This window comes from Macaca mulatta, chromosome 14 (assembly GCF_049350105.2).
Source record: "Macaca mulatta isolate MMU2019108-1 chromosome 14, T2T-MMU8v2.0, whole genome shotgun sequence".
Classification (NCBI taxonomy): domain Eukaryota; kingdom Metazoa; phylum Chordata; class Mammalia; order Primates; family Cercopithecidae; genus Macaca; species Macaca mulatta.
Window position 1 is genome coordinate 119,646,126 of NC_133419.1, and position 121,896 is coordinate 119,768,021.

The following is a 121,896-nucleotide window of genomic DNA, read 5'->3' on the forward strand; positions in this document are numbered from 1 at the left end:
TCAAACCTGCAGGTGCTCCCGGTGTCCTCCCTGTCCCACAGCCTGGAGTTGCTTTTCCCGTGAGGCAGGCAGGGGTCAGATGAGATAAGAACCCAGGAGTTAAGGCCGGGCGCGGTGGCTCAAGCCTGTAATCCCAGCACTTTGGGAGGCCGAGGCGGGTGGATCACGAGGTCAGGAGATCAAGACTATCCTGGCTAACATGGTGAAACCCCGTCTCTACTAAAAATACAAAAAACTAGCCGGGCGTGGTGGCGGGCGCCTGTAGTCTCAGCGACTTGGGAGGCTGAGGCGGGAGAATGGCGTGAACCCGGGAGGCGGAGCTTGCAGTGAGCTGAGATCACGCCACTGCACTCCAGCCTGGGAGACACAGCGAGACTCTGTCTCAAAAAAAAAAAAAAAAAAAAAAAAAAAAAAAAAAGAACCCAGGAGTCAGAGTTCTCAGAGACACACCAGGGCTGTCCATCCACAGCACACAGTGGGCCACACCATTCACAGCACACAGTGGGCCACCCAACCAGGGGTGTGGGTCAGGGCAGAAGCTGGGACTGGTGCCATATGTTGAGGCCTGGAGGCCTGGGGGTGGGGGCGGGGGGCAGGACAAGCAAGGGAAGTGCTGGGGAAAAGAGGAGAGGATCTGTCTGGGAAAAGACAGGCCAGGTGCAGTGGCTCATGTCTGTAATGCCACCACTTTGGGAGGCCAAGGCGGTTGGATGACTTGAAGCCAGGAGTTTGAGACCAGCCTGGCCAACATGATGAAACCCTGTCTCTACTCAATATCAAAAAAAAAAAAAAAAAAGAAAAAGAAAAGAAAAGAAAAAAAAAAAGCCAGGTATTCTGGCAGGTGCACATCCCAGCTCTCATCCCAGTGGCTGAGGCATGAGAATCACTTGAACCTGGGAGGCAGAGGTTGCAGTGAGCCAAGATCACACCACTGCACTCCAGCCAGGGTGACAGAGTGAGACCCTGTCTCAAAAAATAAAAAGACAAAGACGAGGCCACCAGGCTGAGACCTGAGAACATCGGGTCATGGGGAGGGAAGAACAGGCTAAAAGGAACCCTGGTTGGAGGGGAAGCAGAGGAACCCTGGTTGGAGTGGGCAAAGAGTGGAACAGCCTAGTACTGAGGGAAAAGGGCAGGAGTGGCCACCTTCCTTCACTTTTGTCCTCTGAAGTATATAATGTATTCTTTTTAAGGATCAATGATCTTTGCATTGTACTTAGGGTAAAGACCTTCAAGGCCAGGCCTGATCCAACTGTTCCTCAGCTAACAGGTTCCCTCCAATTTCCCAGGCTCCCTCTTGCCTCAGGGCCTTTACACAACTCTTTCATATGCCCACACTGATCTTGGCACTCCCCCCCCCCGCCCCGGCCACACCTCCATTCCAGTTTGCATAGTTAGCTTACTGTTCATTCTCTAGGGAGGCCTTTTCTGACATTTTCTGCTATTTGGTTGGGTTTCATTCTCTGTCTTTCACAGCATTACTATGGTTTATAACCATGTGTTTGTGTGATTATTTGGTTGTCTCTCCCATCAGACTGTAAGCAGTTGCTTTGCTCCCAAGGACCTTGCTCCACAGTGCCTGGGACACAGTAGGTACTCAATAAATGCTTGCTGAATAACTGAACAAACAAATGCACAAATGAATGAACCAGTCTCTGAAGAGAAGGACAAAGCTGGGAAAGTGCATGAAAGAGGAAGGAAAGGGAGAGAGAGAGAGAGAGAAAGGAAAAAAAAGAAAGAGAGAGAAAGAGAGAAAGGAAGGAGTGAAGGAGGGAAGGAGGGAGGGAAGGCAGGCAGACAGGCAGGCAAAGAAAGCAAGCCGGGCATGGTGGTTCATGCCTGTAATCCTAGTACTTTGGGAGGCAGAGGCAGGAGGGTTGCTTGAGACCAGGAGACCAGCCTAGGCAACAAGGCGAAACCCCGTGTTGCTCTGTCACTCTGACATCCAGGCTGGAGTGCAGTGTCTCAATTTTAGCTCACTGCAGCCTCAAAATCCTGGGCTCAAGCGTTCCTCCTGCCTCAGGTCTCTGCATAGCTAGAGATACAGGTGTGTACCACCATACCCAGCTAACTTTTAAAATTTTTTGTAGAGATGGCATCTTACTATGTTGCCTTGGCTGGTCTCAAACTCCTGGGCTCAAGTGACACTCTCGCCTCAGCCTCTTAAAGTACTGGTATAACAGGATCTCTGGGGTGTCAACTTTACTGGTTGGAAACTTCTGTGGCCATGATGTCTTTGCCCGAGTTCTTGTCCTGCATCCAGGAAGAATGAAGTATGCAGACAAGTGAAGGGTGAAGAAGAGGGTTTTTTGTTTGTTTGTTTGTTTGAGACAGTTTTGCTCTTGTTGCCCAGGCTGCAGTGCAATGTCGCCATCTTGGCTCACCACAACCTCTGCCTCCCAGGTTCAAGAGATTCTCCTGCCTCAGCCTCCTAAGTAGCTGGGATTACAGGCATGTGCCACCAAGCCCGGTGCATTTTGTATTTTTAGTAGAGACAGGGTTTCTCCATGTTGGTCAGGCTGGTCTCTCTCCATGTTGGTCAGGCTGGTCTCGAACTCCCGACCTCAGGTGCTCCACCCACCTTGGCCACCCAAAGTGCTGGGATTCAGGTGTGAACCACTGCATCAGGCGGAAGAGTTTTATTTAGAGTTAGAACAGTTTGGAGGGCTGTTCAGCTTCTAGCAGAGAGAAGGCCCTGGAGAGGGTGGCTCTCTCTGCAGGCAAGTCATTCCAACATCTCTGCAGGTCTCTGAAGCTCTCAGAAGAGAGGGTAACTCCTCTCTGCCAGCAGGTCATCTCCACAGCTCTCAGCAGAGAGGGTACACCCTCTGCAACTGGTTGTCCCATGGTCTCCTGCTATTGGAAAAAAGGGTGCTCCTTTCCGCAACTGGTCATCAGGTCCCATCGTCTCTCTGCCCTCTTCATCCTCTGGCCATCCTCTGCCCTGCTCTGGCTGAGCCCAGAGCTTTTATGGACATCAGAGGGGAGAAAGGTCCATAGGAAGCCAGGGGCAAGCCCACAAGAGGCACCATGAGTCCCCACTCCGGTCAGTGGGACTGGCAACCCAGCCCCCAGCCTTCAGGCCCTCCCTGGCCTGAGGGTGGGGCCTTACTGGGGGCCCCATCCCCTCCCACTGCCATTCATGACCCCTGGGCTTGGCCCCAACTCCCCTCCTTTCTGAGATCGGAGCAGGTGCTGGGAGTAGAGAGAGGCCAGGCGGTGGGAGCAGACACCCATAAGCCTGCAGGGATGGGGGATCAGGGTGGGGGGGTGCTTCCTAGGGCCCCTGAAGGTGCAGAGACGCCAGGGTCCTGTGCCTGGGAGGGTGGCCGCAGCTGCACCCAGGAGCTCCCACCCTGCCAACTCAGAAGGGGCAGGACTACTGCTTGTCCCTGGCTCCTGCCTGCTTCCTGGAGCAGGAGGCCCAGGTCTGCAGCTGCACCCAGGAGGGCAGATCCTGCCTGTGCTGGGCTCCCCCAAGAGCACAGGAAGGCAAAGATCCACAGCTGCGGTTTGGGCGGCTGTAGCCTCCTGGGCAGGGCTTCTGCCTGCTAGATAGAGCAGGAAGCCTGGGTCTGCAGCTATGTTTGCATGGCTGCAGTGGCTCGGGGAGCTCCTGTCCCAACTCAGAAGGGGCAGGGCTCCCGCTGGCTCCATGGAGTGTGCAGCCCCAGCTGTAGTTCCCTGCTGCAGCTGGCATGATGCCATCACTGGGATTATAAATGTGAGCAACCATGCCCACCTACACATTATTTAAAATTGTGGTAAAATATACATAACATAAAATGTACTACTTTGCCCAGATGCAGTGGCTCACAGCTGTAATCCTAGCACTTTGGGAGGCGGGCAGATTACCTGACCTCAGGAGTTCGAGACCACCGTGGGCAACATGGTGAAACTCCATCTCTACTAAAATACAAAAAGTTAGCTGGGCATGGTGGTGTGTGCCTGTAGTTCCAGCTACTTGGGAGGCTTAGGCACGAGAATCGCTTAAGCCCGGGAGGCGGAGGTTGCAGTGAACTGAGCTGAGATTATGCCACTGCACTCCAGCCTGGGCAACAGAGCAAGACTGTCTCAAAAAAAAAAAAAAAAAAAAAAGTACTACTAGTTTAACTGGTTTTAAGTGGACATTTCAGTGGCATTAAGTATACTGACATTGTACAACTATCACCACTGTCCATTCCCCAATTTTTCATCATCTCAAATAGAAACTCTGTACCCATTAAACAATAACTCACCACTACTAACTCCTTCAGCCCCTGGAAACTACCATTTTACTATGAATTTAGGTCACTGTAGGTACCTCATATAAGAGGAATTATACAAAATTTATCCTGTTGTGTCTGGCTTATTTCACTAAGGATAATGTCTTCAAGGTTCATCCATGTTCTTAGCATGTATCAGATTTTTTTTTTTTTTTTTTTTTTTTTTTAGACAGAGCCTCAAAAAAAAAGGCTTAGATTCCAGAGTAGCTGGGATTACAGGTGTGCACCACCATGCCTGGTTAATTTTTGTATTTTTAGTAGAGATGGGGTTTCGCCATGTTGTCTAAGCTGGTCTGAACCCCTGGCCTCAAGTGATCCGTACACCTCAGCCTCCCAAAGTGCTGGGATTAGAGGTGTGAGCCACTGCACCTAGCAGCATTATTCCTTTCTATGGCTGAATAATATTCCATCATATAGATATCCCATATTTGGTTTATCTGTTCATCTGTTGATGAACACTTGCATTGTTTCCACTCTTTGACTGTTGGCCATTGTGAATAATGTTGCTGTGAACATGGGTATGCGAATATTGCTTTCTGTCTTTCTTTCTGTCAGTTCTCTTAGGTATAGAAGTCTCTGCTTTCAGTTCTTTTAGGTATAGAATCAGAAACAGAACTGCTGAATCATATGGTAATCCTATGCATAATTTTTTGAGGGACTGCCAAACCGTTTTCTTTTGCTTGTGTTTAAATTTTTTTTCTTTCTTTTTTTTTTTTTTTTTTGAGACGGAGTTTCACTCTTGTCACCCAGGATGGAGTGCAATGGCGTGATCTCAGCTCGCTGCAACCTCTGCCTTTCCGGTTCAAGTGATTCTCCTGCCTCAGCTGGGATCACAGGTGTCCACCAAAACTCCCGGATAATTTTTGTACTTTCAGCAGAGACAGTTCTGCCATGTTGGCCAGGTTGGTCTGGAACTCCTAACCTCAAGGGATCCACCCGTGTTGGCCTCCCAAAGTGCTGGGATTACAGGTGTGAGCCGCGGTACCTAGCCTGTTTGTTTTTTCTAACAGCCATCTTATAAAGCCCTCCTATGAAGTATGAAATTGTATCTCACTGTGGTTTTGATTTGCATTTCTCTAATGATGTACGCATCTCTTCATGTGCTTATTGATTATTTGTATATTTTCTTTGGATAAATGTCAATTCAAGTTCTGTGCACATTATTTATTTTCTTTAGAGACAGGGTTCATGTGCGGTGGCTCATGCCTGTAATCCCAGCACTTTGGGAGGCAGAGGTAGGAGGACTGCAGGAGTCCAGGAGTTTGAGAGCAGCCTGGGCAGCATAGTAAGAGCTCGTCTTTACAAAAATAAATCAAAATTTAGCCAGGCATGGTGGTGCTCAGGTAGTCCCAGCTACTCAGAAGGCTGAGGTGGGAGGATTGCTTGAGCCCTGGAGGTTGAGGCTGCAGTGAGCCATGATCATGCCACTGCACTGTAGCCTGGGTCACAGAGTAAGACTGTCTCAAAAAAAATAAAATAAAACAGTAGACACAAGGTCTTGCTCTGGAGATCCTCTTACCTTCGCCTCCCAAAGTGCTGAGATTACAGGCTTGAGCCATGGTCCCATACCAGACATATATTTGTATAATTAGGGTAGAAAAATTATCATTAAAATTATTATTGTTGGCCAGGTGTGGTAGCTCACACCTGTAATCCCAGCACTTTGGGAGGCTGAAGCAGGTGGATCACCTGAGGTAAGGAGTTCGAGACAGCCTGGCCAACATGGTAAAACTCCGTCTCTACTAAAAATACAACAACTTTGATGGCAGAAGGGAAAATAAACAGTATAGTACCGGCCAGGTACAGTGGCTCACACCTGTAATCCTAGCATTTTGGGAGTCCGAGGCGGGCAGGTAACTTGAGGTCACGAGTTCAAGATCAGCCTGGCCAACATGATGAAACTCCGTCTCTACTAAAAATAGAAAAATTAGCCAGGAGTGGTGGTGGGCACCTGTAATCCCAGCTACTCGGGAGGCTGAGGCAGGAGAATCGCTTGAACTCGGGTGGCAGAGGTTGCAGTAAGCCAAAGAGTGCGGCATTGCACTCCAATCTGGGCTACAGAGTGAGACTCCAACTCAAAAATAATAATAACAATAACAATAAATAAATAAATAAATAAATAAAAATAGGCCGGGCACGGTGGCTCAAACCTATAATCTCAGCACTTTGGGAGGCCAAGGCAGGCAGATCACCTGAGGTCAGGAGTTCAATGCCAGCCTGGCCAACATGGTAAAACCCCATCTCTACCCAAAATACAAAAATTAGCTGGGTGTGGTAGCACACACCTGCAACCCCAGCTACTCAGGAGACTGAGGCAGGAGAATCGCTTGAACCCACGAGGCGGAGGTTGCAGTGAGCTGAGATCATGCCACCGCACTCCAGCCTGGGCAACAAGAGTGAAATGCCATCTAAAAAAATAAAAAATAAATAAATAAAATAAAATAAATAAAAAATAAGAATACAAAAATTAGCCGGGCATGGCAGTGGTGGGCACCTGTAATCCAAGCTACTAGGGAGTCTGAGGCAGAAGAATCACTTAAACCCAGGAGGCAGAGGTTACAGTGAGCCGAGATCACGCCACTGCACTCTAGCCTGGGCTACGGAGAGAGACTCCATCTCAAAAAAAAAAAATATATATATATGTGTGTGTGTGTGTATATTTATGTGTGTATATATATGTGTGTGTGTGTGCATATATATATATACACATACATAACATACATATATACACACACACCACACACACACATATACACAAATTAGCCAGCTGTGGTGGTGGGTGCCTGTGATCCCAGCTACTCGGGAGGCTGAGGCAGGAGAATCGCTTGAATACAGGAGGTAGAGATTGCAGTAAGCCAAGATTGCGTCACTGCATTCCAACCTGCGTGACAGAGTGGAACTCTACCTCAAACAACAACAACAACAAAAATTGTTATTGCAATTAAAGGTAGACTCCTAACAAACTTTTTTGTTGTTGAGACAGAGTCTCGCTCTGTTGTGCAGGCTGGAGTGCAGTGATGCGATCTCGGCTCATTGCAACCTATACCTCCTGAATTCAAGGGATTCTCCTGCATCAGCCTTCCAAGTAGTTCGGACTACAGATGCATGCCACCACACCAGCTAATTTTTTTTTTTTTTTTGAGATGGAGTCTTGCTCTGTTGCCCAGGCTAGAGTGCAGTAGTGCGATCTTAGCTCACTGCAACCTCCGCCTCCTGGGTTCAAGCGATTCTCTTGCCTAAGCCTCCCAAGTAGCTGGAATTACAGGCGCCTGCCACCGCGCCTGGCTAATTTTTGTATTTTTAGTAGAGACGGGGTTTCACCATCTTTGCCAGGCTGGTCTCGAACTCCTGACCTCGTGATCCACCCGCCTCAGCTTCCCAAAGTGCTGGGATTACAGGCGTGAGCCACTGTGCCTGGCCAACTAATTTTTATATTTTTAGTAGAGACGGAGTTTCACCATGTTGGCCAGGCTGGTCTTGAACTCCTGGCCTCAAGTGATCTGCCCACCTCCACTTCCCAAAGTGCTGGGATTACAGGTGTGAGTCACTGTGCCCAGGCAAACTTTTTTTATTATTATTATTAGAGACGAGGTCTTGCTATGTTGCTCAGGCTGGTCTCCAACGGCCGGGCTCAAGTTTGAGTTTGAAACCAGCCTAGGCAAGAAAGGAGATCACTGTCTCAAAATAAAACAAATTTTAAAAAACAAAAAAGAAGCTGTTTCCAATCACAAGCATCTGGGGAGTGGGAGAGGAAACTGCTGATTTCACTTTAGTTAAATCACCATCTATTGAGGGTCTCCCATGTACCAAATCCTAAAATACTATGCAAAATTTCTGGTCTAGCACACAGGCAACAGGCAACACAGTACAGGGTGGATGGTCTCTGCTAAGGGAACCCAGGATGCCACACCAAGGAACCAGAGGATGCCTCACCTCCTGGGCAAGTTTTAGGACTAAAAGAATAACAGTAATGAATTACGATTACTCAACAAAGTAAGAATCCATTGAGTCAGGCCAGGTGCAATGGCTCATGCCTGTAATCCCAGCACTCTGGGAGGCTGAGCCAGGTGGATCACTTGAGGTCAGGAGTTTGAGACCAGCCTGACCAACATGGTGAAACCCCGTCTCTATGGGAAAAAAAAAATTAGCCAGGCGTGGTGGCACATGCCTGTAATCCCAGCTACTTGGGAGGCTGAGGCAGAAGAATTGCTTAAACCTGGGAGGTGGAGGTTGCAGTAAGCCGAGATTGCGTCATTGCCCTCAGCCTGGGCAACAAAAGCAAAACTCCTTCTCAAAAAAAAAAAAAAAAAAAAAAAAAATTTCACTGAGTCTATTCTTATTTTTTACTTTTTGACACAGAGTCTCGCTCTGTTGCCCAGTATGGAGTGCAGTGGCATGATAACAGCCCACTGCAGGCTTGAGGATCAGCTAATTTCTAAATTTTTTGTCAAGATGGGGTCTTGTTATGTTGCCCAGGCTGGTCTAAAACTCATGTGCTTAAGAAATCCTCCCAACTCCGCCTCCCAAAATGCTAAGATTACAGGAGTGACCCACTGTGCCTGTCGAGTACATTCTAACAAATACGGGAGGAGAAAAAGCTCTTCTTTGCAATAGAATGCTAACTAAATAAATGGAGAAGGAATGATAGATTTGAAAAATTATCATTTTACAACCATCATACTAATGATTCAGTCAAGAATCATAAATGAATGTTAGTGAGTCCAAGTTTAATAAGGAATAGGATTTTAGATAATTTCAAAATATCTCCCCACAAATTACTTACTAATTACAAAAGGGAAAAAAGATAACTTTACAGTAGAGAAATCTGATACCACTAAATCAAGTGATTGAAGTTAAACATTACTAATAATGAGACAAACTGACACCATCTGCTTCTTGATGCCATGCACTAAGAAAGAAACATCACTTCTTTGGCCCAAAAGCTCCCTCAGCTGGTAAACAACTTCAGCAAAGTTTCAGGATACAAAATCAATTTACAAAAATCACTAGCATTCCTATACACCAACAAGAGCCAAGCCAAGAGCCAAATCAGGAATGCAATCCCATTCATAATCGCCACAAAAAGAATAAAATATCTAGGAATAGAGCTAGCCAGGGAGGTGAAAGATCTTTACAATGAGAATTACAAAGCACTGCTCAAAGAAATCAGAGAGGCTGGGTGCAGTGCCTCATGCCTGTAATCCCAGCACTTTGGGAGGCCAAGGTGGGAGGATCACTTGAGCCCAGTAATTCAAGACCATCCTGGTAACATAGTGAGACCCTGTCTCTCTCTTAAAAAAAAAAAAAAAAAAAAGAAAAAGAAAAAAAAAAAGACTTAAATGTAAAACCCAAAACTATAAAAACCCTGGAAGACAGCCTAGGCAATACCACCTTGGGCAAACATTTCATGACAAAGACACCAAAAGCAATTGCCAAAAGCAATTGCAAAAAGGCAAAATTTGACAAATGGGATCTAATTCAATTTAAGAGCTTCTGCACAGCAAAATAAACCATCAATAGAGTAAACAGTCAACCTAAAGAATGGGAGAAAATACACATCTGACACAGGTCTGATATCCAGAATCTACAAGGACTTTAAACAAATTCACAAGGAAAAAAACAAGCCTATTAAAAAGTGGACAAAAGACAAAAACACTTTTCTTTTTTTTCCTTTTTTTTTCTTAGATGAGGGTCTCACTCTGTCACCCAGGCTGGAGTGCAGTGGTGCAATCTCAGCTTACTGCAGCCTCCGCCTCCCAGGCTCAAGTAATCCTCCCACCTCAGCCTCCTGAGTAGCTGGGACTACAGGTGCACACCACCATGCCCAGCTAATTTTTGTAGCTTTTGTAGAGATGGGGTTTTGCCATGTTGCTCAGGTTGGTCTTGAACTCCTGAGCTCAAGCGATCCACCCACCTCAGCCTCCCAAAGTGCTGGGATTACAGGCACGAGCCACTGTGACCAGCCAACAGATGCTTTTCCAAAGATATACACATGCATGAAAAAACGCTCATCACCAGCAATCATTAGAAAAACGCAGATCAAAACCACAATGAGATACCATCTCACACCAGTCAGAATGGCTACTTTTTTTTTTTTTTTTGAGATGGAGTCTTTCTCTGTCACCCAGGCTGGAGTGCAGTGGCACGATCTCGGCTCACTGCAACCTCCGCCTCCCGGGTTCAAGGGATTCTCCTGCCTCAGTCTCTTGATTAGCTGGGATTACAGATGCACACCACCACGCCCAGCTAATTTTTGTATTTTTAGTAGAGACAGGGTTTCACCATGTTGGCCAGGCTGGTCTCGAACTTCCGACCTCAGGTGATCCACCTGCCTCGGCCTCCCAAAGTGTTGGGATTACAGGCATGAGCCAATGTGCCCAGTGAGAATGGCTATTATTAAAAAGTCAGGCCGGGCGCGGTGGCTCACGCCTGTAATCCCAGCACTTTGGGAGGCCGAGGCGGGCGGATCACAAGGTCAGGAGATCGAGACCACGGTGAAACCCCGTCTCTACTAAAAATACAAAAAATTAGCCGGGCGCGGTGGCGGGCGCCTGTAGTCCCAGCTACTCAGGAGGCTGAGGCAGGAGAATGGCGTAAACCCAGGAGGTGGAGCTTGCAGTGAGCTGAGATCGCGCCACTGCACTCCAGCCTGGGCGACAGAGCCAGACTCCGTCTCAAAAAAAAAAAAAAAAAAAAAAAAAAAAACAAATAAAAAGTCAGAAAATAACACATGCTGGCAAAGTTGTGGACAAAAGGAAAGCCTTACATACACTGCTGGTGGGAATGGAAATTAGTTCAGCCATTGTGGAATGCAGTTTGGTGATTTCTCAAAGAACTTAAAACAGAATTACCATTCAACCCAGTAATCCCATTTTTGGGTATATACCCAAAGGAATATAAATCATTCTACCATAAAGACATATGCATGGCCAGGCACAGTGGCTCACGCCTGTAATCCCAGCACTTTGGAAGGCCAAGGCGGGCAGATCACTTGAGGTCAGGAATTTGATACCAGCCTGGCCAACATGGTGAAACCATATACTAAAAATACTAAAATACAAAAAAATAAAAATACAAAATTAGCTGGGAATGGTTGGGGCCACCTGTAATCCCAGCTACTAGGGAGGTGGAGGCAGGAGAATCGCTTGAACCCGGGAGCAGAGATCACGCCATTGCACTCCAGCCTGGACAACAAGAGTGAAACAAGAAAAGAAAGGAAAAGAAAAAAGAAAGAGGGAAGGAGGGAGGGAGGGAAAGAAGGAAGGAAGGAAGGAAGCAAGGAAGGAAGGAAGGAAGGGAGGGAGAGAGGGAGGGAGGGAAGGAAATAGTACATATACACCATGGAATACTATGCAGCCATAAAAAAGAATGAGATCATGCCTTCTGTGGAAACCTGGATGAAGCTGGAGGCCATTATCCTTAGCAAACTAACGCAAGAACAGAAAACCAAATGCCATATGTTCTCACTTGTAAGTGGAAGCTAAATGATAAGAACTCACGAACACAAAGAGGGGAAACACACAGACACTGGGGCCTACTTGAGGGTGGAGGATGGGAGGAGGGAGAGGAGCAGAAAAAAATAACTATTGGGTAGTAGCTTTAGTACCTAGGTGATGAAATAATCTGTATAACAAACCCCTGTGACATAAGTCATATATAGCAAACCTGCTGCACATGTATACTTGAACCTAAAAGTTTTTGTTTTTTTTGTTTTTTGTTTTTTTTTTGAGACGGAGTCTCGCTCTGTCGCCCAGGCTGGAGTGCAGTGGCGCTATCTCGGCTCACTGCAAGCTCCGCCTCCCGAGTTTACACCATTCTCCTGCCTCAGCCTCCCGAGTAGCTGGGACTACAGGCGCCCGCCACCTCGCCCGGCTAATTTTTTTGTATTTTTAGTAGAGACGGGGTTTCATTGTGTTAGCCAGGATGGTCTCGATCTCCTGACCTCGTGATCCGCCCATCTCGGCCTCCCAAAGTGCTGGGATTACAGGCTTGAGCCACCGCGCCCGACCAGAACCTAAAAGTTAAAAAAAAAAAAAAAAAAAAAAAGACACATCATTTCTGTGGTATTCTTGCCAAAAATGCATACTCTAATTAACAGGAGACATTAGCCAAATCCAAACAGAGGGCCAATTCTACAAAATAAATGGCCAGTGCTCTTCAAAAATGTCAATGTTATGGAAGATTATAAAGACAGAGGCCGGGTGCAGTGGCTCATGCCTGTAATCACAGCACTTTGGGAGGCTGAGGCAGTTGGATCACTTGAGGTCAGGAGTTTGAGACCCAGCCTGGGCAACATGGCAAACCCTGACTCTACCAGAAATTAGCTGGGCATGGTGTCGCACACCTGTGGTCTCAGCTACCAGGGAGGCTGAGGTGGGAGGATTGCTGGAGCCTGGGAAGTCGAGGCTAGAGTGAGCTGATTGCACCACTGCACTCCAGCCTGGGTGACAAAGTGAAATCCCATTTCAAAAAAAAAAAAGAGTAAAGATGGCTGGTCTGATGGTAGTGGGTTATCAGAACTTATTATTAATAACATTAGTGTCACTAAAGTTGGTATACAAGCCCCTATTGCTAAATTTGGCTTAAAAAAAAAAAAAAGAAATTGTTCCAGATTAATGGAGAGTAAACAGACACGGATATTGAGTGTATTGCATAGTGCTGAAAGGGATTCTAGGCCAGAAAAAAAATTTATATAAATGACATTGTTGGGACAATTGGTAAAATTTGAATAAGAACCATATATTAAATAAAACATTGAATCAATCTTAAATTTTCTGATTTCTGATTTTCTGGATAAAACAATATCCTTGTTTTTAGGAAATAACAGAAATATTTATAGGTAAAGGGACACGATGTCTGCAAATTACTCTCAAATTGTTAAGCAAAACATAATATATATGTAGTATATATGGAAATAAAAATATAAATGTGATAAAATGTTAATAATTGGTGTAATTGGTGAATCTGGGTGAAAACGTATACAGGAATTTTTTATAGCATTCTTGGGATTTTTCTGCAAATCTGAAATCATTAAAAACAAAATTTTTATTTTAATTTTATTGTCCCCTAGGCTGGAGTGCAGTGGCACCATCTCGGCTCACTGCAACCTCCACCTCCTGGGTTCAAGCGATTCTCCTGCGTCAGCCTCCCTGGTAGCTGGGTTACAGGCTTGAGCCACCACGCACGGCTAATTTTTGTATTTTTAGTAGAAACGGGGTCTCACCATTGGCCAGGCTGGTCTCAAACTTCTGACCTCAGGTGATCCGCCCACCTCGGCCTCCCAAAGGGCTGGATTACAGGCGTGAACCACCGCGTCCGGCCGAAAAACAACAAAAAATTTTTTCATCAAATCACCATCCAATCTAACTCCATCTCCACCATCTACTACAGATGTGATCGTGGATAAGCCATAAACCTTTCATAACTTTTAGAAAGTAACTACAATTATGGTAGAAAGGATCAATGTTAAAGCAAAACTATAAAAATAAATAAATACGATCACGTGACCATGGCGCCTTTTCAATGAAATAAGGGGCTTGGGCAAACGAGGATGCGGAAGATGGTCTGGGGTCCCTTCCGGATCCCCAGGTCCTCGACCCCCAGCATGTAAGGGTAGGGTCAAGGAGGGTCTTCCTAAGCGTTCCTCGGCGCCGTCCTGAGGAGATTAAAGGCGTCAAATGGACCGCTCCACACCTGAGCTGCCGCCAAGCTAACTCAATCGCAGCCGGCGCATTTGAGAAGGCGCCTGTGAAGGTCGCTCCTCAGCCGCCGCGCTCCCACTCCGCGCCGCCGCGCCTCTGCCCGCCCCGAAGGTGGACGTGAAGCTCCAGCACCTCGACTTCTGGGCCAGCCTCCATGGCCAGGTCCCGGGACTGCTGGACTGGGACATGGGGAACGAGCTCTTTCTGGCCTTCACCACATCTCACCTCTCCTTAGCCGAGCAGAAACGTGAGTAGCGGGTGGGGTGAGGTGGGGGCTGGGCGTGGCGGCGGGGTGGCCTAGGGGCTCGCGGGACCCCGGGGCCGGGCGGCTCCCCAGCCTTCGCCCCCGCCTCCCGGGGAGGCTTGCGGGGGCCGAGCCCCCCGGGCTTAGCTCCGCAGCCCCCACTCCACCCCTACTGGCGAACTCCACTCGGGAGTGGTGGGGCGGGGGCGGTTCGCGCCTGACTCTGACTCAATTGGAAGCTCCCCGAGGGCAGCTGGTCTTACCTAAAAACGGAGGCTTTCCACTCTACGTCACCCGCCAGGCTCCCAGAACATTCCAAGGCCTCTTCTGGGTCTTCGTCTTGGCGCTGGTCGCCATTTGCTATACTGTATATTTCAGTTACTTTTCCGTCTCTTAAAAAAACAGGACTCATCGTTTTATCCATGGCTGTATTCTCCCTCTTAACATATTGTCTGACACCTAGAAGTGCTCCGTACTTGCCAAATGCTTGGTTGACCGTTGTGATCTTTTAGGTTTTCTTTTTCTTCTTTGGACCTCAAGTGTGGAGAGTTGAGGTAATTACTCCCCACATTCATGGTACCTTTTTGCCTGCAAGGCCCTTGGATTAACTTTTTTTTTTCTCCAAATTTATTGTTTTTGAGACGGAGTCTTGCTCTGTCTCCCAGGCTAGAGTGTCAGCTCACTGCAGCCTCCGCCTCCCGCATTTAAGCTATTCTCCCGCCTCAGCTTCCTGAGTAGCCTGGATTGCAGGCGTGCGCCACCACGCCCTGTTAGTTTTTTTATTTTTAGCAGAGGCGGAGTTTCACCACGTTGCTCTTGTCGGCCTTCCAGAAGTGCTGGGATTACAGGCCTGAGCCATCGCCCCCGGCCTTAACTCTTCCTTTTGCCCCTTAAGTCTCCACCCCTCCTTCCATTACCTCCGCTACTCCCATAACCAACCCTAATCCATTTAACGTCTGTTTTCTCCACTCATTGTTTTTGAGAGCTGTTGTTTTGCGTTGCTAAATTCAGGCCTGGTTCATTATTTCTGATTGTTGTTACTATTCTATCTGCTGGGTGTCCCACCTTTTACATTTTAATTTTCTTTACACCTAGATTGCTTCCAACTCTTTGCCACCATAATTAATGGTAATGAACATTCTTTCTTGTTTCTTCATTCAAGAAATATGTATTGAGGCCGGGCGCGGTGGCTCACGCCTGTAATCCCTGCACTTTGGGAGGCCGAGGCGGGCGGATCACGAGGTCAGGAGATCGAGACCATCCTGGCTAACACGGTGAAACCCCGTCTCTACTAAAATACAAAAAAAAATTAGCCGGGCGCGGTGGCGGGCGCCTGTAGTCCCAGCTACTCGGGAGGCTGAGGCAGGAGAATGGCGCGAACCCGGGAGGCGGAGCTTGCAGTGAGCCGAGATGGTGCCACTGCACTCCAGCCTGGGCGACAGAGTGAAGACTCCGCCTCAAAAAAAAAAAAAAAAAAAAAAAAAGAAATATGTATTGAGCACCTCCAACTGACCTGGCACTGTTCTAGAAACTCATGATACACAGTGAACAGAACAGACAAGGAACCTTACATTCTACTGGGGGCAGATAGATAATCCACATAAGTATAATAAATGGGTAGACCATATAGTATGCTATAAAGTGATCATCTGCAATGGGGAAAGAACAGGAGGAGACTCAGGAATAGGGGAAGCGTATGGTAGCAGCTACAGTTTGTTTTTGTTTATTTTTGTTTTTTGAGATGGCGCCTGGCCCTGTTGCCCAGGCTGGAGTTCAGTGGTGCAGTCTCGGTTCACCACAACCTCTGCCTCCCGGGTTCAAGGAATTCTGCGTCAGCCTCCTGAGTAGCTGGGACTACAGGCACGTGCCCCCATGCCCGGTTAATTTTTGTATTTTTAGTAGAGATGGGGTTTCACTCTGTTGGCCAGGCTGGTCTCGAACTCCTGACCGTGATCCGCCGTCTCAGCCTCCCAAAGTGCTGGGATTACAGGTGTGAGCCACGGCACCCGGCCTTTTTTTTTTTTTTTTGACATGGAGTCTCACTCTGTCGCCCAGGCTGGAGTACAGTAGCGCAATCTCAGCTCACTGTACCCTCTGCCACCCAGGTTCAAGCAATTCTTGTGCCTCAGCCTCACCAGTAGCTGGGATTACAGGCATGCATCACCATGCCCACCTAATTTTTGTATTTTTAGTAGAGACAGAGTTTCACCATCTTGACCAGGCTGGTCTCAAACTCCTGGCCTCAAGTGATCTGCTTGCCTCGGCCTCCCAAAGTGCTGGGATTACAGGTGTGAGCCACCACGCCCAGCGGCAGCTACAGTTTTAAATAAGATTGTGGGGTTGAACTCAATTAGGAACATAATATTTGAGCAAAGAGTTGATAGGAGGGGAGGAGTGAGCCTAGAGGGTACTTGAAGGGAAAGTGGTAAGGAGGTCAGTAAGGCTGAATGACAGTAAATAAAGAGCTCCGAAGGGTGTGGTTGAGAGCAGGAATGCCTGTCCTCTAAGGACTTTAGGGTTGACTTTGAGTCAGATGAGGGTTGGTTTTAAGGTTTTGTTTGAGATGGGCTCTTGCTCTTGCTCAGGCTGGAGTGCGGTGGCACAATTACCTCCAGGCTCAAGCAGTGCTTCCGCCTCAGTCCCCAAAGTAGCTGCAACCACAGGCACGGGCCACCACACTGGCTAACTTTTTTAGTATTTGTAGAGATGGGGATCTCCCTATGTTGCCCACGCTGGTCTCGAACTCCTGGACTCAAGCAATCCTCCTACTTCCCAAGTTGAGCAGAGGAGTGACTTGCTCTCAGGGTCTGCTTCATGATTGTGTGACCCGTGCAGTTGCCTAGGTGCCTGTGTTTGGTTTAATACACTGCTATCACTGTCTTGAAATTTTTACTAATTTTTCAATGAGGAGCCTCATGTTTTCTTTACTGGACCCTACAAATTATGTGGCTAGTCCTGCATAATCTGTATTTGAAAAGATCACTCTGGCTGTTGTGTTGAGGGTAGACTGTGGATGTACAGAGACTAGGAGGCTGCAGTAGTAATCCAGACAAGAGATGATGGTAGATTGGGCCAGGGTAGTAGCAGGGAGAACCAGCTGGCTATGCTGATGGATTGGATATGGAGTATAAGACAGACAACTGAGTATGAACCTTTCAAAGTGTTTTGACCTAGTGGAAGGATGGAGTTGCCTTGTACTGCAAGTGGGATACAGGTTTAGGAAGGAAAATCAGGAATTCTATTCTGGATATGCTGAGCTGAGAGATCCTTAGACATCCAAGTAGAAGTGTTGAGTCTGCGGTTGGATACCTGAGCCTAGAGTTCTGGAGAGAGGTGGGGACTGCAGATGTAAATTTTGGGTCTTTTGGTATATGGGTGGAATTTAAGGAGTAATAGAGGAGGAACAAGAATGAGCCCTGGGGGCAGTCCATTGTAAAGAGATTGGAGAGAAGAGAGATAACTAGCAAAAAAGACCATTGAGAATCAAAAGTAGGGGGTCTGTGGTGTCCTGGAAACCAAGTGGAAAAAGCCTTTCAAGGAGGGAGTGGTTGGATGAGTGGAATGTAAGTGATGATTGGACTTAACTAAGCAGGGGTCCCTGGCTGGTGGTTTTACTAAGTGGTAGAATGTAAAACCTGACTGAAGGGGGTTTAAGAATGGAAGGAGGGGAAGTAGAGGCAATGCGTTATGCTTCAACAGGAAATAAGATGGTATTTTTTTTTTATTTTTCTTTCTTTTCTTCTCTCTCTTTTTTTTTTTAGAGACAGGGTCTTTATCTGGTGCCCAGGCTGGAGTGCAGTGGCACCAGCACAGCTCACTGCAGCCTTGAGCAGGCTTGAACCCCTGGGCTCAAGTAATCCTCCTGCCTCAGCTTTTTTTTTTTTTTTTTTTTTTTTTTTTTTTTTGAGACGGAGTCTCACGCTGTTGCCCAGGCTGGAGTGCAGTGGCGCGATCTCGGCTCACTGCAAGCTCCGCCTCCCGGGTTCCCGCCATTCTCCTGCCTCAGCCTCCTGAGTAGCTGGGACTACAGGCGCCCGCCACCGCGCCCGGCTAATTTTTTGTATTTTTAGTAGAGACGGGGTTTCACTGTGGTCTCGGTCTCCTGACCTTGTGATCCGCCCGCCTCGGCCTCCCAAAGTGCTGGGATTACAGGCTTGAGCCACCGCGCCCGGCCCTGCCTCAGCTTTTTAAAGCAGGCTGGGATTACAAGCATAAGCCACTGCACCTGGTCCCTAAAATGGGAGAATTAACGGCATGTTTGCATGCTGATGAGAATGACCCAACAAAGACAAAAAATCAGTGACACAGGACAGAGAGGGGAAGATTTGTGGAACAGTGTCCTTTAAAAAGCATGGGGGATCTGTGCCAAAGCGAGACACAGACATCCAGAGGTGCTATCCTTGGGTCGCAATGAGATCAGCAGTCCATTGATCCTACCTTTTCACTGTTTCAGTCACTTGATGTGTCTACCCTTATTCAACTAACTTGAATCCCATGGTCAAATATTACGCAGGTTCCCTGGATCGTCTGTGGCTTTGGAGCACTTTGTTGGCCAAACCACAACCCTGACTAAATCCACCTCTGCCAAACGAGTGAGCCAAAACCATAATTCAGTGGACTGGTGATCTCAGTGGGATCATAGTTGGGGTTGAGGGAGTTAGCCAGAAAGACACAAGGTGGTGCATTTTTATGTGGTGCATAAATGAGGTTATGGAGAGGTTGCAGTTGTTAGTTTAGGTTATGACTGAGGGAGTGTCTACAGTAGAGTAGAAGTCAGACTCGCTGGAGAAGAGTTCAATAAACAGCAAAGATCATGTTTTTGTTTTCAAAACAAGGTCTGGCTTTGTTGCCCAAGCTGGAGTGCAGTATCGTGAGCTTGGCTCACTGCAACCTCCCCTTTCCCTCTCGAGCCATCCTCCCACTTTAGCCTGCTGAGTAGCCGGGACTACAGGCTCACACCACCACACTCGGCTAGACTATTATCTTTGTATTTTTTGTAGAGATGGGGTTTCACCATGTTGCCCAGGCTGATTTCAAACTCCTGGGCCCAAGCAATCCGCCTGCCTAAGCCTCTTAAAGTGCTGGGATTATAGGCATGAGCCACCACACCTGGCCAGCAACCAAGATTTAAGGCAGGAGTAGTGTTGGAGAGTGACAGTAAGTCAGGAGCTAAAACAGGAGGTCAGTAGATGATAGTAACAATGGAGATTGATTAGTATATAAGTTCCTGTATTAACTTGAAAATATACATCCAGGAGCAAACAGTAAGGTAAATTGTAGTCCTGCCTCATTGCTCTTAACAAGGGCTGCTCCAGTTGATACTCAGAAATGCAGTATAATAAGAGATTCTATTTCTTTGCATGTTTCTCAACACTTGGTATTATCTTTATAACTCTAGTCAATTTGATTATCTCATTATCTTACAGTGTTTTTCTTATTAATAATACTGATCATCTTGTTAGCCATTCAGTTATCCCCTCCTTGTGAATGCTGATTCATATCATTTGCCCATTTGTAAGTTTGTGTTGACCTTTTACATAATGATTTGTAGGAGCTCTGTATATATTAGAGAACTGAGAAATTTGGGTTGAGGCCGGGCGCGGTGGCTCATGCCTGTAATCCCAGCACTATGGGAGGCCAAGGCGGGCGGATCACAAGGTCAGGAGATCGAGACCATACTGGCTAACACGGTGAAACCTCGTCTCTACAAAAATACAAAAAAAATTAGCTGGGCGTGGTGGCGGGTGCCTGTAGTCCCAGCTACTCGGGAGGCTGAGGCAGGAGAATGGTGTGAACCCGGGAGGTAGAGCTTTCAGTGAGCTGAGACGGCGCCACTGCACTCCAGCCTGGGTGACAGAGCAAGACTCTGTCTCAAAAAAAAAAAAAAAAGAAAGAAATTTGGGTTGAAGTTTGCTATTTTTTTGCTTTTTTTTTTTTGCTTATGGTGATTTTTACTATGTTTGAACGTTTTTTAAGAGAGTCTTGCTCTGTCATCTAGGCTGGAGTACAGTGGCATGATCTCAGCTCACTACAAACTCTGCTTCCCAGGTTCAAGTGATTCTCCTGCCTCAGCCTCCCAAGTAGCTGGAACTACAGGTAAGCACCACCACACCCGGCTAATTATTTTGTACTTTTAGTAGAGATAGGGTCTCGCCATGTTGGCCAGGCTGATCTCGAACTCCTGACCTCAAGTAATCCACCTGCCTTGGCCTCCCAAAGTGCTGGGATTACAGGTATCAGCCACCGCACCTGGCCAAACTTTAATTTTTGTACTATAATATGTGCATAAAACTTATAGATTCATTTTAGGGTAACTGGCATCTTAATAGTATGTATTATAAGTCTTTGTTCAAGTCTTTTAAGTTATTTATTTCAGGCCGGGCGCGGTGGCTCAAGCCTGTAATCCCAGCACTTTGGGAGGCCGAGACGGGTGGATCACGAGGTCAGGAGATCGAGACCATCCTGGCGAACACCGTGAAACCCCGTCTCTACTAAAAAATACAAAAAACTAGCCGGGCGAGGTGGCGGGCGCCTGTAGTCCCAGCTACTCGGGAGGCTGAGGCAGGAGAATGGCGTAAACCTGGGAGGCGGAGCTTGCAGTGAGCTGAGATCCGGCCACTGCACTCCAGCCCGGGCTACAGAGCGAGACTCCGCCTCAAAAAAAAAAAAAAAAGGGCCGGGCGCGGTGGCTCAAGCCTGTAATCCCAGCACTTTGGGAGGCCGAGACGGGCGGATCACGAGGTCAGGAGATCAAGACCATCCTGGCTAACACGGTGAAACCCCGTCTCTACTAAAAATACAAAAAACTAGCCAGGCGAGGTGGCGGGCGCCTGTAGTCCCAGCTACTCCGGAGGCTGAGGCAGGAGAATGGCGCAAACCCGGGAGGCGGAGCTTGCAGTGAGCTGAGATCCGGCCACTGCACTCCAGCCCGGGCTACAGAGCAAGACTCCGTCTCAAAAAAAAAAAAAAAAAAAAAAAGTTATTTATTTCAGAGCTGAGATGGGAGGATTGCTTGAGCTGGGAGGTGGAGATTGCAGTGAGCCAATGTCACACCACTGCACTCCAGCATGGGCAACCAAGCAAGACCGCGTCTCAAAAAAAAAAAAAAAAAAAAAACCCTATGTTTATATCTTTTGCTACTTTTTCCTTTTTTGAGTACTATGTTGAATATTAGCAACCTAATAGGCATCCTCTCTAATTAAGCTCTCCGATAAGTATGTCATTTCCCAAACAAAAGCCTAGATTCATCTGTAATATAATGACACTCATAGTGACAGTGAGGGGGCAAAAATAGTTTTTGTCCTGAACAATCAGTTAATGGTGGTGCCACTTGCTGAGACAAAGAATACAGGAAGGCTAGGCATGGTGGTTCACGCCTGTAATCCCATTTTGGGAGCCTGAACAGGAGGATTGCTTGAGCCCAGGGGTTCAAGACCAGCCCAGGCAACAACATAGTGAGACCCTCATCTATACAAAAAATACAAAAATTAGGCCGGGCGCGGTGGCTCATACCTGTAATCCCAGCACTTTGAGAGGCTGAGGCTGGTGGATCATGAGGTCAGGAGTTAGACACCAGCGTGGCCAATATGGTGAAAGCTCTACTAAAAATACAAAAATTACCCGGGCGTGGTGGCAGGCACCTGTAATCTCAGCTACTCGGGAGGCTGAGGCAGGAGAATCACTCGAATCCGGGAGGCGGAGGTTGCAGTGAGCCAAGATCACGCCACTACACTCCAGCCTGGGTGACAGAGCAAGACTCCATCTGGAAAAAAAAAAAATTGCAAAAATTAATGGGGCGTAGTGGCATGCACCTGTAGTTCCAGCTACTTGGGAGGCTGAGGTGGGAGGATCTCTTGAGCACACCACTGCACTCCAGCCTGTGCAACACAGCAAGACCCTGTCTCAGAAAAAAACAAGAATACAGGAGGAAGAGCAACAAGATGGAATTCAGTTTTAGAAGCCGTCTGAAGTGCCTGTGGGCTACCCAAGTAAAGATATCCAGTAAGTAGTTCTCCTTAAGGGCTAGCACAGAATGCTAGGCTAGAGGTGAAGATTTGAGAGCTCTACATTTTTTTTATAGATGTTAACTGAAGCCACGGGCATGCAGGAGATCAATTCAGGGACAGTATATGTAGAGTGAGAAGAAAAGAATGCAGAGGGGAATGAGAAGGTCAGAGAGGTAAAGGGAAAACCAGTAGAAGTACAATGTGATGTTAACTCCCCAGGCAGGGCCCACAATACCTTCTCCCAGAGAAGCCTTAATGCCTAGGATCCTAGGGTCACAAAGGGATATCCTAGGATGTTTTGACTCTCTCTTTCTTTTTGCCAGTTGCCAGGTATAAACTCCGAATTGTTAAGCCACCAAAATTACCCCTAGAGAAAAAACCCAACCCTGATAAGGATGGTAAGTATTGAGTTCTCTGACCTGTTTCTGTGACCTGGGCTGGAGACCAGGGGCACCCAAAGCCAGTGGGCTGCAGCACACAATCTCCTTTTGTTCTGCACAGGTCCAGATTATGAACCCAACCTCTGGATGTGGGTAAACCCCAACATCGTGTATCCCCCTGGAAAACTGGAGGTCCCAGGACCTAGGAAGAGGGAGGATCTGACAAGCACACTTCCCTTGTCTCAGCCACCACAGAAGGAGGAAGATGCCAGCTGCTCAGAAGCCACAGGGGTGGAATCACTGTCCCGGTCCTCCAGCAAGTGGTCTCCCCCTCGGAAGCGCTTTGCCTTTTCCCCCAGCACCTGGGAGGTATGGATCTCTGGGGGTGGGAGCCGGACTTGGGCAGTAGGTGAGGGGCATGGGGAAGAGCCATCACAATTCTGCTCTCTTAGCCATAGCAAAAGGCGAATGGGTTCAGAAATTACCTTCATGCTTGGGTTGGGGAGAAGCCCAGATGGTGGCCTTAGACCACCCCCCCTTCCTGCCACTGCACCCTGGAGTAGAGGCTGAGGAGTCAGGACCAGTTCCTACTCTGTGCTCCTCTAGCTCACAGAAGAGGAGGAGGCTGAGGACCAGGAAGACAGCTCCTCTGTGGCTCTCCCATCCCCTCACAAAAGGGCCCCCCTCCAGAGTCGGAGGCTTCGGCAAGCCAGCAGCCAGGCGGGGAGGCTCTGGTCCCGGCCCCCTCTCAATTACTTCCACCTAATTGCCCTGGCATTAAGAAACAGTCCCCCCTGTGGCCTCAACGTGCAACAGATCTACAGTTTCACTCGGTATGTGCCGGGGGCCCTGTGAGGAGGGGGAAGTGGGGGCCAGGGCCCTGGGCTGATGCCTTCCAATCCATCCCAGGCCCTGGGTTGCTGACCTGGTTTCCCTATCTGGGTCTGAGAGGACGAGTATGTTCCCAGTTCCCTTTTCCCAGGCACATTTGTGCCCACATGTGTACAGGAACATATCCATTCCCAGCCCTTTTCACATCTAAAGAACCCTCCAACCTTTTTATGACTTTAGTTCTTTTTTTCTTTTTCTTTTTTTTTTTTTCTTTTTAACTAGTTTTCAGTGCTCTTTGGGTATAGTTCTCCTTTAAAACATAAATTCACTTGGGTCAGGTAACAGTTTTCCACCATCCTCTGAAGATGAGCCAGTCTAAAGTCAGGTTCCCCAACAGTTCCCACCTGCTTCTGCTAGGACTGGACTGCCTGGCACAGCTCCCTGCACCCCCAGGGGTGCAGGGAACCCAGTTGAGAAGGGTTTTCCATTTAGCTCAGAAAGTTCTGCTCACATGAGTGCGAGGGAGTTTGTTGGGCCCTTTCCCAGTGTTAGGAAAAGTGCCTAATGTCTCAGAATAGGCATTTTCAAGTGGTTTCCGTCCTCGATCAAGATTCCTCTTATGGGAGATGCTTGGCCTGATTCTGCTTTGTTCATGCTGTGGTCCAAGCCCTGGGCCCTCAGAGGGAGGGAGGGTTCAGGTGAGCCACACACCATGTGGATGCTTTGCCACGTGCTCAGTCAGCAAAGAGCAACTCCAGGCCAACTTGCTACTATCCCCCTGTAGAGGGGCTGAAGCCCCTGGCCCCTGGGTAGAACATGCTCCAGAGAAGGGCATTCCCAAGACATAACATCCCTTTCCTTACCTCTCCTCCCTGTCCACAGAAAACACTTCCCCTTTTTCCGGACAGCCCCGGAAGGCTGGAAGAATACTGTCCGTCACAATCTCTGTTTTCGAGACAGCTTTGAGAAAGTGCCTGTCAGCATGCAGGGCGGGGCCAGCACACGGCCTCGATCTTGCCTCTGGAAGTTGACCGAGGAGGGACACCGCCGCTTTGCGGAGGAGGCCCGCGCCTTGGCTTCCACTCGGCTGGAAAGTATCCAGCAGTGCATGAGCCAGCCAGGTGTGAAGACTTGTCGTGCGTGGGCCCAAGGGGAGGAGACCTGAGGATCCTGACCCAAGACTGAGTGTGGAAGCCTGGGTCACACCGTGGTGGGGGGGCGGGGGTCATCTTCTATAGGAAACAGGGATTAGCAGTGATCTGAGACCTTCAGGTGATGCCTGCCTGAGGTGAGACCTCCCCCACCAATGTGGGACGTGATGTGCCAGGAATCCATGGGCAAACACTAAGGGGCAGCTGGCCTTACCAAGCCCAGCAGCCTAGGCAATAGTAAGCACACAACATGAGAAGCACACTAATAGAGGTTATGTGCAAAGAGTACTTGTACTTTCCCTGGAGCAGTGCAGGGAGGCTTCAGAGAAGAGGCAGCATTTGAGCCTTGAGTGAAAGAAGCAGATCACTTGCTATGAGAGAGCATCCCAGGCCTAGGAAACAGCAACTGTAAAGCATAAACTCCTGAACTCTCTCCTTTTCTTACAGATGTGATGCCCTTCCTCTTTGATCTTTAACCCCAAGAAGCAGGAGCCAGCTAATGCTTTATTAAATTTACCGTCAGTAGCCTTCTGTGTGTGTCTATGGAGGTGTGGGGGTCTCTAAGGATGGGGTTAAGGGTGGAGGTGGAGATCAACTCCAACATTGGAGATGGGACGCCTTCAGCTTACAGATGCTCCTGAGGCAATGGGGCAGGTGCCTGCTGTGCAGCAAAAGGAGTCCGTAATTTTCTTTCCTCAAAGGAGGAAAATGCACAGCCTTCTAAAGCATCTTGGAGCAATTTCCATTTTCCTGAATTATGAAGATAATCTTGGCTGGGTGTAGTGGCTCACATGTAATCCAGCACTTTGGGAGGCTGAGGCAGGAGGATCCCTTGAGCACGGGAGGTTAAGGCCGAAGTCAGTCATGATCACACCACTGCACTCCAGCCTGGGCAACAGCAAGACTCCATCTTTAAAAATTATCCTGGGAGATGCCAGTTTGTAACAGCCAATTCTGTAAGCACCACACATTCATTCAATTGATACTCCTTAACCACTACGCCCAGCTAATTTTTTGTATTTTTTAGTAGAGATGGGGTTTCTCCATGTTGGTCAGGCTGATCTCGAACTCCCGACCTCAGGTGATCCGCCTGCTTTGGCCTCCCAAAGTGCTGGGATTACAGGCGTGAGCCACTGCACCCGGCAGGTGACTTGTTTTTTTTTTTTTTTTTGAGATAGAGTCTCGCGCTGTTGATCAGGCTGGAGTGCAATCTTGGCTCACTGCAACCTCCACCTCCCAGGTTCAAGCGATCCTCCTGCCTCAGCTCCCCTAGTAGCTGGGATTACAGGCATGCACCACAAGGCCCAGCTAATTTTTGTATTTTTAGTAGAGACAGGATTTCACCATGTTGGCCAGGCTGGTCTCCAGTTCCTGACCTCAGATGATCCACCTGCCTTGGCCTCCCAAAGTGCTGGAATTACAGGCGTGAGCCACCGTGCCTGGCCTCTTGAGTTAATTTTTGTATGGTCAGCGTTCATTTTTGGCTTGTAGATGTCCAATTGCTCAGCCTTCCAAAGTGCTGGATTACAGGTGTGAGCTGACTACAGCCTCGAACTCCTTGGGCTCAGGCAATCCTCCCACCTCAGCCTCCCAAGGAGCTGGGACTACAGGTGCATACCACCACACCCGGCTAATTTTTTTTTTGAGATGGAGTTTTGCTCTTGTTGCCCAGGCTAGAGTGCAATGGTGCGATCTCTGCTCGCTGCAACCTCCAACTCCCGAGTTCAAGCCATTCTCCTGCCTCAGCCTCCCGAGTAGCTGGGATTACAGGCATCCACCACCACATCTGGCTAATTTTTTTGTATTTTTAGTAGAGATGAGGTTTCACCGTATTGTTCAGGCTGGTCTCAAACTCCTGACCTCAGGTGATCCACCTGTCTCAGCCTCCTAAAGTGCTGGGATCACAAGCGTGAGCCACCGCACCCGACCTGGATACTGATTTCTAAGTGATAGCCACTAAAGGAGTGGGTAAGGGAGACCAGGTCAGGTCAGTTGCTCTGGGCTCACCCAGAGCTCTCCTGCAGCCAGAGCCTCTTTCCTACCACCCTAATCTATTCAGCTCCCAGGAAGGAGAGGGTCCTGAGTCGCAAGCTCTGCTTTCATCTGATTTCGCCTCAATTTGTCCACCTCATCTGCACTTTGTATACAGCCTTATCACTGTGCACATTCTTGTTAACATCAGGGTTTTTTTGCTTTGTTTTTGTTTTTTGAGATGGAGTCTCACTCTGTTGCCTCGGCTGGAGTGCAATGGAGCAATCTCGGCTCACTGCAACTTCTGCCTCCCAGGTTCAAGCGATTCTCCTGCCTCAGCCTCCCAAGCAGTTGGGACTACAGGCGTGCACCACCATATCTGGCTAATTTTTGTATTTCACTAGAGATGAGGTTTCATCATGTGGCCCAGGCTGGTCTCAAACTCCTGAGCTCTGGCAATCCACTTGCCCCGGCCTCCCACAGTACTAGATTACAGGCATGAGCCACCACACCTGGCCAAAATCAGGTTTAAGTTGCAAGTGGATCCCAAAATGCAGCAGATCAGAAAGAAAGTACAAAACAATACAGCCTTTGGGGAAAATGGGACTTGGAAAAAAATCTGCCTTTGCCCACTTTGCTCTCTAATAAACTCCTGTACTTGCACCTAGTTTTCACTTATCGATTACTTTGTTATTTTTCTTTTTTTAGGCAGAATTGCAATCCCACCTCACTGCACTCCCAGGTTCAAGCAATTCTCCTGCCTCAGTCTCCTGAGGAACTGGGACCATAGGCACATGCCATCACATCCTGCTAATTTTTGTATTTTTAGTAGAGTCGGGGTTTCACCATGTTGTCCAGGCTGGTCTTCTACCCTCCCTGAGGTCAAGCGATCCACCCACGTCAGCCTCCCAAAGTGTTGGGATTACAAGTGTGAGCCACCGCCCCAGGCCAGAGGAAAAGCATTCTAATAGAGGGGTTAGAATGGACAAAGCCCTGGAGGTAGAGACATACCTTGGCCTTTTGAGCAAATGGGGATGAGACTATGGAAGACAGAACACACTAAACAAGGGCAGAAGGATCCAAGGTGAAACTGGGAGAGGCTCAGGGTAGGCTTTTCTAGGCTATAACGGGGCATTTGGACTTTTTTCCAGTATGGTGAAAAGTAATTAAGTAACTTACTTAACCTGTTTGTTGTTGTCATTGTTGTTAATCACAATTAGCCATTCGTTGACAGTGGCTTGTCGGGGGAAGCCAACATGGAAGCAGGAAGACCCATTAGGAGGTGACTGCGGTAAATGAGACCGGTTGGAGTAGTAGTGGCAGTAGAGATGGAGACAGGCAGAAGAACAATTTGATGATGCATCATGGAGGTAGAAAAAACAAGTCAAGGCCGGGCGCGGTGGCTCAAGCCTGTAATCCCAGCACTTTGGGAGGCCGAGACGGGCGGATCACGAGGTCAGGAGATCGAGACCATCCTGGCGAACACCGTGAAACCCCGTCTCTACTAAAAAATACAAAAAACTAGCCGGGCGCGGTGGCGGGGCCTGTAGTCCCAACTACTCGGGAGGCTGAGGCAGGAGAATGGCGTGAACCCGGGAGGCGGAGCTTGCAGTGAGCTGAGATCCGGCCACTGCACTCCAGCCTGGGCGGCAGAGCCAGACTCTGTCTCAAAAAAAAAAAAAGAAAAAAGAAAAAACAAGTCAATAGTATTGACTGCAGGAGAAGAAACGACAAGAATGACTGAGGTTTTTGGTTTGAGCAAGTAGGTGAATGGTGAGGAGATGAAGCCTGCAGGAGTAGCAGGTTTGAGCGTTCTGTGTTTAGTATCTGTGAGACAAGAGCGGGCACGAAGGCTTACACCTGTAATCCCAGCACTTGGGGAGGCAGAGGTGGGTGGATCACTTGAGCCCGGGAGTTGGAAACTAGCCTGGGCAACATGGCGAGACCCCTTCTCTACAAAAAAGAAATAAGCTGGGCATGGTGGCATGTGCCTGTGCTCCCAGTTACTTGGCAGGTTGAGGTGGGAGGATTGCTTGAGCCTGGGAGGTCAAGGCTGCAGTGAGTCATAATTGTGCCACTGCACTCCAGCCTGAGTAATGACAGAGCAAGATCCTGTCTCCAATTAAAAATAAATAAATAAAAGGAATCTGTGAGGCCAGGCGTGGTGGCTCACACCTATAATCCCAGCACTTTGGGAGGCTGAGGTGGGAGGATCACTTGAGTTCAGGAGTTTGAGACCAGCCTGGCCAACATGGTGAAACCCTGTCTCTACTAAAAATGCAAAAATTAGCCAGGTACGGTGGCTCACACTTGTAATCCCAGCACTTTGGGAGGCCGAGGCGGGCGGATCATGAGGTCAGGAGTTTGAGACCAGACTGGCCAACAGGGTGAAACCCCATCTGTACTAAAAATACAAAAATTAGCTAGGCGTGGTGGTGGACGCCTGTAATCCCAGCTACACGGGAGACTGAGACAAGAGAATTGCTTGAACCCAGGAGGAAGAAGTTGCCCTGAGCCGAGATCGCACCGCTGCACTCCAGCCTGGGTGACAGAGCAAGACTCCATCTCAAAAACAAACAAAAGGCGGGGGGGCCGGGCGCAGTGGCTCACACCTGTAATCCCAGCACTTTGGGAGGCTGAGATGGGTGGATCACCTGAGGTCGGGAGTTCGAGACCAGCCTGACCAACGTGGAGAAACCCCGTCTCTACTGAAAAAAAAAAAAAAAAGATTAGGTGGGGATGGTGGCACATGCCTGTAATCCCACCTACTCGGGTGGCTGAGGCAGGAGAATCGCTTGAGCTTGAACCCAGGAGGCGGAGGTTGCGCTGAGCCGAGATCGCACCATTGCACTCCAGCCTGGGCAATGAAGAGCAAAACTCCATCTCAAAAAAAAAAAAAAAGGGGAATCTGTGAGACATCAGGGTGGTTATGTCAATGTCAAGTAGATAGTTATAAGTCTGGAGTTCAGAAGAGAAGTCTGAGGTGAAAATGGTAATCCACTGAGAGTCAGCAGTATGTGGATAGCACTTAATATCATGCCCTATGTACTGACAGAAAGATATCCACAAGGCCGGGTGCAGTGACTCACGCCTGTAATCCCAGTACTTTGGGAGGCCGAGGTGGGTGGATCACTTGAGGTCGAGTGTTCGAGAGCAGCCTGACCAACATGGAGAAACCCTGTTTCTACTAAAAATACAAAATTAGCCGGGCATGGTGGTGCATGCCTGTAATCCCAGCTACTTGGGAGGCTGAGGCAGGAGAATCGCTCAAACCCAGGAGGTGGAAGTTGTGGTGTGCCGAGATGGCGCCACTGCACTCCAGCCTGGGCAACAAGAGTGAAACTCCATCTCGAAAAAAAGAAAAAAAAAAGGAAAGATAACCACAATACATTTTGAGGAATTACAAAAAAAGAGTAGCAGAACAGTGTGTTCAAAATTACTCCAAATATGGCAGAAATTATGTTTATATATATATATGAAGTCTAAACAGAAAACATCTTGATCAATATAGGTGTCAAACAGCAATGGCCACCTTTGAGGACTGGGTAGGCAACATAAATGGGGCAATTGTTTGTAGCCTCTGTACAGTTTTTGTTTTTTACAATAAATTGCTTTTTACAATTTTTCTTTTTTCTTTCTTTTTTTTTTTTTTTTTGAGACTTAGTCTTGCTCTATTACCTAGGCTGGAATGCAGTGGCAAGATCTCAGCTCACTTAAACCTCTGCCTTCCGGGCTCAAGTAATCGTCCTGTCTCAGCCTCCCTGGTAGCTGGGACCACAGTCGCACACAATCCTGCCTGGTTAATTTTTTATATTTTTAGTAGAGAAGAGGTTTTGCCATGTTGCCCAAGCTGGTCTCAAACTCCTGAGCTCAAGCAATCTGCCTGCTGGGATCACAGGCGTGAGCCACCGTGTCCGGCCTATAGTTTTTGTTTGTTTGTTTGTTTGTTTTTGAGACGGAGTCTCGCCCTGTCGCCCGGGCTGGAGTGCAGTGGCCGGATCTCAGCTCACTGCAAGCTCCGCCTCCCGGGTTTACGCCATTCTCCTGCCTCAGCCTCCCGAGTAGCTGGGACTACAGGCGCCCGCCACCTCACCCGGCTATTTTTTTTTTTTTTTTTTTTTTTTTGTATTTTTTAGTAGAGACGGGGTTTCACTGTGTTAGCCAGGATGGTCTCGATCTCCTGACCTCGTGATCCGCCCATCTCGGCCTCCCAAAGTGCTGGGATTACAGGCTTGAGCCACCGCGCCCGGCCTGTTTTGTTTTTTGAGACAGTCTAGCTCTGTCACCCAGGCTTGAGTGCGGTGGCATGATCTCAGCCCACTGCACCTCCACTTCCTGGTTTCAAGCCATTCTCGTGCCTCAGCCTCCTGAGTAGCTGGGACTACAGGTGAGCACCAACACACCTGGCTAATTTTTCTATTTTTAGTAGAGACCAGGTTTTGCTATGTTGGCCACATGTTGGCCAGGCTGGTCTTAAACTCCTGATCTCAAGTGATCCACCTGCCTCGGCCTCCTAAAGTGTTGGGATTGCAGGCATGAGCCACCGCACCTGGGCTACAATTTTTAATAAAGGAAATTTTTTACAATTTTTTTTTTTGAGACAAAGTCTCGCTCTGTCACTCAGGCTGGAGTGCAGTGGGACAATCTCAGCTCACTGCAACCTCCGTCTCTGGGTTCAAGCGATTCTCTTGCGTCAGCCTCCTGAGTAGCTGGGATTACAAGTGCGCGCCAGCACGCCCGGCTAATTTTTGTATCTTTAGTAGAGACACGATTTCACCATGTTGGTCAGGCTGGTCTCAAACTCCTGACCTCGTGATCCGCCTGCCTTGGCCTCCCAAAGTGCCAGGATTACAGGCGTGAGCCCCCATGCCTGGCCCATTTTTTACAATTTTTAAGGAAAACTACCCATAAGCCCATTTGGTAGCTTGATACTACTAATTAGCAGGCTGTTAGCTGCATGCTTCCTGGGCTCCTTCCATGCACTAACTCCCACCACTAAAGGGCATCTTAACCTCAAGGTGCCTGGGTTTTGATGGTTTTTACTTAATTTGACAAGCATACATAGAGGACCACCATCTGTTAATTAAGAGTCAGGCATGAATAGAACACAATCCCTGAACTTGAGGAGTTTTTCTTTTTTCTTTTTTTTTTTTTTTTGAGACAGAGTCGGCCGGGCGCAGTGGCTCAAGCCTGTAATCCCAGCACTTTGGGAGGCTGAGACGGGCGGATCACGAAGTCAGGAGATCGAGACCATCCTGGCTAATACAGTGAAACCCCGTCTCTACTAAAAAAATACAAAAAACTAGCCAGGCGAGGTTGCGGGCACCTGTAGTCCCAGCTACTCAGGAGGCTGAGGCAGGAGAATGGCATGAACCCAGGGAGGTGGAGCTTGCAGTGAGCTGAGATCCGGCCACTGCACTCCAGCCTGGGCGACAGAGCCAGACTCTGTCTCAATTAAAAAAAAAAAAAAAAAAAAAAAGAGACAGAGTCTCGCTCTGTCGCCCAGACTGGAGTGCAGTGGCCCTATCTCGGCTCACTGCAAACTCCTCCTCCCGGGTTCACGCCATTCTCCTGCCTTAGCCTCCCCAGTAGCTGGGGCTATAGGTGCCCACCACCATACCCAGCTAATTTTTTGTATTTTTAGTGGAGACAAGGTTTCACCGTGTTAGCCAGGATGGTCTCGATCTGCTGACCTCGTGATCCGCCCGCCTCCGCCTCCCATAGTGCTGGGATTACAGGCTTGAACCACCGTGCCCGGCCGAGGAGCTTTTCAATTATTGGTTTTCAACTAACTGCTAGACAAAAATGATGACAGGATGAGCAAAGGATCTTGAAGTTGAGGAATTAATTCTTCAGAGACAACTCTGGAAGGCTTCACAAAGGGGTGACATTTCATTCTTTTTTTGTGTTTTTTTTTTTTTTTTTTGTTTTTTTTTTTGTTTTTTTTTTTTTGACATTTCATTCTTTCAATAAACATTGATTTAGAGCTTACCATATGCAAGATAAAGTCATCAGCTTCATGGAAATTACTTCTAGTTCATAATTCAGAGCCTTATATAATAGAAAATTTGTAAGGCAGGATTGGAAAGATGTAAATTCCAGGCAGAGGAGCTGAAGATGCTGAAGCTCGTAGGAGCAGACTAGAGTATGAGGATATAAGGAGCGTAAGAGCAGACACTTGGAAACCAGTTAGAAAGATTTTATGTGAATCAAAGCAAGAGAGGAGGAGAATTGAAATGAGGTATGCTCTGAGTTTAAAAAAATGTCAGATAGGGTGCGGTAGCCCATGCCCGTAATCCCAGCACTTTTGGAGGCCGAGGCAGGAGGATCCCTTGAGCCCAGGAGTTCAAGACCAGCCTGGGCAATATAGCGCAACCCTGTCTCTATTATACATATATAGATTTTCTTTTTTTAAGGGTAGGGGGCTGGGCGTGGTGGCTCACGCCTGTAATCCTAGCACTTTGGGAGGCCAAGGCAGGCAGATCACCTGAGGTCAGGAGTTAAAAACTAGCTTGGCCGACACAGTAAAACCCTATCTCTACTAAAATACAAAAATTAGCCGGGCATGATGGTGGGTGCCTGTAATCCCCGCTACTCAGGAGGCTGAGACAGGAGAATTGCTTGAACCCAGGAGACGGTGGTTGCAGTGAACGGAGATCGCACCACTGCACTCTAGCTTGAACAGCTGAGTGAGGCTCCGTCTCAAAAAAAAAAAAGGAAGACAGCTGGGCACCATGGTGTACCCTGTGGTCCTAGCTACTCAGGAGGCTGAGGTGGGAGGATCCCTTGAGCCCAGGAGTTCTACACTGTAATGCATTATGCAGTTTGGGTGTCCACACTAAATTTAGCATCAATATAGTGAACTCCCAGGACAGGGGACCATCCAGGTTGTCTATGGAGGGGTGAAACAGCCCAGGTCAGAAATGGAGCAGGTCAAAACTCCCATGCTGGGCTGGTCTGATGGTAGTGGGTTATTAGAATTTAATAACATTAGTGTCACTAAAGTTGGTATACAACCCCCCACTGCTAAATTTGACTGGCTTAAAAAATTTTTTTAAAAACTCCAAAGCTCCCTTGCTGATCAATAGTAGGTTGGCCCCTGTGAACAACCACTGCACTCCAGCCTGGGCAACACAGAAAGACCCTGTTTCAAAAAATAAATGGAGACAGACCCCTTAAACATATTAGAAGTCCAGTGAATAAGACAACTTGTGTGCAGTGGATGTTGGTGGGGTTGAGTAAAAGGGAAGATGTTGAGTTCCATTTGACACAAGCCAAGTTCCAGGTGCATTGTCTTATGCCTGTAATCCCAGCACTTTGACCAGCCCAGCATGGGAGTTTTACGCCTGTAATCCCAGCACCTTGGGAGGCCGAGGCAGGTGGATCACCTGAGGTCAGGAGTTTGAGACCAGCATTACCAACACAGTGAAACCCTGTCTCTACTAGAAACACTAAATTTAGCCAGGTGTGGTGGCACACACCTGTAATCCCAGCTACTCAGGAGGCGGAGACAGGAGAATCACTTGAACCCAGGAAGCGGAGGTTGCAGTGAGCCGAGATCTAACCACTGCACTCCAGCCTGGGTGACAGAGTGAAACTCCGTCTCAAAGGAAAAAAAAAAAAAAAAAAAGCCTGGAAGTTTGGGGTGAGTTATTCTTTTTTTTTGAGATGGAATCTCACTCTGTTGCCCAGGCTGGCAGGCTGGAGTGCAGTGGCACAATATTGGGATGGTCTCGATCTCCTGACCTTGTGATCCACCTGCTTCGGCCTCCCAAAGTGCTGGGATTACAGGTGTGAGCCACGGCACCCGGCTTTTTTTTTTGTTTTTTGAGACAAGGTCTCATTTTGTTATCCAGGCTAGAGTGCAGTAGCACAAATACAGCTCATTGCTGCAGCCTCAACCTCCCAGGCTCAAGCAATCCTCCTGCCTCAGTCCCCCAAGTAGCTGGGACTATAGGCATATGCCACCAGGCCCAGCTAATTTTTGTTTCGTGTTTGTTTGTTTTTGTTTGAGATAAGAGTCTTGCTCTGTTGCCCAGGCTGGAGTGCAGTGGCGCGACAGGCTCACTGCAGTCTCTGCCTCCCATGTTCCAGCGATTCTCCTGTCTTAGCCTCCGGAATAGTTAAGATTATAGGCACTCTCCACCATGCCTGGCTAATTTTTGTATTTTTAGTAGAGACGGGGTTGCACCATGTTGGCCAGGCTGGTCTCGAAATCCTGACCTCAGGTGATCCGCCCACCCCTCCTCCCAAAGTGCTGGGATTACAGGCGTAAACCACCATGCCTGGCCTGTTTGTTTTTTTGAGACAGAGTCTGGCTCTGTAGACCAGGCTGGAGTGCAGTGGCACTATCTTGGCTTACTGCAACCCCCTGGGTTCAAGCAGCTCCCCTGCCTCAGCCTCTCGAGTAGCTGGGACTACAGACACATGCCACCCCACCAGGCTAATTTTTGTATTTTTAGTAGAGATGGGGTTTTGCCATGTTGGCCAGCCTGGTCTCAAACTCCTGACCTGAGGTGATCTGCCCACTTAGTCTCCCAAAGTGCTGGGATTACAGGTGTGAGCCACTGTGCCCAGCAGTATTTTTTTGTAGAGACAGGGTTTCGCCATGTTGGCCAGGCTGCTCCCAAATGCCTGGGCACAAGCCATCTGCCCACCTCAGTTTCCTAAACTGCTGGGATTACAGGCATGAGCCAGCACACGCAGCCTCCAGGCTTTAACTTGGTGGTGTCATTCACCGGGAGGATGAAAATAGGGGATGTCCTGAAGAGGAAGATGTTGAGTTCCATTTGACACAAGCCGAATTCTGATGCTAGCTGACTACTTGGTGGTGGAGAACTTCAGTGAAGCAGTTTCACAAGCAAAACTGTTGAAGGCTTAGACGTTACCAGAAGTTGAAGCAGATAGTAGTGTAGACTACTCTGACCAGCTTTGGAACACATGAGGGAAGGATGCGTGGGTTGATCCAAAATTGGGGTTTGACAGAACGAGAGGTCTTGGAAGGTCAAGTGAAGTGAGAAGTTGCCCTGAGAGTGTAGCTGAACATTCCTGAGATCCAATGAGGAAAGTGAACCAAGAGGATCTAAGACCTAGACCAGTGCTTCTCAAATTTGATCACGCATCACTATCCCCTGAAGAGCTCATAAAACCACAGCTGGCTGGGCGTCACCCTGAGTTCCTTTTTTTTTTTTTTTTTTTTTGAGACGGAGCCTCACTCTGTTGCCCCGGCTAGAGTGCAGTGGTGCAATCTTGGCTCACTGCAACCTCTACCTCTTGGGTTCAAGTGAGTCTCCTGCCTCAGTCTCCCAAGTAGCTGGGATTATGGGCACACGCCACCACATCTGGCTAATTTTTCTATTTTTAGTAGGGACAGGGTTTCACCATGTTGGCCAGGCTGGTCCTCAACTCCTGACCTCAGGTGATTCGCCCTCCTCTGCTTCCCAAAGTGTTGAGATTACAGGCATAAGCCACCGTGACCGGCCCTCACCCCAAGTTTCTGATTCAGTAGTTCTGGGTTGGGGCCCAAGAATGTGCGTTACTGACAAATTCCCTGATGCTGATGCTCTAGGCCCGGGGGGAGCGGGGAAGCACACTTTGAAAACCCCTGGTGGAGAGCAAAGCATCAGCAGCAGGCAGACATTGAATCATTTCCAGAGTGAATAAATGAAAAGAGGTGTCTTCTTTAGGAAGAGAGGTTTCCCTGCAGTCAAAGACTAGGCTGATGGTAAGGCCACATGGGATAACTTAAAGTTAGGTAGGCAGAGCCGAACTTCAGAGTCTGGATTCAGAGAAGGAGCAATTTGGGGGGACAAGGCCGAGGACTGACCCTGCCAGGAGAATGATGGGAGATCAAGGAATTGGGAGTTACAAGGGTATTCAAAATGAATTATTTCTGGCAGAGGCTAGAGTCTAGAGGACAGTTCCAACAGGAAGTGAAGATCTGAAGGGGGAAGTAGTTACGCCGGGCCTGAATTCTGTAGCGCTGACCCTGTGCAGGCCCTACAGACAGTAGTCCATCCAGGTTAGTGCACCAGAACTAGCAGCAAAATCTACGGGAACTGTGCGATCCCTCAGCAACGACGCTGCAGACTGTGTAGCTTCCCTTACAGCTTTATAGGAGCCACGGCGAGCACACCCTGTGGGGGCGATTACGATTTTTAGTTCGTGGTCCCCTCCAGCAGGCATTCCCCTCCATCCGCCGCACTGATGAGTGCCGGGGCTCAGGTGCTGACCGTGCTACTTAACACCTGTGCAACCCTCCTCAAAGCTGCTTACCTCCTCATGCCTCAGGTTTCCCGCTTAAAAATGTGCTAACAGTAGTAAACCACACAACCTCAGCGAGATGACACAGTGAGGTGGTTAACGTAAAGCTCTGTACACACAGTGCGCACCTATACATCAGTTATTAAGTGTCCTGTTGGCTACTACAGGTCCTGGCCAATGCCGAGTTGTGTGTGGCCTGTGAGCCTCACGCTGCGGAGGGCGCACGTCCCCGCACATCTGCAGGATGGCGCCGCCTTCCCCCTTAACCGGCCGGACTCTGGAATGCTGGTGCCTGGGCGGGACCAGAGGCCTGGGAGGAGTCTGCGCAGCCGCAGAAGGGCTTGCAGTGGCGCCTGCCGGGCGCTTGGGGGCCGCTGGGTTAGCCCCGCCCCGAAGGGTCAGAGGTCAGGGGTCAGGGGCCGCCGGATGGCGTAGGATCAGCTGCTGGTGGTGGTGATACCGGGTCCCCCGCCTATGGCGCCGGCGCAGCGCTGCCCTCTGTGCCGCCAGACCTTCTTCTGTGGTCGCGGGCACGTCTACAGCCGCAAGCACCAGCGGCAGCTGAAGGAGGCTTTGGAGAGGCTCCTGCCCCAGGTGCGGCGGCAAGGCTAGAGATGGGATGGGAGTGCGGGGCAGGTCGGTGAAGGCCAGAGCGGGTTGATTTGGGTGCCCCCCTTGGGGTTCTACTTCGTCTCTTTCCCGCAGGTGGAGGCGGCCCGCAAGGCCATCCGCGCCGCTCAGGTGGAGCGCTACGTGCCGGAACACGAGCGATGCTGCTGGTGCCTGTGCTGCGGCTGTGAGGTGCGGGAACACCTGAGCCATGGAAACCTGACGGTGCTGTACGGGGGGCTGCTGGAGCATCTGGCCAGGTGAGAGCCGAACTGGGAGCCTGCTCCAGCACAGATGCATACATATACGGGAGGAGGGTTTGGAGTGGGTAACAAAAAGAACGCTTTTGTGATTTGATCAAGATGGATGGATTGAGTCACTTCACAGGTGCTGCCAGCCTTTTTAGGGTAGGGGTCCTATGCTGCCACGGTCCCAAGTGGTGCTGGTGGTCTGGCTGCGAAAGTCAACTTGGTTACCGCCCCTAACCTCCCCTCAGATTCTCACAATTTTATGGAAAGAAGAGACACGAGATCTTGAAGAGATGGTAACAGTGTTCCTCTCTCAGCCCTGTCCCGGGCAGAAACCCAGATGTCAGTTTGCATTACAAACCTAATGCTTAATATCTGAGTAATATTTTATAATCTATAGCTGAGATTACTTATCCTCTCCATTTTCAGCCCTGAGCACAAGAAAGCAACCAACAAATTCTGGTGGGAGAACAAAGCTGAGGTCCAAATGAAAGAGAAGTTTCTGGTCACTCCCCAGGATTATGTACGGTGAGTCACTGGTATTGAACATGAAGTAGCAGAGTGAATTCTCTGGATCTTTGTCAGGTATGGGAGCTTACTCTATTAACTGGAAAGTTCAGGAGGGACTTCTGAAGTATCTATTGTCTTCATAGCACTTCTTATTCTAGGTACTATGTTGGACACAAAAATGTGACAGTTCTTGAGGTTTGGTTGGGGGATGGGATTTAGCAAATAGAGAACAATACTAAAAGTTGGCTATTGTCAACTACTTAAATGTGAGGCACAGAGAATACTAACGTTAGAAGAGGCTGTTTATAGTTTGTAAGAAACTGCTGTTCAGCCAGTACCTACTTTTAATAGTTTTGAACTCTATTTTATTTGAGACACAGTTTTGCTCTTTTTGCCCAGGCTGGAGTGCAATGGCACAATCTCAGCTCACTGCAACCTCCACCTCCTGGGTTCAAATGATTCTCCTGCCTCAGCCTCCCAAGTAGCTGGGATTACAGGCGCACACCACCACACCTGGCTAATTTTTGTATTTGTAGTAGAGATGGGGTTTCACCATGTTGGCCAGGTTGGTCACTAACTCCTGACTTGTGATCCATCCGCTTTGGCCTCCCAAAGTGCTGGGATTATAGGTGTGAGCCATCATGCCTGGTCTCAGTGATTTTCTTTTTTTTTTTTTTTTTTTTTTTGAGACGGAGTCTCGCTCTGTCACCCAGGCTGGAGTGCAGTGGCCGGATCTCAGCTCACTGCAAGCTCCGCCTGCCGGGTTCACGCCATTCTCCTGCCTCAGCCTCCCGAGTAGCTGGGACTACAGGCGCCCGCCACCTCGCCCGGCTAGTTTTTTGTATTTTTTAGTAGAGACGGGGTTTCACCGTTTTAACCAGGATGGTCTCGATCTCCTGACCTCGTGATCCGCCCGTCTCGGCCTCCCAAAGTGCTGGGATTACAGGCTTGAGCCACCGCGCCCGGCCTCAGTGATTTTCTTAATGGTATCTGGGAATTCATCTGCTGCCTCTTGGTTGGCAGAAGCTGCCCCTTCTGCTGTTTTGACATATTTTAAGCCAAACTTCTTTCTAAAAGTATCAAACCATCCTTTGTTGGCATTAAATTCTCCAGCTTTAGATCCTTCACCTTCCTTTTGCTTTGTCATGTAATGATTTTGCTGTTTCTTGAATCCTATTAGAAGCTGTAGGTAGGCCTTTCTTTTTTTTTTTTTTTTTTTTTTTTTTTTTGAGACAGAGTCTTGCTCTGTCGCCCAGGCTGGAGTGCAGTGGCGCAATCTCGGCTCACTGCAAGCTCCGCCTCCCGGGTTCACGCCATTCTCCTGCCTCAGCCTCCTGAGTAGCTGGGACTACAGGCGCCCGCCACCGTGCCCGGCTAATTTTTTGTATTTTTAGTAGAAACGGGGTTTCACCGTGGTCTCGATTTCCTGACCTTGTGATCCGCCCGCCTCGGCCTCCCAAAGTGCTGGGATTACAGGCGTGAGCCACCGCGCCCGGCCGTAGGTAGGCCTTTCTAACAACCCTGTACCCACATAAAAGCTGTGCTTTCAATATGAAGACAAAAAGGTATTGTGCAAAGCATGCAAGGTGCCGTGATAGCTTCATGAATTTCCTTTTTTTTTTTTATTTTTTTTGAGACGGAGTCTCACTGTGTCTCCCAGGCTGGAGTGCAGTGGCATGATCTCGGCTCACTGCAAGCTCCGCCTCCCGGGTTCACGCCATTCTCCTGCCTCAGCCTCCCGAGTAGCTGGGACTACAGGCGCCCGCCACCACGCCCGGCTAGTTTTTTGTATTTTTAGTAGAGACGGGGTTTCACCATGTTAGCCAGCATAGTCTCCATCTCCTGACCTCGTGATCCACCCGCCTCGGCCTCCCAAAGTGCTGGGATTACAGGCTTGAGCCACCGTGCCCGGCCCCTCCTATTTTTTTTACAGTGTTCCTTAGGCTGGATTTAGTTATTTTTTTCTTTGCCTTTAGACCAAAAAAATTTTTTTGGGGGCGGGCATGGTGGCTCATGGGAAGTCAGGGGTTTGAGACCAACCTGGCCAACATGGCAAAACCCTATCTCTACTAAAAATACAAAAATTAGCTGGGTGTGGTGGTGGGTGCCTATAATCCCAGCTACTCAGGAGGCTGAGACAGGAGAATTGCTTGAACCTGGCGAGGCAGAGGTTGCAGTGAGCCAAGATCACACCACTTCACTCCAGCCTGGGCAGAAAATAGAAACTGTCTCAAAAGGAAAAAAAAAAAAAATTCTTTTTTAAATTGAGACGGGGTTTTGCTATGTTGCCCAGGCTGGTCTCGAACTCTTGGGCTCAAGCAATCCGCCTACCTCAGCCTTTCAAAGTGAGCCACCATGCTCACCCCTCACCCTTTTTTTTTCCACATGGGTTTTGTCAATGTGTATGGATTCATTTATCTTGAAATGCTGGGCAACTGCAGCTGTAGATCTTAATCTACAGTACTTATCAAACAATTCAGCTTTTTCTTGTAATGTCATGACTTTTCTCTGCTTCTTGGGAGCGCTTCAGGCATCACTAATGGCGCCTCCTATAGGTCCCACGTTACTATTCAAGGTTAATGGTATGACATTACTGAAAAATATGCAGGAACCATGAGTGATCACTTTCACTGTAATATGCAATTTACTGGTGAGACAACTGCTTACAAGATGACCAGCATTACTGTGTTTTAAGCAGATACTCACAACACTTGAGTTCACTGCAATAGGTGGCTACAAAATTGTGACAGTTGTACAGTTTGGAGTGTAATTTTATGCAGTTATGTAATATTGCATCTTTACATTTATTTTCATTTCTCTTGACTGCGAATGTCACCATGTACAGTCTGTGTTTCTGTGTGTAAGTTTTGATAGATTTTAACTTTTTTTTTTTTTTTTGGAGAGGGAGTTTTGCTCTGTCACCCAGGGTGGAGTGCAGTGGTGCCATCTCGGCTCACTGCAACCTCTGCCTCCCAGGTTCAAGCGATTCTCCTGTTTCAGCCTGGATTTGTGTATTTTATGGTAATAAATAATAAAAGACTAGTATCTACATATATTTTATGCATTCATGACATACCTTTTTCTTAATTTTTTTCGTATTTCTAGACTATGTGGTTCATCTGTAAGTTTTTTCAAATTATTGCAAATCTCCAAAAACTTTTTCAAGTGAACTTGTGCAGTTCGAACTGCGCTGTGCAAAAGTCAACTGTATCTGCTTATTTTCTCAAAAAGGAATGCCTAAAGGATAATCAAGAAACTAATGAAACTGCCAGATGTGGTGGTACACACATGTAGTCCTAGCTACTCAGGAGGCTGAGGTAAGAGGATAGCTTGAGCTCAGGAATTTGAGGCCAGCCTGGGCAATGTATCAAGACCCCATCTCTAAAAATAAATATGAATTTGTTTTTAGAGAAGTTAATGAAACTGATCACATGGCCAGGCACTGTGGCTCACACTTGTAATCCCAGCACTTTGGGAGGCCGAGGCAGGAGGATCACTTGAGGTCAGGAGTTCGAGTTCGAGACCAGCCTGGTCAATATGGTGAAACCCCATCTCTACTAAAAATACAAAAAATAGCTGGGCATGGTGGTTCATGCCTGTAATCCCAGCTACTCGGGAGGCTGAGACAGGAGAATCGCTTGAGTCCGGGAGGCAAGAGATTGCACTGAGCTGACATCGTGCCATCCATTGCACTCCAGCCTGGGCAACAAGAGCAAAAAACTGCCTCAAAAAAAAAAAAAAAAAGGAAAAGAAACTGATCACATATCAGTTAGTGTAACCAGTTGGTGTGATCCAGTTTGTGGGTCAGTAAAAATGTTTAGAGGTGATAGGAATAGAAAAAAGATGTTTCTTTTTTGGACAGAGTCTCACTCTGTCACCCAGGCTGGAGCACAGTGGCATAATCTCAGCTCACTGCAACCTCCACCTCCCAGGTTCAAGCGATTCTCCCATCTCAGCTTGCCAAGTAGCTGGGATTACAGGCTCGTGCCACTACACCCAGCTAATTTTTGTATTTTAGTAGAGAGGGGGGTCTCAAAATGTTGGCCAGGCTGGTCTTGAACTCCTGACCTCAAGTGATCCACCTGACTCGGCTTCCTAAAGTGCTAGGATTACAGGCGTGAGCCACCACACCCAGCCTAGAAAAAAGATTTCTATGTATACTTTTTTTTTTTTTTTTGAGACGGAGTCTCGCTCTGTAGCCCAGGCTGGAGTGCAGTGGCCGGATCTCAATAAGGTTTTTTTTTTCTTTTTTCTGATGGTACATTTGGGAATTATACTGTAACAGGCATAAGAAGTAAGATTTCTCCCATAGGAAAATTTTCATTCAGAATCCAAAAGAAATATTTCGGGTTTTTTTTGAGATGGAGTCTCACTCTGTTGTCCAGGCTGGAGGGCAGGTGTGTGATCTCGGCTCACTGCAACCTCTGCCTCCTGGGTTCAAGCAATTCTCCTGACTCAGCCTCCTGAGTAGCCGGGATTACAGGCATGAGCCACCAGGCCTTGATAATTTATTATTTTTTTTTTTACTGGTGAAAAGATATACATATATTTAGAATTAGCCAACTGGATTCAGTTGAGATGATCCCTATTTTGTTGGCAACATCCAAAGCACTGTAATCAGGAGCCAGTCAAACATATGCCTTCTTCTCTCCATGAGGCCGAATCAGGGTGTTGACCTTGGCCACATCAGTGTCATAGAGCTTCTTCCAGTGCTTTCTGGCTTTAACATTCACCATGAACACAAGTGTGTTGTCTTCTGTCTTCTTCATGGGACACTCAGTGGTTAGAGGAAACTTGATAAATAGCATAGTGGTCAAGCTTGTTTCTCCTGGGGGTGCTCTTCTGAGGATGTTTGCACTGCCTCCAGAGTTGCAGTGTCTTGGGCCACTGGAAGGCTGGTGATGTGCAGATTTTTTTTTGTGGCTGTAAACACCTTTCAACACTGCCTTCTTGGCCTTCAGACCCTTCGCTTTGGCTTTAGGAGGGGCAGAAGCTTCCTTCTTAGCTTTTGGCGCCATCTTGTGAAAAGGGGCTAATTTTTGTATTTTTTTGTAGAGACAGGGTCTCACCATGTTGGCCAAGCTGGTCTCAAACTCCTGACCTCAAATGATCTACCCGACTTGGCTTCCCAAAGTGCTGGATTACAGGTGTGAGCCACTGCACCTGGCCAATAATTAGAAATATTTCCTTTTTTCTTTTTTTGTAGACAGAGTCTTGTTCTGTCGCCCAGGCTAGAGTGGCATGATCTTGGCTCACTGCAGCCTCTACCTCCTGAGTTCAAGCGATTCTCTTGCCTCAGTCTCCTGAGTAGCTGGAACTACAGGCCCACACCACCACGCCCAGCTAATTCTTGTAATTTTAGTAGAGATGGGGTTTTACCATATTGCTCAGGCTGGTCTTGAACTCCCGACCTCAGGTGATCTGCCCGCCTCGGCCTCCCAAAGTGCTGGGATTATAGGCGTGAGCCACCGAGCCTGGCCCAGGTTAGAAATATTTCTAATCGGCCGGGCGCGGTGGCTCAAGCCTGTAATCCCAGCACTTTGGGAGGCCGAGACGGGTGGATCACGAGGTCAGGAGATCGAGACCATCCTGGCTAACACAGTGAAACCCCGTCTCTACTAAAAAATACAAAAAAACTAGCCGGGCGAGGTGGCGGGCGCCTGTAGTCCCAGCTACTCGGGAGGCTGAGGCAGGAGAATGGCCTGAACCCAGGAGGCGGAGCTTGCAGTGAGCTGAGATCCGGCCACTGCACTCCAGCAAGGGGGACAGAGTGAGACTCCGTCTCAAAAAAAAAAAAAAAAAAAAAAAAAAAAGAAATATTTCTAATCAGGTATTTCCATGGTTATAAATATTTGGTTGCTTGATTCATATGCATAGAAAAAACAGTTGTCATAACTATAAAAAGCAGTACTTAGCAAGTATTTTTAAGTGATTGGATTAGTTTTCCTTTAATATTACAATACTGCCTATTGGTTTGGAAATTAGATCACGCTGTATGTTTCGATTTTACTCAAAGGCATCATGAGTACTCTGCTCATTCTTTCATTCTTCATAGTGTTCTAGTTGAGTTAGGAACTATTTTATCAGAAATCATTTTAGCACTATAATAAGGATAGATTACATACCATAATGATTTTCAGACCTTTTTTTTTGGAACAGAGTCTCCCTGTGTTGCCCAAGCTGGAGTGCAGTGGCGCGATCTCAGCTTACTGCAACCTCCGCCTCCTAGGTTCAAGCAATTCTTCTGCCTTAGCCTCCCGAGTAGCTGGGACTATAGGCACACACCACCATGCCTGGCTAATTTGTATTTTTAGTAGAGACGGGGTTTCACCATATTGGCCAGGCTGGTCTTGAACTCCTGACCTCATGATCTGCCCACCTTGTCCTCCCAAAGTGCTGGGATTACAGGCATGAGCCACTGGGCCCGGCCTGATTTTCACATTTTTAATAAAAAGGGTATCTGGATTAGTGAATTAGTGGGGTATATAGTCCTACCTGCTTTGAAGGCTAGCCTATAGTCCATACTTACTCTGGAGGCCAAGGCAGGAGGATCACCTGAGCCCAGGAGGTTGAAGCTGCAGTCAGCTGTCATCCCACCACTACACTCCAGTCTGGGCAACACAGCAAGAATGTCTCTTAAAAAAAAAAAAAAAAAAAAAAAAAAACGGCAATTCAGTTGCAGTAGCTCATGACTATAATTCCAGCACTTTTGGAGGCTGAGACAGAGGATCATTTGAGCCCAGGAGTTTAAAACCAGCCTGGACAACATAGCAAAACCCCATCTCTAAAAAAAAAATTGTATTAGCCAAGTATGGTGACATTTGCCTGTAGTGTTAGCTACTGGGGAGGCTGAGGCAGGAGGAATGCTGAAGGTCACGAGGTTGAGGCAGCAGTGAGCTGTGATCATGCCACTGCACTCTAGCTTGGGCAACATAGCAAAAGACCCTGTCTCAAAAAGAGAAAAAAAAAAACAGTACCTGGAGAGTTTGAACAGGGCGAAAAGAAGAAAACATGCAGGAGTCTGCTAAAGCACAAAACTTCTCTCTGGTCCTCAAATAAATAAAAGGTTTTGGTCAGGCGCGGTGGCTCACGCTTGTAATCCCAGCACTTTGGGAGACCAAGACAGGAGGATCATGAGGTCAGGAGATTGGGACCATCCTGGCTAACACAGTGACCCTGTCTCTAAAAAATTAGCCAGGTGTGGCAGCAGGCGCCTGTAGTGCCAGGTACTCAGGAGGCTGAGGCAGGAGAAACGCTTGAACCCAGGAGGCGGAGGTTGCAGTGAGCCAAGATGGCACCACTGCACTCCAGCCTGGCGACAGAGTGAGACGCTGTCTCAAAAAAAAATTTTTTTTTACAATTCCACATTGTCATTTTCTTTTCCTCTGGTCTCAAACTCCTGGTCTCAGGCAGTCCTCCCACCTCAGCCTCCCAAAGTGCTGGGACTACAGATGACCCACTGTGCCTAGCCAGCCGCCTAGAAATTTCTGGACTTCAACCACAGTGTAATGTTTTTTTTAAATCAGTTTCTTCTATTTCCTTGAACTCAGTTTCCAGGAACTTCTGGTTTGGAAATTAGATACCTGCCTTCCAGGTTAGTCTATAGAAAGTCCAATTGTGTTCCACTGTGTCTTCATTGTCCTGCTCACTCATGTGATACACTCAGGTGTTGTGGATTACGAGACCCATAGAGAAATTTCCTGGTGATAATCGCACAAAGGAAAGGAAAGAAACCTGGCAGTCTATACTATCCATTATCATTATGTGCTTTTAGTCCATTTGGTTAAATAATTTGAGATGCTTTTTTCTTTTTTTTGAGACGGGGTCTTGCTCTGTCACCCAGGCTGGAGTGCAGCGGTACAATCATGGCTCACTGCAGCCTCAAACGTCTGGGCTCAAGCAATCCTCCTGCCTCAGCCTTCAGAGTAGGCAGGATTTTTTTTTTTTTTTTTTTTTGAGATGGAGTCTCGCTCTTTCGCCAGGCTGGAATGCAGTGACATGATCTCAGCTCACTGCAACCTCTACCTCCCAGGTTCAAGCGATTCTCCCGAGTAGCTGGGACTACAGGCGCAGGCCACCACGCCAAACTAATTTTTGGAATTTTTTTTTTTTTTTTTTTTTTTTTGAGACAGAGTCTCGTTCTGTCACCAGGCTGGAGTACAGTGGTGCAATCTCGGCTCACTGCAAGATCCACCTCCCGGGTTCATACCATTCTCCTGCCTCAGCCTCCCGAGTAGCTGGGACTACAGGCACCTGCCACCATGCCCGGCTAATTTTTTGTATTTTTAGTAGAGACGGGGTTTCACCGTGTTAGCCAGGATGGTCTCGATCTCCTGACCTCGTGATCCGACTGCCTCGGCCTCCCAAAGTGGGAATTACAGGTGTGAGCCACCACGCCCGGCCTAATTTTTGTATTTTTAGTAGAGATGGGGTTTCACCATGTTGGCCAGGATGGTCTCGATCTCTTGACCTCGTGATCTGCCCACTTCAGCCACCCAAAGTGCTGGGATTACAGGCGTCAGCCACTGTGCCCGGTTAAGTCCACCTATTTCTAATGTGACTGGGTCAGTCATCAACCTCTGTGATAAGGTTTAGCTGTGTCCCCACCCAATTTTTTTTGAACTGTATCTCCTGTAATTCCGACATGTTGTAGGAGGGACCCAGTGGGAGATAACTGAATCATGGGGGCATTTTCCCCCATACTGTTCTCATGGTAGTAAGTCACATGATCTGACCATTTTGTAAGGGGTTTCCCCTTTTGCTTGGTTTTTCATTCTGTCTTGCCTGTCACCATGTAAGACATGCCTTTCACCTTCTGCTGTGATTGTGAGGCCTCCCCAGCCACATGGAACTCTAAGTCCATTAAACCTCTTTCTCTTTGTAAATTACCCAGTCTTGGATATGTCTTTATCAGTCAGCAGTGTGAAAACAGACCAATACACCCTGTCAGCATCATCTCTCTGCTCCAGCGCTGCATCTTCAGGAGCCCAGGTTCCAGATAAATGAACCGTAGTGGCAGCCAGTGGCCAGGAGATACCAGCAGCCTGAACAGTTTTTGCTTCTTTTTTTTTTTGAGACGGAGTCTCACTCTGTCACCCAGGCTGGAGTACAATGACCTGATCTTGGCACACTGCAACCTCCGCCTCCCATGGTCAAGTGATTCTCCTGTCTCAGCCTCCTGAGTAGCTGGGATTACAGGTGCGCACCACCACGCCCGGCTAGTTTTTGTACTTTTAGTAGAGATGGGTTTCAGCATGTTGGTCGGGCTGTTCTCAAACTCCTGACCTCGTGATCTGCCCACCTCGGCCTTCCAAACTGCTGGGATTACAGGTGTGAGCCACCGCGCCCGGCCTTTTTTTTTTTTTTTTTTTTTTTTTTGAGATGGAGTCTTGCTCTGTTGTCCAAGCTGGAGTGCCATGACACAATGACAGCTCACTGCAGCCTCAACCTCCCAGGCTCAAGCAATGCTCCCACCCCCCCAAGTAGGTGGGGCTAGAAGCGTGCACCATCACACCTGGCTATTTCTGTATGTTTTGTATAGACAGGGTCACTATGTTACCTGAGCCGGTCTCAGACTCCTGGGCTCAAGCAATCCTTCCACTTTGGCCTGTATGCCTACACTCAAGTGTAAAGACATATAAACCATGTCTATACTAACCAGCCAAATACCTGAACACTAAAAAGAATAATTTTCTTGATGTGGTAATGGTATCATGGTTGTATAGAATGTTCCTCTTCTTGGGAGATACGTGCTGAAAATCTGGTTTGACATCTAAACCTATTTTTGTTTTGGCAAAGAGGACATGTGTCTGTACAAAAGAAATGGAGCCAGCGTGGCAAAATGTTTACAATGACTCTGGGTGAGAGGTACATAGGTGCTTATTATACTGTTTTGTTTCTGAATTTGAAATTTCTCAAAATTAAAAAAAAAAAAATCTGAGGAGCTTTTCATAACTGGTGGGGAATGGGTTCTGGGCGGTTTTGCCCCTTTTCTTTTTAGATTCAAGAAATCCATGGTGAAAGGTTTGGATTCCTATGAAGAAAAGGAGGATGAGGTGATCAAGGAGGTAAGTTAAAGTAGCAGTCCCTCACCTTTTTCGCACCAGGGGCTGGTTTCGTGGAAGATGATTTTTCCAGATGGACCCAGGCAGGGGATGGTTTCAGAATGAGACTGCTCCACCTCAGATCATCAGGCATTAGATTCTCATAAGGAGCGCGCAACCTAGATACTTTGCATGCCCAGTTCACAATAGTGTTTGCGCTCCTATGAGAATCTAATGCCACCACTGATCTGACAGGAGCTCAGGCAGCAGTGCTGTTGCAGCTTGCTTCCTGACAGGCCACAGACCAGTACTGGTCCACGCCTGGGGGTGGAGGGCCCCTGAGTTAAAGGAAAGGCCTCTGAAGAAACTGGCCCCCATGATCCTGTCTAAGCAGCCTCTCTCCCACAGATGGCAGCTCAGATCCGCGAGGTGGAGCAGAGCCGGCAGGAGGTGGTTCGGTCTGTCTTAGAGGTTGGTTTCCCTCGGAGGATCCAGACAAGTATCCAAATCCACTGATCCCTGGCATTCCCAAGTCCAGCATTTCATGAACCAGTGCTGTTTTTTTTTTTTTTTTTTTGGAGACAGAGTCTCACTGTCACCCAGGCTGGAGTGTAGTGGCACAATCTTGGCTGACTGCAACCTCCACCTCCCAGGTTCAGGTTCAAGCGATTTTCCTGCCTCAGCCTCTTGAGTAGCTGGGATTATAGGTGTCACCACCACGCCTGGCTAATTTCTGTATTTTAAATAGAGATAGGGTTTCATCATGTTGGCCAGGCTGGTCTTGAACTGACCTCAGGTGATCCACCTGCCTCAGCCTGCTGGGATAATAGGCGTGAGCCACTGCACCTGGCCATGAAAAAGTGCTTCTAAGAGAACTCTGACTGCATTCTCATTTGCTTGGCTTGAATTCCCTTACCTGTGCACAAGGGGGCAGGCCTAGTCAGTGAATTTGTGGACTGGGCTGGGAGGGAGGGAGGGAAGAGTCTGTAAAAGATGGCAGGGCAGTACCTTCCATATGCTAATTTGTTTCCTTCATGTGATACTGGGGTCTGGAGGGTGGAGGCATGGCCTAGGCAGGCTCTTAAGCATCCCAGACACATTTATTTTTCCTGAATCAAACTCAGCCTCAGGCAGTGCCAGACCCAGAAGAGGGCTCTTCAGCACCTAGAAGCTGGAAAGGGATGAACAGGTAAGACTGTTAGAGAATCTCTTGTTGGGAATTTGACATCTTAGAACATTCTGCAACCTTTTGGCCGGGAAATGGAAACAGATCTGATCTTTACCACCCTCATGGCTCAAGGACCTCATCTGCCAGCCTGGCTCATGTTTTTCAGCCAAGTAGCTTCCAGCTCACAGCAGCCCTCAAACTTGGACCTGCCACCAGCTCCAGAGCTTGACTGGATGGAGATAGGACCATCTCTGACATTCATTGGCCATCAGGTACAAAGGATAAGCAAGCCAGAAGAGGGCCAATGCTCCCTCAGGTCTCAGGACCCCTCTTCTGATTTTCTACCTATTCTAGTCACTGCTGTCTCCACTGCAGGCTTTTCCTTCTTACTTCACTGTTCCCTAGTAGTGTTCTCAGACTTCTTCTCACCCTCCAAAGGGATCCTATTCACATGTATTGCCACTTAGGAGTGCCAACTCCTAAATCTTGCCCTCTGTAGAACTCATAGTACCAACTCAACACAGGACTATTATATTTAAATATCCCATAGGCATCTGAAACTAACCTCCACCACTCCTGTATTTCCAATCACTAGATGCAGATCCTTTCCTTTTCCGTCTCCCATATCTTGTCAACAAGCAGTCAGTTTTAAACATCTGTCTGCCTCTATTCAGCTTTTGGACAACTTCTACTCCCCCTTCAATCCTGCCTCACCAACAGAAAATCATCGTACCACTTATGATCTTACTCTACACTTCAGCTGTATTGATTGTGTTGCTACGGGCTTTTACAGTTGCCATTGCCTAAAACATGCTTTCCTTCCCTTATCACCTAAAGTTTACCTTCCTTTAACTGTTAGCTCAAATGTCACTTTTTCATAAATGGCTTATCTGAACAGGTTATCTCTATTTCAAGTGGATGTAGCACCATGTAAAGTTGCAAACGTAATTTACCTAACTTGTGCTTAATGCTGTTCCCCAATTATATGTGTGCTGTGAAGGCAAGGTTTTGCTCACCTGGCACGTAATAGCCACTCTACTTACGGACATCTCCACTGTTATGACTGTGAGCTTCCTAAGGACAGGGCTGTCTTAAGAATGACTTACTGTGCTTTCAAAGTTTAACATCAGCTGGGGTGCAGAATTTAGCATTGTGGCAGCAGTCACAGCCACCTCTTTTGAAGTGTGCTCTGTCTATCTTTTCTAGGTTTTGTTTTTTTTTTTTTAATCATGGCTAGACTTTAACTAGCATTTTTTTTTTCCCATTTCCAACTACAGGATATACCAGGAGTTGGTAACATCCACTCAGGTAAGGTCCAGGGCAGAGTTTTTAAAACCCTGGGAGATAATTTTCTTGTTTTCTTTTTTAATAAAGTTGGCCAAGATAAAGCATATGTATCTGGTAAAAACCTTGTATCCAGAATATAGGAAGAACTGTCAACTTGATATTAAACAACCCAATAAAAGCATATGAATAGATGTTCATCATTAGTCATTAGAGAAATGCAAACCACAGTGAAATACCACTATGTATATATTGGAATGGCAAAAATTAAAGACTGACTGTGCCAAGTGTTTGGCAATGTAGAAAAACCAAACCCTCGGCCGGGCACGGTGGCTCAAGCCTGTAATCCCAGCATTTTGGGAGGCTGAGACGGGCAGATCACGAGGTCAGGAGATCGAGACCATCTTGGCTAACACGGTGAAACCCCGTCTCTACTAAAAAATACAAAAGAAAAAACTAGCCAGGCAAAGTGGCGGGTGCCTGTAGTCCCAGCTACTCGGGAGGCTGAGGCAGGAGAATGGCGTGAACCCGGGAAGCGGAGCTTGCAGTGAGCCGAGATCGCGCCACTGCACTCTAGCCTGGGCTGGGCGACAGAGCGAGACTCCGTCTCAAAAAAAAAAAAAAAAAAGAAAAAAAAAAGAAAGAAAAACCACCAAACCCTCATACACTACTGCTTAAAATGTAAACTGGTAATAGTCACTTCGGAAAACAGTTCAGGATACACCTACGATATTATCCAGCCATTCCACTCCTAACTAGAGAAAAGAAAGCCTGTCTACACAGACTTGTACACAAACCTTCAGAACAGCTTTATTTGTAGCAGCTCCAAATTGGAAACAATTCAAATGTCTATCAACAGGCAAATGGATTAACAACGGAATAGTACTCCAGGATGAAGACAGAATTTTTGATACATACAACACAGATTAATCTCAAAAGGCCAGACCCGGCCGGCGCGGTGGCTCACGCCTGTAATCCCAGCACTTTGGGAGGCCGAGGCAGGTGGATCACGAGGTCAGGAGTTTGAGACCAGCCTGGCCAACATGATGAAACCCTGTCTCTACTAAAAATACAAAAATTAGCTGGGCGTCGTGGTGTGCACCTGTATTCCCAGTACTCGGGAGGCTGAGGTTGCAGTGAGCTGAGAACGTGCTACTGCACTCCAGCCTGGGCTAGCGTTAAGACTCCTCTCAAAAAAAAAACAAAAAAAGCCAGACCCCACTCAATATCCACACACAGAAAATCCTAAAAAATACAAACCAATAAAGCAACGGAAAGATCACTGATTGCCTGGACAGGAAAATATTTTAATGGGGGCAGTGATACTTAGAGGCAGATGTTTGGGGTCTTGATTGTAATAGCTTCACTCAAAAGTCACCAAATTTAAATGTGTATCGTTATGTCAATCATGCCTCAAAGCCATTTGAAAATGACTATCACATATGAGGTACGTTGCTTTAAATTAGCCTAGGGCCTTCTTCCTAAGCTCCAGAATTCCTGGGCTTTGCTTTTTGCTTTTAGACATTTCTAGTTCTTAATTAGGAGAAGTGAGCTAACAGCTAGGACATGCTTCACAATAGCCTGAAGACTTAAAAAAAAAAAAAAAAAAAAAAAAGGAAGACTTTATTTCTTTTTCAGGTGCCACACCTCCCTGGATGATCCAAGATGAATACATCGGTGGGAACCAAGAAATAGGACCATCCTATGAAGAATTTCTTAAAGAAAGTAAGTAAACTAATTCAAGAGAGGGTCTTCTAAATCTTCACACTCAAAAACAGTTTCCTTGCCTATGTGTGATGGCTCATGGCTGTAATCCTAGCACTTTGGGAGGCTGAGGTGGGAGGGTCACTTGAGCCCAGAAGTTTGAAAACAGCCTAGACAACATAGTGAAACCCCATCTCTATATTCTTTTTTTTTTTTTTTTTTGAGACGGAGTCTGGCTCTGTCGCCCGGGCTAGCTCACTGCAAGCTCCGCCCCCCGGGTTTACGCCATTCTCCTGCCTCAGCCTCCCGAGTAGCTAGGACTACAGGCGCCCGCCGCCTCGCCCGGCTAGTTTTTTGTATTTTTTAGTAGAGACGGGGTTTCACCGTGTTCGCCAGGATGGTCTCGATCTCCTGACCTCGTGATCTGCCCGTCTCGGCCTCCCAAAGTGCTGGGATTACAGGCTTGAGCCACCGCGCCCGGCCTTTATATTCTTTAATAAAGAAAAATAAAAAGCTGTTTTCTTATCATTGCACAGAGGAAAAACAGAAGTTGAAAAAACTCCCCCCAGACCGAGTTGGGGCCAACTTTGATCACAGCTCCAGGACCAGTGCAGGCTGGCTGCCCTCTTTTGGCCGAGTCTGGAATAATGGACGACGCTGGCAGTCCAGGTATGTGTTCAGTGCCAGGTCTCCAACCTACCCATCCAACCTCCTTTTTGGAGATATCACCCTTCATCCTGTTAACCCTTTATTTCCTTTCAGACATCAATTCAAAACTGAAGCTGCAGCAATGAAGAAGCAGTCACATACAGAAAAAAGCTAATCATGCTTTACCAACTACCATGAGGCTAAAAGCAAAGTCAACAAACCCCTACTTTCCACCAAATTCTTTATCATTGTCTTTCTTAGGAAACAGACATACTCATTCATTTGATTTAATAAAGTTTTATTTTTCCAAATGTACAATTGGTTGGACCTGTAAAAAAAAAATTACAAGAATCAGAACCATAAAGCTTTGTATCTCCCTCCTACTCCATGAGCCCACGCATTCCTACTCACCTATTCATGCATCTTCACCAGCAGCTGGAGCATCTCCGCCCTTGGTATTTCTGGTGTAAATTACTTGAGCTCTGTGCTTTGAAACCAGTTTGATAAGTCCTAGGGAGAGAAGATAGTAGGATGAGATGCTTAATAGATGCTATAATAGAAACTAGTAAGGTTTTTGGTTGGGCATGGTGGCTCATGCTCGTAATCCCACCACTTTGGGAGGTGAAGGCGGGCAGACAGCTTGAGGTAAGGAGTTGCACACCAGCCTGGCCAACATGGTGAAACCCCATCTCTACCGAAGATACAAAAATTAGTGAGGCATGGTGGCACGTGTTTGTAATCCCAGGTACTTGGGAGGCTGAGGTGTGAGGACTGCCTGAACCCAGGAGTTGGTGGTTGCAGTGAGCCAAGATTGCCCCTCTGCACTCCAGCCTGGGCGACAGAGTGAGACTGTCTTTAAAAAAAAAAAAAAAAAAAAAAAAAACCAAAAAAACAAAAACATACTATTAAGGTTTCTGTTTTGGCCAGGTGTAGTGGCTCATGCCTATAATCCCAGCACTTTGGACAGGTGGATCTCTTGAGCCCAGGAGACCAGCCTGGGCAACAGAGCAAAACAGCATCTCTATTTAAAAGAAAAAAAAAAAAGGCCGGGGGGGGGGGGGTCCTCTCAAAGGTGCCCAGAATGTACTCAAACTCCTTGGCTCAAATGATCCTCCTGCCTTGGCCTCCCAAGTAGCTAGAAATACAAGGGTATCACTGCACCTGCTTAATCTGACGTTTCGTAACAGAGAATCCTACAGTTTTTAACGATCATCTATCTTTACTTTTCCTTTAAATTAGGGGCCCATTACCTTCCACCGCACCTCCCCGCCCCCTTTTTTGAGACAGTCTCTTGCTCTGTCACCAAAGCTGGAGTGCAGTAGTGCCATCTCGGCTCACTGCCACCTCCATCTCCTGGGTTCAAGCAATCCTCATGCCTCAGCATCCTGAGTAGCTGGGATTATAGGCGTGCGCCATCACTCCGGCTAATTTTTGGATTTACAGTAAAGACAGGTTTTCACCATATTGGCCAGGCTGGTCTCGAACTCCTGACCTCCGGTGATTCACCCGCCTCGGCCTTCCAAAGTGCTAGAATTACAGATGTTCAGTCACTATAGTTAGCTGACCCTTATTATTGTGGAATTATGGTAATCAAACCATACTACTGAGTAGACCATGCTAAATTTCTGGTTTTAAAATTTAATACATCAAAATATTTACCATAAAGGTTTTCAACATTTTCAAAATTGTTTTAAAATATTAATCTAATTATTTCAAAACCTGTTGTCCCTGTAATTCTATGCATCCATTTACTTGAAACATAAAAGATCCTTGGGCTTCACCAAACTGCCACAGGGTCCACAGCACGAAAGTGGCTACAAACCCTAAGAATTCATCTCAGGAGTAAGACATCAGAATTACATTACTAACAGTCAATGGTCAAGCTATGCTTTTTTTTTTTTTTTTTTTTTAATTCTGCTTTTCCAGCAAAATCACTGAAGATGGTTAACGTGGTCAAGACAATTTACCCTACAAAAGCACACATGTAGGATACACCCCTCACCTTTACTAAGGAGCTCCTGAAGGGCTGCCCTGGCCAGGGAGCCTCGAATCTTCAGTCTCTCAGAGACTACAGCTGGGGTTATAAGTTTATAGTTGGGAACTTCCTTACAGAGTTTGTCGTAGGTAGCTTTGTCAAACAAGACTAAGTTATTGAGCTTGTCCCGAACTTTGCCTTTGGACCACTTCTGCTCACCAAAACAAAACAGAAACAAGTTAGTATTTCTGGCAGAAGCACCCTTTCCCTCTCGAGTAATCTGCGTCAGAGAAATCTGTTCCATCATCATCAAAGATAAATTACACATTCCAAAAAAAAAAAAAAAAAAACCCGACAGGTGCTTGGGCTTCAGAACAGGGGCCGAGCCCCACTAGATCAGTTAAAAATCACACGACAGGCACAGAGGCAGACACTTTACACACTGGTCTCATTTTCATGATCCTAATGGAAACTAGGAAAAAGAATGAATGGTGATGGGAGGATAAACTCTCACATTTTTACTCTAGAAATCTATACCTGAAAAACCAATTGCTATACAAGCTACCTATTACCAGAAGGCTACGGGAGGGAACCCCTAGTCTCTCTCAGAGGGATCTTATTCCTACCTTCTTTTTGGCCTTGCCCCCAGATTTGTTCACTGGGTCTTTGTCTTTCTTGGCCGACTTTCCGGCGTCCTTCTTCTTCTTGTCGTCCTTGGGCGGCTGTAGGAGGGCAGCGGGAATGCAACCAGGTCCTCAAGTAGCCCCACACTCCCCTAATACTGCGCCCTCAGCCCCCGCAAACTCCACCACCGAGCACATGGGCGAAGCAATAACCGCGCCCGCCCTGCAACCAAGGCCGGCAGGCCAAGGAGAGCTCCCGCCGAAGGCTCTCCCCACTGAGTCCTCAAACCCAAGAACCCCGGCGAGTTCATACCCCTGTAGCTTACCATTGCGAAGCTCGGGGAGCAGCAGCAGACACCGCAGGCTTGCTAAGATGTCGGACAAAAAGGAAGCGCTGCTCAGAAACGGGCCCAGAAACCTCCGTCCGCTGTAAGTACTTCCGGGGCAAGAGGCGGAGCCAGGCGGAGGAAGTCCCACGGCGAAGTGCTCGCCCTCTAGCCTCAAGAGGAAGACAGGAAGTGAATTCTAGTTCCCAAGCCGCACCGCCTAAATACCGCGCCAGGTTGTCGGAGTCCGGGCTAGTTGTGACGCAGTACTGTAGTACTGTTTTCCGGCACTGATAAACGGAAAACAATCCACCAGGTCTCGGCAACTAACTTTCCGGCACTACTTATGCCCGAGCGTGTCGCTCCCAATGCGCAGGCGCCGCAGGTGCCGCAGGTGGCGGCATGCAGGGCCTGGGAGGAGGAGGAGGAGGAGGAGGCGGCGGCTGGGGTGGGGCCGGGGGCAAGTGCTGTGATGCGGTTCCGGGGAGGGGCCTTCGGGTAGCGGCCGAATGACAGTTTCCGAGCGGTAGCGGCAGTGATGGCGATTTTTAGTGTGTATGTGGTGAACAAAGCTGGCGGCTTGATTTACCAGTTGGACAGCTACGCGCCACGGGCTGAGGCTGAGAAAACTTTCAGTTACCCGCTGGATCTGCTGCTCAAGCTACACGATGAGCGTGTGTTGGTTGCTTTCGGCCAGCGGGACGGCATCCGAGGTGGGCTAGGCTCGGGCCGGAGGCGGGGGGTGGGGGGGGGGGACGGGCCCCAGTGCTGCAGAAGTGGGTTGGTTGTAGGTGCCGGGCTGGGGGAAAGGGGGTGGTGTCGGGTCTCTTGTCCCCGCGGCGGAATCCCGGGGCTGCAGTTTCGCTGACCGTTAGCTTTACCTCTGCAGTGGGCCATGCGGTGCTGGCCATCAATGGCATGGACGTGAACGGCAAGTACACGGCCGACGGGAAAGAGGTGCTGGAGTATCTGGGTAACCCTGCTAATTACCCGGTGTCCATTCGATTTGGCCGGCCCCGCCTCACTTCTAATGAGAAGCTCATGCTGGCCTCCATGTTCCACTCGTAAGTCCCCCGTCTCCTGAACGGCAGCGCTTGTAATTTGTCTACTTTTTCTTAAATCGTCATTTTGGTGTTATGAAAAACGCAACCGATCCAGATCTAGATTTTAGGTAATAGTGGCAGTGGTGTCATTTTTTGTGGGGGGGGAGAGGAGGGGGCACGGAGTATCGCTCTGTTACCCAGGCTAGAGTGCAGTGGCGCGATCTTGGCTCACTGCAATCTGTGCCTCCCAGTTTCAAGCGATTCTCCTGCTTCAGCCTCCCGAGTAGCTGGGATTACAGGCGCGCGCCACCAGGACCAGCTAATTTTTGTATTTTTAGTAGAGACGGGGTTTTTGTTTGTTTGTTTGTTTGTTTTGAGACGGAGTCTCGCTCTGTCGCCCAGGCTGGAGTGTAGTGGCCGGATCTCAGCTCACTGCAAGCTCCGCCTCCCGGGTTCACGCCATTCTCCTGCCTCAGCCTCCCGAGTAGCTGGAACTACAGGCGCCCGCCACCTCGCCCGGCTAGTTTTTTGTATTTTTTTAGTAGAGACGGGGTTTTGCCCTGTTGGCCAGGCTGGTCTCAAAACTCCTGACCTCAGGTGATCCACCCGCCTCCGCATCCCAAAGTGCTGAGATTACAGGAGTGAGCCACTGCCCCCGGCCGAGGTGTCATCTTACTTAAAGTCAACTTCTCTTCGCTGAGCCTTAGTTTCTTCATATTTAAAGAAAGCCAGTTTAACTAAATGATCTTAAAAAATCTTTTCCTGCTCTCAATTGTGGTATCAGATGTGCCAGCTTTTGCTTAAAAGCACAAGCTTAGTAAGCGCGGCACACATTCCTAGAGTAATCATTGTATCCAAAGTTTTAGATGTAAAATGTCTTAAAACAAAGTATGAATGTAAAATATTCACAGAATTCAAATAAACTTAAAAATTTTGACACTATTGCCAGACAGTTCACACTACTTCTCCTGACTGTCCCAAGCCATAACGTTAACTCCTCAGCAAATAGGGACACTTCAGTGGAAGTTTGAGAAGCACTCCTGCCTTAGAGCAACTTTGCCTCCTTTGCATATAGGCTGTTTGCCATCGGCTCCCAGCTGTCTCCTGAACAGGGAAGCTCAGGCATTGAGATGCTGGAGACAGACACATTCAAATTGCACTGCTACCAGACACTGACAGGTATGCATCTCCACGGAGGCCAGAGGAGTGTGATGGAGAAGGTGGGGAAGAGACACTGACAAGTTTGCATCTCCAGGTGGGCCAGAGGAGTGTGGTGGAGAAGGTGGGAGGAGGGGATTGACCAAAGACACCTTTGGTAAGCAGGAAGAGGGGGTATACTTTTCCTGGCACAATTCTTTTTTTTTTTTTTTTTTTTTTTCTGAGCTGTTTCACTCTTGTTGCCCAGGCTGGAATGCAGTGGCATGATCCGCCTCCTGCGTTCAAGCGATTCTCCTGCCTCAGACTCCCAAATAGCTGGGATTACAGGCATTCATCAACATGCTCGGCTAATTTTTATATTTTTAGTAGAGACGGGGTTTCTCCATATTGGTCAGGCGGGTCTCAAACTCCTGACCTCAGGTGATTGCCCACCTCGGCCTCCCAAAGTGTTGGGATTACAGGCATGAGCCACCGCACCCAGCCCACAATTCTTTTTTTTTTTGAGATGGAGTTTCACTCTGCCACCCAGGCTGGAATGCGGTGGCATGATCTTGGCTCACTGCAGCCACCACCTCCTGGGTTTAAGCAATTCTCCTGCCTCAGCCTCCCAAGTAGCTGAGACTACGGATGCCCACCACCATCCCCAGCTAATTTTTTGTGGGGTTTTTTTGCTTTGTTTTGAGACAGAGTCTCGCTTTGTCGCCCAGGCTGAGTGCAGTGGGACGATCTTGGCTCACTGCAGCCTCCGCCACCCAGGTTCAAGCAATTCTCCTGCCTCAACCTCCTGAGTAGCTGGGATTACAGGTGTCTGCCACCACGCCCAGCTAATTTTTGTATTTTTCTAGGAGAGATGGGGTTTCACCATGTTGGCCAGGCTGTCTTGAACTCCTGACCTCACGTGATGCACCTGCCTCAGCCTCACAAAGTGCTGGGATTACAGGCATGAGCCACCGTGCCCGACCTTCCTGGCACAATTCTACAGACACATCTGTTTGTTTGTTTTGCAAATACAAAACCAATATTTAATCTGAAACTGATTTTGTGCATGCCACCCAGCATGTTCAGCACAGGTTATCTTGTGTTCAGATAAAACTCACCTTAATGCTAGCCCTGTTGCATGTACTTTGGAAGGTGTTAAATGTCTTTCCAAAATGAAATGTGAAAGCCAAATGGATATGACCTTTGGATTGCGAGTGTCATTGCTTCACCCCTTAATTTACTGAAAACTGCCTGAGTTTGTCCCTTGCCTAGCAATGTTTCTGCTGAGGGACTCCAAAACTGTTAGTTAGTAAGTGGTAGAGCTAGAACTCAAAGCTTGGTCTTAACCAGTTGGGTGACATAATAAAGTTACTTCCCTTCTCTGGTCTCATCAGTAGATTCAAAGTCTTGCCTTTCCTGCATTATGTGGTAAAAATAATAAAATTAAAATGGGCTTATAAAAGTGTTTTGCAAAACTGAAAGTACTGTACAAATACAGAATGACACTATTTGCTCCAGTGTCTACCCTTTGGTAACCATTCTTGGTCTCTCTCCAGGGATCAAGTTTGTGGTTCTAGCAGATCCTAGGCAAGCTGGAATAGATTCTCTTCTCCGAAAGATTTATGAGATTTACTCAGACTTTGCCCTTAAGAATCCATTCTACTCCTTAGAAATGCCCATCAGGTAAGTGGCTCCACTTCTAGATACTGGTTAAAGCCTCCTTGCCCCAAGCCTCCTTGCCCCTCCCTGTGTGCTCTGTCCAAAGTTAGTTGAAGCATAGTAGAGTATTACTTTGTTTGTTTTCGAGACGGAGTTTCGCTCTTGTTGCCCAGGCTGGAGTGCAATGGGGCGATCTTGGCTCGCCGTAACCTCCGCCTCCCAGGTTCAAGCGATTCTTCTGGCTCAGCCTCCCGAGTAGCTGGGATTACAGGCATGTGCCACCACGCCTGGCTAATTTCATATTTTTAGTAAAGACAAGGTTTCACCATGTTGGTCAAGCTGGTCTCGAACTCCCGGCCTCAGGTGATCCACCCGCCTTGGCCTCCTACAGTGCTGCGATTACAGGCGTGAGCTACTGCACCTAGTTGAGTATTACTTTTAAGTAAGACAGAAGGACAGGCCGGTGGCTCACATGTGTAATCTCAGCACTTTGGAAGATGGGGGGGTAGGATCACTTTAGCCCAGGAGTTTGAGATCAGCCTGGACAACATAGACCCCATCTGTACAAAAAAAAAAAAAAATTAGCCTGGTGTGGTGGCAGACACCTGTAGTGCCAGCTATTAAGGAAGCTGAGGTGGGAGGATTACTTAAACTCGGAAGGTCAAGGCATCAGTGAGCCATGCTCATGCTACCGCATTCCAGCCTGGGCAACAGAACAAGACAGTGTCTCTAAATAAATAAGACAATCGCTGGGTGCGGTGGCTCACGCCTGTAATCCCAGCAATTTGGGAGGCCGAGGCGGGCAGATCACTTGAGGTCAGGAGTTTGAGACCAGCTTGGTCAACGTAGTGAAACCCCACCTCTACTAAAAATACTGAAAATACAAAAATTAGCCGTGTGTGGTGGTGTGCACCTGTAATCCCAGCTACTCTGGAGGCTGAGGCAAAAGAATCACTTGAACCTGGGAGGCAGAGGTTGCAGTGAGCTGAGATTGTGCCACTGCATTCCAGCCTGGGTGACTCTTTAGAGAAAACAGTCTTTCCTTGGGGTTTATGTCATTTTTTTGGTTTTTGTTGTTGTTTGTTTTTGAGACAGAGTTTCACTCTTGTCACCCAGGCTGGAGTGCAATGGTGCGGTCATGGCTCACTGCAACCTCTGCCTTCTGGGTTCAGGCGATTCTCCTGTCTCAGCCTCCAGAGTAGCTGGGATTACAGGTGCCCGCCACCATGCCCAGCTAATTTTTATATTTTTAGTAGAGACAGAGTTTCACCATGTTGACCAGGCTGGTCTCAAACTCCTGACCTCAGCTCATCCACCAACCTCAGCCTTCCATGATACATGTTGTTCTTCAGGCAGTTTCCCCTGGCTTAAGTGAGGAGAAAGCCTCAGGCCTCACGCTTTTTTTCCCACCTTGGGCCTGGCTTAGGTGTGAGCTCTTTGACCAGAACCTGAAGCTAGCCCTGGAGGTGGCAGAGAAGGCTGGAACTTTTGGACCTGGGTCATAGGCTGAACCTGTGATGGACCCCCAAATTCTGAGAGTTCCTGCAAAAGGAATACTGCAGTGGAAACCCCAGCAGCCTTGTTAGTGCACTGGAAAATGGGAGAATGCGGACCCTGAAGACAAAACTGATTCCTGAGCCTTAACACTGTGTTCTTTCCTTCTGTATATACCATGGTCTTACTTTCCAGCTCTGTGTGGATTTATTTTTGGAGGAGCTAGGTCCATAAATGTTGTAATAAATATTCCTTTGATCTTGGTGTTTGCTCTCTATCTTAATCGATGGTTTTGGGGGAAAGGTAAAGGAAGGGAGACAAAAATGGTGAGGGAATTCTGGGAAGATGATTATGTTCTAGTAAAAAACATAACAAATATGTGTTCATTAAATAAATGAATATAAGATTTTGAAGCATGAGCACTGGATCTAGTCCCAGAATTGCTGCTGATTTCCTGGGGTCCTGGGGTGGTGGTGGCCGTGGTGGTGGCTGTTATAATGATGATGATAGGCCGGGCGCGGTGGCTCAAGCCTGTAATCCCAGCACTCTGGGAGGCCGAGACGGGCGGATCACGAGGTCAGGAGATCAAGACCATCCTGGCTAATACAGTGAAACCCCGTCTCTACTAAAAAAGTACAAAAAAACTAGCCGGGCGAGGTGGCGAGCGCCTCTAGTCCCAGCTACTCCAGAGGCTGAGGCAGGAGAATGGTGTGAACCGGGGAGGCGGAGCTTGCAGTGAGCCGAGATTGCGCCACTGCACTCCAGCCTGGGCGACAGAGCGAGACTCCGTCTCAAAAAAATAAATAAATAAAAATAAATGATGATGATGATGGAACATATATCAAGCACTTACAGTCAGGCATTCCTGCTTTATCTCACTTGATCTTCACCCTAAGTCCAGGGGGTACGTTCTGTTACAGATTTAGCAGACTTTCTGCCTCAAAGTTTCCAAGCTAGTTACTGACAGTATGGGTTTGAACCTAGGCTTTCTGACTACACACTCAGTAAACCACTGTTACATTTCCTCCCTCCATCAAGTTATTTCACCTGTCCACAACCCAATAGCTTTATCTCTAAAATAGTCATTGAACTATTCAATGTTCAGGTGAAGGCAGAGGAGGCATGAGCTTTAAAGGAGTCCATCTACACTTCAGCTTCCCGATTCCAGGGAAATGAAGTCTTTCCCTTTTGGGGTGGCAAGAGCAGGTATCAACAGTATTTCCCAAGGAAGCTGTCTCACTTTGAAAAAATGAATCACTGACAGTGTTCAGTATCAAATCTAGTTTTAATCTCCTATAACAAGTCATCTTTTCTTCCCACCTATACCCAACTGCGCCTAGTGGTACAGTGAGAGTGATAGCCGCCTCTCTTTCCCTGGAGTCTGAGGTATTGGCAACAGCTGTCGCCCACTGCTGTGAGGACTTAGGGCCCAGCAGAAGTCAAGGGCCATTAGTGCCCTGCAGCTGCAGGGATAGCCTCACTTCAGGTGGGGATGGGGTAGGATGGGGACAGGATGGGGCCTAGGAAAAGAAGAAGGGTACAGGAGGCTTCCTGACTGCAGAAGTTTTCTGTTTGTCTGAAGGCAGGAAATAGGAGCTAATGGAGTCTAAGGCCAAAGGTTATCTTTTAAATAGAGCATAGGACCGGGGAAACTGGGACCTCACTAGCCACTGATAGCTTCCAGCGCCACCTGGGTGAGGGAAAAGGCGCAGAAATGGAAAGTGAAAGGTTCAGGGCTAGCCAAGCAGGCCCCGCCTTTTCTCCCCCCCACAGCGTGCAGGGGGAAGGCCACCGTGGGATGGTGCTCTGGAACCTGGACTCTCTTCACTCAGCCTTCTTGGACACTCGGCCCATCTTGGTGCGGATGTTTCGTAGGAGGAAGAAGGCAGCTGTGCTGGCTGCACAAATCACTTCAGCCACCCAGAAGGCTGTGCTCCAGCTGTAGTGCTTGGCAATGGTGCTGAAGGGCAGCCCAGCCAGAAAGCCGCCCACTGTCAGGAGGAAGGGGATGAACCTAAGCCAGTGGTGCTAGCTCCAGCTTCTCACTGGTTTATATGCAAAGCACGGGTCAGGGTGAGGGAGAGACTCTAGAAAGTAACACTTACCATTGGCCATGAGTCCCACAATGGCGTGGGAGGTGCCACACAAGTTGGGAGGGGCACTCTCGTTGGCTATGACTCCAAACAGGGCAATGGGACCATACGAGGAGAAACCAAATACAGCTCCCAATACCAGGATCCAGAGCTGCCAAGGGCAGAGTGGAGTGGCATTCAGAGTTGGAAAGCTGACCTGCCTGCCCACCGCTGCCAAAGCGAGGAAGGAGGCTTGGTCCCCAGGAACAAACGGGAGTCATAAAGGGACAGTAAGTAAGTGACCCTTTTCCTCCCACTCCCCAACACAATTGACAGTACAGAGCTAGAGTAGCAGATGCCACATTGAGCAAACCCTGGGACCTAGGTGGGCAAGGAAAGGAGGTACAGAAGTCATCCCTCCGAGCTAGAGGCTGTCCTCAGGATTCACACAAATTGGACTGGCTAGGGGTAAGGCAAAGGGGTAGGACAAAGGTAAGACAGACTAGGAGAACAACCAGAGATATCTTTAAGGCACCTCATGCTCTGTAAAGCCTGTGAGCTCTGCGAGAGGGTGAAGAGCCGGAGTCCAGAAAGCAACGTCCTAGAGGAGCACAGGGAAGAAAAGAAAACCAGGCCCAGAGTGGAGGAGGAGAACCCAGACACAGAGAGGAACGGTCCAATCAGAACTGAAAAGGGAATCTGAGAGGCAAAGAAAAGATTGGCCCAGGCTACAGCCAGGAGAGGAAGAGAGAGTCAGTGGCCCTTGCCTTCTCTCCTTGTGCCCTGCTGTGAGCCAGGCCTTTCTTAATTACCTTGGGGGAGTCAGTGGTCACTGTTACCCGGAAGAGGTACATGGTCACTGTCATGCCAGCCATCATGAACAGCAACAGCCCATGGCGAGGGTTCCCGTAGATGGACTGTCCCGCCTATGGATACAGTCCCGGCAATGTCACACCCTCAGAACAGGGCAGAGAACCCCCATCCCTGGACTCTGATACAGCAGGGACTCTGCTGACAGGTCTTTGGCAATCCCACCTCAGTTCTTGGCCCTGGGCAGCTCTGGGAGGCCCTGGGACCTGCTCATTACATTCTGAGGCCAAACTCCACAACATCCCTTCCTCCCCCATGGGGCAGGTCTAGGACACGTGCTGGGGAGTGCACCTAGTCTGTTCCCAGCCCGTTTTCCTGGGGCTGTGGAGAAACCTATAGCTAAGTTAAGAAATATTCTGGCTATCCTTCACATCAGTTAAAATTCTCCCAAGAGCCTTACCTCCACAACTGTAGGAAAGCTAAGACCAGCCCGGAATCGTTCCCTCCTCACCCGGTCTAAACCAGCAGATGCCAACCTGCCTGTGCCCTGGGACTCCCATCTCTCCAGTGCCTGTCTCAGCCATGCTGTGAAGACTGAAAGGGGCCCTCCTCCTTCCTGTCCCTTCTGCCCACTCACCTTTGCCATGGCCCGGTCTGACAGGTAGCCAGCTGCGATGCTGCCTACAAGGCCCCCAACTTCCAGGGCACTCATGTAGGAGCTACCTGCAGTGGGGAGTTGTGGTAGGAAGAGGGAAGGGAAGGGTGGGAGGGTGTTACACATTGGGGTTGTCCCACAGTGGCTTAAACCTGGAGAGGTACAGGGTTCCCATGGGTGACTGGCCATAGCTGCCTGAGTAGTGCCCGGCCTCAAAGAACAAATAAAGAGGATAAAGGGAAGCAAGGCCTGAATTTCCATCCCCTGCATTGGTTCCTGCTCCTTATGCTCACCCTTGTCCCCATGCTCATCTTACCTACAAGGGCTGACTGTCCTTTCTCCTGGATAAGGAAGAACTGGCCCCAGTCAGTACAGCAGGTCTTTACTCCAAACACCACAAGGTAACCAGTGGAGAGCACCCACAGGTAAGGGGATAGCAGCAGCTGCTGTAGGGTGCTCTCCTCCTTCAAGGAGCCTGGAGGTAGGAAGAGGCTGGGTGTCAGGCTCGGCTCTGACTGCTCTCCCCAACCTGAGCCCCCAACATTCATTAACCAGCTACAGGGGCAGAGTCCATCTGCACAGCCAGGATCAACGTGAAGGGTATTCCCTCACCCCACTGCTCTCCTCTCCCCTTCTCCTCTGCAAGCTCAATGAATGAAAGAGAAACAGGACCAGGGAGGACCAAGCCACTTAAGGACCAAGCTCAATGAATGAAAGACAAACAGGATCAAACAGGCCTAAACCACTAAAGCTCATGATTCTATCTATCCAGGACAGGGAAGTCTGTGCTGTTGTGAGGAAAGGCCAGAAAATAACATGAGTCACAGCTCTTGCTGGCTCTGCCACTTGTCCAGTATTTAACTGCCTCTTGGGATGGAGTTTTGCTCACTCCCCATGCAGCCTTCGTTACCACTCCTTCCCCCACATCCACTGACTAGCATAGGACCAGGCAAACGCCTAGTCTTCAACAAAAATCTGCCTGCTGAATGAGTGCCCCAGTGGTTGGCTTGGGTGGGGGCTTACCCTTCTTGCCCTTAGAGGGTGTGGGGTCCAGGTTGCGGAGTCCGACATCAGCAGGTTCATTGTGGATGAGCAGAAGACAGAGGAAGGAGACAACCACACACAGTGCCCCAGACAGGGCCAGCGTGCTGCGCCAGCTGTAGCTCTGGGCGAGGACGGTTGCCAGGATAGGGCCCAGCCCTCCAGCCAGGTTCATGCTGGTTGACAGGATGGCCCACCAAGTGCCAAACTGAGATGGCTCAAACCACTGTGGGGCAGAGAGCAACCACATAGGTGCCCAGCCTACTGCCCATGTTGAGGGTGGGGTCAGGTGGGGCAGCCCTAGAAGCTCACATTACAGGGAAGAGGGAGAGGGCGCTTCTGTTTGGCAGGGCAGTTCCCTCCTCTGCCACCTGATCCCACCACTCTCAGCCTCCTAAAATATCTTGACAAGCAATAGGAGCTGGCCAGGAACTGCTCAGGAACCTGCTCTGGGTTGGGTATGGAGGTGGTGGGTAAGAAGGGGCGCTCCCACATGCTCTTTAGGCATCCTCTATGACAATCCAAACAGGCTCTTTGGAAACACTCACCTTCCTCAGGACCTTCCCACATGGGGGCCAGCCCAGCCCCTGGGCCAGGCCATTAAGGAACCAGAGGGCAGCAAAGACAGGTACTGTGGAGCTCCAGGAAAAGAATATGTTGACCAGGCCAACCAGGAGCAGCCCAGAAGAGAAGAGCCAGCGAGCACTCATCTGGTCAGACAGCACTCCACTGACAAACTTGCTGATAGCATAAGCTGCTGACTGGCTGCTGGTGATGAGCCCTGCAGGGGAGGGGAGCAGGGAACAGTATACTTAGGGGTTAGGGACCAGGGGAGAAACACGGGAGCAATGGAAGAAGGCATGGGGTCAGGTGTGTAGGGGTGCCCAGTGGGGTGAGACAGGTTACTTCCCAGAGGAACAGGAGGAGCCTGCGCTGCAATCGGACACTCACACATGGGGCCCTACTACTTCTGCCACTTCTCCTGCCTCACCATCAGCACTAGCCCCAGACTGACCCATGATTCTCAGCTACAGTTGTCAGGGAACAAAAAGGGAGCAGGACATGGCAGCTCCCCATCCCTGGGATTTGCATATGGGATTTCCCACCTCACCCTGGATGCCAACCCCGGGCCTCTAGCAGTTCTGTTGCTCCACCACCCAACATGGGGCGAAGGGCTCAGGATTGGAGTCAGGGAACCTGTCCCTCCTTAAGGGTAGCATGCCAGGCCACATGAAGTCATTGTGCCAACTTTTTAGTTTCCAGTGCTCACAGTGTCAGTAGCCAGCACTCACCCTGAAGCCTCCACATGCACCCAAACAGATGTGAAAACCATGCTCAGAAGCCCCCAGACACTCTCAGAATAAACAGTGCCTCCAGGGGCATGCGCACACACATCCACACACATCAAATAAGCAGCCCTCCTTAGCCCTGCATGCACCCACATCCATGGATCTCAGAGCCTCTTTTTCTGGCACCTGGCCTCTACTGCACAGACACTCCACCCACACGACATGCCCGTACACAAACACCCAGTGTGTCCTGCTGGTTCTGTGTCCCCAGGCCCACCACCCTGCTGTTTCAGGGCTCACCCAAATCATCCTTGTCCAAAGGGATCTCTTCCACCAATGATGGCATGACAAAGGAGAAGGTCTTGCGATTGAAGTAATACAGGCTGTAGCCCCCAAACATGGCCGAGAAGATCACAGTGCGATAATAGCCATAGCCCTGGGCTGCCATGGTAGAAAAGAGCAGGCCCTACCAGCCAAGACGCACAGCCTTTGACCACAGCTCCTGCTTGCCACTCTCACAGTTCCCAGATCTGCTGAGTTGGATTTTTTCTGCTCCCTCCTCCACCCAGCCTCCCAGGCTCCCTTTATAGCCACCTCCTGGACAATCATTAAGCCTGGGGAGGCTCCTAGGGGACCCAGTGTCCTGAGGGAAACAAGAAAACAAGAGATTACTGATCACCAAACTGCAGGGGGTGGAGGAGGTCCCAGAAGGAGGCATGCCTGTGAGCCAGGCCAGCACCCTGTGTCCCCAGGATTTCTGCCTTTACCTCCTCTATCATGTCTGCTTGCCTGTGAAACCAGCTTTGATTAAAGGTTCAACCTAATTACTTTTGTCTGCATGAGCCCAGGGGAGGCAGGGGGGGGATGAGCAGAGATGCCCTCTCTAGCCCTGCTCCCTCAGTCACAGAACCTTCTCATTCATTCATGGAAGGTTTATTAACTTACTAGTTGACAGACACTGCACTTGGCACTAGGTTAGTTTCTACACCCACTCACCACCACCCCAGCAAAACACAAAGTCAGACACACACCCCGTCTACCCCACTTCTAAGCCTTCTAGAGAGGGCCTCAATCCATGGAACTCTCAATCCTTAGCACATAATAGATGTAATTGTTTCCTACAGTTGCCCCCTGTAATTCTAAGCAAAGGGGACCTCCCCAGTTCAGGTCCCACGGTGTCACACAGAAAGCCCTGCTAAGCTCTGATGGGGCCCCACAGAGCTACCTCTGGATCCCCATTACCCTGCGACGTCAGTCTGGGCTTCCTTTGGGCTGGCTGGGGGCTGCAGGGTCTGGTTTCCAACCTGGGGGACGTTGGCAGGGGCCGCAAGCAGAGGGACTGGGCAGCCCGTGGGCGGGAAGGTGCACAACAGTCCCGCCCAGGGCCCCGGCAACATGCCCCGGCTTTTCCGCTCAATTGGTAAAGCAACTGGAGCAGAAGGCGTAGGCGCACGCGGAGCGAGGGACCGCACGTATTCCCCCGGAGGCCCCGCGCTTCTAGCACCCAGAGGCTCAGCCTGGTAGGGGAGGGCCAGGCGGCGGGCGGGGGAGGAGGAGAGGCGGCGGGCTCCTGGCACCTGCCCAGCCCCGTGTCCTCACGCTACTCAGGACACGCGATTGTGCGGCTGGAAACCACGGGGCCGGGGGTGCAGGAGCTGGAGAGGTGCGGAGACCACAGGACTGGCGCCATAGAAAGGGGTCTTGTGCTGGTCAGGGGCAGCGTCTCGGTGCCCCCAAGACCCATGAATTGTCTCCGGAACTGCAGGAACAGCTCCGGGTCGTATCGGAAGTTGGGGTTAGCCAACAATGGATCCCCAAGACCTGAGAGCCCCGCCCTCAGGTGACGCCCCTCCCCCGCATACCGCCCCTACCTGAACAGAGGCAGGAGCCCGAATAGGACGGGGCGGAGCCAGCGAAGGCTGCGCATGCGCGACGAGCGGGGGCGTGGTCTTCTCCTGCTTCTTCGCTTGCCGGCAAGTGGAGTTCTCCGCGCCACATGCCGGGGACATCGACTTACTCCCTTCCGCCGGTCACGCTGCTCCTTGGACCAGCACAGCGCCCCTTAGGGGTTGAGCACGGCATGTCCAATTCTTAAGTGGTTGCATTCAGCAAACCATGTTTTTAGTGAGTGCCCTCCTCTACAAAACACATGGAACACTGAGGTGGATAATCATTGTTCCCAAGTTGCTCACAGTCTGGGAAAGGTGTTGTAAGATAACACAGCATTTTTTTTCTTTCCTTTTTTTTTTTTTTTTTTGAGACGGAGTCTCGCTTTGTCGTCCAGGCTGGAGTGCAGTGGCACGATCTCAGCTCACTGCAAGCTCCGCCTCCCAGGTTCACGCCATTCTCCTGCCTCAGCCTTCCGAGTAGCTGGGACTACAGGCGCCCACCACCACGCCAGACTAATTTATTGTATTTTTGGTGGAGACGGGGTTTCACCGTGTTAGCCAGGATGGTCTCAATCTTCTGACCTCGTGATCCGCCCGCCTCGGCCTCCCAAAGTGTTGGGATTACGGGCGTGAGCCACCGCGCCCGGCCCACAATTTGGAATTTTAACTTGTGGTTTGATCGTTGGGGACAGAGACGGGGCCCAGACTAAATATCAAATTCTAGTCCCAGACCCACAGCATTCTAACAGTGTGACCTTGGTTAATTACTATGAGCCCCGGTTTCCTACCAGCCTGGTAGGTCATTGCAAAGACTCGACAGATGATTTAGATAAGAGCTCAGAAATTCTGTAAGAGTTCTCAACAACAGTGGTTTTCACTGATCCCAGGTAAGAGTTGTGAGGAGTAACAGTAGTGATGCTATTTTACAACAATGATGACAAAGCAAATGTTAACCCTGCCCATAGCTTCAACAGAAGATAACATAGCCTAACAAAGTCCCCAACAGTCCCAATCAGCCAGCGCTTCCCAACCCCTCCCCAATATAAAAGCCTCAGCTTGTAAGCGATCAGGGTCTCAGCCAGACTCCTGACTGGAACCCCTCGCAGGCTTATTCCTGTGAATAATCCTGTTTGGCCGTTAAGTTGCCTCCTGTCTCTCGCTCTCTTCCCTTATATCTTCCTAACAAGAGTGACTGAAGGAATTTTAAGTGTTCCAAAATTGAGAGCAAAGATCTTTTACTCTAGAGAAGGTGGTCGGAGAAGGGAGGAGGAGGAGATGAGATAAAATAGGATGACAGGCCGGACGTGATGGCTCATGCTTGTAATCCCAGCACTTTGGGAGGCCAACGCAGGCAGATCACTTGAGGTCAGGAGTTTGAAACCAGCCTGGCCAACATGGTGAAACCCTGTCTCTACTAAAAATACCAAAATTAGCCAGGCTTGGTGCTGCACGTCTGAAATCCCAGTTACTGGGGAGGCTGAGGCAGGAGAATTGCTTGGACCTGGGAAGCAGAGGTTGCAGTGAGCTGAGATCGTGCCACTGCGCTCCAGCCTGGGCGACAGAGCGAGACCCTGTCCAAAAAAAAAAAAAAAAAAAAGAATGGCAATGTCACTGAACTTCGTTAATTCAAAACTGAGTAGGAGCCTAGTTTGTACCAGGCACTGTGCTTTCAGCCAGGTAGATCAGAGGACCAGGAAACAGTGTCTCCAAAAGCAAACCAGAACAGATTCTTTCTTTACCTAATAGAGGAGTACAGAGCCATCAAGTTTTTCTCCCCTTTTATTTTTAAGATTAACATACACATAATAAAATACAAAAAGTGCAGGAATCTTACATGTACAACTTAATAATTTTTTACATATATTAATACCCCTGTAACCACCACCTAAATTAACAGCCCTATCGTTTTATTTTGGAAATGGAGTGATCTCAGCTCACTGCAACCTCCATCTCCGGGGTTCTTGACTGAGTTTTATTCTGTTGCCCAGGCTGGAGAAGTGGAGCAATCTCAGCTCACAACATCCACCTCCCAGATTCAAGAGATTCTCCTGCCTCAGCCTCCTGAGTAGCTAGGATTACAGGTACGTGCCACCATGCCTGGCTAATTTTTGTATTTTTAGTAGAGATGGGGTTTCACCAAGTTTGTCAGGCTGGTCTCGAACTCCTGACCTCAGGTAATCCACCCACCTTGGCCTCCCAAACTGCTGGGATTACAGGCGTGAGCCACCATGCCTGGCCAGCAAAAGTAATTTCTTTCTGAAGGAAGATAACATAATCCAAAACCTCAAATTATCTTTTTTTTTTTTTTGACAGTCTCACTCTGTCACCAAGGCTGGAGTACAGTGGTGCGATCTGGGCTCACTGCAAATTCTGCCTCCCAAGTTCAAGGGATTCTCCTGCCTCAGCAGAAGTCCCAAGGAGCTGGGACTATAGGCGTGCACCACAGCGCCCAGATCATTTTTGTATTTCTAGTACAGACAGGGTTTTTCCATGTTGACCAGGCTGGTCTTGAACTCCTGGCCTCTAGTGATCTGCCAGCTTCTGCCCCCCTAAGTGCTGGGATTACAGGCGTGAGCCACTGTGCCCGGCCTTAGAGCTGAATAGATTTTAAAATAATTGTGATTGAGGCCAGGAGTTAGAGACCATTCTGGGCAACAAAACATGATCTCTTATAGATAAAAAATTTAAAAACTGAATGGGTGTGGTGGCATGTGCCTGTAGTTCCAGGGAGGTAGGAATCAGCAGGACTTGTTTTCCCAACCCTAGTCATGACCCTGGCCAGGACCCTGCTGGCTGGAGCAGGATCTGATAGAAACAAGGTACAGTGGCCGGGCGCGGTGGCTCAAGCCTGTAATCCCAGCACTTTGGGAGGCCGAGGCGGGTGGATCACGAGGTCAGGAGATCGAGACTATCCTGGCTAACATGGTGAAACCCCGTCTCTACTAAAAATACAAAAAACTAGCCGGGCGTGGTGGCGGGCGCCTGTAGTCTCAGCTACTTGGGAGGCTGAGGCGGGAGAATGGCGTGAACCCGGGAGGCGGAGCTTGCAGTGAGCCGAGATCACGCCACTGCACTCCAGCCTGGGAGACACAGCGAGACTCCGTCTCAAAAAAAAAAAAAAAAAAAAAGAAACAAGGTACAGTGAAGAAGCCCACCAATCAGCAGATGGTGACAAAAGTGACCTCTAGTTGCCCTCACTGCTCATTAACATAAGAGACTCCCACCAGCGCCATGACAGTGTACAAATTCCATGGCAACACGCCATGGCAACGACTTGAAAGTTACTATATATGGTTTCATACACTTCCTGCCCCTTTTCTAGAAAGCTCTGAATAACCCACCCTCAATTTGCAAGTAATTAAAAGTGGTCATATACTTTTTTTTTTTTTTTTTTTTTTTTTTTTTTTTTTTGAGACGGAGTCTCGCTCTGTCGCCCAGGCTGGAGTGCACTGGCCGGATCTCAGCTCACTGCAAGCTCCGCCTCCCGGGTTTACGCCATTCTCCTGCCTCAGCCTCCCGAGTAGCTGGGACTACAGGCGCCCGCCACCTCGCCCGGCTAAGTTTTTGTATTTTTTTTAGTAGAGACGGGGTTTCACCGTGTCACCGTGGTCTCGATCTTCTGACCTCGTGATCCGCCCGTCTCGGCCTCCCAAAGTGCTGGGATTACAGGCTTGAGCCACCGCGCCCGGCCAAAGTGGTCATATACTTAAAAACACACACACACAGACACATGAAGTGGGTAGAAATACAGCTGCTAACAGGCCATATGCTGCTACTCTGGGCACACTGCATGTGGGTTAACCTTGCTCTGCAAGGAGTAGCACCTTGCTATTGCTGCTGTACTCTGCTGCTTCGATGAAGTTGCAAATTGCTTTCTTTTACCACCATATTGCCCTTGATTCTTTCCTGGGAGAAGCCAAGATCCCTTCTGGGCTAAGCCCCAATTTTGAGACTTGCCAGCTCTGTATCACCAGCTACTTGGAAGGCTGGGGCAGGAGGATCACTTGAGCTCAGGAGTTTGAGGCTGCAGTGAGCCATCTTTGAGACTTTGCACTGCGCCCAGGCTACAGAGCAAGACTCTGTTTAAAAAAACAAACAAAAAGCTGAGTGCAGAGGCTCATGCTGTAATCCTAGCACTTTTGGAGGCCAAGGTGGGCAGATCACCTGAGGTCAGGAGTTCGAGACCAGCCTGGCCAACATGGTGAAACCCCGTCTCTACTGAAAAAAATACAAAATTAGCCAAGCATGGTGGTGCATGCCTGTAATCCCAGCTACCCGGGAGGCTGAGGCAGGAGAATCGCTTGAACCCAGAAGGCGGAGGTTGCAGTGAACTGAGATCGTGCCATTGCACTCCAGCCTGGGCAACAAGAATAAAACTCCATCTCAAAAAAAAAAAAAAAAAAAATATATATATATATATAGGCTGGGCATGGCGGCTCACGCCTGTAATCCCAAGACTTTGGGAGGCTGAGGCAGGCAGATCACAAAGTCAGGAGATTGAGAACATTTTGGTCAACATGGTGAAACCCTGTCTCTACTAAAAATACAAAAATTAGCTGGGCATGGTAGTATGCGCCTGTTAGCCTAGCTACTCTGGAGGCTGAGGCAAGAGAATCACTTGAATTCTGGTGGCGGAGGTTGCAGTGAGCCGAGATCGCACCACTGCACTCCAGCCTGAGCGACAGAGCAAGACTCCATCTCAAAAAAGAAAAAAAAAAAAAAGCAAAGAAAATTAGAGATGGTATCAACATGGGAGAGGTAACTTGATAAATTAATACTGAGGAATTTATTTGGTAAAGGGGGATAATATCAATTTTGAAAGTTTAAGGAATTGACAGAAAAAATAAACATAAGAATAGGTCTTAATAATTAAAGAGTGGCCGGGCGCGGTGGCTCAAGCCTGTAATCCCAGCACTCTGGGAGGCCGAGGCGGGCGGATCACGAGGTCAGGAGATCGAGACTATCCTGGCTAACACGGTGAAACCCCGTCTCTACTAAAAAAATACAAAAAACTAGCCGGGCGAGGTGGCGGGCGCCTGTAGTCCCAGCTATTCGGGAGGCTGAGGCAGGAGAATGGCGTAAACCCAGGAGGCGGAGCTTGCAGTGAGCCGAGATCTGGCCACTGCACTCCAGCCCGGGCGACAGAGCGAGACTCCGTCTCAAAAAAAAAAAAAAAAAAAAAAAAAATTAAAGAGTAACCACCAGAATAATCTCAGCTGTCATGCTTGGCTAATTTTTAATTTTTACTTTTTGTAGAGATGGGGGTCTCACTATGTTGCCCAGACTGGTCTCGAGCACTTGGGCTCAAGTGATCCTCTCACCTCAGCCTCCCATCGTGCTGGGATTATAGGCGTGAGCCACTACACCCAGCCATGTGAGAGTTTTAATTCCTCTACAGCCTCATCAACACTAGTTTTCTTTTTTCTTTATTTTCTTTTATTTTCTTTCTTTCTTTCTTTTTTTTTTTTTTTTTGTTGAGACAGAGTCTCACTCTGTCGCCAGGCTGGAGTATGGTGGTGCGATCTTGGCTCACTGCAACCTCCACCTCCTGGGTTCAAGTGATTCCCCTGCCTCAGCCTCCCGAGTAGCTGGGATTACAGGCGTGTGCCACCACGCCCGACTAAGTTTTGTATTTTTAATTGAGATGGGGGCTTCACCATGTTGCCCAGGCTGGTCTCGAACTCCTGACCTCAGGTAATCCGCCTGCCTCGGCCTCCCAAAGTGCTGGAATTACAGGCATGAGCCACTGCGCCCAGCCAATTTTTGTATTTTTAGTATGGACAGGGTTTCACCATGTTGGCCAGGCTAGTCTCAAACTCCTGGCCTCAAGTGATCCACCCACTTCAGCCTCCCAAAGTGCTGAGATTACAGATGTGAACCACTGCGCCTGGCCTACAGAGAGCAGGTTTATTAATCAAATGCTAACAGTTGGGATATGGCCAGACTCATGCCTTTAAAAGACTCTTTCAGCTTTTTGGGCTCAGTGAAGAGATTTTATAAGAAAAACTTGGTATGGGAAACATGGGAGTGGTACAGGAGGGTGTCTGCGTGTCTTGTTCTGATAGCTCTCTTGAGTAATTTCTTGTCTGGAAGCCCAGCTGGCATCATCTTGACTCCTACCTGGTGGTTTTGGATTAATTGTTCATGACTCCCCCGAAACAGGAGAAACAGGAGGATTCCGTAGCTGAGTCTTTATTACTGGCTTGTTTCAAAATTAGGCCCTGTCCGAATAAGATGGCTCATGCTTGTAATCCCAACACTGGGAGGCAGAGGCGGAAGGATTACTTGAGCTCAGGAGTTTGAGACCAGCTTGGGAAGCATAGAGAAACCTTGTCTCTACTAAAAATTAAAATGGTGGCACACACCTGCGGTCCCAACTACTTTGGAGGCTGAGGTGGGAGAATTGCTTGAGCCCAAGAAGTTGAGGCTGTAGTGATGATCACATTACTGGACTCTAGCCTGGGTGACAGAGTAAGACCTTGTCACTAAAAAAAAAATATATATATATGTCAGGCATGGTGGCTCACGCCTGTAATTCCAGCACTTTGGGAGGCCGAGGCGGGCGGATCACCTAAGGTCAGGAGTTTGAGACCAGCCTGGCCAACATGGCAAAACCCTGTATCTACTAAAAATACAAAAAAATTAGCCAGGCGTGGTGGCAAGCACCTGTAATCCCAGATACTTGGGAGGCTGATGTAGGAGAATCGTTTGAACCTGGAAGGTGGTGGTTGCAGTGAGCCGAGATCGTGCCACTGCACTCCAGCCTGGGTAACAGAGCGAGATTCCACCTCAAAAAAAAAAAAAAAAAAAGTAGCCACTGGATTTTCTGAGCAAGCACATAATTAGAGAAGTGAGTGTTGTGCATGGGAGTGCCTGGTGGGGAGGGAAACAAACTGTTTGTTTGTTTGTTTGTTTTTTGAGACTGAGTCTCAGAGTCTCGCTCTGCCGCCATGGCTGGAGTGCAGTGGTGCCATCTTGGCTCATTGCAACCTCTGCATCCCAGGTTCAAGCAATTCTCCTGCCTCAGCCTCCCATGTAGCTGAAACTACAGGCGTGTGTCACCACGCCCGGCTAATTTTTTTTATTTTTAGTAGAGACGAGGTTTCACCATGTTAGCTAGGATGGTCTTGATCTCCTGACCTTGTGATCTGCCCGCCTTGGACTCGCAAAGTGCTGGGATTACAGGCGTGAGCCACTGCGCCCGGCTCAAAGAGTTTTCTTTTCTTTTTTTGAGATGGAGTTTCGCTCTGTCTCCAGGCTGGAGTGCAGTAGCACTTGGCTCACTGCAGCCTCTGCCGCCCAGGTTTTTTTTTTTTTTTTTTTTTTTTTTTGAGACTGAGTCTGGCTCTGTCGCCCAGGCTGGAGTACAGTGGCCGGATCTCAGCTCACTGCAAGCTCCGCCTCCCGGGTTTACGCCATTCTCCTGCCTCAGCCTCCGGAGTAGCTGGGACCACAGGCGCCCGCCACCTCGCCCGGCTAGTTTTTTGTATTTTTTTTTTTTTTTTTTTTTGAGACGGAGTCTCACGCTGTTGCCCAGGCTGGAGTGCAGTGGCGCGATCTCGGCTCACTGCAAGCTCCGCCTCCCGGGTTCCCGCCATTCTCCTGCCTCAGCCTCCTGAGTAGCTGGGACTACAGGCGCCCGCCACCGCGCCGCTAATTTTTTGTATTTTTAGTAGAGACGGGGTTTCACTGTGGTCTCGATCTCCTGACCTTGTGATCCGCCCGCCTCGGCCTCCCAAAGTGCTGGGATTACAGGCTTGAGCCACCGCGCCCGGCCAGTTTTTTGTATTTTTTAGTAGAGACGGGGTTTCACCGTGTTAGCCAGGATGGTCTCGATCTCCTGACCTTGTGATCCGCCCATCTCAGCCTCCCAAAGTGCTGGGATTACAGGCTTGAGCCACCGCGCCCGGCACCGCCCAGGTTTAAGCAATTCTCCTGCCTCAGCCTCCTGAGTAGCTGGGACTACAGGCGCCCGCCACCATGCGCAGCTAATTTATTGTATTTTTAGTAGAGACAAGGTTTCACCATGTTGGCCAGGATGATCTCGATCTCTTGACATTGTGATCCGCCTGCCTCGGCTTCCCAAAGTGTTGGGATTATAGGCGTGAGCCACCACGCCCGGCTCAAAGAGTTTTCAAGGATGTTTTAAGGCTATATTCTGAGATTAAGAAGGAAACGTTAAAAACAGTTTTGGTTTTTTTTTTGAGTGGGGATCTCCTGACCTCGTGATCCGCCCGCCTTTGCCTCCCAAAGTGCTGGGATTACAGGTGTGAGCCACTGCACCCGGCCTAAAAACAGTTTTATAAAACTGGATTTTATTATACTAGGAAAAAGATTAAAAATAAAATTTAAAAATGTTTCAAAATGCATTTTGGTGCTATGCTAATAGGTTACACTTTTAGTGTCATATTTATGAAATCATTATTATATTAAACCATTCTTGCATTGCTATCCACAAATACCTGAGACCAAGTAATTTATAAAGAAATGAGGTTTGTGGCCTGGCATGCTGGCTCATGCCTGTAATCTCAGCACTTTGGGAGGCCGAGGTGGGCAGATCACAAGATCAGGAGCTCGAGATCAACGTGGCCAACATGGTGAAACACTGTCTCTAATAAAAATACAAAAATTAGCCGAGTGTGGTAGGGTGCGCCTGTAATCCTGATTACGCGGGAGGCCAAGGCAGGAGAATCGCTTGAACCTGGGAGGCGGAGGCTACAGTGAGCTGAGATCGTGCCAGTGCGCTCCAGCCTGGGAAACAGAGCAAAACTCCATCTCAAAAAAAAAAAAAGAGGTTTAATTGGCTCACGGTTCTGCAGGCCTCACAGGAAGCGTGGTGCTGGCATCTGCTCTACCTCTGATGAAGCCTTAGGGAGCCTTCAATCATGGCAAAAGGGAAAGTGGGAATAGGCTCGTCACATGGCAAAAACAGGAGTAAGCAAGTGGTGAGAGGTTGGGATGGGGAGGCTTGCCACACACTTTTAAACAACCAGAATCTTGTGTGAACTCAAAGCAAGAGTTCACACATCACAAGTGGATGGTGCTAAGCCATGCACGAGGGATTCACTGCAATGACCCAAATACCTCCTACCAGGTCCCACCTCTAATGTTGGAGACTAGTTTTCAACATGAGATTTGGAAGGGACATATTTCCAAACCCATATCAATTGCCAAATCCAAATTCCCATATAGTTTCTTCTAAGAGTTTTATAGTTTTAGCTCTTAAGATTAAAAATAATCTTGTCTTATTTCTGATCTTAGAGGGAAAGTTTTCAATATTTTACTATTGAGTATGCTGTTAGCTGTGGGGGTTTCTGTTTTGTGAGACAGAGTCTCACTTTGTCACCAGGCTGGAGTATGGTGGCACAATTTGGACTCACTGCAACCTCAGCCTCCCGGGTTCAAGCAACTCTCTTGCCTCAACCTTTTGAGTAGCTGGGATTACAGGCGTGTACCACCATGCCCGGCTAATTTTTTTTTTTTTTTAGATGGAGTCTCACTCTGTCGCCCAGGCTGGAGTGCAGTGGTGTGATCTTGGCTCACTGCAAGCTCTGCCTCCTGGGTTCATGCCATTATCCTCCCTTAGCCTCCCGAGTAGCTGGGACTACAGGCACCCTTTTGAGAGCTCAAAAATAAAAAAAAAAATAAAAAAAAATAAAATAAATAAATAAATAGCCTTGGTGACAGAGTAAGACCCTGTTTCAAAAGAAATGAATTGGCCGGGCGCGGTGGCTCACGCCTGTAATCCCAGCACTTTGGGAGGCCGAGGCGGGCGGATCACAAGGTCAGGAGATCGAGACCACGGTGAAACCCCGTCTCTACTAAAAATACAAAAAATTAGCCGGGCGCGGTTGTGGGCGCCTGTAGTCCCAGCTACTCGGGAGGCTGAGGCAGGAGAATGGCGTGAACCCGGGAGGCGGAGCTTGCAGTGAGCCGAGATCGCGCCACTGCACTCCAGCCTGGGCGACAGAGCGAGACTCCGTCTCAAAAAAAAAAAAAAAAAAAAAAAAAGAAATGAATTTTTTATTTCTTTCTATGTTTTAATTAATTATTTATTTTTGAGATGGAGTCTCGTTCTGTCACCCAGGCTGGAGTGCAGTGGCCGGATCTCGGCTCACTGCAAGCTCTGCCTCCCGGGTTCACGCCATTCTCCTGCCTCAGCCTCCCAAGCAGCTGGGACTACAGGCGCCCGCCACCTCACCAGGTTAATTTTTTGTATTTTTTAGTAGAGATGGGGTTTCACTGTGTTAGCCAGGATGGGCTCGATCTCCTGACCTCATGATCCACCCGTCTTGGCCTCCCAAAGTGCTGGGATTACAGGCTTGAGCCACCGTGCCCAGCCCCCCCCTTTTTTTTTTGAGACAGAGTTTCGCTCTTGTCGCCCAGGCAGGCTGGTCTCGAACTCTTGACCACAGGTGATCAGCCCTCCTCGGCCTCCCAAACTGTTGGGATTACAGGCGTGAGCCACTGTGCTGGGCCTTTTTTTTTTTTTTTTTTTTAAGAGTCAGGGTCTCTGGCTCAAGCCTGTAATCCCAGCACTTTGGGAGGCCGAGACGGGCAGATCACGAGGTCAGGAGATCGAGACCATCCTGGCTAACACAGTGAAACCCCGTCTCTACTAAAAAAATACAAAAAACTAGCCGGGCGAGGTGGCGGGCGCCTGTAGTCCCAGCTACTCGGGAGGCTGAGGCAGGAGAATGGCGTGAACCCAGGAGGTGGAGCTTGCAGTGAGCTGAGATCCGGCCACTGTACTCCAGCCCGGGTGACAGAGCGAGACTCCGTCTCAAAAAAAAAAAGAGTCAGGGTCTCTGCCTCCCAGGCTGCAGTGCAGTGGTACGATCACAGTTTACTGCAGCTTTGAGCTCCTAGTCTCAAGTGATCCTCCTGCCTCAGCCTCCTGAGTAGCTAGGACTACTAATTTTTGTAGAGATGAGGTCTAGCTATGTTGTCCAGGCTGTTCTCAAACTCCTGGCCTCAAGTGATCCTCCCACTCCTGCCTCCCCAAATGCTGGTATTACAGCCATGAATCACTGCACTTAGCCCCGCCTTTTTTTTTAAGAGCACTTTTAGGTTCACAGCAAACTTGAGGGGAAAATACAGAGTTCCTGTATATTCCCTTCCTCCATACACTCACAGCTTCCCCCGTGATAAACATTTCACACCAGAGGTCTACAGGTGTTACATCTGAGGAACCTACATTGGCACATCATATTTGCCCCAAGTCTACAGTTTCAGTTGTCTTGGTGTTGCACATTCCATAGGTTTTGACAAATGTATATGTACCCACCATTATGGTGTCATACAGAACTTTGGGAGATAATAAATTGTAAGTTCAGTGATTGTAACAAATGTACCACTCTGGGGGAGATCCAATATGTGGGGACAGGAGTTATATGGCAACTCTGTACTTCCTGCTCAATTCTGCTTTCTGCTGTGAATCTGAAACTGTCTAAATGTCATCCAAAAACAAAACAAAACAAAACAAAACTTCCACATTCAAAACTTATGTGACTTGTTCAACTTTTAGAGAAGAAAAAAGACAACCTTCATGGTTATTGTTATTTTTTTTGAGATGAGTCTGTCACCCAGGCTGAAGTACAGTGGCACGATCTCGGTTCACTGCAACCTCAGCCTCCCGAGTTCATTTGATTCTCCTGCCTCAGCCTCCCGAGCAGCTGGGACTACAGGCGGGTGCCACCACGCCCGGCTGACTTTTTGTATTTTTAGTAGAGACGGAGTTTTACCGTTTTAGCCAGGATGGTCTCAATCTCCTGACCTCGTGATCCGCCTGCCTTGGCCTCCCAAAATGCTGGGATTACAGGCGTGAGCTACCACACCTGGCTGGGCCTTCATGGTTACTAAATGTAAATACAACGGGGCTAGGCTCAGTGGCTCATGCCTGTAATCCCAGCACTTTGGGAGGCCAAGGCAAGCAGATCACTTGAGCCCAGGAGTTCAAGACCAGCCTAGGCAACATGGTGAAACCCCATCTCCACCAGAAAATACAGAAATTAGCCAGGTAGTCTCTGCTACAGGGTTGAGTGGGAGGATTGCTTGAGCCTGGGAGGTCGCGGGTGCAGTGAGCCAAGACGGCACCATTGCACTCCAGTCTGGGTGACAGAACACCCTGTATACTGTATACAACTGCTTAGATATGTACATGATTAAAGACAAAAGGGATCCTTCCTTGGTAATAGAAAATTTGGGTTAGGAATGCTCCATCCCAAACTGATGAACAACTGAAACTGTGCGACAAATGGTGAATCTCTACCAACACATTCCCTTGGCTAAGTAGGAAGAACAAGGGTGAATGGGTCCGAATTAAGCTCAAATCTAGCTGAAGCACTCAACATTGATTCATTCCTTGGACCAATTACTTACTAAATCTCTATGAACTGGTATCTTGTTTGTACCATGAGGTTGCTATTTTAAAAATTAATGTTACCAGCTGGGCCTAGTGGCTCACATCTGTAATCCCAGCACTTTGGGAGCCCAAGGCAGGTGGATCACTTGAGGTCAGTTCGAGACCAGCTTGTCCAACATGGCAAAATCCCGTCTCTACTAAAATACAAAAAAAATTAGCTGGGCATGGTGGCGGGTGCCAGTAATCCCAGCTACTCGGGAGGCTGAGGCAGTAGAATCACTTGAATCCGGGAGGCGGAGGTTGCAGTGAGCCTGGATCGCACTATTACACTCCAGCCTGGGCAACAGAGCAGGACTCAGTCTCAAAAAAAAAAAAAAAAAAAAAAGTTACCTAAAAATACCTGGGATATAGGAGTCCAAATAATGTTAGCAGTAAAATAAAACCAGTATTTTGTTCCCATGAAAAAAATACATATACAAATCTCAACTAAGTCCAAAGTGTTAATAACATTTTGATAATTATTCAAACATTTTTGAGGTTTTCACTGTCACACATGCTGGAGTGCAGTGACACGATCATAGCTCACTGAAGCCTCAAAGTCCTGGGCCCAAGGGACCCACCCTGCAGCCTCAGTCTCCGAAGTAGCTTGGTCTACAGGCACACATCCCCACACTCAGATTTTTTTTTTTTTTTTGAGACAGGGTCTCGCTGTTGCCCAGGCTGGTCTGGCCTCAAGCGATCCTCCCATCTTGGCCTCCCAAAATGTTAAGATGACAGGTATGAGCCACCATGCCTGGCCCAAAGTTTCTATTTAAAAATTTTTCTATTTTTAAAAACTCACGGCACAAAAACTGTAGAAAAGAATATTTTATTGAAATAGTTTCTCAATTAACAATGGAGCAAAGTACAACTTGACTCAAACCTGTCCAACCAGCATCAATTGCTACTGAAATAATTCAAACATACAGAAGGGGTGGGGGTGGGGTGAGGGGTGGGACCCTTAGGCCCCATCTCTGCCAATGTGGCAAAAAAAAAAAAAAAAAAAAAAGGAAAAGACAAAATGACTGACACAGCCAGGTTCATTCTTGTCGTGGACCTGGGGTGGCAGCCCTAGCTTCTGCTACAGACGGAATACTGGAGACGGGCTCCCTAGGCATAGGCATGGTGGGTCAGGGGTCCCCATCCTAGCAGAGCGATGCACAGAGGAAGGCCAGCCCTGACCCTCCTCCTTCATCCACAGGCCTGCCTCGGAGAGAGGGAGGTGGCATCTCTACATTCACGCCATGGTCTCTCCTTTTCCCAGGACCTTGGGATAGGGGCTCACAGTAGAAAGCACATTTGGTCAGCCCAGGGGTCAGGGGGTGAGGGAAAGGCTCTGTCTGGGAGGAGCAGAACAGCAGAAGAGAGGAGGAGGCAGGGAGTTACAGGAACCTGGGGTACCAGGCTGCTGGAAAGATGCAGATTATGACAGAGCTTGCAGGATGTGGGCACCCCATGCCAACCTCTCTACGTGGCTTTCCTCTTTGGAGAGGTGGTGGACTCCCTTCTTCACTGTGTCCCTCCCTCCTCTGGCCACTAGGGGTCGGAAATACGAGTGAGAATCCTTCCAGATTTACTTCCACCAATCCAGAGGTACAGGTTTTTAGGCAAGGGGCAGAGAACTGCCCAATTTGCAGCAGGAAGCCAAGGAAACCCAGGGGGAAAGAAGCTGGATGGGAACGGGGGAGGGAGGCTCAGGGAAAGAGAAGCCCGCAGAGGGAGGAAAGAGTACAGATAGGCACTCGGAAACCAAACCTGGTAACCGAGGCTCTGAAGACACTGGCCTGAAAGAATGCTGATCGCATGGTGGGAGAGGAAGGGAGGGAAGGAAGGATCACCAGAGAAGAGTGGAAACTCCCCAGCAACCCCAGATACCCTTCCCATCACCAGGACCCATCAACCACTGGCAGCCATTCTCTCCCTACCCACAGGCAAATTAAGACATAATAGTGATTTTTCCCAAATTTAGGGCCTATATGGGTAGGGAACAGGGAGTGGGGCTGGGGAAGAGAACAGGTTCCATTTTTAACCACAGAGGTACTGCAGAAGGAACCAGTGAGCTGTCTCTCCCTTCCCCTTCTCCACACCTCCAATCACGGGTGAGAAAGGAACTCCAGCCGAGGGCAGGACCTACCCCTCCCCCCACCCTTGATGTTTAATAAATAGAAGTAGTGGGGGAAGGGGGTGGAGATGAATGGGAAAAACAGAGGTGGGCGTTATAGTTCGTCGTTCTTCAAAGGCCGCTTCTGTCCTGTCAATTGTTCTTTCTGTTCAGGTTCTGTTGGGAGTTTGGGGGAGCAAAGGAATCACGGCAGGTGAAACAGAGGAACCAACCCCAGTTCTTTGCAGAGGATTTCCTGAGACCCTACCAGGCTTCCCACTGTAGCCCCAGCTCCACCCTCACCTGCTCCAGGACCTCCTAACTCCAAAGGCTCAGTGTCTCCTGGCTCCGATCCTGCTTTGGAAAGGAACAGGTTAGTCTCCTCAAAAGGGAAGAAGAGGCTAAGGGAAGGCTGGGCCAGTTTTTCCATGAAGAGCCACCTAGTAAATATTTTAGGATACATGAACCACATTTGGTCTCTTTGCCTACTCTTTTTTTTTTTTTTTTTGAGACAGAGTCTCTGTTGCCCAGGCTGGAGTGCAGAGTGCAGTGGCGCCATCTCAGTTTACTGCAATCTCCGCCTCCCAGGTTCAAGGGATTCTCCTGCCTCAGCCTCCTGAGTAGCTGGGATTAAAAGTGTGCGCCACCACGCCTGACTCATTTTTTTGGCATTTTTTAGTAGAGATGGAGTTTCACCATGTTGGCCAGGATGGTCTCGAACTCCTGACCTCAGGTGATCCACCCGCCTCAGCCTCTCAAAGAGCTGGGATTACAGGTGTGAGCCACCGCGCCCAGACTTTTTTTTTTTTTTTAAACAACCCTTTAAAAACGCAAAGGCCATTCAAGCTCATGGGCTGTCTAGAAACAGGCTGTGCCTGCCAGTTTGCCTAGCCCTGGGCTAATGCAACATCCACGTGCTCAACCATGGTTGCTCCAACTCACCAGTCTCTACTTTCTCCGGTTCTGAAATGGGCTCTGCATCTTCAGTCTGGCCTGGAAGGAAACCAGGGGTAAGACACAGCCTCAGGAGGGAAAGGAGGCCATCTCTCTGTCCAGCAGAACATGCAGCCAGGTACCCTGCCCTCACCTGCTGGAAGGATGACCTTCTCCCCCTGGTCACTGGCACTGGCATTGAGGGGTGGCTCTGCCCGGGTCCCATTCTTGTCTTTGGGCCGGGGCCGGGGCTTGGTAAACTTGGCCTTATTGAGCAGATACTGCACCTCTCGGTCCAGGGCCATCATCTTGGCCTCAATGTCTTTTGAGAGCAACACGGGCTTCTCTGTGGCGGGCAGCTTGGCCTGCTCGGCCAGAGTTGCATTCTTCCAGGCCTGTGGGTGAGACCAGGAGAGGCTCCGAGCTAGCCATGGAGAGAGCAGACATCTCTGTCCCAGATGGAATCACACCCTCAACCAGCCTCTTCCCTCAGACTGCAAATCACTGCCACCCCTGGCCTCAGTCCCATGAGGCTAACAGACTCCTCAGAAGGGTATTATAAAGGTTCTCCACAATGAAGTCCCAACCTGCATGTTTCTGGCTTACATCCTACTACTCTGGAGTGACTGCAACTGAACAAACCCCTTGAAAATTCCTTTTTTATTTTTATTTTTTGAGACGGAGTCTCGCTCTGTTGCCAGGCTGGAGTGCAGTGGCACGATCTCAACTCACTGCAACTTCCGCCTCCTGGGTTCAAACAATTCTCCTGCCTCAGTCTCCCGAGTAGCTAGGACTACAGGCACGCCCCACCACGCCCAGCTAATTTCTGTATTTTTTTTTTTTTTTTTTTTTTTTTTGAGACGGAGTCTCGCTCTGTCGCCCAGGCTGGAGTGCAGTGGCCAGATCTCAGCTCACTGCAAGCTCCGCCTCCCGGGTTCCCGCCATTCTCCTGCCTCAGCCTCCCGAGTAGCTGGGACCACAGGCGCCGCCACCTCGCCTGGCTAATTTTTTGTGTTTTTAGTAGAGACGGGGTTTCGCCGTGTTAGCCAGGATGGTCTCGATCTCCTGACCTTGTGATCCGCCCGTCTCGGCCTCCCAAAGTGCTGGGATTACAGGCTTGAGCCACCGCGCCCGGCCTAATTTCTGTATTTTTAGTAGAGATGGGGTTTCACCATGTTGACCAGGATGGTCTCAATCTCTTGACCTCATGATTCACCTGCCTCAGCCTCCCAAAGTGCTGGGATTACAGGCATGAGCCACTGTGCTCGGCTGAATACTCCTTTCTTGACTCTCCACTTCTGAGCTGTGGCTCAAGAGCCCCCACACATCCAAAACAGTTTCTACTTCACATGCCACATCAGTCTCACCTAGCCAAACCCTGGACCATGTTCTGACCTAGGTCAAATCCCAGCCCCTCAAAGCAGCTTTTTCTATCCTCATGGCATGGGCATTTTGCTTCTCCAGTCTGATGACTCTTATGGCCATGGCTCTTGCTTGGGACTAATCAGATGTGGGCTCAAATACAAACATCTTTTGTCTTCAGATTAGATGCTAAGCCAGGAGGCAGGGGTTGCTGTGGCTTCCTCTCTCCGCCTCTCCCACAGTACCTAGGATGGCAGCTAAGTATCTGGTTAAGTATTTATGAAGTGATTACCCAGGTCTCATTGATGACTTTCTCTAATGTTGTCATCTCCACCTCAGTGAAGATCTGGTCCATCTCTGGGATGAGCCTGGCCCCCCTGGAAGGCAGAAAGGAGACCATTAACTTCAGAGGGAGAGGGGTCTGGGGTGTGGGGAGTGGGAAGCTGGGAGGAATGAGAACCAGTGGCCTGGCAGGACTGCATACAGGGTTCAGGGGCTGCTTACTTGAGGAACATGCTGGAATGGTTGAGGAGATTATCGAGGGCAGACAGCCGTTCGGGCCACTTCTTGCGCTCCTCTACCCGAAAAAACAGCCCTTGGCACAGCTTCCTCAGCTCAGCCAGCTTCTCCTTCAACATCTGATGGATGTGGGATTAGGCAGAGGGGTGGAGGGACGACAGCAGAGCCTGGAGTCAGCCCCCTGTCTTTCTTTATGGGCTCAAGCCCCGGCTCTTCTCTCTCTCTCTGACCCTGGGAGAGGAAGGAGAGCTCCCATTCCACCTGCCATGTCCTGAGAGGCCCCTCACCACTGTGGTGGCTCCAACACCCTCATCCTCCAGCCAGGTGGATGCGGCGCTGAGCTTCCCAGAGATCTCCTCACGCTGCTCCTCTGTGGACACTTCCTGGTACTCGGGCTGGTACAGCTTGTCCTGGGTGGGGGACATGCAAACACATGCACCCGCAAGCCCAGGGGCAACGCCCGCAGAGCCAGGCATAAGCCCGCAGGGGCTGCTGCCTCCTGCCCACTGACCTGGGTCTCAAAGATGAACGCTTCCAAGCTGTTGGCAGCTTTTTCCCGTTCCTGCTTCTCCAGGTCTCGGAGTGTCAAGTCCTGAAGTCTACGGGACGAAGGAGGGGTAGGGATGAGGGAGAGAGCGAGTGAGAACTTGAGACTCTGGGTCAGACAGCCCTCCCTCCCAGGGCGCCATCCCACACCCTGCCCACCCTGCCCACACATGTACACACCATCTGTCCTCACTTACTTCTGCACCGACTGAGCCAGCTTATCCTCTGGCAAGTCAGGCAGGTCCAGAACGACCAGCTCCACCCCAATCTCCTCAACCATTCGCTGCTTCCTGGCAGGCTTCTGTTTCTTCTCTCCCTCTGGGGCTGGAGCGATGCCCTCAGGCCCTGCCTCTGCCTTCTCACTTGGCTTCTGGGTGGGAAGAGTCAGGGGTGTCAGGAAAAGCCTCTGCCCTCCTACATTCTCCATGGGGTCAGATACAAGGCAGTTGCCCGCTCCCTTAGTCTCTGGATCCACACTGGCCTTCCTCCGCCACAGCTCACCTGGGCCTCAGACTTGTCCCCATTTTCTTTTTCTGTGGCCTTTTCTCCCTCGGGGGCTGCATCTCCCTTAGGTTCAGGGGGCAGGGGCTGAGAGCCATCCTCCACCGGGGCCTCAGCTTCCTCCTTGAGCTCCACCTGCTCCCCAGGCTCATCCTTGCTCCCCTCTGCAGGGCTCTCCTCTTCCTCCTGGGAAACACCGCAGGCGCCCCACGGAATGATCAGGAGCAGAGCCTCCAGGCAGGCCTGGCTGAGCACCGCTGACCCCATGGGGGTTCCATACAGGTGACCGCTCTATGCAAATGGTCAATGGCCTGCTTGGACTGTGACAATTTAGCTGGACAAAGGAAGAGAATCTGGAACAAGGGGAATGGGCCTTGGGAGCACCGGTCAAGAAACAGTTGAGAGCCCAGAAGATCCTGGGGAGTGAATGGTTAACATAACAGGGGCAGGTGTGGCCTACCCTCACCCCCTTCCTCTGCTGCTACCACCTGCATCCCCCACTGTCCTCCATGCTCCCCTGGCTCCATCCTGAACTCACCTGGACAGTATCAGTACCGTTCTCCTTGGCATCTGGTGTGGTACCGCCTCCAAACAGGCTGGAAATGGTGTTGCCAAGTTCTAGGGGGAGGAAAACCCAAAGACTCAAAAGGAGACCACAGCACTGACTCCACCTTCTAACCCAAGGGCCATGCCCTGTCCACCACCCGAACGCTCACACATTCTCTCCCGTACACACATGCATGCCCATCTTACTGGTGAGAGTAGATTCCTCTTCTGGGCTGTCCTCCACTAGTGTCTCAAATACAGACTCCACCTGAAAACAGGTTCAAAATCAAGAAACACACAGGCTAATCCACCTGTTCTCCACAAACATCCTGCCAAAGTGGGTGTCTGCTTATGCACACTCCATGCTGTTGCAGGCCTAGTCTCTCAGCTGCCTTTTCTAAGGACTTGGGAGTTGGTTGCCCATCTCTTGATTAGGAGGCCTCCACGAATAGGGTCCCAGCTCCTCTTTCCCCAAAGAGCCCCCTACTTCTCCACTCAGTAATTGTATGAGCCATTAAATCCATATTCCCAGATTTGTTCTTCAAAAACGGATTCCTGCCTGAGTACAGTGGCTTATGCTTGTAATCTCAACAGTTTGGGAGGCCAAGGCGGGTGGATCACTTGAGGTCAGGGTTTTGAGACCAGACTGGCCAACATGGTGAAACCCCATCTCTACTCCAAATAACAAAAATTAGCCAGGCGTGGTGGCGGGCGCCTGTAATCCCAGCTACTCAGGAGGCTGAGACAGGAGAATCGTTTGAACCCGGGAGGTGGAGGTTGCAAGACTGCGCCACTGTACTCCAGCCTAGACAAGCAGACTCTGTCTCAAAAAAAGTAATAATAATAATAAGTGGATTCCTGAGGCCAGGCACAGTGGCTCCCACCTGTAATCCCTGTACTTTGGGAGGTTGAGGCAGGAGGATCGTTTGATCCCAGGAGTTAGAGACCAGTCTGGGCAACATAGTGAGACCCTGTCTCTATAAAAAGAACAAAAAAATTTAGCAGGATGTGGTGGCACATGCATATCATCTCACCTACTCAGGAGACTGAGATGGATCATTTAAGCCCAGGTGTTCAAGGCTGGAATGAGCTATGACTATGCTACTATATTCCAGCCTAAGTGACAGAGCCAAGACCCCATCTCAAAAAAAAAAAAAAAAGAGTGGATTCTTCAAACTATTCAACAGTTCCAAGAAATTTACAATGCCTATAAGCACTTATAGGCTATAAGGAGGTCTGCACCAGATCATCGCTTAGCTGTTTAGAGCCAACATTTTTCTGATTCCTAAACTTCTGGTTACCATATCCTAATGCCATGTGGAACCCACTTTGGAAATGGCTGGCAGGGCCTGAGCCCCTGCCCTGCACCCAGGGTCTCCTTTAGCTCTCACCCTATCTAGACTGAGCACGCCACTCTCATCCAGGTTGAAGTGAGCCTTGATGCCCTTGGACTCGTAGTCAGGATACTTCTTGAAGCTGTCACCCACCCCTTTTAGCTTCACTGTGGTCAGATTCTGGGAGCCAAATACCCTGGTTGGGGAGGAAAGAGGAGTTCAGGGGGACCCATTCCAGCCCATCTCCCCCTCTAGACAACATGGCCTCCTGGCATGAGGTGTCAGGGGCACTCCCCAAGGGCACACTCAGGAGGATGGATGCATTCTCCAGAGAAGTTGCTCATAGCTGCCCTGTTTCAGTCCTGCAGGCCCACATCCTCCCTCACCCCCAGTCCTCATTGTCCAGCAGCCATGCCTCCCTGTCCCTGGAGCTCCCATCCTGCACCCCCGCCCCTCACCGAAGATCTTCAGGCCCCAGGAAGCCCAGGTCACCGTAGTTGATGTGGAAGTTGAAATCATGGCTGTAGCGGTTAAAGGTGATGACTTTGCGTTGAGGGTAGGGCCCCATCCGAGAGAAAAGTACCCGTTTATTGTGCTTTAGGCTGTGAACCCCAGGCTCCTCCTCCACCTCCCTCGTGAACTCCACCTACACAGCAGGCAGACAGAGGCATACTGTTGCACACTAGAGAACCCAAGTAGGTTCTGGGGTAAGGATGGGGGTAGGGTGGGGAATACCTCTTAGCAGAAAGACAAAGGGATGAGACAGAGCAGACAGAAGGGGAAACCCCACTTGGGAGAGGTAAAGGGAGCTTGTCACCTGCTTAGTCAGGCTCACTCACCAGGATGGGGTAGACCACTGCATCTCGGACGACAAATGGCTTCACTTTAAAGGCTTTGCTGAGTGCAGCTGCCTGGTACACTGCCCCCATGGCAGCTGCTTCATCTGCATTGATGTTCTTCCCCAGCTCCTCCCTGGGAAAATCCCAAGCCTCAGCACGGCCTACCCTGGAGCATGCAACTGGGACTTCCCCCCTCAGCCCTCCAGCTGCTCAGCCCAAAGCTGTGCCCCAGGCAGAACTCAGCCCAGCGCTCTAGCCCCTAAACTCACTTGCCCACGGCCTTCAGCAGCACCTCCTGAACTTTGGGGACCCGAGTGGCCCCGCCCACCAGGATCACCTGCTCAATCTCATCCTGCAGTGGGTAAGAATGAGAGGTGGAACAGCAGACACTTAGTGCTCTTCCTCAGCACTGACTCGTCCCTTGACATCCCATGGGTTTCCTATGCCCTTTCCTACAGGGCATTCCCACCTTCCCCTACTCGCTCACCAGACTCATTTCGGCACTCTGGAGGGCCTGCTGTACAGGCCCAGGCACCCGCTCAAACAAGTCTGCACACAACTCCTCAAATTCCACACGAGTCACTTTTGCCTTGAAGTCCACATCATCCATCAGGCCTTCAATCTGGGGAAGGATGGGGACTGTCAGGGAGTTCTTGCCCAGGTCCCACTCTCTTGGTGAGTAGGACAGAAACAAAAAGAATAGGTCTTTGGGGAGGATGGTAGAGGGAGGAGCATGGGCCATGCCAGGAACGAGCAGTCTAGTTCAGTGGCAGGGTCCCCCACCCTCTACGTGGGACAAATATAGCCTCAACCAGCCACTTGTGGGCACCTGTGCCATGTGGTCAGCATTGGCACTGAGGACGGTTTTGAGCCGATTAGCCTCACGCAACAGCTTGGCCATGGCGCGTGGGTTCTCCCGCACATCCTTTGCTCTCTGACCCTTGCGCTGCTCATTGAAAAGCCCAGCCAGGTGTTCTCGAAGCCGGAGCTCCATCTCCAGGCCCCCCAGGGTGCGGTCAAATCTGTTGAGAAAAGGGAGCAGGGAAAAAAGTGAAGAAAACATGGGGTCCCCACATCTGCATAGGAGCCTGACTCTCATCCCCACATGGCAACTTTCCTTCATCTCAGGGGACCTTGTTCATCTCCAGTGCCCCATGTGTGGACACACACTCTGCCCTCAACGCTCTACAGCACAGCTGACACCTCACAGTGACCCTTCTTCCACTCATTCATTCGACAGTGTTTACTGAGCATTACTTAGTACTTCTCTCTGGGAATACAAATGTGGCAGCGGGGAGAGAGACAGGGTCCCTGGTATGGAAAAGTTGAATAGTCGCATAAATGTGAAATTATCACTACGTCACATGTTGTAAAGGTCAGGGGACAATGCCTGAAGAACATGCAGGGGGAGATTCAAGCTACTGAGGGAGGCCCAAGAACATGTCCCCTAAAGTGATGCTTGAGGCTGGGTGCGGTGGCTCACGCTTGTAATCCCAGCACTTTGGGAGGCCGAGGCGGGCAGATCACGAGGTCAGGAGATCAAGACCATCCTGGCTAACACGGTGAAACCCCGTCTCTACTAAAAAAAAAATGCAAAAAATTAGCCGGGCGAGGTGGCGGGTGCCTGTAGTCCCAGCTACTTGGGAGGCTGAGGCAGGAGAATGGCATGAACCCGGGAGGCGGAGCTTGCAGTGAGCCGAGATCTCGCCACTGCACTCCAGCCTAGGCGACTAAGCAAGACTCTGTCTCAAAAAAAAAAAAAAAAAAAAAAAAAAAAGTGATGCTTGAACTGAAACCTGAAGGATGAGTTCAGTGCAAGCATCCCTTGAACTGAAGAGTTCAGAGTTCACTAGCTGGAGGGGAAAGAACATTCTAGACAGAGGCAATAATGTTCATAAAGAACTTGAAGTGGGAGAGTACATGGCAAGTTCCAGAGGAGGGCAAGCATCTGGGGCTCAAAGAGCAAGAGGGCTCAGGGCTCAGACAGGCTGCAGAAGGCAGGGTTGAGACAGGCGCAGGGAAAGTTTTGGAGCCAATGACAGGTTTTTAAAGAAACAGGTTAATGATCAGGTTGGATTTTAAGAAGAACCCTCTAATATGAAGAAAGAAGTAAAAGGAGACATCACCAGAAACAGGGAGATGTTTTTAATTCTGCAAATAAAAGCTGATGGTAACTTGGACTGGTTGGTAATGGTGAAGTCAGAAAAAGATGGCTTCAAGAAATGAGACAACAGGGCACATGTTCTCAGGATCTCCTGAAGGCTATGTCACAGGTCATAAAAATAAAAAAAAATTAAAAAACATGACAACAAGAGTGGTAAATTATTTAACTGGAAATGACAAGAGAACAAAAACATGATTGAATCTGACACCCTACATATGGCCTGCAGCTCCATGGATTTCCTTAGAATACGTTTCGAAAGTTCATGTCTTCCAATTTTCCCAAACTGTCCTCCCCTGCACCCCAGCTTCGCCTTACTCTTTGTGAGTGGTCCCCTACAATGACTGATGGCTCAATCGGGAGAGCATTCCTGCAGCATGCAGGACAGCAAAGCAGTGTTTCTTCTCCAAGAAGAAACCCCTGACTTGAGGGTCTTCACAAGAAGCCCTCCCTGCCAAGTACCCACTTACCCTACTCCCCGGATCTGCAGCTGTGGCTGCATCCCAGCTTCCTTAGTCTTCACCATCTGGTAGGTCACAATGGTGCATACAGTGCTGCCCGAGCCCATGTCATAGAACATGATATTCTGTAGAGATATCAAGGCAACTGTCACAGGAACCTTTTCAAACTCCAGGGTGCCTGCCTGCCCACCCGCCTGCTTCCAAGGGGCTGTCTGACTCTTAACATAAAGCTAAACAGCTCCAAGAGGGACTGGGAGGAGGCTATTGGTACATTTTGCCAAGGGCCAGCCCATGCAAACAAGATGCAAAAGGGACCAAGTGGCCTCCGTCCTTAGATTCAGTCACCCTGCATGTCTGGTCAGGCCCCCCGGCTCACCTGGGCAGTGGTGTTGATATCTTTCCGGCGGAAGACACCATAGCTGAGGGCAGTGGCAGTGTTGTCATTGATGAGCTGCAGCACTTTGAGGCCAGCCATGCGAGCAGCCTGCAGCACAGCTCGGCGCTCGGCCTGGTTGAAGAAGACTGGCACGGTGATCACTGCATCCTTGATGGGCTGCTCTACAGATGACAATAGAAAAGAGTCCCACCGGCTCCACACCTTAGATGAGGGCTTCTAATCTCATCACTAATGACATTTTGGACGAAGTAATTATTTGTTGTGGGTGCTGTCCTGTGCACTATAGGACGTTTAGCAGCATCCCTGGCCTCTATCCACTAGATACCAGTTGCACCCCTTAGAAGCGACAACCAAAACGTATCTTCATATGTTGCTAAATGTTCCCTGGGAGGCAAAGTTGCCGCTGTTTGAGAAACACTGCCCTAGATCCTGGGGAGCCTGGCCATGAAGGGCCCCACCTTGACTACTCACCTGCAAAATCTTCAGCTAGAGAACGAGAGTAATTGAGAACCATGCCCAACACTTCCTCAGGTGAGAACTGCAGCTGCCTGAGGGGAGGGAAGGTAGTTGGAGCCAAGGAAAGTCAGGCATTAAGGCGGCACAATCAGGAACACACACCAATGAGGAGCCCAGCAGAGTTGCTGAGACCACCTTCCCCAACAGAACACTCACGGGCTGATCTGAAAGTGCACAGTCTGCCTCTGTGGGTCGAAAGTCAGCTCATGCTCCGGGAAGCGGGCCTGGTAAAGAGCTACGTGGGGGTTATCTGCCTGCTTCCCCAGGAGGTGCTGGAAGTAACGCAGCGTAGCCTTTGGATTCTTAATGGCCTGAGGGGTGAAGAAGGAGCAGAGTATTAGGCTCCCAAGTCCACCATTACCTACCTCTTACATCACAGAGACTGATAAGGAAACAGACTCCAGGGGCTGCCATCTCCTCTCCTCTGCCCACCACTCTGGTGGGAACTGCTAGCTCTGGGAAGGGGGACTGCTAGCTCACCATGCTTGCTGCACTGTCTCCAAAGAATCTTTCATTTTCTTTCAGGGTCACAATCACTGGGGTTTTCCTCCGAGATTCCCTGAGGAAAAGAGACTTTGGGCCCAGGTGCCTGCAGCAGAAGGACTCAGAAGCCTCGACACTCACACACATTTAACCACTCAGACGCCGAAGTCTGCTGTGGGCACTATGACGAACACATTCACACTTGCAGCCCAGACTCCCTCGTTCCCCACCCTTAACACAGGAGCCACCCTCACTTATTCAAGACAATTTCCATGGGCACTCCAGGTTTGACGATGGCCACCTTCATGGACTCACTGCCCAGGTCCACAGACATCACTGCCAGCGTATCTGAAGGGAAAAGAGGTTTGTCAGTTAGCTCTCCCTTCCCCCACCTTCCTGAGACCCCCCTCTAATCAAAGCATACCACTTTCCATAGGTAAACGAACATGGCAAAAGACAAAAAGGTCTGGACCTAACAACTCAAGAGACTTCTGACCAAGAGCCCCAAGCCCGCTTCCCATCACGCATCCTTCAGTCATCATTTATCCATTTGCTCCCTCTACTTGGGTACATACCACTCAGTGCCAACAGGTCTGCCAAGAGCACAGCCACCAAGGCCCAAAAGACTCGCCTCCTCGGCCTCTGCCTCCTAACTTTGACTGTCATTGTGCCCCTGGGGGAGGCGAAGAAAGAAAACACTTCAAACTGGATGCCCGGAGTGAAGGAGACAGAACCACATCCCAGAACGGAGAAGCTGTAAGATTCATACCTACTCCATTCTTACCCAGGGCAAAGCAGCCTACTTCTCCCCCTCTCCCTCCTGATGGGTACTAACCACTCTCTAATCATCCCAGCAGCGCCCACACAAAGGCCCAAGTGAAAGAGCATGGGTCCTCAGCTATGCCACATCCCTAAACAGAGAAGCTAACAGGACAAGACGAAGGAGACCCGAGCCTTTCATCCACCACACAGGCAGTGAGTGCCGCACCGCAGCACTGTGCCTGTTGTCAGACACCTGGGGTGCGGCCAGGGATCCCCGCCCAGGGCACAACCACCTCCCCACACCTGGAGCTCCCCCGCTGGCGGGGAAAGCCAGGCTGGGCCTGGACGGGAAGAGAAAGGTAATGACGTTGGGGGTGACTAGGATGGAGGAAAGGCCTGTCTCCTCCTCGGCATCCCTGCGGGTTGTCCCGCCCCCTCCCTTTCCCCACCTCACTCCCCGGCCCCGCTGTGCCCACAGACGCAGTGCCAGGGGCGGTAAGGTTCCCCGCCCGGCAGGTATCCGGTACCCGGTGTTCACCTAAGCCTCACCTGACGAAGGCGGCGGCTCCCACTCCCGGAAACGGATCCCGCCCGTCCCAGCGCGTGGGGACAGACCGGGGGGCCGAGCTGCGAGCAGCCCGGTGCGAGGCCGAGTGCCCGGCGTCCGCGCGGCCCTCCCTTGCGCTTCCGACCCGCCCCCGGAGCTCGCACGCTGTCTCCCCTAGGAGGGGTGGCTGGCCCGCACCTCCATCCACCCCCGCTACCTCTTGCCTCCGCTCCTGCGGCCCCAGCTCTGGGACAGACGCGACACGAACGTACCCACGAGGCCGGCAGCACCCCCGACCCGCGCCCTTCACAACTCCCCTCGGTTTGCAAACTGTTACATTAGCCACCAACCTCTTGGCGGCGTCTCGCGCACCAGCCGGCCCCGGACGCGGCGCGCGCTCATTGGCGCCTCGGCCGCCCGGCCCTGCGCCGCGCGCCCGGCCCCGCCCCTGCCGCCCCGGCGCGCGTATCCATTGGACCACGTCCCAGGCCCCGCCCTCCCTTTGCCTGCCTTGTCCTAGGGGCGGCGGAGGGGACCAGCCACCGGTTGGACAAAAACCGCCGGCGTCGGCTCGGGATTGGACCACGTCACGGGGCCACCGCGCTCCACTCCTTCCTCCCCACCGCCGGCCCCGGGGCGACGGTGGGACCTTTTCCGGCGCTGGATGCTTCGCTGCCGGGGTTCGGGAGTGACCCGCGCCTGGAGCCCGTCGGGCGCACTGCAGTCCCGCACTCGGGGCTTTTCTTCTGGTCACCTGGAGAGCCCGGCCGAGGAATGGGATGACAGGCGTCCCGTCCGCAGCCCTGCGGAGGAGGCGCTTGCCTGCCGGTTGGTATTGAGGTGCTCTAGGCTTTAGATAGACGTTGGAGAATGGCTGTGCCTCCAACTGAGTCCGCCGCAACCCCCTCTGTTTTACTGAGGAAACTGAAGCCACAGAAAAAGATGTTTGTTGATGAGTCAGAGATAACCGATGCATTCGTCGCAGAATTTGGCCTAGATTTCTTAGGTTAAGCCCCACTCATTTGTATAAGAATATTCCAAACTTTTGCTACACGCAAAAGACACTTTTATTTGTGAGGCTATAGTTGGTTGAGCATGTGTGCACCTTCTCCTATTTCTATTCTATTAAATCTTGTGAATATTTCTCTACTCTTTAGCAGTTTCTGCCACAGAATGACAGAAGCACCTCACTACCTTCTCTTTTAATTTACAGCTCCATAGAAATGTGCGCAGTCGCCCGGGCGCGGTGGTTTACGCCTGTAATCCCAGCACTTTGGGAGGCCGAGGCGGGCGGATCACTTGAGGTCAGGAGTTCGAGACCAGCCTGGCCAACATCGTGAACCCCCGTCTCTACCAAAACTACAAAAATTAGCTGGGCCTGGTGGCAGGCGCCTGTAATCTCAGCTGCTCAGGAGGCTGAGGCAGGAGAATTGCTTGAATCTGGGAGGCGGAGGTTGCAGTGAGCCCAGATTGCGCCACTGCACTCCAGCCTGGGCGACAGCGAGACTCCTCAAAAAAAAAAAAAAAAAAAAGTCCGCAGTCCTTGGAGAGTGCATTTTCCTTAAGTGTGGATGGAAATAAGTCACCTGTTTTCTCTCCTACTAAATTGATGCCTGGCCACCCTTCACAGAAAGACCCGCTTGAAGGCCCTGGCCGTTAGGGCCAGGGCTGTGTCAACCCTGAACTTGTTTAAGTAGCTCTTAGCTTTTCCTTTCTCTACATTTTTCGTGATGCTTAGGTGGAGAGTGGTCCGGTGTCTATGCTTAGAAGGAAAAATTATTGGCAGTCCCAGAGAGAGAGTCTATTCTTCCTTTTAAGAATAGTTATGTATTCAGGCAGTAGACAAATTGGTAGAAATAGAAATTCACTTGGCCAGGCGCGGTGGCTCACGCCTGTAATCCCAGCACTTTGGAAGGCCGAGGCGGGCGGATCACAAGGTCAGGAGATCGAGACCATGGTGAAACCCCGTCTCTACTAAAAATAGAAAAAATTAGACGGGCGCAGTGGCGGGCGCCTGCAGTCCCAGCTACTCGGGAGGCTGAGGCAGGAGAATGGCGTGAACCCGGGAGGCGGAGCTTGCAGTGAGCCGAGATTGCGCCACTGCACTCCAGCTTGGGCGACAGAGCAAGACTCCGTCTCAAAAAAAAAAAAAAAAAAAAAAAGAAATTCACTTAAAATTTTAACAGAATTGGCCGGGCGCGGTGGCTCAAGCCTGTAATCCCAGCACTTTGGGAGGCGAGGCGGGCGGATCACGAGGTCAGGAGATCGAGACCATCCTGGCTAACACGGTGAAACCCCGTCTCTACTAAAAAATACAAAAAAATAGCCGGGCGAGGTGGCGGGCGCCTGTAGTCCCAGCTACTCGGGAGGCTGAGGCAGGAGAATGGCGTAAACCTGGGAGGCGGAGCTTGCAGTGAGCTAAGATCTGGCCACTGCACTCCAGCCTGGGCAACAGAGGAGCAAGACTCCGTCTCAAAAAAAAAAAAAAAAGATTTTAACAATTTAATTACACAAATAATACACAAATGTAATCATTAAAAAATTCATTCTACGGCCGGGCGCGGTGACTCACGCCTGTAATCCCAGCACTTTGGGAGGCCGAGGCGGGCGGATCAGGAGGTCAGGCGATGGAGACCATCCTGGCTAACACGGTGAAACCCCGTCTCTACTAAAAATACAAAAAAGTTAGCCGGGCCTGGTGGCGGGCGCCTGTAGTCCCAGCTACTCAGGAAGCTGAGGCAGGAGAATGGCATGAACCCAGGAGGTGGAGCTTGCAGTGAGCCAAGATCGCGCCACTGCACTCCAGCCTGGGCGAAAGAGCCAGACTATGTCTCAAAAAAAAAAAAAAAAAATTCATTCTACATAAAGGTAAATTTCCTTGACACCAACCCAAACCCCCACTCTCTCTTGTGGAGGTACCTGCTATTGTTGGTGCGATGTATAAGCTTCCAGGTCTTTCCCTCTTTTACACATATATATGTCTCTAGAAACTTGTAGCTTTTATCTTTTCATAATATACACTTTTTGTTTTTTGCAACCAGCACCTTGCTTGCATTTTATCTTTTTTAAAACCATAAAATGTTATACAGTTACATTGTTTGCCATTTTTTTAAACTAATAATAAAGTGTGGAGCATTTTCCATGTCACTGTGATTCACTTCCTCATTTACTGCTGTAGAACATTCCATAGCATGGGGTTTGTTCTGCCATAATGATGGACATATAAGTTGTCAATTCAATTCCACAGGGAAAGATTTTGTTTCTCAGTAATTGACTCCACTTTTGACCAACTATCCAAGTAGATTCTTTCCATCCATTTCTTTTTTTTTTTTTTTTCCAACAGAGTCTGTGTCACCCAGGCTGGAGTGCAGTGGTGCAGTCTTGGCTCACTGCAATCTCCACCTCCCGGGTTCAAGCGATTCTTCTGGCTCAGTCTTCCAAGTAGCTGGAACTACAGGCACACACCACCATGCCTGGCTAATTTTTGTATTTTTAGTCGAGACACGGTTTCACCATGTTGGCCAGGCTGGTCTCTAACTCCTGACCTCAGGTGACCTGCCTGCCTAGGCCTCTCAAAGTGCTGGGATTACAGCGCGAGCCACCACACCCAGCCTTTTCATTCATTTCAAACAGAGAGCATGCGTTTTAACACTTATTGGGCCACTCTGATATGCAAGCACTGGGCTAGGTGCTGCTAATCCAGAGATGGGTATGAGCTTGTCCTTACCTTCAAAGAAGTCATAATGTGTTGGGAAACAAACATGTTCATCGTTTCATGTGCTTATTAAAAACCTATTTGGGGGGCCGGGCACAGTGGTTCATGCTTGTAATCCTATCACTTTGGGACGCTGAGGCAGGCAGATTGCCTGAGCTTAGGAGTTCAAGACCAGCCTGGGCAACATGGTGAAACCCCATCTCTACTAAAATACAAAAAAATTAGCCGGACGTGGTGGGGCATGCCTGTAATCCCAGCTACTCGGGAGGCTGAGGCAGGAGAACTGCTTGAACCTGGGAGGCAAAGGCTGCAGTGAGCCGAGATTGTACCACTGTACTCCAGGCTGGGCGACAGAGTGAGACCTTGTCTAAAAAAAAAAAAAAAAAAAAAAAGAACAGTTCTCAAATGGGTATCTGTCCCCCTGGGTAGTGAAGCAGCTTCAAGTGCTCTGAGGAGTCAGCTGTTTTGTTCTGGGACCAGAGGGGAGAATAGCATTTCACAAGAACAAGCTGAAGAACAATGGGAAATTTTTAATGTAGAACACCTGATTTAGATTGACCTAGGCAGGTGAACTCATTAGTTCTTTTCCAGAATAACTTGTTAACATTTGAGGACTAGATCTCTTCCCCTATACTGCAGAAACCCAAGAGAAGAAAGTTGCTCTCTTGCAGAACACGTGCCAAACTGACAGAGGTGTAAAATAGACACATTGGTAAGGGTATATGTGTACATAAACCATGCAAATTACATGATGGGCTGAGGGCAGTGTTGATCAGAGAGAACATCCTACATCAGAAGAATTTTAAAAAATTAATTGTTGGCCAGGGGTGGCTCCCACCTGTATTCCCAGCACTTTGGGAGGCTGAGGCGGGTGGATCATGAGGTCAGGAAATCGAGACCATCCTGGCTAACACAGTGAAACCCTGTCTCTGCTAAAAATACAAAAAATTAGCCAGGCGTAGTGGCACGTGCCTGTAGTCCCAGCTATTCAGGAGGCTGAGCCAGGAGAATTGCTTGAACCCGGGAGGTGGAGGTTGCGGTGAGCCAAGATCGCGCCACTGCACTCCAGTCTAGGGTCTGAGCCAGACTCCATCTCAAAAAAAAAAAATTAGCCTGGCATGGTGGCACACACCTGTAATCCTAGCTACTGGGGAGGCTGAGGCAGGAAAATTGCTTGAACCCGAGAGGTGGAAGTTGTATTGCGCCAAGATCGTGCCACCGCACTCCAGCCTGGGTAACACAGTGAGACTCTGTCGGAAAAAAAAGTAAACATATGTTCACCCAGAGGCTGTTGGTAATAGCTTTATAACAGCCCCGGGCTGAAAACTATCCAAATGCTCATCCACAATTGGATAGATAAATGAATCACAGATTCATACAGTGGAATTCTATATAGCAATAGGAATGAGTGGACTATTATTACATAGGACAACTTAAATGAATTCCACAAACATAATACTGAGTGAAAGAAGCCCAAATATTACTGTATGATTTAACTTACATCAAGTTTAAAAGCTAGCAAAACTAAGCTACAGGGATAGAAGTCAGGATGCTGCTATCCTTTAGATACAAGGTCTTGCTCTGTTGCCCAAGCTGGAGGGTTTAGAAGAGGACATAAGGCAAGCTTCTGGGGGTGCTAGATATGTTCCCCCTTTTTTTGAGACAGAGTCTCACTCTGTCACCCAGGCTTGTGTGCAGTGGCACAATCGCAGCTCACTGCAACCTCTGCCTCTAGGGTTCAAGCCATTCTCTAGCCTCAGCCTCCCAAGTAGCTGGGATTGTGGGCATGCAACACTACGCTCAGCTAATTTTTGTATTTTTAGTAGAGACAGGGTTTCACCTTGTTGCCCAGACTGGTCTCAAACTCCTGACCTCAGGTGATCTGCCCTGCTTCGGCCTCCCAAAATACTGGGATTACATGCATGAGTCACGGTGCCTGGCCGCTAGCTGTGTTCTCGTTGCTGGTTACTATGGGAGTGTCCAGTTCGTTTCTGGAATTTCAGTGGGCCGTATTATAGAACTTTTTTGTATGTTGTTACTTCAATAAAACATTTTAAAATTATTTTGTCTGTCATACAAATGACTCTAGGGTTTGTTGTTGTTGTTGTTTTGAGACAGGGTCCTCACTCTCTTGCCTAGGCTGGAGTGCAGTGGTGTATCACAGCTCACTGCAGCCTCCATCTCCTGGGCTTAAGCAATTCTCCCTCCTCAGCCTCTCAAGTAGCTGGGACTACAGGTGTATATCACCACATCTGGCTACTTATTTATTTATTTATTTTTAGTAGAGATGAGGTCTGCCTGTGTTGCCCAGGCTGGTCTTGAACTCCAGGCCTCAAGTAATCCTCCCACCTTGGCCCCCCAAAGTGCTGGATTATAGGCATGAGCCACCTTGACTGGCCTCAAGAGACGCTAGGTTTGACTTTGCTGTAACCCTAGGCAGGAGAGAGCCCATTTTCAGCAGGAGAGGAACCAAGATAAGTTTTTTCCTACTTCTATAACAATATTTTTAGAATTAACGAAAGAAATACACGGCTAGGGCTGGGCACGGTGGCTCACACCTGTAATCCCAGCACTTTGGAAGGCCCAGGCGCGTGGACCATTTGTGGTCAGGAGTTTGAGACCAGCCTGGCCAACATGGTGAAACCCGGTCTCTACTAAAAATACAAAAATTAACTGGGTGGTAGTGGCGTGTGCCTGTAATCCCAGATACTTGGGAGGCTGAGGCAAGAGAATCACTTGAACCTAGGAGGTGGAGGTTGGGGTGAGCCAAGATCGCACCACTGCACTCCAGCCTGGGCGACAGAGTGAGACCCTGTCCCCGCCGGGTCCCCACTCCAAAAAAAAGAAAGAAATATGTGGCCAGGCATGGTGGCTCACACTTGTAATCCTAGCACTTTGGGAGGCTGAGGCGTGTGGATTGCTTGAGCCCAGCAATTCGTGACTAGCCTGGGCAACATGGCGAAACACTGTCTCTACTAAAAATACAACAACAACAACAACAAAATTAACTGGGCCTGGTGGCGTGAGCCTGTAGTCCCAGCTGCTGGGGAGGCTGAGGTGGGAGAATCACCTGAGCCTAGGAAGTGGAGACTGTGGTGACCTGTGATTGTGCCACTGCACTCTAGCCTGGGTGACAGAGTAAGACCTTGTCTCAAAAAACAAAACAAAAAAGAATGAAAGAAATATGTGATTATTGACGAAAACTGGAAAAACATTAAAACAACAACAGGCCGGGTGTGGTGGCTTATGCCTGTAATCCTAGCACTTTGTTGGCAGAGGCGGGCAAATCACTTGAGGCCAGGAGTTTGAGAGCAACCTGAGAAACATGTCAAAAACACGTCTCTACAAAAAATGCAAAAACTAGCTGGCATGATGGCGTGCGCCTGTAGTCTCAGCTACTTGGGTGACTGAGGCAAAAGAATCGCTTGAATCTGGGAGATGAGATGGAGGTTGCAGTGAGTTGAGATAGTGCCACTGCACTCCAGCCTGGGCGACGGAGGGAGACTCCATCTCAAAAAAATAGAAGAAAGATAGTTTCTTTTTTTTTTTTTTTTTTTTGAGACGGAGTCTTGCTCTGTCCCCCAGGCTGGAGTGCAGTGGCTCGATCTCGGCTCACTGCAAGCTCCCCCTCCCGGGTTCATGCCATTCTCCTGCCTCAGCTTCCTGAGTAGCTGGGACTACAGGTGCCCACCACCACGCCCGGCTAATTTTTTTTTGTATTTTTAGTAGAGACCGGGTTTCACCTTGTTAGCCATGATGGTCTTGATCTCCTGACCTCGTGATCCACCCACCTCGGCCTCCCAAAGTGCTGGGATTCCAGGGGTGAGCCACCGCGCCTGGCCAAAAAAAGAAGATAGTTTCTACCTGGAGAGCCAGATGAGAAAAACAGAAAATTAAAGTTTTCTGAAGCAGCTACTTGGGAGGCTGAGGCAGGAGAATCACTTGAGCCCAGGAGGTGGAGGTTGCAGTGAGCTGAGATTGCGCCACTGCACTCAAGCCTGGTGACTGGCGACAGAGCGAGACTCCATCTCAAAAAAAAAAAAAAAAAAATATATATATATATATATATGTATATTAAAGTTTGCATTTGGGACAAGAAGTTTTCTTGTTTTGTTCCAGTGGATATAACTGTTTTATATCATGGGCAGCAGTTTGCTAAAGGGAAAAGAGAGAATACTGCAAGACAATTCTTGCATTCTTGATTCTGAGTTATGACCTCTCTAATTTGAAACTAAAGACTTATATTTCTTCTTTATCTTTAGTCCCTTTAGAACTTGAGTTCTCAGTATGCAGAACTAACTGTAAGTGAACAGTCATTTTATGTGTAATTTGCTTGGTTATCTTCCTCACTATCCTGAAATTCCTGGATTCAGACCAGTGTAACTAAGAGACAAACCCTGGTGTATGTTCTGACAAGCATAATCTAGCTTTACACCCATCAAACTATCTAATTAGAGGGTAGGGGGCTGAATTACTCATTTTGTTTCCAAAGAACTTTGCAGTTTTTGCGTAGAGAGAGCCACTTTAAGTTAAACTCTTTGAGACTCCATTTCTTATCAGGGATAATGATACCTCTTCTGCAGATGGTTGTTATGAAGATTCCGTGAAAAGCAAAGGCACTTTATTAGATATAATTTACTACACAAAATTAGGGGCTTGTTACTGTCCGTTCTTTTTATGCCTGTCCCTAGGGTGGTGGTTGAGGACCATGTCTTGTTTATTTATATTCTGGGCATTTGGTATAATTCCTGGACTAGGAGTGCTCAATACACATTTGTCAAAAGAAGGACAGGAAAGAAGGTAGTAAGTCTGAAGAGGTGTTGTGGGTCTCTCTGGCAGGCCAATCTCAGCCTTTGTATCCCTCATCAATAAGAGGATCCAATGGGCACAGGGAGAACCAGATTCAGCCCTCAGAAGACGACGTGGAGCCTCTGCCATTGGACAGCAGGGGGAGCACCCAAGCAACGGAGATGCACTCTATCTCCTGTTCACATCTCTGCTTTTACATTGTGTCTTTTTTTTTTTTTTTTTTTTTTTTTTTGAGGCGGAGTCTTCACTCTGTCGCCCAGGCTGGAGTGCAGTGGCACCATCTCGGCTCACTGCAAGCTCCGCCTCCCAGGTTCACGCCATTCTCCTGCCTCAGCCTCCCGAGTAGCTGGGACTACAGGCGCCCGCCACCGCGCCCGGCTAATTTTTTGTATTTTAGTAGAGACGGGGTTTCACCGTGTTAGCCAGGATGGTCTCAATCTCCTGACCTCGTGATCCGCCCGCCTCGGCCTCCTAAAGTGCAGGGATTACAGGCGTGAGCCACCGCGCCCGGCCACATTGTATCTTTTTTGAAGTCTGTTGCCCATGCTGGTCTTGAACTCCTGGCCTCAAGGGATCCTCCTGCCTCAGCCTCTTAAAGTGCTAGGATTACAAGCGTGAGCCAGCTTGCCTGGCCACATTGCTTCTTTTAACATATATTCTTCATAGGCTTAACAACTGACATATTAACATACCATCTAAACATTCTGATGACTACTATGGAATATGCTCAGTAGGTGAAAGTGGGTTCAATCTGCTCCCATTTGTGCTTCTGCCCAAGAGTTGGTATCCTGAAACAGTTACAATGAATTGGAGATATCCTGTGTCATGAAGAGGAAAGAAACGTTAGTTGAAGTCAGGAAATCTGTGTGCATGGTGGTGGCTAGAGTTTCTTTCTATCATTTACCTCTTCAGACAAATGGACACCACCTGCCCATCAACCAGATTGAGGAGAGGAGTGGATAAGAAGGGAGTCATCCACATTCATTCCTCCAACCAAACATGGGACTTCTACCAGGCTCTGCTAGGCCTCGTTCACGGTAAACAAGACGTAGCCCCCGCTCTCAGGGAACTGTGGCTGGTGGAAATACAGCATCAAATATTCTGAAATAAGTTGGGGGAGGGCCAGATGCGGTGGCTTACGCCTGTAATTCCAGCACTTTGGGAGGCCGAGGCAGGTGGATCACCTGAGATAAGGAGTTTGAGACCAGCCTGGCCAAAATGGCAAAACCCCATCTCTGCTAAAAATACAAAAATTAGCCAGGCATGGTGGCAGGCACCTGTAATCCCCGCTACTCGGTAGGCTGAGGCATGAGAATCGCTTGAATTCGGGAGGTGGAGGTTGCAGTCAGCCGAGATTGTGCCACTGCACTCCAGCCTGAGGGATAGAGAGAGACTCTGTCTCAAAAAAAAAGAAGAAAAAAAAAGGATGTTAGAGGAGTGCAAAAAATAAACTTCACAAATACCACAGAGTCACTTTTTCATATGTCCCTACTATCTCAAAATGATGCTATGTCACTTCTGTGTATAGCTTCTCATGGCACACAAACAGTAAACCTACAGTAGTTGTCCATGAGGATAGATCTTGCTTGCATTCAAAGCTGGTTTAGCCAGAGTTGGGAGTGGAGAATGGCCATGTAATATCTTGGACACCTGCCGCTTATCATTAAAACACTCAGCTCTCAAAGCTGCCACTTCCAGGTTTTTGCTCAGTTCTATGTCCCATACCCTGCCTGGGGAGAAAGCCCAGGGCCTTGGGAGTTCCTGCCCCATCAGTATTTCCGTTTCCTTTTTTTTTTTTTTTTGAGACAAGGTCTTGCTCTGTCACCCAGGCTAGAGTGCAGTGGCACAATCACGGTTCACTGCAGCTTCCACCTCCGGGGCTCAATCGATCCTCCTGCTTCAGCCTCCCAAGTAACTGGGACCACAGGTGTCCACCACCACGCCTGGCTCATTTTTGTAATTTTTGTAGAGGTGGGGTTTCACCATGTTGCCCAGGCTGGTCTCGAACACCTGGGCTCAAGTGATTCCCCCACCTCGGCCTCCCAAAGTGCTGGAATTACAGACAGACATGAGCCATCGCGCCCAGCCCGTTTCCTTGGGAAACGTTTTGAGCGTCTGTTAGGTGTCATACGCTCTGACAGGGGGAACAAAAACGAATGTAAGACATTGACTATGGTTCACAATCTGCGTGGTGGCAGACACAAACTTCTAATTTTATTTCTCCTCTCATACAGCCGAAAAACTGGTTTAACATACACTGTTTCATTTATGCCCCAAAACAGTCCTGTGAGGTCAAAACGTCATTCACTTAGGCACGACGGGTTACAGTCCACAAGGCGCATGACATCGCTCATCTTGATCTCCCGGTACCCGCGCATTTTAGGAAGAAACACGTTCAAAGGGATGAAGGGTCCGCTCTCAAGCATTTTAGCTAGCGAAGTTATAGTCACATCCGGCAAAGTCGCACACTGCGGAACTAGGACTACCGCGCGCGGCCCCGCCCACTTTCCCAGCAGCGGGAAGCTGTCACCCGGACTCTCGAGATCCTGGGCCCAGAGGCTCCCGGAAGCTGCCGACCACGTGACTCGCTGGCTCAGCTCACGTGACAAAGCTCCCGGAGGTGGGGGCCCTCGGCCAAAATGGCGGCCTACCTGCAGTGGCGGCGCTTCGTTTTCTTCGACAAGGAGCTGGTGAAGGAGCCGCTGGGCAATGATGGGGCCGCTCCCGGGGCCACACCTGCTTCTGGATCCGCTGCTTCCAAGTTCCTTTGCCTCCCTCCTGGCATCACTGTCTGCGACTCAGGCCGAGGGAGCCTGGTCTTTGGAGATATCCTTCGTTTGGAGCTGTCTTTTCCCTCCCGGGATCCCGAAGAGATCGAGTTAGGATGAAATCTGTTTGTTGGAGGGGTCAGTGCCGCGTGCCTCTTTCCTTTAGCTGGTCATCCAGAGTCGTTCTGTGATCTACGGGAAGAAAGAAGTCCATTTCCTAACTTGTTATCAACTGAGCAATCCTGGGCAAGTCATTTAACCTCTCTGGGTTTTAATTTCCTTATCTGTAAGAGAAGTGCACATGGCAATTTGACTAGCTTAATTTGAGATCAATAAAAAAAAAATGCAAGTTGGCTTTAAAAGATGAATATGTAGGCCGGGCGCGGTGGCTCAAGCCTGTAATCCCAGCACTTTGGGAGGCCGAGACGGGCGGATCAGGAGGTCAGGAGATCGAGACCATCCTGGCTAACACGGTGAAACCCCGTCTCTACTAAAAAATACAAAAAACTAGCCGGGCGAGGTGGCGGGCGCCTGTAGTCCCAGCTACTCGGGAGGCTGAGGCAGGAGAATGGCGGGAACCCGGGAGGCGGAGCTTGCAGTGAGCTGAGATCCGGCCACAGCACTCCAGCCTGGGCGACAGAGCGAGACTCTGTCTCAAAAAAAAAAAAAAAAAAAAAAAAAAAAAAAAAAAAAAAAAAAGATGAATATGTAAAGTGACATGCTCTCCCCTGCCCGTTATCGTTGGCGAGGAGGTAAATGAGGCTAGCAGTTGTTGCTTTCGTCTTCATGTTGCTGGTACTCAACTCTGGCCTTTTTCACTCTTTTTTTTTTTTTTTTTTTTTTTTTTTTGAGACGGAGTCTTACTCTGTTGCCCAGGCGGGAGTGCAGTGGCACGATCTCGGCTCACTGTAACCTCCGCCTCCCGGGTTCAAGGGATTCTCCTGCCTCAGCCTCCCGAGTAGCTGGGACTACAGGCGTGCGCCACCACACCCGGCTAATTTTTTACATTTTTAGTACAGACAGGGTTTCACCGTATTGGCCAGTCTGGTCTTGAACTCCTGACCTCGTGATCCACTCACCTCGGCCTCCCAAAGTGCTGGGATGGCCCGCTTTCTTTCTTTTTTTTTGAAACGGAGTTTCACTCTTGTTGCACAGGCTGGAGTGCAATGGTGTGATCTGGGCACACTGCAACCTCCGCCTCCCGGGTTCAAGCAATTCTCCTGCCTCAACCTCCTGAGTAGCTAACAGGCACACATCATTATGCCCGGCTAATTTTTGTATTTTTAGTAGAGACAGGGTTTCGCCATGTTGGCCAGGCCGGTCTCGAACCCCTGACCTCAGGTAATCCGCCCTCCTTGGCCTCCCAAAGTGCTGGGATTACAGGCGTGAGTCACCGTGCCTGGCCCTACTCTTTTTAAGATAGGGAGTTCTATGAGATGATATGTAGGAAAATCCTTGAAAATTTTAGAGTTATATGCATATCATTGTTATCTGAGTTCTGGTCTGAATATAAGTATCTCTCCTTGGAAAGGAGGCTCCTTGACTACCCTGCACATATGGAAGGCCAGATCTGGTTCTTGCCACGTTCCCTACAGCTTACAGGCTTCCAGGCCTACAAACTACGGGTGACACACCTGTACCAACTGAAGCAGCACAATATTCTGGCATCTGTTGGAGAAGATGAAGAGGGCATCAATCCCTTGGTGAGTCCCAGCAGGGAAATGGGAAAGATCCGGAAGCCTGGAAATGATTTTTTCTTGGAGAATGACTAGCATTTACACTTCTGAGGTCTGTCCACAGGTTAAGATCTGGAACCTGGAGAAGAGAGATGGTGGCAATCCACTCTGCACTCGAATCTTCCCTGCTATTCCAGGAACAGAGCCAACTGTTGTATCTTGTTTGACTGTCCATGAAAATCTCAACTTTATGGCCATTGGTAAACAGAAGGCAAAACTAACACTCCTAGATTCGTTATATATTTTCTTCACAGTTGCTTCTGCCTCTCATCTTTACTGTTTTCGTGAGACCACTTTGAATTGAACTGAGGCTTTTGAGATATTAAAGTTTGGAATGGGGGCCAGGCACAGTGACTCACGCCTGTAATCCCAGCACTTTGGGAGGCTGAGGTGGGCAGATCACCTGAGGTAGTTTGAGACCAGCCTGACTGACATGGAGAAACCCCATCTCTACTAAAAATACAAAATTAGTTGGGCGTAGTGGCACATGCCTGTAATCCCAGCTACTAGGGAGACTGAGGCAGGAGAATCGCTTGAACCTGGGAGGTGGAGGTTATATGCGGTGAGCCGAGATTGCGCCATTGCACTCCAGCCTGGGCAACAAGAGGGAAACTCCATCTCAAAATAAATAAATAAATAAATAAATAAATAAAAGGAATAAAGTTTGGAATGGGAAGGGATTTAATTTTGTTCTTTGAAGATGTGTCAGTGAGTGCCAATATTCAGGTTAACCATTAATTAGAGAGATTGGGTATATGGAGAAAGCTTGTCACTTCTGAGTGCCTCAAGGGTCTTTTTTCCCTCTCCATTTCCTCATCTTTTCAGCCTCGCTGAAGTAATTTTCTTGTTCTCCTGCAGGTTTCACAGATGGCAGTGTCACATTGAACAAAGGAGACATCACCCGAGACCGTCATAGCAAGACCCAGATTTTGCACAAGGGCAACTATCCTGTAACTGGATTGGCCTTTCGCCAAGCAGGAAAGACAACTCACTTGTTTGTTGTGACAACAGAGAACGTCCAGGTATGACCAAGGCCTCCACTCTTAGGAGCAGGCAGGAAGGGCTTCTCCATTGCTCAGGGGGGATAGGGTAAGGAAGTGACAGGAAAGGTGGGATTGTTAAAATTTTAATCATATAATTCGAATCATTTGCCTAGCTTTGTATTTTATTTCTTTGCCTAGGAAGCTGGGAAGAGTTAGACTCTGGGCTTGTAGTAAAAAGACGTGAATTTTCTTTCTCTTTTTTGAGACGGAGTCTCACTGTGTTGCTCAGGCTGGAGTGCAGTGGCGAGATCTCGACTCACTGCAACCTCTGTCTCCCAGGTTCAAGCGATTCTCCTGCCTCAGCCTCCTGAGTAGCTGAGTAGCTGGGATTATAGGCGCACAGTAGCACATCCAGCTAATTTTTGTATTTTTAGTAGAGACGGGGTTTCACCATGTTGGCCAGGCTGGTGTCGAACTCCTGACCCCAGGTAATCCACCCACCTTGGCCTTCCAAAGTGCTGGGATTACAGGCATGAGCCATCGCGCCTGGCTTTGAATTTTATTTCTAATTAGCTTTTTTTTTTCCCTTGAGACAGGATCTTGCTGTGTCGCCCAGGCTGGAGTGCAATGGCGCTGCATCAGCTCACTGCAACCTCTGCCTCCTGGGCTCAAGCGATCCTCCCACCTCAGCCTCCTGAGTAGCTGGGATTACAGGCATGCATCACCATGCCTGGCTAATTTTTGTATTTTTTCTTTTTTTTTTTTTTTTTTTTTTTGAGACGGAGTCTTGCTCTGTCGCCCAGGCTGGAGTGCAGTGGCCGGATCTCAGCTCACTGCAAGCTCCGCCTCCCGGGTTTACGCCATTCTCCTGCCTCAGCCTCCCGAGTAGCTGGGACTACAGGCACCCGCCACCTCGCCCGGCTAGTTTTTTGTATTTTTTAGTAGAGACAGGGTTTCACCGTGTTAGCCAGGATGGTCTCGATCTCCTGACCTTGTGATCCGCCCGTCTCGGCCTCCCAAAGTGCTGGGATTACAGGCGTGAGCCACCGCGCCCGGCCTTTTTGTATTTTTTCTAGATATGGGGTTTCACCATGTTGCCCAGGCTGGTCTCAAACTCCTGGGCCCAAGCAGTCCACCTGCCTCAACCTCCCAAAGTGCTGGAATTACAGGCATGAGCCACTGCACCGGCCTATTTCTTTTTTCTTTTTTTTTCTTTTTTTTTTTTTCCTGAGACGGAGTCTGGCTCTGTCGCCCAGGCTGGAGTGCAGTGGCCGGATCTCAGCTCACTGCAAGCTCTGCCTCCTGGGTTTACGCCGTTCTCCTGCCTCAGCCTCCCGAGTAGCTGGGACTACAGGCGCCCACCACCTCGCCCCGCTAGTTTTTTTTTGTGTTTTTTAGTAGAGGCGGGGTTTCACCATGTTAGCCAGGATGGTCTCGATCTCCTGACCTCGTGATCCGCCCGTCTCGGCCTCCCAAAGTGCTGGGATTACAGGCTTGAGCCACTGCGCCCGGCCTGCACCGGCTTATTTCTAACTAACTTTTTAAATGACAATGGACAAGTATCTTTACTTTTCTTGTTCCTGGTGCCCCAGATTTACAACAGTCTACTCTCTCAGGAATACTGTTGATAAAACAGTAGAAGATTATTGCATTTCTCTTACTTGTAGAATTTCTGTACTAGATAGAAATAATATATACAGAGAAAGAAATGGTGGTCCCTGTTTTTTTTATATATATATATATTTTTTTTTTTTTTTTTTTTTGAGACGGAGTCTCGCTTTGTCGCCCAGGCTGGAGTGCGGTGGTGTGATCTCAGCTCACTGCAAGCTCTGCCTCCCGGGTTCACGCCATTCTCCTGCCTCAGCCTCCCGAGCAGCTGGGACTACAGGCACCCGCCACCGCGCCCAGCTAATTTTTTGTATTTTTAGTAGAGACGGGGTTTCACCGTGTTAGCCAGGATGGTCTCGATCTCCTGACCTCGTGATCCACCCGCCTCGGCCTCCCAAAGTGCTGGGATTACAGGCGTGAGCCACCACACCCGGCCCTCTGTTATATATTTAATAGATGGGTGATGGTTAATGAAGAAGGTCAGCAGCCAAGAGAAAGACTTAGAATGCTAAGAGGGAAAAAAGAGCCAGTATGGAGATGAGAATACCTTCGTGAAGGCTTAGTGTTACCTCCTCAAAGGAGCCTGTTAACCCCTTTCTTACTTCTGGCAGTCCTATATAGTTTCTGGAAAAGACTATCCTCGCGTGGAGTTGGACACCCATGGTTGTGGCCTGCGCTGCTCAGCCCTAAGTGACCCTTCTCAGGACCTGCAGTTCATTGTGGCCGGGGATGAGTGTGTCTACTTGTATCAGCCTGATGAACGTGGGCCCTGCTTCGCCTTTGAGGGCCACAAGCTCATTGCCCACTGGTTTAGAGGCTACCTTGTCATTGTCTCCCGTGACCGGAAGGTTTCTCCCAAGTAAGGACTCCAGTGAAAAGGGACAGGGAGAGGGCTGGACTTGTTCCCCAGAGTCCGCCTGATTTTAAAATCCTAATGCCTGGATCCTGCCAGTCTCCTACTCCTACTCTGGTGTTATGTAGATAACATTTCTTTTTTTTTTTTTTTGAGATGGAGTCTCGCTCTGTCACCTAGGAGTGCAGTGGCGTGATCTCGACTAACTGCAACCTCTGCCTCCTGGGTTCCAGTGATTCTCCTGCTTCAACCTCTTGAGTAGCTGGGATTACAGGCATGTGCCACCATGCCCGGCTACTTTTTGTATTTTTTGTAGAGACAAGGTTTCACCATGTTGACCAGGCTGGTCTCAGACTCCTGACCTCAGGTGATCCACCTGCCTCGGCCTCCCAAAGTGCTGGGATTATAGGCATGAGCCACTGCACCCGGCTGGTGACACATATCTAGAGTTGGTTATAACATTTTTTTTTAATGAAAAATGGGTGTTTTTGCTGCAGGTGTTTGCTACATAGCCCTAGTATACTAGAATGCTCCGGGGAATTTAGACCTGTTTTTTTGTTTGTTTGTTTGTTTTGTTTTGTTTTGTTTGAGACGGAGTCTCGCTCTGTTGCCCAGGCTGGAGTGCAGTGGCACGATCTCGGCTCACTGCAAGCTCCGCCTCCTGGGTTCACGGCATTCTCCTGCTTCAGCCTCCCGAGTAGCTGGGACTACAGGTGCCTGCCCTGATGCCCGGCTAATTTTTTGTATTTTTAGTAGAGATGGAGTTTCACTGTGTTAGTCAGGATGGTCTGAATCTCCTGACCTCATGATCTGCCCGCCTCGGCCTCCTAAAGCACTGGGATTTCAGGCGTGAGCCTCCGCGCCCGTCCTTACTTTGTTTTGTTTTTTAACTCTTTTGTCAAAATAAGTTGGGCAGAGGAACAAAGGATTCAGGAGTGGAGAAATTAGAAAGTGCTGGGAAATGTGGGATGCAAGTTTTTTGTTTTGTTTTGGTTTTGTTTTTTTAAGGGGTAGGTGGGGTCTTCTGCATGATGAAAGTACTCCCTGTTAGATGCTGGTTTGTTTTGCTTTCATTCAGTTCCAGGCACAATGTTTTAAATATACCATGTATTGGATGATTATTTTCTAAATGAATGGATATCTGAATGTACTTAATTTTCTCATCTGTTGCTTGGGTTAATTGTAGGATCCTAAAGGGTAAGGTCAGGTTTATATGTTCTCTTTCTACAACTACCAGCATAGTGCTGCATGGTATGGGATGTGAGGGACCAGAGAGGTGATTTGTGCTGGGTGGAATGTGCACCAAAGTTATCATGGGAAAGGAAATCAAGGGGAGATAAGACAGAGATGTCCAAATATCTGGTGCTTTTTCTTTCCTATGCAGGTCAGAGTTTACCAGCAGGGACTCACAGAGCTCCGACAAGCAGATTCTAAACATCTATGACCTGTGCAACAAGTTCATAGCCTATAGCGCCGTCTTTGAGGATGTAGTGGATGTGCTTGCTGAGTGGGGCTCCCTGTACGTGCTGACGCGGGATGGGCGGGTCCACGCACTGCAGGAGAAGGACACACAGACCAAACTGGAGGCAAGGCCACCAGGCTCCCAGAGCTGGCCACAGGCACCTAGAAGCAGCTGCAGGAGCAGGTTCCCCAAGTCATATTGGCTAGGGTGTTTCCCTCCTTGTGGGTCACAGCCTTACTCAGCTTCCTTAGGGTAGGATTATAAGGTAAATGGCCTGGGATGGGGCTTTAGAGGGAAATAATGGCTGGGAGTCTGAGCCCACTCTAAGGGTTCACTTTGTTTCCAGAGCACCTTATGAAATAAGGTGATACTGATCTTGGGGATTTCTGGGAGCTCTAGGTTTGTCTAGGATCTAGGCAGATCAGAAATCCAGGACTTTCTGTTTTGCATGTTGTGGGCAACATTTTGGGAAAGTGTCTTACCAGGACCACTTCTACCAATTTTCTAATCTCTCTTCCCTTCTAGATGCTATTTAAGAAGAACCTATTTGAGATGGCGATTAACCTTGCCAAGAGCCAACATCTGGACAGTGATGGGCTGGCCCAGATTTTCATGCAGTATGGAGACCATCTCTACAGCAAGGGCAACCACGATGGGGCTGTCCAGCAGTATATCCGGTCAGTCTGGAGGCACTTTGGGATATAGCTGTGAATGTAGGGACAGGCAGCTAGATAGCTAAAGCCCATCCATGCTCCAGGTAGGGGCTAGAATTCTACCAGGAACTGTTTTTGCTTTTGTTTTTGTTTTGTTTGTTAGGTTTTTTTTTTTTTTTTGAGATGGAATTTCGCTCTTGTTCCCCAAGCTGGAGTGCAATGGTGCGATCTTGGCTCACTGCAACCTCTGCCTCCCGGGTTCAAGTGATTCTCCTGTCTCAGTTTCGCGAGTAGCTGGGATTACAGGTGCATGCCACCACATCTAGCCACTTTTTTGTATTTTTAGTAGAAACGGGGTTTCACCATGTTAGACAGGCTGGTCATGAACTCCTGACCTCAGGTGGTCTGCCTGCTTCGGCCTCCCAAAGTGCTGAGATTATAGGTATGAGCCACCGCTCCCAGCGTTTTTGTTTTTGTTTTTGTTTTGTTTTGTTTTTTGAGATGGATTCTCACCTTTTACCCGGGCTGGAGTGCAATGGTGTGATCTCAGCTCTCTGCAGCCTCTGCCTCAGGCTCAAGCGATTCTCCTATCTCAGCCTCCCGAGTAGCTGGGATTACAGGTGCATGCCGCCATGCCGGGCTAATTTTTTGTATTATTAGTAGAGACAGGGTTTTACGGTGTTCCCTAGGCTGGTCTCGAACTCCTGAGCTCAGGCAATCCACCTGCCTTGGCCTCCCAAAGTGTTAGGATTACAGATATGAGCCACCATGCTCGGCCTTTTTAATTTTTTTTGCAGGAACTATGATGCCTTAAATGAGAGGACAAGATTCCTTGTTGAAAAGGGAATTTTAGGGTCAAATATTATATGACCAGTATGCAGTTCAGCTGATGATTACCTCTCATTTTAAACTTTAGCTTGGCCTTTGTAAATACTTACTTTGACCTGGTTCTTTAAGGGGGAAAAGATATTCATTTCTTGCTTCCATAATTCCTTCCCTCAGTACTAATTCTTGGAATTTTCTGCCTTGAGAAGGGGTTTTAGAAACCAGTCTAAGGTGGCCGGGTGCGGTGGCTCACGCCTGTAATCCCAGCACTTTGGGAGGCCAAGGCGGGCGGATCATGAGATCAGGAGATCGAAACCATCCTGGCTAATGGTGAAACCCCGTCTCTACTAAAAAATACAAAAAATTAGCCGGGCGTGGTGGCGGGTGCCTGTAGTCCCAGCTACTCGGGAGGCTGAGGCAGGAGAATGGCCTGAACCCCAGAGGCGGAGCTTGCAGTGAGCTGAGATTGCGCCACTGCACTCCAGCCTGGGCAACAGAGCGAGACTCCATCTCAAAAACAATAAATAAATAAAAGAAACCTGTCTAAGGCTGGGGTGCAGCGGCATGTGCCTGTGATCCTATCCCTTTGGAAGACCAAGGTGGGAGGATTGCTTGAGCCCAGTCTGAGCAACATAGCAAGACCCCATTTCTAACAACAAATAAATACATAGATTTAAAAATATGGCTGGGTGCCATGGCTCATGCCTGTAATCCTAGCACTTTGGGAGGCTGAGGCGGGTGGATCACTTGAGGTTAGGAGTTCAAGACTAGCCTGGCCAACATGGTAAAACCCTGTCTCCACTTAAAAAAAAAAAATACAAGGCCAGACGTGGTGGCTCATGCCTGTAATCTCAGCACTTTGGGAGGCCGAGGCAGGTGGATCAGAGGTCAAGAGTTAAAGACCATCCTGGCCAACATGGTGAAACCCCATCTCTACTAAAAATACAAAATTTAGCTGGGCATGGTGGTGGGCGCCTGTAATCCTAGCGTAAAAAAAAAATTAGCTGGGCGTGGTGGCATATGCCTGTAATCCCAGCTACTTGCGAAGCTGAGGCAGGAGATTCACTTGAACCTGGGAAGCAGAGGCTGTCGTGAGCCGAGATTGTGCCACTGCAATCCAGCCTGGGCAACAAGAGCAAACCTCTATCTCAAAAAAAAAAAAAAAAATTAATTAAATTAAAAAATAATAATATATAAGAAAAAGAACAAAAATACAACAATAAAACAACAACAAAATAATAATATAAAAAGAAACCTGTCTAGCCTCTTCCCCATTCTCTTTAGAATTCCTATTTTTAGCCAAATTTAAGAAGCAGTGCCCTCGAGCCTTGCTACCCACTGTGGTCCCAGTCTAGTAGCACCGATATTACCTGGGACTTTGTTAGAAATGTAGAATCTCAGGCCCCACCCCAGATCCACTGAAATAGAATTAGCATTTTGAGAAGATCTGCAAGTGATTCCTGTGTACATGAGTTGGACAAGTATAGTGATTCAGATGCTATCTGGTACACATGTCTCCCTAGAACCATTGGAAAGTTGGAGCCATCCTACGTGATCCGCAAGTTTCTAGATGCCCAGCGCATTCACAACCTGACTGCCTACCTGCAGACCCTGCACCGACAATCCCTGGCCAATGCTGACCATACCACCCTGCTCCTCAACTGCTATACCAAGCTCAAGGACAGCTCGAAGCTGGAGGAGTTCATCAAGGTGCAGGATGGTGTTGGTGGGAGAGTCCTGGAGGCCCCACTGAGCATGAGGTGGCTCCACTGGGACTTGTTCGTTTCAGCAAGATACAGGGAGAGGAAAGGGCTGACCTTATTTAGAGGAGCGGCTGTTCCTGTTAGTTCTGTGCCGTCTCCCCTCTTGTTTTATGACTCTAGAACTTCCCATGATATCTAAGCCCAGGGTGGTGGCACTGGGGAAGCCCTGTCCCTAGCGGTGTCCCTCTAATGGTAGGGGTAGAGGAAAACTTTAGTCAGACACTCCCACAGGCTGACTAGCATAATATTTTCAAAGCGTGGACTTTATGGTATCACCTTAGGCATCTGTCTGAAAGTCAGATGCCTGTTTCCTCTCCCTTCTCTAGCTACGTCTGTGTAAATGATTTTGTCTCATGTCTCCTCGGCAGACAAAAAGTGAGAGTGAAGTCCACTTTGATGTGGAGACAGCCATCAAGGTCCTCCGGCAGGCTGGTTACTACTCCCATGCCCTGTACCTGGCAGAGAACCATGCACATCATGAGTGGTACCTGAAGATCCAGCTAGAGGACATTAAGGTAGGTGAGACTCTGTCTTTTTTCCCCAAGAGACAGGGTCTCGCTATGTTGCCCAGGCTGGACTTGAATTCCTGGGCTCAGGTGATCCTCCCACCCCATCCTCCTGAGTAGAGGTGAGACTCTTAACTTGGGCCGAGCCGTGTTGTTTTTGAAGACATCCCCAGAATGATGAAAGTGCTTTCTGGTGGCTGAGGCAGGAGTATGCACTACTCTGCCCTTTACTTTTCCACAGAATTATCAGGAAGCCCTTCGGTACATCGGCAAGCTGCCTTTTGAGCAGGCAGAGAGCAACATGAAGCGCTATGGCAAGATCCTCATGCACCATATACCAGAGCAGACAACTCAGTTGCTGAAGGGACTTTGTACTGATTATCGGCCCAGCCTCGAAGGCCACAGCGATAAGGAGGCCCCAGGCTGCAGGGTGAGGCTGCAGGGAAAAGAGCTTCAGACAGTGGGGATCACTTCAGGGGCTTCCTGTATATCACGCCCACTCACTCAGCCTCCTTTCTCCTCCCTTGCCATCCTAGGCCAACTCTGAGGAGTTCATCCCCATCTTTGCCAATAACCCGCGAGAGCTGAAGGCCTTCCTAGAGCACATGAGTGAAGTGCAGCCAGACTCACCCCAGGGCATCTACGACACACTCCTTGAGCTGCGACTGCAGAACTGGGCTCATGAAAAGGACCCACAGGTGAGGCCTGGCCAGGGCTGCAGGAGAAAAGACAGTTCATGCCATCTCCATTCTTCCGTCTTGGGGGCTGCCTTTCACTGCATTCCTTAGACCAGTAACACCTTACCACGGGGCTCAGTGGTCCTCTGTGAAGAGGGAATGGACTGAGGGAAAGAGTTGACTGGCCTTGTCCAAAGAGACCTTGTGATTTTCCCCTTTTGTCCAGCAACTCTGCCCTCCTCCTTCTCCAGGTCAAAGAGAAGCTTCACGCAGAGGCCATCTCCCTGCTGAAGAGTGGTCGCTTCTGCGACGTCTTTGACAAGGCCCTGGTCCTGTGCCAGATGCATGACTTCCAGGATGGTGTCCTTTACCTCTATGAGCAGGGGAAGCTGTAAGAGTTTGGGGAATTTCAGGGAAAGGGGAAGAATCCAAGTCATTTTCCAGAGACAGCCACTGAGGTGTGCCCTTGCCCCGGCCACAGATTCCAGCAGATCATGCACTACCACATGCAGCACGAGCAGTACCGGCAGGTCATCACCGTGTGTGAGCGCCACGGGGAGCAGGACCCCTCCTTGTGGGAGCAGGCCCTCAGCTACTTCGCTCGCAAGGAGGAGGACTGCAAGGAGTATGTGGCAGCTGTCCTCAAGCATATCGAGAACAAGAACCTCATGCCACCTCTTCTAGGTACTTGGGAAGACAGGATGGGTGGGTGACAAGCTGCTGACAGCTGGGCTCTGTGGCAGGGGCCCTTCAACTCTATCCAGAGAGTGCCGCACGCAGTTCATTGTCTTGTTTCCTCTTGGACCCCAATCTCAGTGGTGCAGACCCTGGCCCACAACTCCACAGCCACACTGTCCGTCATCAGAGACTACCTGGTCCAAAAACTACAGAAACAGAGCCAGCAGATTGCACAGGATGAGCTGCGGGTGCGGCGGTACCGAGAGGAGACCACCCGTATCCGCCAGGAGATCCAAGAGCTCAAGGCCAGGTACCCAGGGCATGGATATGTGGAGGAGTCCAGGGGATAACTTGCCCTTCACAGGGTATTTATTACTAAGTACTTTCCATAGAGGATTCTATGGAGTGCTTTTGAGCATTTTGATTCTTCAAGGTGTGTTTTAATGGAAGAATTCCAAAAAATGGTTTATTACACAGATCATTATTTACTGGGCTTTGGAGGATATTATTTTGTAGCAGGTACTTTTTGTTCTTTATATGCCTGTATTTTACCTTTTCTAAACACATCCATATTGTGGTTGGAAGCCATTCTGGTGTTTTTCTTTTTTGAGACAGGATCTTGTCACTGAGGCTGGAGTGCAGGAGCGTGATCACGGCTCACTGCAGCCTTGACCTCCCGGGCTCAAGTGATCCTCCCACCTCAGCCTCCAGAGTAGCTGGGATTGCAGGCATGCGCCACCAAGCCCAGCTAATTTTTGTATTTTTAGTAGAGATGGGGTTTACAGTGTTGACCAGACTGGTCTCAAACTCCTGGCCTCAAGCGATCCTCCCGCCTTGACCTCCCAAAGTGCTGGGATTACAGGCATGAGCCACGGTGCCCAGCCATAATCCCAACTCTGAAATCTTATCTGCCCTTAACATTCTGTAAAATATTTATTAGAGAACAAGTTTCTTCATTCTACAAATTCTGAGTCTCTGTGATGTCCCAAGCACTATTCTGAACAGCACAGGCAAAAAGCCTGGCCTTCCTGGAGCTTTATGTTTTAGAAGAGACAGACAGCAAACATGTTAAATAGGCAAACTTTTTTTTTTTTTTTTTTTTTGAGATGGAGTCTCACTCTGTCACCCAGGCTAGAGTGCAATGTTGCGATCTCGGCTCACAGCAACCTCCACCTCCTGGGTTCAAGCAATTCTCCTGCCTCAGCCTCCTGAGTAGATGGGATTACAGGTGCCTCCCGCCATGCCTGACTAATTTTTGTATTTTTGTAGAGACAGGGTTTCACCATGTTGGCCAGGCTGGTCTTGAACTCCTGACTTCAGGGGATCTGCCTGTCTTGGCCTCCCAAAGTGCTGAGATTGTATGAGCCACCGCACCTGGCCAAACAGGCAAAAATTTTTTTTTTTTTTTTTTTGAGATGAAGTCTCGCTCTTGTCTCCCAGGCTGGAGTGCGATGGTGCGGTCTCAGCTCACTGCAACCTCTGCCTCCTGGGTTCAAGCGAGTCTTCTACTTTGGCCCGCCGAGTACCTGGGATTACACGTGCCTGCCACCATGCCTGGCTAATCTTTATATTTTTATTAGAGACAGGGTTTCGCCATATTGGCCAGGCTGGTCTAGAACTCCTGACCTCAGGTGATCCACCTGCCTGGGCCTCCGGAAGTGCTGGGATTACAGGTGTGAGCCACTGCGCCCGGCCAAACAGGCAAACTTTTGTAGTACGTTAGGTGGTGGTAAGTTCTGAGTGGAAAATAAATTGCGCAAGGGGAGCGGGGAAGAAGTGTGTCAACAAGTTTAGAGAATGTGGCCAGGAAAGGCCTCACTGAAAGGGTCACATCTGAGTACAGACCTGAAAGTTAATTTAGTGGCAGTTGTGAAAATGGAGAGAGAGGAAATGATCCCCAGGCTGAGTTGGCCTTGTTGGGAGCATGCTAACACTCACTACAGGTCCAGGGCTGTTATAATCATTTGACTCCCCTAAGGCAATAAGAAGAGCAGGGCAGGGCCTTCAGGGGCCTTACCGGTGACCTTGCGCCATCCACTTCAGCTGCCTTCTTTCTTATCCTTGACTCCTGGCCTTGCCCTCACTTTTGCCACTCACTTCTGGTCTTTCTTCCCTGTAGTCCTAAGATTTTCCAAAAGACCAAGTGCAGCATCTGTAACAGTGCCTTGGAGTTGCCCTCAGTCCACTTCCTGTGTGGCCACTCCTTCCACCAACATTGCTTTGAGAGTTACTCGGAAAGTGATGCTGACTGCCCCACCTGCCTCCCTGAAAACCGGAAGGTCATGGATATGATCCGGGCCCAGGAACAGAAACGAGATCTCCATGATCAATTCCAGCATCAGGTGGGGATGAGTGGGCTAGATGGGCCAGGGGATTCCCACTAGTGTCACAGAGTCACTGGAGGGCTTGTTTCCTTATCTCCTCCTCATTTGAGAAACAAGCACTTTGATTCTGATTGGTACTCCTTCCCTCCTCTTCTCCTGCAGCTCAAGTGCTCCAATGACAGCTTTTCTGTGATTGCTGACTACTTTGGCAGAGGTGTTTTCAACAAATTGACTCTGCTGACCGACCCTCCCACAGCCAGACTGACCTCCAGCCTGGAGGCTGGGCTGCAGCGCGACCTGCTCATGCACTCCAGGAGGGGCACTTAAGCAGCCTGGAGGAAGATGTGGGCAACAGTGGAGGACCGAGAGGACAGACACAATGGGACCTGAGCGGGTGCTACACAGAAGGCTGGCTGACATGCCCAGGGCTCCACTCTCATCTAATGTCGCAGCCCTCAGAACTAAAGCAGACTTTCTTTCCCTGCCTTCTTATTTAGCCAGCCTGCCATCCCTCCTCTTCACTAGCAGTGTAGATCATTCCAGATCAGTGGGGGAGGGCACCTCAGCAACCTCTGAGTGTGGACAATAGCTGCTTTATTCTCTATCCAAGAGCACCAGGCTGTGCTTGGGTCCTTGCTCGCAGAGTCTATAAATAAAAGAATATAATGATTTGGGAGCTTAAGGATTTTTTTCTGGGGACTTCCTGGTGATTCTTAACTGCATGATGGACTTCCTTCCCTCTGCTCTCCTGGCGTTCCACTTCCCTCCTATGGTGTTCTTGGAGACCATGTTGGCTCAGTCTCGTTCCAGTAATGGGTGGGGCCTGTGGCATTGCGTACAGTTCAATTTACTGAAGGACCTCTGCAAAAGACCTAATGACTGAGCTCCAGGAGCAGCCTGGACCAAGACATACAAAACAACTCTTGCTCTTTCCTCTTGCTGGTCTCTATGGCTGTAGTTTGGGCAAAATACTCAAGCAGGAGGCAGACTCGGGTAGGGAGCTTTGGGCTTAACCTACCTTAATAATGGGTAGGTTGGCATCTTGCTGTATGTACTATCAGATGATAAACAGGAGAAAAGGTCCTT

The 121,896-nt window shown here is 49.1% G+C and overlaps 7 protein-coding genes and 1 long non-coding RNA gene across 25 annotated transcripts; 5 read left to right on the plus strand and 3 right to left on the minus strand.

The window, feature by feature from the left end:
• The first annotated feature begins 14,012 nt into the window (after positions 1–14,012).
• FOXR1 (forkhead box R1) lies at positions 14,013–24,721 on the plus strand. The gene is made up of 5 exons (XM_028834053.2): positions 14,013–14,213; positions 22,540–22,614; positions 22,718–22,965; positions 23,203–23,429; positions 24,310–24,721. Exons 1-5 carry the CDS (start codon positions 14,153–14,155, stop codon positions 24,590–24,592), a joined length of 894 nt encoding a protein of 297 aa, XP_028689886.2. The 5' UTR covers positions 14,013–14,152; the 3' UTR covers positions 24,593–24,721.
• Positions 24,722–37,212: 12,491 nt separating this feature from the next.
• On the plus strand, positions 37,213–53,341 carry CENATAC (centrosomal AT-AC splicing factor). Its single transcript, XM_015115939.3, has 11 exons — positions 37,213–37,406; positions 37,518–37,681; positions 38,099–38,197; positions 48,180–48,246; positions 48,631–48,693; positions 49,347–49,411; positions 49,557–49,662; positions 50,668–50,698; positions 52,313–52,399; positions 52,915–53,047; positions 53,141–53,341. Exons 1-11 carry the CDS (start codon positions 37,287–37,289, stop codon positions 53,199–53,201), a joined length of 996 nt encoding a protein of 331 aa, XP_014971425.2. The 5' UTR covers positions 37,213–37,286; the 3' UTR covers positions 53,202–53,341.
• On the minus strand, positions 44,310–56,012 carry RPS25 (ribosomal protein S25). 2 transcript variants are annotated; one of them, XM_077964491.1, is made up of 5 exons: positions 55,951–56,012; positions 55,628–55,723; positions 55,029–55,212; positions 53,438–53,536; positions 44,310–44,814 (listed from the first exon to the last, which is right to left on the minus strand). In XM_077964491.1, the coding sequence occupies exons 1-4, from the start codon at positions 55,951–55,953 to the stop codon at positions 53,442–53,444; spliced, it is 378 nt and encodes a 125-aa protein (XP_077820617.1). In that variant the 5' UTR covers positions 55,954–56,012; the 3' UTR covers positions 44,310–44,814; positions 53,438–53,441. The 2 variants fall into 2 exon arrangements, with proteins under 2 accessions (XP_077820617.1, XP_014971426.1); XM_015115940.2 differs by lacking the exon at positions 44,310–44,814 and adding an exon at positions 53,311–53,354.
• Positions 56,013–56,427: 415 nt separating this feature from the next.
• On the plus strand, positions 56,428–61,554 carry TRAPPC4 (trafficking protein particle complex subunit 4). The gene is made up of 5 exons (NM_001257449.1): positions 56,428–56,663; positions 56,840–57,014; positions 58,069–58,172; positions 59,687–59,813; positions 61,216–61,554. The coding sequence occupies exons 1-5, from the start codon at positions 56,489–56,491 to the stop codon at positions 61,292–61,294; spliced, it is 660 nt and encodes a 219-aa protein (NP_001244378.1). The 5' UTR covers positions 56,428–56,488; the 3' UTR covers positions 61,295–61,554.
• Positions 61,555–62,549: 995 nt separating this feature from the next.
• SLC37A4 (solute carrier family 37 member 4) lies at positions 62,550–69,084 on the minus strand. Of its 9 annotated transcripts, none has more exons than XM_015115883.3 (10): positions 69,022–69,084; positions 67,451–67,793; positions 66,410–66,642; positions 65,844–66,087; positions 65,137–65,295; positions 64,803–64,888; positions 64,168–64,281; positions 63,891–63,956; positions 63,389–63,527; positions 62,550–63,274 (listed from the first exon to the last, which is right to left on the minus strand). In XM_015115883.3, exons 2-10 carry the CDS (start codon positions 67,596–67,598, stop codon positions 63,108–63,110), a joined length of 1,356 nt encoding a protein of 451 aa, XP_014971369.3. In that variant the 5' UTR covers positions 67,599–67,793; positions 69,022–69,084; the 3' UTR covers positions 62,550–63,107.
• Positions 69,085–82,255: 13,171 nt separating this feature from the next.
• Positions 82,256–95,853, minus strand: HYOU1 (hypoxia up-regulated 1). 8 transcript variants are annotated; one of them, XM_015115946.3, is made up of 26 exons: positions 95,801–95,853; positions 94,717–94,814; positions 94,396–94,489; positions 94,139–94,217; positions 93,815–93,969; positions 93,614–93,690; positions 93,122–93,303; positions 92,755–92,870; positions 90,953–91,145; positions 90,611–90,745; positions 90,393–90,475; positions 90,124–90,256; positions 89,743–89,930; positions 89,342–89,480; positions 88,158–88,218; positions 87,943–88,022; positions 87,405–87,590; positions 87,101–87,273; positions 86,869–86,956; positions 86,645–86,767; positions 86,343–86,476; positions 86,131–86,215; positions 84,631–84,871; positions 84,486–84,536; positions 83,847–83,897; positions 82,256–83,720 (listed from the first exon to the last, which is right to left on the minus strand). In XM_015115946.3, the coding sequence occupies exons 2-26, from the start codon at positions 94,805–94,807 to the stop codon at positions 83,659–83,661; spliced, it is 3,000 nt and encodes a 999-aa protein (XP_014971432.3). In that variant the 5' UTR covers positions 94,808–94,814; positions 95,801–95,853; the 3' UTR covers positions 82,256–83,658. The 8 variants fall into 8 exon arrangements, with proteins under 8 accessions (XP_014971432.3, XP_014971429.3, XP_077820618.1 ...); XM_015115943.3 differs by having other exon boundaries at positions 83,847–83,900; XM_077964492.1 differs by lacking the exon at positions 95,801–95,853 and adding an exon at positions 95,723–95,790.
• A 235-nt stretch (positions 95,854–96,088) lies between these two features.
• LOC144334473 (uncharacterized) lies at positions 96,089–106,546 on the plus strand. The gene is made up of 3 exons (XR_013404332.1): positions 96,089–96,278; positions 104,887–105,011; positions 106,257–106,546. It is a non-coding gene; the product is annotated as an uncharacterized LOC144334473 (long non-coding RNA).
• Positions 106,547–106,610: 64 nt separating this feature from the next.
• On the plus strand, positions 106,611–121,486 carry VPS11 (VPS11 core subunit of CORVET and HOPS complexes). 2 transcript variants are annotated; one of them, XM_077964494.1, is made up of 16 exons: positions 106,611–106,988; positions 108,274–108,445; positions 108,543–108,678; positions 109,337–109,500; positions 111,681–111,928; positions 113,307–113,508; positions 113,910–114,061; positions 116,386–116,572; positions 116,994–117,140; positions 117,373–117,561; positions 117,668–117,829; positions 118,060–118,199; positions 118,290–118,492; positions 118,625–118,796; positions 120,606–120,828; positions 120,973–121,486. In XM_077964494.1, the coding sequence occupies exons 2-16, from the start codon at positions 108,299–108,301 to the stop codon at positions 121,135–121,137; spliced, it is 2,637 nt and encodes an 878-aa protein (XP_077820620.1). In that variant the 5' UTR covers positions 106,611–106,988; positions 108,274–108,298; the 3' UTR covers positions 121,138–121,486. The 2 variants fall into 2 exon arrangements, with proteins under 2 accessions (XP_077820620.1, XP_028689889.2); XM_028834056.2 differs by having other exon boundaries at positions 106,611–106,800; positions 108,297–108,445.
• Positions 121,487–121,896: the final 410 nt, after the last annotated feature.

Coding starts and splice junctions, on each gene's coding strand:
- FOXR1 (XM_028834053.2), top strand. CDS start 14,153: ATGGGGAACGAGCTCTTTCTGGCCTTCACCACATCTCACCTCTCCTTA. Junction 14,214..22,539: donor CTCCTTAGCCGAGCAGAAAC/GTGAGTAGCGGG, acceptor TCTTTTTGCCAG/TTGCCAGGTATAAACTCCGA. Junction 22,966..23,202: donor TTTCCCCCAGCACCTGGGAG/GTATGGATCTCT, acceptor GTGCTCCTCTAG/CTCACAGAAGAGGAGGAGGC.
- CENATAC (XM_015115939.3), top strand. CDS start 37,287: ATGGCGCCGGCGCAGCGCTGCCCTCTGTGCCGCCAGACCTTCTTCTGT. Junction 38,198..48,179: donor ACTCCCCAGGATTATGTACG/GTGAGTCACTGG, acceptor TTTTCTTTTTAG/ATTCAAGAAATCCATGGTGA. Junction 49,663..50,667: donor TGACATTCATTGGCCATCAG/GTACAAAGGATA, acceptor TTCCAACTACAG/GATATACCAGGAGTTGGTAA.
- RPS25 (XM_077964491.1), bottom strand. Junction 55,213..55,627: donor GGGGCAAGGCCAAAAAGAAG/GTAGGAATAAGA, acceptor TTTGGTGAGCAG/AAGTGGTCCAAAGGCAAAGT. Junction 53,537..55,028: donor TCAGGAGCTCCTTAGTAAAG/GTGAGGGGTGTA, acceptor TTCTCTCCCTAG/GACTTATCAAACTGGTTTCA.
- TRAPPC4 (NM_001257449.1), top strand. CDS start 56,489: ATGGCGATTTTTAGTGTGTATGTGGTGAACAAAGCTGGCGGCTTGATT. Junction 56,664..56,839: donor CCAGCGGGACGGCATCCGAG/GTGGGCTAGGCT, acceptor TTACCTCTGCAG/TGGGCCATGCGGTGCTGGCC. Junction 59,814..61,215: donor TCCTTAGAAATGCCCATCAG/GTAAGTGGCTCC, acceptor GGCCTGGCTTAG/GTGTGAGCTCTTTGACCAGA.
- SLC37A4 (XM_015115883.3), bottom strand. CDS start 67,598: ATGGCAGCCCAGGGCTATGGCTATTATCGCACTGTGATCTTCTCGGCC. Junction 65,296..65,843: donor ACCCTCTAAGGGCAAGAAGG/GTAAGCCCCCAC, acceptor TCCTACCTCCAG/GCTCCTTGAAGGAGGAGAGC. Junction 63,275..63,388: donor TGTGGGACTCATGGCCAATG/GTAAGTGTTACT, acceptor TCCTCCTGACAG/TGGGCGGCTTTCTGGCTGGG.
- HYOU1 (XM_015115943.3), bottom strand. CDS start 94,807: ATGACAGTCAAAGTTAGGAGGCAGAGGCCGAGGAGGCGAGTCTTTTGG. Junction 93,691..93,814: donor GTGCACTTTCAGATCAGCCC/GTGAGTGTTCTG, acceptor CCCTCCCCTCAG/GCAGCTGCAGTTCTCACCTG. Junction 89,481..89,742: donor CTGGGGCCTGAAGATCTTCG/GTGAGGGGCGGG, acceptor CTCCCCAACCAG/GGTATTTGGCTCCCAGAATC.
- VPS11 (XM_028834056.2), top strand. CDS start 106,614: ATGGCGGCCTACCTGCAGTGGCGGCGCTTCGTTTTCTTCGACAAGGAG. Junction 117,830..118,059: donor CTCATGAAAAGGACCCACAG/GTGAGGCCTGGC, acceptor CTCCTTCTCCAG/GTCAAAGAGAAGCTTCACGC. Junction 118,200..118,289: donor CTCTATGAGCAGGGGAAGCT/GTAAGAGTTTGG, acceptor CCCCGGCCACAG/ATTCCAGCAGATCATGCACT.